General features: G+C 37.6%; 5 protein-coding genes, 1 long non-coding RNA gene and 1 pseudogene across 7 annotated transcripts; 4 read left to right on the top strand and 3 right to left on the bottom strand.

The window, feature by feature from the left end:
* Positions 1-2,340: 2,340 nt before the first annotated feature.
* Positions 2,341-25,110, bottom strand: LOC113111980 (KAT8 regulatory NSL complex subunit 1-like). Its single transcript, XM_026277288.1, has 14 exons — positions 24,626-25,110; positions 20,550-21,944; positions 13,490-13,631; positions 13,201-13,355; positions 12,074-12,209; positions 11,798-11,969; positions 7,852-8,031; positions 7,598-7,765; positions 6,586-6,719; positions 6,067-6,185; positions 5,627-5,684; positions 5,419-5,531; positions 5,095-5,341; positions 2,341-3,558 (listed from the first exon to the last, which is right to left on the bottom strand). The coding sequence occupies exons 2-14, from the start codon at positions 21,872-21,874 to the stop codon at positions 3,406-3,408; spliced, it is 3,102 nt and encodes a 1,033-aa protein (XP_026133073.1). The 5' UTR covers positions 21,875-21,944; positions 24,626-25,110; the 3' UTR covers positions 2,341-3,405.
* Positions 25,111-26,019: 909 nt separating this feature from the next.
* On the top strand, positions 26,020-28,842 carry LOC113111981 (uncharacterized). Its single transcript, XR_003293380.1, has 3 exons — positions 26,020-26,189; positions 28,231-28,333; positions 28,570-28,842. It is a non-coding gene; the product is annotated as an uncharacterized LOC113111981 (long non-coding RNA).
* Positions 28,843-30,211: 1,369 nt separating this feature from the next.
* LOC113111982 (serine/threonine-protein kinase BRSK2-like) lies at positions 30,212-50,401 on the top strand. Of its 2 annotated transcripts, none has more exons than XM_026277289.1 (19): positions 30,212-31,255; positions 31,353-31,447; positions 32,218-32,303; positions 32,426-32,566; positions 33,036-33,152; positions 36,584-36,617; positions 36,721-36,789; positions 36,959-37,105; positions 38,486-38,517; positions 38,738-38,902; positions 39,299-39,396; positions 40,439-40,589; positions 40,676-40,736; positions 42,890-43,463; positions 44,374-44,422; positions 44,903-45,026; positions 46,282-46,489; positions 47,416-47,505; positions 47,581-50,401. In XM_026277289.1, exons 1-19 carry the CDS (start codon positions 31,171-31,173, stop codon positions 47,760-47,762), a joined length of 2,508 nt encoding a protein of 835 aa, XP_026133074.1. In that variant the 5' UTR covers positions 30,212-31,170; the 3' UTR covers positions 47,763-50,401. The 2 variants fall into 2 exon arrangements, with proteins under 2 accessions (XP_026133074.1, XP_026133075.1); XM_026277290.1 differs by having other exon boundaries at positions 30,213-31,255; positions 43,184-43,463.
* Positions 50,402-54,107: 3,706 nt separating this feature from the next.
* On the top strand, positions 54,108-80,422 carry LOC113111983 (proline-rich protein 12-like). Its single transcript, XM_026277291.1, has 15 exons — positions 54,108-55,161; positions 57,641-57,798; positions 65,571-65,732; positions 66,522-71,038; positions 72,419-72,604; positions 72,691-73,381; positions 74,008-74,492; positions 74,605-74,721; positions 75,008-75,141; positions 75,859-76,289; positions 77,047-77,166; positions 77,267-77,364; positions 77,600-77,731; positions 79,043-79,138; positions 79,227-80,422. The coding sequence occupies exons 1-15, from the start codon at positions 55,079-55,081 to the stop codon at positions 79,362-79,364; spliced, it is 7,548 nt and encodes a 2,515-aa protein (XP_026133076.1). The 5' UTR covers positions 54,108-55,078; the 3' UTR covers positions 79,365-80,422.
* Positions 80,423-81,319: 897 nt separating this feature from the next.
* Positions 81,320-86,908, top strand: LOC113111984 (interferon regulatory factor 3-like). Its single transcript, XM_026277295.1, has 11 exons — positions 81,320-81,786; positions 82,043-82,237; positions 83,270-83,447; positions 83,533-83,564; positions 83,668-83,710; positions 83,798-83,863; positions 84,572-84,775; positions 84,870-84,969; positions 85,072-85,349; positions 85,619-85,740; positions 86,157-86,908. Exons 2-11 carry the CDS (start codon positions 82,073-82,075, stop codon positions 86,268-86,270), a joined length of 1,302 nt encoding a protein of 433 aa, XP_026133080.1. The 5' UTR covers positions 81,320-81,786; positions 82,043-82,072; the 3' UTR covers positions 86,271-86,908.
* Positions 86,909-92,561: 5,653 nt separating this feature from the next.
* On the bottom strand, positions 92,562-98,135 carry LOC113112185 (uncharacterized; annotated as a pseudogene).
* Positions 98,136-101,348: 3,213 nt separating this feature from the next.
* Positions 101,349-104,067, bottom strand: LOC113112186 (uncharacterized protein K02A2.6-like). Its single transcript, XM_026277626.1, is given in 2 exon segments — positions 101,349-103,206; positions 103,208-104,067. Coding segments are annotated over 2 exon segments (2,676 nt in total). The 5' UTR covers positions 104,026-104,067.
* Positions 104,068-113,540: the final 9,473 nt, after the last annotated feature.

Here is a 113,540-nt window from a genome sequence, read left to right on the forward strand (position 1 = left end):
TATAACAAGTATTGTATTCTTCACGGAAAGCATCACTCGAGCACAAGCATGCCGTTCAACTTCGATCCGTCACGTGACCACGTCATCCGCTTCCACTTTATAGCTGTAAAATGTTACGTCAAGGTCTTCTGTTTTACTGAACGATGATGTAATGACCTCAGCCAGTCATGTGGCTTAAATTCTCTCCCCTGCACTATCACAGAATGTTTAATGAGCTTTGAACCACTCCACATGATCTTTGCTCCTTGCATGCATTTCATGTAAGCAGCCTGAGATATTGCGTTGCCTCTTATACTTGCGTATATCCCATAATCGCTGATGTGCTTATTAGGAATCTATGTAGACAGTAGTGGAAAAGAGCACTACTCAGACGGCGATCCCTGTTTCTTTGTGTTGGAGATGGAGCCGTGTAACCACCATTAGATATTTAATGTATGTTTATCGTATGTTTATGACTGTATGTTTGTATAAGGACTTGAAGAGACTTCAAAAAAAATAATAATAATAAGCAGAGGAGTTCAGAAGCCATGCCTGCAACGTTTTAATCTGCATGCTGAGTTTTAACTTGAATTGGCAACAAGTTTCTGAACGTTTTCTGACTAGGGTGTTTTTGGGAAGGTCGAGAGAGCTTGGATATGGGATAAGCTGTTTGTTACGGTTTTGATGTTGTGATGAGAGGGGAAGTAAGTGAGTGTTCAGTGGACAGGAAGAGGGAAAGAAAGTCAGTCGGTCCTTTGGTTTAAATGTCTCACTCTATAAACTTCGACATGGTTCTGGGTGCAGTTTTGCCATCCTGTTGACATCGACTCCATACACCATTTTTGCAGTTGTAAATTTTAGCTTGGGAACTGTGGTTGTCAATATTGTTCGTGTGTTTTAATAATAACTGTTTTACAATGATTCTTGTTGATGTACATGTGAATTTGGAAATAAAGGATATTAATCAAATGTCCTGATTCTTTTGTTTTTATGACTTAACTAGCTTAAAATGAAAGGTCACCAAAAAATGTAAATGCTGTTATTGACTCACCCTCAATTTCCAAAAGAAGGAAAATTTAGCATGAAAGATTCCTTGTTCAAGTGAACATGAAATCACAACTGACCCAGTTTACTTTCTTAATACATATTTTACAGGTCTCACTGTTCATCATTAAACATTCCAAAAAAGTAGGCTAAAAAATAGACCCCCTTGCTCCCCGATGCAGCTGCCTGTGTGTCCTTGCCTAAAATAATGTCTATGAATAATCTGAGACAAAAATATTAACTCCTGTGGGACGATCTTTTTTTTCATTTATCTTTTTTGTGTACACATTTATAGAAAAAATATTATTGTGATCCCCCCCCCCACAACAACACAGTTTTAGAATAAAAAAAAGAGCAAACCTAAGTAAATATTTAATTTAACTTCTAATAAAACTTTTTTTTTTTTTCGAAACTAAAATTCAATACACCTATTTTACTTGGGCCCCAAGTACAAAGACAAACAGGAGCTATTTCATTGATCAAAGATGTGTAATTTCTTGTAATATAGGATGATGTATATCATCAAAAGCAGTTTTGATTTTTGAAACAGGGTGATCATAGCGGTTTTAAACCATTTATTTTTCAGGTAAAGCAGCATTGACAGCTTAAAAAGTCAATAAGTTAAAGCCATTTAAATATTCATTTAACAAATACTCATAAAGATAACTTACCATTGGAAGACATGTCCTTGTCCCAATCAGAAAGTCTTCTCAATAGTTAGCGGTTTTGGTTGGTAGCAATAAAACTGTTTATACCAATAACGACAAGAAAGATAACCATGATGATAATTTCATTAGCCTAGTCCCCACTTAAACGCAAGATATCGTTGAGTTTATTTTATTGGCGCGCTCGTCCGCCGTTTAAATGCTTTAACGGTTAAAGTCTGGTGGATTCTGATTGGCTGTCAGTGTTTTATCGTTCAACTGGAGAAAATAAATGCTTCCAAAGACTTAGTTCCTCTGTCATTCCATACAATAATAATTCAGTCTTTATCGATTTATTGTACTTTGTGTGAAAAAAAAAATCCATAATAGTTTGAAAGTAACCACGTATGGCTCCATACTCCTGTTTAACCTCTCCATGATCTAATTAACTCCTGATGGATAAAATTAAGTCCTGTCATTTATGCAATTTCTCACATGTCTGCACCAGGCATTGAAAATCCCTTTCCCCTGTTGTCAGGAGCAGCACAAGCACAAACAAGGCATCGGTTTCTACCCTTGCCTCCAATGTAGAAGATGTAGAAGAGGTGTAAGAAACATTACATTACAGAATCAGTAGAGGTTTATCGTTTATCGATGACACATCCAGCCTGGGTGGAGGTTGATTTGTTTTAATGATACTATTTACAAAAGAGTGTTTTTCTTTTTCTTTTTTTTTTCTGCAAATGATTTAACATTTGAAACAGTCTGAATTACAATGAAACCTGTCTCAAACAGCTATGAAGAGAAAGACACACACACACACACAAAAAGACAACTGTGATTGTATGAAACAGAAAAAGGACAGGGCCACAACAATAATGTTGAGTTGCATAGCAAGTAGATTCTCAAAGGGGCGACAATGCGGAATACGAACACTAATATGGGGTCACACCGACAAAGTGAAAGAAAAACAAATGCCTTATTAACATGAGTTTCAATAAAACTGCATAACCTGAGAAGAGCAGGTGTGTGAAACATCTGGCTCCTTTCAGAAGGAATACAAAGTACAATCTCAACAGATGATGTAGAATGAGCCTGGAACACATGAGGGATGAAGTGTGAGAGCTCAACTAATGTGCACTAAAAGGCTTGGAATTTCTCCATTAACATTGAGATACATAATGCCATGAACTTCAGCATAGCCACACTCCATACGCTGCTGGAAAATTATTAAAAAGACAGAAAAAGGGAGGGTCGAGAAAGAGAGCAAGATATTGACGCCCTGTGAAGTGCTTTTTAACTGAGGAGATCTCTGCTTGGTACATGACCGAGAATAACGCAGACAAGTATTTTTGTCACTTCACAACACAAGCATACATATACAAGTCAGCAGAGAGGCACCCTTTGGTCAAGCCCTCTTTAGTCTGCTACACAGTGCACTACATAGTGTTCACCTGACAGGTTAGAATACCACACTAAGTCCCAGTGATATATTTAGCTGACTATGAAAACATTTATGGAAACAACTTTCATACATCAGAGTTTTAGAAGACAGGTTTAGCTTTCTATGTTCGGTAATATTCACTAAAAACTGTGAAAATAATTTGGTGATGTTTGAATATCAAACAGCAGAAGTCCTGACAGATTTTTTTTATTTGTTTTGTTTTGATTAGTATGAGTTTTCTTCTCAATTAATGCCATAGGAGGTGTGGTTTTAAGGTGGTTAATCAGTTCATCATCACGGCGAGGAAGTGTCGCTCTCTGACTCCGCCCTGCAGTGGGCGTCGGCTCTGGGGCATGTAGAAAAGCTCGGTTGACTCTTGTCTGTCTCGGGCTCCACTATTGGGTCCTCAGGTAAAGGAAAACTCCTGGGTTCCCAGGGCTGGACCGTCTGTCAGGGTTAAATAAAAGTAAAGAAATTAAATGGTGTAGAGGTATGTATCTTCCTATTTCCACATAAACATAACATAACGACATAAATCGCACTATTTACGTGTAGTTGGACGCTTGAACATTTTGAGTTTTCTCGCTTCATTCGCGCGTGAAACTCACTTCACAACAGATGCGAATTCTTGTCATAGGAGGAGCTTCTGCCAGTTGAGTTCACGCAAGATTGTGATTTCAACCACCATTTATTCTAATAATTTTCTAAATATTACTGTTATCGAGTCATGAAATGTAGTTTTAAAAGTATTTCAGACGAGAAAGTAGTTTTTTTAAACTCAAATATGCTGTTTTTTTTTTTTTTTTAATAAAAACAGTGCCCATTTAAAAATGCGTTTTGCCGATTTCGGAGACGATCAGCTCCACGCGATCAACGGGAGCTCAGTGATCATGTTACCAATGATAGCAGTCTCGACTCGGCTAGTAATTCTGACATCTGCTGCTGGCTCTGATGTCTCTTTTGTGGTTAAACATAAAATTTAATTCCTCCGTTGTTGTTTCGGATTTTGCCTCAGCTTGCTATATCGTAATCACGTCACTACTAGAGCAAGCTCCTGATTGGTTAACGTGGTGCGATTTTTCACCATAGTTCGAATATTTCAACTTGCGCGATACACGCTAATTGCCCAATTAGTGCCGTGTCAGCCGCATCACGTCATTCATGAGAATTGCGCCGCAGGATTTCTATTCGCGTCTGTGCATTGTCTTAATATGTAAATCACTCGTGCTTAACACTTTATTCGCGTCTGATGTGAAAGCACCATAACAACAAAAAAGCGATGACATTTTCATATTAATATCATAACATAAAATATACCACTTTTATTATTACAAAGTTTCTTCAGTATTGCTAATAATAACTTCTATTAATTATTTAGCACCAAAAACATTTGATAATAATTGAGCAGTAGTAAATCAGCATATTAGAATGATTTCTAACGGATCATGTGACACTGAAGACTGGAGTAATGATGCTAATAATTCAGCTTTGATCACAGGAATTTAAGATATTAAAACAGAGAAAAGTCATTTTAAATTGTAATAGTATTTATATAATTTACAGAACTATTTAAATAATAAAAATAATACATTTTTGCCAAATTTTTAAAAGACTAAACAATAGTTTATTTTACTAATTTGTTTTGTTATATAAAAACAATGCTTACAAATCTTACTAAATTAAATAATTGTCTTTTACACTGTTCCTGTAAAGCCAAACAAGTACAAAAAATAGTGTATTAAGTTGAAAGTCTTATTTTTCACACCTACAATTAAATGTTAACCAAAGGTAAAAATGTTCACTTAATCGTTTAAGCTGCAACAGAAACACTTTTCCAGAAATACCAGCGCTTACAATAGAATAATTTGCTTACATTTCAGATTGGTCTTTAGAAAGCAGAATGTAAAATAGAAGTTTACATTTTTCTACGGAGAGAATGAGCAAGATGATCATTAAACTGGCGTGAGAAAGCGTGTATGTTACCGTCTCCTCAAGGGTGCAGTCTGAAGTGGAGCCGCATGTGTCTTCGCTGTACAGCAGTCTGGTGTGAGGTGTGTGTGCGTCACGGGAGCACGGTGTGTCGGGGCTGGGTGGGCTCAGGGGTGACGGCACCGGCCCGTAGTCCTGCAGGAAGTGAAAGTGACTTGTGTCTGGAGATGAGGGCTGAGGCGTTGAAGGGTTTGTTCCCACTATCGATGGTGTCGTTCGCCCGTCCAGGGATTTATAGGACCTGTGGAGCAACATGGTTAATTATAAACTCACAAAACAGGTAAAACGTTGTCTGGTAAGATCAAGTAGGGCAGGGACCTGCTGCCTCTCCTCTTGGCAGGTGCGAGAGCGGTCCATCTCCAGCGAGAGCGCTCCTGATCCTCTAACAGCTGGTGGAGTTTAGTGAACGCGCCATCTGAAAGGTCCTCCACCTACACGGATCAATCATTGGGGTCACATCACTAATGAGGATCGACAAGAGGTTGCATTGGAATATATTGGAGGATAAAACAGATGGCTGTTATACCGGAATGTTATTGTCTTCCTCTGCCAGTGGTTTGGCTAAAACGTCCACTTCCCTCCATCTGAACAACAGAGAAATAAGATGTGAGTAGAGCAGATGTTTGAAATGGAACAGTTTATTAAACATTTAGACAAAATAAAAATGTTTGCATGTGTGTTTTTTGTTCAGTATCATATCTGAAACATCAGGATTTTATGATCATAAAGTGAGAATATGGAGCTCAAACTTGAGAAGGAAAACACCTGAAGAGTGATGTTTTTAGAACTATACTGAAAGGCCTTTTACTTGCTATGGAAGTCTAAACTAACAATCAGAAAGCATGTAGCAGATTGTGTTTTTCAGAGTGTTTTGATCGTGTTAATCATTTTAGGGCTTATAAATTTGCGTATCAAATAGAGTCAGTTATCATGGATTTGAATAAAGAGTGGACTAAGAGGACACACCTGGGAGTGAGAATCTCCTTGTACTGAAGCTTCTCCACTCGGGTGGTGGCGGCCGCTGACATTGGAATGACGATGTTGTTGATATCAAACGGACTCTCGCCTCTTCTTCTCCGAATGGGCTGTTTAAAACATGAATGAAAAGTGAACACATGAGCTGCATTTAAAATCCTGACAAGAGCACCGTATTCTGACTTTGAATGTACAATGCTGCTGACATTTGTTTAAATATGGCATTTAACAATCCCCATTAGGACATATTATGATTCCTGTTCTTTCACCCTTAAATGTAAGCCCTGTGTGTTAAGTACCATTTAAGACTGCACTAAGATTTATTTTGGCATGTTTTTGCCAATATTAAATAGTATACTGTTGAGTGGCTAGGAAGCAAAGTGGAGGGGGAAGGGGGATGTGGCTGTCCCACAAGCTGGGATTCAAACTCGAGTCATTTAAAGTTTAACTGTGCCACATGTTCAGAACGCTTTTGGCTCAGGCCAAAACTATTGAAAATAATGACCGTACCATGCTGTTTCCCAGAGGAGTGCTGCTCTCGACCGGGAGGGAGAGCTGTCTGGTCAATGGACTGGTGTTAGAGGAGTGAAGGCTGGACAGAGACGCACAGGGACTTGGACATGCATCCATCACCACTTTTGGTGCTATATGAGAAAAGAAAAAAAAAATATATATATATACACACACACACAAACATTTAAGACACCCATATGGCTTACTGACCATTTCATTTCAAATTAAATGAAGTTTTGGTCTCACTGAGCTGTTTGGTACTTTTCCAATTAGAGACGATATTTCAATCAATTCACGAATCAGAATACTACAGTATTTTATCAATAAAATGTTCTGAACAAAAGTAATTTTACACTATTTACTTGTGTCTTTTTTAGGGCAGCTTTTTGGTGGAACTGAATTTTTTGTTTGCGTCACTGAATCACTATTTCTTTGTTTAGAACTATAAAACTGCTTTGAAATAAACTTTATTGTATAAAGGGCTATAGAAATACAAGTGACTTGAATAGCAAAGGTGGCACAAGAGCTGCATCCGACATGGCATAATGGTATGAGATTAATATCATTTTAAATAGCCTACATAAAGTTAATAAATTATAAAGACAAAAAAACAAGAGCTCATTACAGGATAGGGCTGCAATATTTTGTCAAAGAAATGAATGCCAATTATTCCCCTTGATGTAATATTGCTTCTTATAATACAATATCTAAATGCCATAAGACTTTTTATGTTCAACCATGACAGTCATGACTGGTTTAGTTTAATTGTGCATGGACATTATTTATCCTGGTCTCTTGCATTCATTTTATATGTCTTTTTTGCCCCAAGCACTCATTAATATCTGACCCTGGGTCTACAGAAACGTGAGTTTATGACTGCATGCTTTATTCTATGCTGCTGTCAGTAACTGTGCATAGCTGAAATAACCTAAAGTATTCATTAGACAGGCCGTATAAGACATATCCAGGGTATTCAGAGTCATGTCTGTATGGAAAGCATTGCACTCACAGTCTGCTCTGTCCAGTGAATGCTCTCTGACCCTCTTCCTGCTGTGACTCCGGACCAGGACACGATCCGGCCTGCAGGGTGTGAGTGTGTCCAGCTTTGGGACACATGAGATGTTGTCCACCTGCAGCCTGTGCAGCCTCTGTGACCTGCTCTTGTGACGGGCCAACCCTGACAGAGAGAAAGAATGAATAATGAATGACTTCAGTCGCTCCGTCACAGTCAGTGGCTGTGAGTAGAAATGTGTGTGTACTCACGGACTGCAGCCGCATGCGAGTGTGACAGTCTGAATTTGTGTTTGGAGAGGGAGGAGGAGGATGGAGTGATGGAGAGCTTGTTTTTGAGAGAGGTCTTCTTCAGCGGTTTGATCCTGTCAAACGGACGAGTCTGCCAATGAGATCTCAAGACCTTCTTCAACTGTAAGCTGAGAGCCACATCTGACAGACAAACCAGAGGAAAGAAGAGAAAATTTATAATACAGAAACATTATATTTAATTAAATTTTAACAAATCTAGGACAGGAACAACTAATAAAAAAAATGATACAATATTTTATATATATTAATTAATTGTTATATATATATATATATATATATATATATATATATATATATATATATATATATATATATATATATATATATATATATATATATATATATAAAGTAAAAAAATATATGTAATTATTTTCAAAATATGTGTGTATTTATTTATATATACACATAATAAATATACACAGTTAACATACATATATTTCGTAAACAAAAACTTTTATTTTGGATGTGATTATTCATGATTAATCGTTTTGACAGCACATATGTTATAAAAGGTCAATATCAAAGGTCACGTTAACTGAGCAGAGTGCAAGATCATCCGCTCCAGAACAAAAATACAATTGTCGCAAGTCTCTTGCAATGCCTTTGATTATGCACACATGCACTGCTGCTTCACTTTATCTGAAGTGTCAACAGTGATCTATCCAGCCACATTAAAGAGTACGCTATTAATTACCATTATAACACAGCTCAGCCTATGATTGTGATTTATTGGATGGGAGGCGCACTATATGTACGGTTCATTCATCAACTGAAAACAGCATCGATTGGAATTTAAGAATCTATATTGGTTCATAAAAATGAGAATCTATTCAAATCGAGAAATCTTGGCATATTTAGTTGTTTTTAGTGGCCTCCGCTGTCACTGCGGGGTGTGTGTTGAACATGAAAATTGATGGAACAGTCTCTGTTCATCTGTACTCATCATTAATAAATAAATGCATACGCCTATATGCTCATCCTGTAGGTTCATTATTAAAAATGAAAATGTGAACAAGAATATATATATCTTAAAAATCTTATTCTTTCTTTAATATATATTTTTTTCCACATTTCTCTCCATTTCTTCATCTCTTTTCAGCCAATGGGTTTGGCAAACAAGAACAAAATGATTGTGAGAAGAAAACCTGTGGAAGTATTGACCTCAGCATTGCTATTCTGAGCGCCATATTGTAGTGTGTATAAAACAAGACGAGACCACAACTATGCACTAATGATCAAGAAGGGCCTGCCAATGACCTACAAAACAAGGAAATGGGTTCATGGTTCACTCCGCCATCAGTTCCTCAATATTACTCTCCTTCTGCCGTTTCTATTATTCCTTTCTGTTATTTTCTTTGCCCAACATCTCTTTTTATCAGTTATCTCTCTCTCTCTCTCTCCTGCACCTACTCCAGGGTCACATCTGTGTGTTCGAGATTTTGTTACCAGCACAACCATTGGACCACTGCTCACTCGAGCACAGAGAACGTACATATCACTTATCCAAACCTCTTCCAGAGACCTTGGCATTGTTGTATAATATCAGTTTATGATTTTTCTAATTTACATTAGATGTTAGGTAACTGATTTCAGTTGCATATTTAATGCATAATAAGGTTCTTCACCTTACTTGTTTCCGAGTTGCAAGTGTTTATCTTCTCAGATAATGTAGTTATGACAAAGCAACACCAAACATAATCGCTTGCATTTTATGCATCTTAATCACTTTACTCCTATTTCATTTATGGTATTCACTTAGTGGCTGTTGATTACTCTTGTCTATCTTTTGTTAATAAAATCTATTTTATTAAACTTGTGTCGTCCAAATTCGCTAAATCTTAAAGCATTTTAAGTAGAAAAAAAACACTTCACATTGTGGTCACATCACCACCTCGGGTGTGCATTATTTTCGAAAGAACTCAACGGCCCGTCGTCAATCATTCCTTACATATATTTAGTTTATTTAAAAACTAAGCTAACCGAATAAAGCGACTTTGAGGGGTTCAATCCATCCATATATATATATATATATATATATATATATATATATATATATATATATATATATATATATATATATATATATATACAGTATTGTTCAAAATAATAGCAGTACAATGTGACTAACCAGAATAATCAAGGTTTTTCGTATATTTTTTTATTTCTACGTGGCAAACAAGTTACCAGTAGGTTCAGTAGATTCTCAGAAAACAAATGAGACCCAGCATTCATGATATGCACGCTCTTAAGGCTGTGCAATTGGGCAATTAGTTGAAAGGGGTGTGTTCAAAAAAATAGCAGTGTGGCATTCAATCACTGAGGTCATCAATTTTGTGAAGAAACAGCTGTGAATCAGGTGGCCCCTATTTAAGGATGAAGCCAACACTTGTTGAACATGCAACTGAAAGCTGAGGAAAATGGGTCGTTCAAGACATTGTTCAGAAGAACAGCGTACTTTGATTAAAAAGTTGATTAGAGAGGGGAAAACCTATAAAGAGGTGCAAAAAATTATAGGCTGTTCAGCTAAAATGATCTCCAATGCCTTAAAATGGAGAGCAAAACCAGAGAGACGTGGAAGAAAACGGAAGACAACCATCAAAATGGATAGAAGAATAACCAGAATGGCAAAGGCTCAGCCAATGATCACCTCCAGGATGATCAAAGACAGTCTGGAGTTACCTGTAAGTACTGTGACAGTTAGAAGACGTCTGTGTGAAGCTAATCTATTTTCAAGAATCCCCCGCAAAGTCCCTCTGTTAAAAAAAAGGCATGTGCAGAAGAGGTTACAATTTGCCAAAGAACACATCAACTGGCCTAAAGAGAAATGGAGGAACATTTTGTGGACTGATGAGAGTAAAATTGTTCTTTTTGGGTCCAAGGGCCACAGGCAGTTTGTGAGACGACTCCCAAACTCTGAATTCAAGCCACAGTACACAGTGAAGACAGTGAAGCATGGAGGTGCAAGCATCATGATATGGGCATGTTTCTCCTACTATGGTGTTGGGCCTATTTATCGCATACCAGGGATCATGGATCAGTTTGCATATGTTAAAATACTTGAAGAGGTCATGTTGCCCTATGCTGAAGAGGACATGCCCTTGAAATGGTTGTTTCAACAAGACAATGACCCAAAACACACTAGTAAACGGGCAAAGTCTTGGTTCCAAACCAACACAATTAATGTTATGGAGTGGCCAGCCCAATCTCCAGACCTTAATCCAATTGAGAACTTGTGGGGTGATATCAAAAATGCGGTTTCTGAAGCAAAACCAAGAAATGTGAATGAATTGTGGAATGTTGTTAAAGAATCATGGAGTGGAATAACAGCTGAGAGGTGCCACAAGTTGGTTGACTCCATGCCACACAGATGTCAAGCAGTTTTAAAAAACTGTGGTCATACAACTAAATATTAGTTTAGTGATTCACAGGATTGCTAAATCCCAGAAAAAAAAAATGTTTGTACAAAATAGTTTTGAGTTTGTACAGTCAAAGGTAGACACTGCTATTTTTTTGAACACACCCCTTTCAACTAATTGCCCAATTGCACAGCCTTAAGAGCGTGCATATCATGAATGCTGGGTCTTGTTTGTTTTCTGACAATCTACTGAACCTACTGGTAACTTGTTTGCCACGTAGCAATAAAAAATATACTAAAAACCTTGATTATTCTGGTTAGTCACATTGTACTGCTATTATTTTGAACAATACTGTATATAAAATAAAAATTAAAACATGCATATGTATACACAATCATTTTATATAATAAAACCACTTTATTTAAAGTGATATCGTCATACTGCATACATAAAATCACACTGTATATTTGAAGAAAAATCTACTGTGAAAATAGTTGTTAGCTCTAATTGCATCTGACTGTGCACCTCACCCGATTGCATGGAAAGAACCGGGTGGATGCTGCGGTCTTGATGTGCGACTCTCTCCAGCAGAGGGCGATTAAACGGTAAGTCTGGTTTGGAGAGGGGAGGAGCACCGCCACACATGACACACGAGCCGTTGACCTCACACACACATGGAGGTGAGAAAGACACTCTCTGAAACTGATAAAGAAATGACGCTCACTTCAGATACACTTCAAAAGCAGCCAGAAATCTGCTCCTTCAATGTTGATACATTCATACCAACAAACTCCAGATAAACGCACCTTGCCGTTGAGATTGTGGACAGTGTTTGGGTGGATAAGACGTCGTCTCCTGCAGGTCAACAGTGGCCGTGTACGTGCAGATGTACAGCTGCTGTCTGGACTTGACAAGCATGTGTCAGACACTTCTGCCACACTACTGAAATGAGAAGAAGAGGAAACAACATAAAATTCAGTTTTAGCCAGGCTTATGAATAATATGATTCCATGGTGATATAAGACACCACTGCATTCACACCGAGTTCATTTTACAAGAATGGCCTGTTAACTGTATTTTATACTTCACTGATAATGTTTGATTATGTTAACTTATATGTTAATAGCTCTAAAATTTTGAACTCTCAAAGTGCATTAGATAGAATAATTTAACTCTAAAATGTATCAAAGTTTATTTTATTTTTTTCAATTCTTCATTTGCCTTTTTAAAAAAAATACTTCAATAAATATTGTATCGTGGACTTCATATCACAACATTATCATATCGTTACCGTACATACCTATTATGTACTGTAATTAGGGCTGGGTGATTTTACAAAAAATGCAAATCTCAATTTTTCCAGAATGTTTGACCGATTCTCAATTCTATTTATTTATTTGTAACTAGTCAACTTAATGTAACTAAAACATGTTTAAAGTTACTTTTTCTTTATTAACCCTTTAGTTAAAGAAAATTCTATTCCAAGTGCAGCAAACATTAAGTTTTTTAACATAACCTACATTTTAAACAAATCACTTGTTAAATATCTTTTCAGAAAAGATGCAAAAGCTACAACTTCATATTGTCCAAACGTGTCTTATACATATTATGTGTTCAGAAATAATACAAGGAAAATTATTTGAGAAAATCTCAAGTCAAGGTAATTTAAATTCAAAATGACTGAAGGTATAACAGCAGGTAGACTTTTATTTGGCACAATATATAGCTAATTATATTTACTTAAACAGTACATTCCACTTGCATTAAAAAAGTTCTTTGTGCATTTTTCTTTTTTACTACTTGTTACTTTGCACTTTTTGTGTTTATTTACTATTTATTCAGTTTTTTTTAAGGTATCTAATATTTTGATACTTCATTTCCATGATATAAATATAAAAAAAATTGCAAAATTAACTACTAAAATAGTCCGAACCTAATGGAGATGTCAATCTCAGATGTGTCCGCCAAGCGAGACTGGGATTCTGTGAAATTCTGGAATGTTTTTGAGGTTGGGACATTTTCTTTAGTCTCCGTCATATTTACGGTTTTCTGGCAAGAATGGGCGGAGTCTCCCAGCTCCACAGGACCCTGCAGAAAGCATGCAAAAAAAATTATAAAACACCTTTATACGCAGCCAAATTACATTAAACCAATTCCCAATTTCAAACATTTCTGAACCTGGATGCTGTTTTTGTCTTATAACACGTCAAGCGTCTGCTAACCTTGCTGGAGCGGAGCTGGCGGGAGATGTCGACCTGCTGTCGGATGCGGTACTCCAGGTCTGAAATCTGAGCCTGCAGCCAAGTCCAGTGACTGATGATTGTGGCTCTTTCCCTGGCAAACCGCCCTTCTGCTCTCCTCCATCTGAAACAGAAAAGTGAACAATCCGGTTAAACACTTTTAAACAAGCTGGACATTTAAGTGTTTCGCTAACTAGGAGAGTCATTAGAGGGTTAGCTGTGAGAACAGTTAAACAAACAGGAAACCCTCAGGCTTGTTCTGTCTGACTTTTCCAGCCCTGATGGTCAAGATTAAAGAAGAAATCAGTCATCTAGATTGCAATGATGATGATGTTTAATACATAGAGGGCACCGCTAAACACATTCAGTACAGAACCCCATCTTGACTCGTCATCTACAGACTCCACAATATTAATCATCTCTTTAAATAAAGTCAAAGAGTCCCACAGAATGACACTTGTCGGCATGAATTTAAACAACTTCCTTTGCAACTCAGAGATGATAGGAAATATAAATGTGTCTAGAGGTGGGTGATATGACCAAAATACGACTGAATAATAGTCTATAGCCTAGTCTACTGTATCATCTACAAATCAACATCTATTTAGATAATTATTCAACAAGTAGTGGGATGAAGTACAGTTAGTTGGTCACATAACATTTGTGTAAAGAAAAGCCGGTTGTTATCACAGAATAACCCCCAACAGGGTGATCAGGATCAGTAATCTTGTATCACCCTGAAGGGGGTTATTCTGTGATAAAAACCATCTGGATGTACATTATCCAGCTTATTACAGGGCTACTTGCCACATAAGTAAATAATTAGACACAAAATATTGATTGGAGTTAAAATATTTGAACGCAAAACTTCCGTGAACGAGCAAGCGGCAAGTTCAAACTAGATGGACATTTAAGGGAAATGGTGCAGTCAAACCACTTATTACACAACATTTCACCACATAAATAATTAAAGCATTAAAAGATTTAAGATAAAAATGTTTTAAATTCTTACCGGTTCGTTAGTTATCTTATAATCCATCACAGTGTACAAAACAATCATACCAAAATGGCAGCAGCTGCGTTTGTATGAAACGAGAGAGCGAGTTCACAATACCAGCATGACATAGTTAAATAACTGTACATTTTGAGTTTTAATATTTTATTAGCTAAACAAACGCACAGCTTCCGCCAAGAAAAACTGTTCCTAGCAAGAGTACAGCGCCGTCTTCAGTTACCCGGATGAGCCTGTGTTATCAGCTTTTACCGGTTGTTACTGAGGGATAACATACCTCGGAATGTTGCGAATGACCAATCAGAATCAAGTATTCCACAGCCGTGTAATCATTTCTGATAACGGTTGATTAACTGTGTGTCACCACTTCCATGAAGTATAATTTCAAAAGCCAGGCCTCAAAGGTCCTGCTCCAAATAAAGCGAACAATTTATTTATTATTAATTAATTAATTTATTTATTTCAAGAACATTGCAAAGGTTGCGATATGACATCACACTCCGCGGTATATTTAAAAAAAGAAAACAAACGCATAAATAGAACTAATGAGGATAATAAATCCAAAATGTAAACATATACAATATACTTGCATGTTGTTACATTACATATAGTTTTTTTTTTTTGGTCATGTATCTTCACACCATACGAATTCGCAGGTCAGAGTTCATGAGAACTGTTCTTATGAATGTGATATTCTTCGTATGAGGTTGCATTTGTGAATGCGTATGAATAAGAAGTCAGTGGTGTACGAAGTGTAGAGTGGCCATTCACAGACCTTTTATCACTGACTATATTCACTATATAACAACTGCTTGAAGTCACAGTTCACCCAAAAATGAAAACAAGCCCCAAGTGTTTCCAAACACTGATAGAAAACAGCTGATGATAGCCATTGACTTCCATAGTATTTTTTTCCCCCAGACTATGATAATCAATGGCTCCTGCCAATTGTTTGGTAACCAACAATCTTCTTTTGTTTTCAACAGATGAAAGGAACTCATACAGGTTTGAGGGGGAGTAAGTGATAGAATAGACATTTCTGGATGAACTTTCCCTTTAATTGTTATCATTCGTCCATCTTCTCTTCCATTCGCGTGTGTTTTGAGTCGTCCTCCCTCACTGCGCCTGCTGTGAAGTGAATCATCTCGTAATTGTGTTTCATAAATCACATTGGGCTGATGGAGGGAGTACAAAGACAGAATCGTTTAGCATGAATGTTCTGCTGCCTTTGTTCTTTGGTTACAGACTGTGAGAAGGAGGGACTGGAGGAACCAAAAACACAGATAAATACCAGCTGACTGACACGCTGGCTTAGCAAACTGTTTTATATGGAGCCCTGTCTGTTATTTTTCACTCACATAAATCAAGGGTTACACTGTGTTTTAGGTTAAGGAGAAAATGAAAGCATTATAACTGGGACAGTTGAACTTCTACATTATGATAGTGTGTCTACTAAGCCGTCCTCCTGTCTACTGCCTGCATAAGCAGATAGCTTCCAAGGCAGCATGCTAACTGAAAAAATAAAATAAAATAAAATAAAATGAAGAAAAAAAAATGTACGCTTAAATGTACAATTTGAACTAGGTGTGCGATATATGTGAACGTAGACCACAAAAGTGTCATAAGTTTCAATTTTTCAAAATTGAGATTTATACATCACCTGAAAGCTGAATAAATAAGCTTTCCATTGATGTATTGTTTGTTAGGATTGGATAATTTTAACTAAGATATAGGTATATGCTGGTATCTAATGTTCCTGTTGTGATTAATTGCTCATGCTTTTACCACGGTAAACGGTATTATCACGGTATTGAAATTTAGTTTTTAAAAATACAGTATAATGCTCATAATACAGTATAACAGATTAAAAAACTTTTACAATACTTTTTAATATTTAAATACAATAAAGCAATACAGAAAACTATATAAAGTTAAAAGTTTTGCACCGATTAAAGTGCAAAAGAACTATAAAGACCCATAGGTATCACTTTACAATAAGATCTCTTTAGTTCACCATTAACATTCACAATGAGCAATAGCTACATTTTCTGCAGAAGTTATTAATCTCTGTTAAAAAATACAAGTTTTAGTTCATATTTGCTCATTAAACAACACAGTTGCAACTTTAGATTTTATCAACGTGTTATTAAATATGGGATTAATGAATGTTCAGAAGATTTTTCATTGGCAGTTTATGTTAACTAATGAATTAACTAATGTTAAAAAGGAAGCCATAATGTAAAATGTAAATTAACAATAAAAAAAATCAACAATTTCTATATCATGTTGTAGTCCAGATTAAAATAGCCTATTAAGACTGTGATGAACATCCTAGCAAATACACAAATCAGATTGGCTATTTAAAATGATTAAATATGTTTTAGAAAGTAGGGCAGCTGGTTTATTTGTGGTGTTTCAAGAGTAAGGACTGCATTTTCTGCAGTTTAGCACCATCTGCTGTCAGAGAGTGAATGCACACTTTTAGAAAAATGCTTTTTAAAAGGTAAAAATCTATTTAAACTTTTTGGAAAATGTTAAATTCCATCAGTGTGAACTGACCACCAAACAGAATATGAAGAATATCAAAAACTTTAGGATTCAGCTGTCCACAGTAGTCCTTAAGATACCAGCACAATAACACACTCTGCAAATTATCGTTATCGATAAAATCCAAGAAATAAGAGAGACATTATTTTTTGTCAATATCACACAACCCTATTTGGACCAACTATTTTCCCAAAGTTTCATGGTGCAATGTTTGGAAAAAATTAAGGCAAAAATATTTGAAATGGCAATAGTTAATATAAATAAATCTATTTTTATTTTACAATGACATGTTACAATATTAATCATTCTTATTTTGCTTTTATTTAGCAATTTTTAATAATAATCAGTATTATTATGTAGTTACTTCATTGAATTAAATTAATTATTATTATTAGGTTTACAATACATTTTAAATAATCATCGGGGGGAAAAAAAGTTGTCAAATTTTTTTTCTTGTAATTTACATTTTGTATTTTTCTGTATTTGGGGATTTTCTTCTCTAACAGACCAAACTGTAATTGTACATTTCTAGTGCCAGGGGGAAATATAAGAATCCACGCAAATTAAATGCATATTATCTGTGGGGGTCGAAAGCACAGCTGTAATTCTTGAGTCATGATGTAAAAAGCGCATGCAAGGAAGAGAGCAAGAATTGAACAGATGGATGGAGAGAAAGAGAGAGGGGATGAATAGAGAATTATGTGAGGTGGTTAGGCTTGGCAGAGAAATGCAGAGGAATTATGGGGGAAAGACGGTGAAAAGGGGTGGAGGAATGCATGGCGAAAAGAAAGAGAACGTCTGAGAAAGTGAAAGAGAGGAAAAGGTTACGTAACACGAGTGGGCTCAGCTCAGACAGAGAGAATGGGAGGAGAAAGAACATAAGAGGACAATGGTGAAGAAAGACTCCAATACGAGAGAGAGACAGAAGTGACAGAGGAGACAAAAGAACAGGGTGAAAAGGAAAATCCTGAAAGTCTTGACAACATAAGTGTTTATGATGGTTTCCAAACATCTAGGGGCACTACCCAAATACATCAGCTTTTGTCAAAGGCCAACAGCAGATTTGGAGATTTTATGAATGACTATTTTTATATATGTAAACACAATAGAAATGAATGCACAGTTTATGGATGAAGGACTGAATCTGGCTAGTTTTTCTCAAACTCAAACAAATACACTGATACTTGTCTTTATCAGATATAAAAAGGCACTTCCTGATTGTTGTTTTCTGACATACATGTGTGAATCTTTTATCATAAATGAAATGTATGCATTACAGTGTTTTAAGTATGAAAATGTCATTAATAACCTGTATGACCTCCTTCTGTGGAACACGAAAAGGAACAAAAAAACATATATATGGTAACCAAACAGTTTTGGGGACCACTGACTTCCATTGTATGGAAAACAAACACTGACATATTTCTTCAAGTAACATCTTTTATGTTCCCCAGAAGAAAGAAAAGGTCAAAGGTTTTGCTTTACGCAAAAAATATAATTTCTTATTTCTTTCTTTTAGATTTTGAACTGAAATGTGACCTGGAGATATTTTCGTGAGATTTACCCACACTATTATCTGCACCAGCCAATAACCGTTCCACAATATGTCAACATACTCATAAAAGGAAACTAAACAACTTTTGTTTTCAATTTCTGGCAACTTTTTGAGCACAGACCATTAAAACCCCCATCTCTTTAAAGCAATCCAGCAGTCACTCCAGCTCTCAGTGGATTAAAGTGGTCTTTAATTGCAGTAGAAGTAAATCTTCCATTTACATTGCAGCTGTGTTCCATTAAAAGCTTCCAATAATGAGTGAGGGTGTTTGGGATCAATGTCCTGGGATGCACAAAGTTTAAATTCATCTTGATTTAACTGCAGTCAGAGGTCAACAAGCAGCAGTTCCTCATTCTCTAATTTCTCAACCATCACAGCGTGATGTCATAAACATGCCAAGAGAGATTAGTCAGAGAGGAACCGGGCTGAAAAATCATAATCATGCTTCTCATCATCAGCGTTCGGCCAGCAAACACACACCCAGAATATATTCAAGCATGTGACGGTGGCGTTTAGAGAAACTGGAGCATGTTTCAGTGAGCTCAAAAATGATATCGAAAAACTGCATTCACGGATGCCAGATTATTTAGGTCAAAGGTGCAAAGACAAGTGAGCAAGCTGCTAAATGGCTCCTTTGAAAAAAGCGTGCATTTATAATTCAAGCTCAAATCTTTCCAGCCACTTGTCTCCGTAAATATTAAATCAGATCAGCTATGTTAAAATTTTCATCTAAATGCTCATTGGGCTAAAATCCAAAGCAACAGGATTTTAGCACCTGAATATTTGAATATATAATGCACAGGGGGTCTGAAATGCATGTGCTTCTGTTTAGCAGAGCTCACAACGCTGCTTCTCTGTCCTGTATACACACAAACAGGAAGTAGGAACAAAAATGAAACAGCGAACTGTGAAACTGCTTAAAAAGAACTGTTTTTTAATCCATCACCTGTGGTTTACTTTGATTTTAATACCAACCAAAACATCAGGGTTCTCGGTTTCACCCTCTTTATTTTCACCTACAGTGAATCAGACTCTCCCTAAGGGGCCAAACAGGAAATTTAACCCTGCTTAAGTTTTCAAATAAGGAGGAGGACAGCTGAAATGACTTTAGACTAGACTGCGTTATGAAAACAAGATCTATGATCTCACTGTACAAACAAGGTCAGACTGGAAATTAACAGTGACTCTCTCTACAAGGATCAGGGCATGAACACACAGGCCTACAGTCACAAACATGCTCCCACACTCCCTTGGGGCTCCTGTGAAGCAGGCCACATAATGTGCCTGCTTCACCATAATAATGCTGCACAAAGCTTTAATGAGACTAAATCAAAAAAAATCCAACCAAGATGATGGATACTGCAAGAAAATGTTCATTACAAATCCAATTTATTCACCTAAAACCAATTAATAAATGGTTCAATCTAAATAATTTCGCCATTAATAACATGCTAACACCAAACACAACCAAAACCAGTTGACCACAGTCTCCCGTGCACTGTATTTTATGCCTAAACTGTTTCAAATCAGTAACTTATGAGCTTCTATTTGTAGGTTGTAGAACAGTTTTTGCTCTCTCCTCACATGTAGTACACATGCACCTCGTGCATGACAGAGTGTTCTAAAAGTGTTCCAAAAATGCTGTGCTCAAGTTAAAAAAATTTAACTTTTAAACAAATTTGCACATGACGCAGAATTCTAAAAACATGGCGCACAAATAAAAAGTAGTTCAAAAGTACTACTTTTCTACACCTGTGTTCAATAGATTATTATGAAATAGAATATGTAGAGTGAGACTCGGCTCACTGGATTTTTGAGATTCGGGGGCTAAAGTTAGATAATGATAATGAACTCACTGGACAGGGTTTGAGGGGACTCTCCACCAAACAACAGAGAGCAGACTTTTTTTTTTTTTGAAAACAACTTACAGTTTAATATGACGCTGCTCAAGATCCGCCCTGGCCAGCTCCTCCTCCTCGATGTCACTCTCTCCTCCAGAGCTACTCTCAGTGGCGTCCGAGTCAAATTGAGCCTCCGTCGCTCGCAAATACGTGGTGCCGCTCAGATGCAGTTGCTCCAGTTCCGAAGCCACCCTACCACCCTTCAAAAACCGACTCAGATTATGTGCGTGGGTGTCCATGGAAGCGCGAGTGCCTCTCCAAGCACCTTGGTCCGCCCTGCAGCTAGATGTCGGGGTCAAAGTGTGGTCCAGAAATCCAGAGAGTTGCTGTTTGAAATGGCGTTGCACCTGTTTGGCCTGCACCACCTGCAGCCGCTTGCGAAGACGTAGCAGGCGGCCTTCGATGTCCACTTGCCTGTGTTGGCTCAGCTGAGCCCGATCCTGGAGCAGAGCCTCCATGTTGGGAGTCGAAAGCGATAGGTCATCATTGACTGGAGAAGAGTTTAGGGACAAGGGACATTCAACGATATTGTTACTGTTTGTTTCAACAACAGGACTCTCTGGTTCTGCTTTAACCTCTGTACTTTCAGACAAAGCCGTGGGCTCCTTATGTGATGACAAGCCTTGAACACTCGGTGTCAAATTCTGTTGTGGCTTCATGTCTCCGTTCTGTCCAGAGTTTGCAAAGGTACCAACAGAGTTGGAGGATACAGATAACAACGCTTCCTCTTTGGTGGAAGGCTGGTTACTGTCTCCATTCACTGTGGCCACGCTGCCTTTCTCAGCCACGGCTGCACTAGGTACAGCCACTTTCTTGGAGAGTCCGTTTACAGGCACCATGGTACTTCCACCGTTGACGAGGCTCTTCAACTGACCTGCGGTTAGCTCAAGTGTGTGCCGCTTGCGCAGCAGAAAGTCACCGCCTGCAGCAGCGCTTGGGAATATGGAGCCACTCAGCAGGCCGTGGCTCTTCAGCACCGACTGCTTGATGAGGACACTTTGCAGCTTCAGCGACTCCTTGACTTTGGTGGACGAGGGCAGTGGTTTGGCATCAGAGCACAAGTACGGTGCCAGCTTGCCCAGAGATGGGGCATTAGACAGTGGTTCCTGCTCAAGACCCTTGACGCTGTGGTAAAGTGCGAAGCTCTGTCCGTCGTCGGCGTTGATGTGACACTTGCCGTTGGTGTGGCTACTGGCAGAGTCCGAGACCGAGTCGGAGATGAGGATGTTGCTGGCGTTGCTGTTGTTCTCTGTGCTGTCGGGGGACAGGGTGGATGAGGGAGAGGCAAGTTTGAAGCGGATGTGGCGGGCTTCGGCTGGGGCGTCAGTCAAAGCGGGCGCCATTGCAGCCATGCAGGGCCGAGGAATGGGCACGGCAGCCTGCACCTCCAAACCTTCACTCCAGCCCACCCACACAGCCTGGCTACAAAGGAAAAAAGAGATTTAGGAGACACTGCTGGAGAAACAAGCAGTTTAAAAAAGTTCTTAATTTCTAATATTTGCACCAATATTTGCCAATGTCAGATAAGCAGTATGCAACCCATTGCTCTTGTGTAATCCTCACATGTATGATTAAAAAGTATACTCAATGGGTGGAGCTTGATTTTATCCTTTTTTACACATGAATTGTGTGAGGATACTTTTATTTGAACTTTTTTATCTTAAATGTTTTCTTACAAGACCCAGAGTTTCAGCAAACTCGTTCTGTGGCTCAAATCTGGAAAATAAACCAAATACCTTAAACATAACTGCAATCTCTGTCCGATATTTCTTCTCCAAAATTCAAGCCAGCTGGCCTTCAACAACCACCCACCCTATTTATTAAACTTTAATAATAACCGGCTGGTAAGACAAGCTATTAAGTCCACTTACTGTCTTATAATGAAAATTACTATTGCACTTGTGTAAACTGTCTATTTATGGCTGAAACAGGATATTCAATGGGTGGGGCTTTTTTATTCATTTTTCCACATCAATTGTTTAAGAAGTGTTCTTATCTTCAAGGTTTTATTACAACAGCCCAATCTGAGCTTCACAAAAAAATACCTGAAACACAACTGCAATCTCTGTCTGATAATCCTTCTCCAAATTCAAGGCAGCAGGCCTCTAATAAGATTAGTTTTTGGCATCACGAATATTGTTTTGGGAGGAAAAAAATCTTTGGAATAGCATGCAATGTTGAATCATTCACACCAAAACCAGGAACATACGTTAAAAATATAAAGAGGTCAACAGTGATAGCAGAAATTGTGAATTTTATTTTAGTCTCAATACACAGAGCATGTACCAGCAGGAATCTGTGTTATCAGCACTTCATAGACATTAAATTATCTTCCCTGATGCTCTTCCCCTCAAAGTAAAAAGGGAATAAAAACTCACTGACCTCAACTGAGCGGCGGGGACCATTACATAGTCATTAGTAGGGGAAAAAGACCTACTCTATTCAAGCTTATGTAAGAGCAAGCCTCCTCATTGTCCCCTCCTCCTCAGCAGACCATCTGTGTCAACGGAATTAGGGATATATGCCTTTAGGCCTCAACAGATAAGAGACTATCTCTTCATAGAGATGGTTCAACTCTTGAATTACCATGTACCGTCCATACCTCATCTAAAAACACAAACAACTGTAGAGTATTCCACTAATAAAAAAACATGTCAGTGTGGCTAATTCGTAATTAGCGCCATTGCATTATCAAAGGACATATAATGATAAACTGACAGAAGAGATATTTTATTTTACTGACGATATATTACTTGCGTTAAGTTTTTTGTTTAAAGCTAGCTTTTATCCTTCACGACTCTAGCAATAGTTTGCTAACGGCTGTAAATTCAGTAGTTATTTTACACAATTTTGTCTTTGTAAAACGCCCCAAGCACTTCCTGAAAACAGTTTACTAATAAATATATTATTATTAGTAGTAGTATTAGTAACTCGACTGACCACGTGACAGGAAGCGGACTGGTCACGTGATGTCAACATGGTGGAGCCCATGAGGGCGCGACCCGCTCCATCTAGAAAACAACCGCTTTTTCTAAAACCGACAATTACATTTCAATTAAACAGTAAAACTGGGACATGTTAATTAGCAACTTATTAGTGGAATCTTTAATTTGAGATGGTCTAACCAAATGCGGTGTTTGTACTCTGTGAGTTATCGATTTTAAGATCATAACTAGGTTAATATGTACAAGTAGTAAACATGAGAAACTCGGTTAATGTTTAACAAAGAACGAAAGAATGAAGCGTTAAGAACTCAAGTTTTAGTATGTTTACGCTAATAATAATTAAAATAGCGCGTTTTCTACGTATGACTGCGATAACAAACAAACTCCTACAGTACACACAATACAGGAAATACCGGTATAATACACACTGCAGATCAACAATAGGTAATATATTAAATTAACGTCAAGATCGTTTATAAAATCTCACACACGAATGCCTAGCTAACGAACAAGTGCAACGGTCCGCTTTAGTAGTACTTTAACGTTATATTCTGAACAAACCACATGAACATTCACACCACTTCCGTGTATAAATTAAATGCACCTAGATGACGTTTTTAATGCATTGCTAACTTTGATGTCTCAACCCTAATACTACAGTAAATATGAACATTAACGTTACACACGTTTAGTATGATCTCAAATGGTTTTGCATGCGTTACGCAAATCATTTTAACCACCAATTTGAACGAGAACCGGCTTCAAACTGATAAATTAGTATAAGGTGTACGATCAAAAACAATTAACACACAATTAACACACATATATATATATATACATATATATATATATATATATATATATATAGGTCTGTTATGGTTAAAACCATAGACTGTATAACAACAGTTAAAACGAGGGGGGATCTAAGGCGCGCTTTTGAGTTTATTGCATGAGAAATACTAGATAAATAATCTGTTTTAAGGCGATCGTACAAGCCTTTGAACCCCGATTACTAAACCTACACATTAAATTATTGTAAATGCAACAGTTGATGGTAAAATGAGTTAAACTGGAAGCGTAGACAGGTTTGCATGATTATGTTTATGTAACACAAGTGTCTGCCTGCTCGTCCACTAACAAAGAAAAGGAGGAACCTACCACGTGACGGGCGCGCGATCCGAGGGAATTCGGCAACTATTCCACCGAGCTTTGGCTTCAACAGCACAATAATGTCACCAAAGCACGAAATAAGCCGTTTGGTAAAGCAACCCCGCCGCTTGTGCCATATCCGTGTCCGCTTCAGGAACCCTTTTCGTTATCGGCTCCGGAATCACGAAATGGGCGACACTAGACAACACCTTGCTGTCCCCTTCAGTGGATTATTGATAGAAAATGTATATCTTTCTTTATATTATGAATCGATGTTTTGTCTCAGGTTCGAGTTATTTTCATATACGCCTTTATTTACAGATTGGAGGTGGCATGGACCACCGGTTTCGAGATTATTTTCTCATCGTTGCAGGGAGAAACGCACGAAAGATGGCGCCTCGTTCGTCTCCCTTGGATTTGAGTCTCTGACAAATACAGCTGCAGCGCGAGCAGCGAGAAGCCTGCCTGTAGGCGGGAGACATGCTCACGCGCGCCGCTAGAGTGAGCGAGAGAGCGCGGAGCGGCGCTTCACTGACTGGCCTCTAGAGGGAGACTGTGAACGCACTGAAATGTTTAGGGAAAATCGTGGTACCAGAAGTAAAATATTCGAATACATTTTAATTTACAAATAAATTAATGATTCAGATATTATTAAAATTATCTTCCGTTTCATATAAATAATAACCACTCTAATTATGGTCATTATTCTAGGTTAATATAAAAAATTTCTGTCTGTCTGTTTCTATCTATCTATCTATCTATCTATCTATCTATCTATCTATCTATCTATCTATCTATCTATCTATCTATCTATCTATCTATCTATCTATCTATCTATCTATCTATCTGTTTCTATCCGTCTGTCTGTCTATCTGTCTGTTTCCATCTATCTATCTATATAGATAGATGTTGATCATTTTATTTTATTTTGTAGTTTGATGTAAAAGTGTGCCATCTGGTGTTTGATTGGAGTCTTTCCTTTATGTCTTATGTCATGACGAGGTCAGTCATGGGGATAGTGCATGAATAAAAATGTTATATTTCACCATCCTGTTAACAAAATTACAAAAATGTAAGACTAGAGAGGATATGAAAATTGTATGGAATATGTTTTACGCACACACACACTTTTAAATGGATAGGAATTAATAAACATTAGTTTTAAATCCACCCATTTTTCATGAATGAATATTTATTTACAACAGACATGCTAGATCTTGATTTACATTATTGTGAAATAGAAACATTGCTGATATCTTGTATTATTAATACCCAAATTTATGCAATATGTACCTTTCAAGAAGGAACATTCCATTCTGTTCTAATTTTGCCAAAGTCACCTTTCCTATGTGACTCCTGCCCTCTCGGACACTTTCTGCAGCCTGTTTCTCCTCCCTCTCTTCCTCCTCCTTCCCACACAGCCTGGGAAGTAATCCTATATATATTAGTTGTTCACCGTGTACTTCCTTAAAGGCTCTTCTCAGCTCTCTGACATTGTGTGACACAAAGAAAGAAAAATGCCTGAAGAAGTTCCTGCTCAGTGCAAGGCTCCCAAAGATGAGCTGGACAAATGGTGAGTCAAAGCTTAATAAGGATATACATTAATGCAACACTGAATTTTGAAATTTTGCCTATTAAAAACTGTTACATGCTTTGTAGCTCAGCATTTATTTTTGTTCATACACCAATATCATGAAACCTCCCTGAATATAGGTTATCTGTAGTGGTCTGTGAATTACATTTTTTGAAAAGACTATTAAATGTGTGTTGGATTCAGTATTGAGCACATGGTGCCGGAGGGTACTAGGTTTTGAAAGTGATGATGCAAGTGAAAAATTACCCATGTTAGCCATCGTGTTACTAAGTTAAAGCATGCTGCTGTAACACACGTTCCCCTTGTGCTTGCATCTGATGTCAACAGAGCTTTGGAGATGCATATTCCAATAGTTTCAGTCTTTTTTCAGCACTGGATGCTTTCACGAACAAATTAAGCTTTAATTATTAAAAAAGCAGAGTGCTTTCTTATAGGTCAAAAGGTCATAGGTCAATGCACTCACACAATGACACAATAATGTGAACTTTACGGTGTGTTGCACAAGTTGTACCATTCACAAGAGAAGCGCTGTCTACTTTATGACTATCTCTCAACTGATTTACTCGCATGCATGCGTTGTAAATTGGGGTCATCATCTGTGGTGCATGGCTTCTAGGTTGGTTGGTTGGTTACAGATAAAATGGAGCATTTGTCAGAAACAGAGCATTGCATTATGTAATAAATTAATTATATAATCATTCAGACTTCATCTGAGATTACAAAATTAAATGAAACAAATGCTTGAGTCTTTGGAGTATGAATATGCATGAATCCATACATGCCAAAATGCAATTAGAAACATGTCTCATGTTTTTATGCAACATTCAGAGCAATATGCCAAATTTAGCATGAACTTTAGTAATGTATTTGTGTGATGTAAATATAGCCTGGTTTCAAATAGGCTCACACATGGAATGGTGAGGGAGTGGAGGTTTGCTCACAGCTCACATTACATTGCCTGTATTGCAATGTCTGCATTATTTATGAAGGTAATAGTCACCGTCACGTGCAGATCTGGTCTAGACTTTGAAAGCATCTAGTGTTTAAGAATTATATATTATCTTGTCTATTCGATTTTAACCTAATGATAGACTTCTAACTAGCGATCTGTGAAGAAAATGTCCATGTCCATTTTTTTCAAGAATAGTTTTTTTCAAAGATATTTCACAAAAAAATAAACATTTGTTTGAAACGTACTACCCCTAAGGCCATCCAAGACGTAGATGAGTTTGTTTCTTTATCAGATGTAGCATTACATGACGTTCACCAGTGGATCCTGAATGGGTGCCGTCAGAATGAGAGTACAAACAGCTGATAAGAACATCACAATTTTCCACACCACTCCAGTCTGAAATACAAGTTATATATCCATATTGCTTTCTCCAGTGTAAAAGTCGTCTTGTTTGAATCAGGAGAGAAATGTGCACAGATTGAGCACCGTTTACAAGCGAGAAAAGTTCTAAACAAATATGTTGGTGGATTTCGATGTGAGAAGAGAACAGGAGATGGACTTTTCCGATGTAAGAAGTGTTATTATGGATTCAATTAGGCCAGAAGTGATGGTTAATCTGACATTCTCTCTGACGGCACCCATTCACTGAATTGATCCATTGGTGAGCAAGAGATGTACAACTACATTTCTCCAAATCTGTTCCCATGAAGAAACATACACATCTATTTTTGCATGGTCTGATATATATATATATATATATATATATATATATTTTTTTTTTTTTTCGTACAACAAAATATAGTTTAAAATAGCTTTAGTTTGCTTATAAAATAAGTATATAATGTCGGCTAGCCATATCTTAAAAATAAAAATAAAAAAAGCATGACACTGAAGACTCTTTCATGTGATGATGTAACAACACCCTCTGACTCCAAGGAATGTGACTTTGATCCTGACATGAGATCAGTTTCCAAAACATCAATGCACAAACACATTGCACAGCAAAATCATCTTCTCATGGGTGCAGACTATTTGACTGTTCACTGAACAGACTGTATATGTGTCCAGTGTTCAGGGGAAGGGTGCAGAGGGCTGTAAGGAGCTGCTGGAAGCTTTTGAGGCCTGTGTGAAGGGGGCCACGGCAGCCTCTTGAGGGGTCATGCATTTACACGTGAGTATCAAATACTGTTATACCCAATATATTTTTAATTGTATTATGTTTTTATTATTATTATTATTGTGGCTTTTCTGAAATTATGAAATGTATCTGCAGTTTGGTGTAGCACAGTTTATGAAGGGTTTCCTTACTGTGAAGTGACCGTGTGTATATTTCTCTTCTGCCTGGATGAATGCATTGATTTGTTGATTCTGATTTTGTCTGATTTTCCTCTGCTATTTTTAACTTAGGTCCATCCTTTCTGGGTCCTCCAATGTCTTCGCATTCCCTCACATTGCACTGGACCGAACCATTCTAAAGACAGTGAAGGGGATGCAAGTGCTGGAAAGCAGTGGAAATGTTTATTTTGATCCTGGGAAGTCTTGTTGGTGTCCCTCATGTTTTCAATTATATCGGTTACTGGGGAAAAAAGAAGAACCCAGTTTTATTATTGTTTTCCAGATTTCACACTGTAAAAAACAGTGCATTTCAATTGATTTTGAATAAAATACTATAATTGTTTCCTTATTTTTGCATTACTACACACAGGCTGACAGATTTTAACACATCATAAACCATGAAAAGGTTAAGAGGCAGCCTGCATAACTGTGAACACTTAATAACTGAGACTAAATAGCTTCTTAACAGGATTGATCTACCTTTATTTGCAGTGGTCTGTAGACAGAGGCCGAGCACCTGACTATCAGCACCATCTACTGAAGAAAATCTGACGGTGTTGACAAAACCACTCTCATACTTTTCATCACATATCAATCATGCTCTAGTCATGTTAGTTTATAGTATACTGCTAGCGAGGACCTGTGAAAGGTTAAAAAAAATAGCAATTTGTGTGAAGGGGTTCACATATCATGGTTGTGACAAAATATAAGCACAATGATGTAAAAAAAAAAATATTTGCAATTTGTATGAATGTATTCACATATGGTTGTGACAAAATATAAGCACGATTACACAAAATAATAATTATTAGTAGTAGCAGCATAAAAGAAAAGAAAAACGATTAGCATAAAATAATAAAAACTCATTTGAGCCTGTGTGAACTTGTTGAACTCAAGTACTCATACTAAAACTTAGTGTAACTCATCAAGTCTTACAATTTTGATATTGTTTGATTTTATTATTATTATTATTAATATTAAACATTTTCAGTTTTTATGTTGAGGTTGATGTATCACGGTTGTGACAGACAAGCACAATGACATAAAACAACAACAATGAACAATAATACAAATGAAAAATAACAAATAAAAATAAAATAATAAAAAGTAATAACAATTAATCTGAGGCTTTGTGACCTGGTTGAACTCAAGCACTTGTCAAGAATTAAAACTTTTCAACTTAAAATGTTGATATTGTTTGGTCTAATATTTTTATATAATAATGCAATTATTATTATTATTATTATTATTATTATTATTATTATTATTATTATTATTATTATTATTATTATTATTATCACTTTAATATAATTGGATGTATAATTAAAATAAGGCTATAATAATAATAATACTTTTTGTTATTATTATTAAATATTTTCAGTTTTTATGTTTAGGTTGATGGTTGTGCAAAATAGCACATTGACATAAAACAACAACAAGAAACAATAAAAAAAAAAAAAAAAAACAAGTTATAAATCAAAATAAAATAATAAAAAGTCATAAAATCTTACCTGAGGCTGTGTGGCCTTTTTGAACTCAAGCACTCTTCAAGCATTACAACTTAATTAAACCTAAAATTTATATTTTTTATTATTTATTTTTTATGTATTTATTTTATTTTTGTTAATTTTTTACGTTGAAAATATGTAAATTATATGTAAAAAGATACATTTCCGAAAATTAATTAATAAAAAAAAAAATGTCATTGCTCGATTCATGGATTTATTGGAGTAGGCTACGTGTTTGGTACATGAAGATGCTTCTGATTCAGTGCCAATTAAGTATCATTCTACTATTTGTATCGGGAGGGACAGATCTGTGGCGCGAGGTGCAGTGGAGGGAGGGGTCGATGATGACGAGGAGGAGGGTGTGGGACCCGGATGCTGATGCCAGGAACCAGAGCGGAGAAAATAACGTTTTACAACGCAAAGAAACCGTCAAGACACGCAAAATATCAGCGCGCGTATCAGTCACCATCAAAACCACAAAACCCCTTCCCCCAAAGCGACCGGCGAGAGCGGACACACGGCGCAGAAGAGAAGGAAGAGGATGCTGCGGTCCGCAGCTCAACATCAGCAGCAGAGATGAAGCAGAGCTGCCAGATCCGCTACAGTGATGCGAGAGGATGCAGAGCGACCTGGACCTCCTCGTCTTGCTCAGTGTGAAACGGCAATAGATTTACCTGCTTGTTTAACAGCATTTGCGAGATTCCGGCTCCTTTACTTGAGGTTTAGGCCCAGCACAAGTGTACTGAAGGCTTGTGTTCACTTATATCCACAAACACTACCGTTAGTCAGGAAGAGATTTTGTCACGAGGCGATGGCCAGCTGGTAGATACATCTAGAAACAGGAGCTTACTAACAGGACCTGGCTTTCTGTAATGACTGGAAACGAAAAGCCTGATCAATTGAGAAGGGTGACTTTGATTGGCAGAGCTGTGAGTTAGGCTGCTTCTATGGACCTGACTGTATCTCTGCATTGCAATCAGCATCTTACCCCTTATCTAAATGACAAACACAAAAGAGTTCAGAATAATAAATAGGCCCGTATGACATATATTAAGGAACCCCGAGCTCAGCATGGATATATTTCCAGGTTGCTTCAGACCCTTGGAAGACTATTTTAGAAAAACTCAACTCAAAAACAGTGCGCTGTGATAATATTGAATGCAAAATGTCTAAGGAACTGTCAGTGACCCAGACAGCTCAGTATGTTGGGCCATATCGACTGGAGAAGACTCTCGGGAAAGGCCAGACAGGTAAGGAGACATTGTTTTCATATTAGATTATTTCTGCTCCTTTCAAAGCAGTTGTCGCTGATGAACTGTCTTGTGCATGTCTGCCGTGTCAATACAGGTCTGGTGAAGCTCGGGATTCACTGCAGCACTGGCCAAAAAGTAGCCATCAAAATAGTCAACAGAGAAAAACTCTCAGAATCCGTGTTGATGAAGGTAAGGAAACAATTAACACTTTTTTTTAATCCTCTGGTTTTTGTAAAGTTTACACAGTTATTAAAATTAGTTTTACATTTTAAAATTAAATGATAATATTCTAAATGTTGAAAGTAGCCTACTTTGTCACAGTATGCTACAGTAGTGCATCAGATACAGAATATTTCAATGTTATTTTAGTATCACTGAGATACTATTGAAGTTTTTATAAATATTTTGAATTTTTATTAATTATTTCCACTGTAAATTTTATGTAAATGAAAAAATAACGCACTTATCGCCTCTGAAAAATCTAGTTGAGGTTGCTCAGCATATTCAAATTTACTCAGAAGCAAATTTATTAAAATTTAATTATGATAAGTGATCTTAACTAGATTTTTCTGAGGCAATAAGTTTGCAAGGATTCTTAGTAAGTTAACAAACTGAAATTTACAGTGTGTTTTCCATTTTCTTTTTAGGAAACGTTTTAGTTATTCATTTTTTGCCATTTTATTAGTTTTTGTCTATATCATTTTCATACCTTTTTATTTCAGTTTCAGTTATTTTTTCTGTTTTTCAAGCTAATAATTTTTTTAATGAAAATAAAAAAATATGTTGACTAAAAAATACATAAGTAAATTTGTTTTAAATATTTAAATGAAAAACATTTATGACAGATTTATCAAAAGAATTTGCTATTTTGAATTGAATTGCTATTTATAAAGATGATAAATAGATAATGCAAGATAACGAGTGGTAAATATAATCTTTCCTTTTACTCATTCAACCAGGTGGAGAGAGAAATTGCTATTTTGAAACTGATTGAACATCCACACGTGTTGAAACTCCATGATGTTTATGAGAACAACAAATATCTGTGAGTTGCCACACTTTCGCATGCTTTCTTCAAGGCTTCACTCAACATTGTTCTTCCTGCTCTTCATTTGTTCCTATCTTGAAGCATTTTTTCCAACTCTTTCTCTGGTTCCATTCATGCAGATATTTGGTACTGGAGCATGTTTCAGGAGGAGAACTGTTTGACTATTTGGTGAAGAAGGGCAGACTGACACCTAAAGAGGCACGAAAGTTCTTCAGACAAATCATATCTGCTCTGGACTTCTGTCATAGTCACTCCATATGGTAAGACATAAATAACTACACACACACACACACACACACACAGTTTTGCTGAAAGTGATTAAATTCCACACAGACCGCATCACAAATACAATTTATTTGTAAAATATAGAAATGTAAGAAATCTTAACAAAAGCAATAACAGAATGTAAACAATGCTGAAAAAACACTGCATCATATAATTTGGGACTGAAAAAAATAATAAAAACAATCAAATCAACTTTCTCAAGGGGGCATTTTAGCAGTGATTATTAACCCTACTGACACAGTTATTGATAATGGTTTGTTTTCAACATAATAAAGGAGTTTTTATTCCCTCATATATTCATATGTACATGATGATGCAGGTGTATGCCTTTGTCAAAGACAAGAATAAATTAAAAAGACACTATATATGTTCCAAAGTATGTTTTCTGTGGCGGGTTGTTTGCTGGTGAACGACATGTTCAGAGCCGGTTGTCCTCTATTGTAGTCATAGAGACTTGAAGCCAGAAAACCTCCTGCTGGACGAGAGGAACAATATCAGGATTGCAGACTTTGGCATGGCCTCACTACAGGTGGGAGACAGTCTGCTAGAGACAAGCTGTGGGTGAGTATTGTGTATGCGTGTGAGTATTAATGCTTTTTGCTTGCTTTATTGCACTTAAAGCTGCATTCATTGCAGTATGAAATGGATAATTCTGATACTGCATGCTATCTGATCCAAACTGTTTTAAACTATGTTAAAGTACAAAATATACAGGTTTTGAACATTAAAGCACACTTAAGAATGTGTGAATGTCGTTGAATTAGATGTCAAAATGTCATACCTAGCTACCACTAGACATTTGTTTAACAAAGGAAAGTTGCTAAGTGAATTTGTTTGGCAATATAAATACATTTTAGCTTGAAAAGACTTTAAAGGGGTCATGAACTGAGAAACAAACAAAACATATATAAGATGTCTTTGTGCTATAAAAACATCCTGTAAGTTCCAGAACTAAGAACTTTCTTGTTAGCCTAAAAACAGCTTATACTGAATCCAGTTTGCCAAAACGACAGCTTATGGACTGTATGACTCTATGATGTAATAGTGTGGCTAAACATCACCTCCACGTTAGAAGATCAACACCTGCTTCTACATCACTGCCAGTTTAGCCCCGCCCACTGATTCATGCACGTTGTGTAAATACTGAGAGGTGAACGCAGGTCTATGCAGAAACCAAGTGATAAAGATTGCTCAGAAGACAACAAGACGATGTACAGTGCAGTGTCTTTGCATTGCCTTCTGTCTGATCCCAACATTAAAGGTCCAGTTTTTCGTGCTTTTTTGAAGCTTTGATTGTGTTTACAGTGTGCAATATAACGTGTTCATGTTTCGAGTGTAAAAAAAAACAGTTTTTTTCACACAATTTATTTATCTTTATACCGCTGTTTTCACTGTCATAAAAACAGGCGGATGTCTTCCTTGTTCTATAAAGTCCCTCCTTCAGAAATACGTAACGAATTCTGATTGTGCCAGCGGTTCCTGTGTTGTGATTCGACACCATCTTAGCGCACGCTGCCCTCCTGGAAACGCAATTGGGCTAGTTTTGAGAAGCAAGTGGGTAGGATTTGTTTTGAAAACCTGGCAATCCTGATCTGAACGCACGTGCTGGAGATGTACTTCTAATCACAGGAGCGCCTTCACAGACGAGATGCGCATGAAAATCGCATTTGATTTTTGGCACAGCCCTAACATCTGGTTAACAAAGCTAAACAGCGTTGCCCTTTGTGTAATGAGTTACAGAAACTGTTAAACGCACCAACTTAAATAATAAAATACACTTACCGGTTGTGGTCCATAAACAACGACTTCTCCAGACAAAGAGGGAACTGCTCCATCTTTCAAGAATAAGCTTTGTGCGAATCCGGCAAAACTGATTGAGATTGAGGAAGCTATTCTCAGCAAAATGTGCTGCACATATAGTTTAACATGTGGACAGATACTATTTATACTCTAACAACAACATTACACACTAACTAAAGTTTGAAACATGGGATCACGAAGAACAGGATCTTTATTTTTAGGATTCTGTCCTTTGTTCACTTAATTTTGGCATGGATTTGTTTACAAACAAGGCACAATTTAACTCGGATTTTCAAAAGATTGAAGCCAAAAGATAATGCTTTGCCAAATGTTGGATCTGAGAGTAATGTTGCAATACACAGGTGTGAGTAACTGTTCATATTACATGATCCTTATTGCTTTGTCTTTTAAACAGATTTGGTTTGTTATGTTCTGAGTTTTTATGCTTCAGTGCAGCGTCCATCTGTGAAGGACATTGGCTGTCAGACATACACAACTGTTAGCTGATCATAGCAGTGGCATTTACTTTCAAGTCTACAATCTACCAATTCTAACAGAGCATTAAAGAAACAGGATATAAAATAGCCTATTCTAAATTATGATGCTTTTTGATGCAAAAAGTGAACCTCCGAGAACACTACAAAATAAAAAACAAAAGCAGTTCATGGCCCCTTTTCTACATTTTTTTACTATTTACTGTTAACATGTTTTACCACTGCTAGATTGTTTTAATTTAAAATGTTCTTAGCATGTTTTAACACATTGTTGACATGTTTTATCACGTCGCTAGAATGTTACTAGCATGGTTTTAAGCATGTTTTGTCACCTTGTTAGTTAGATGTTAACATTTATCATGAAGCTATCATGTTTTACTTTGTTTCTAGCATGATTTACTATGTTGCTAGGATTTACCATGTTTTTATATATTGCTGCCATGCTTCATGAGTTTGCTAGCACATTTTACATTGTTGCATATTGATTGCATGTTCGGATGTTTTTAACCGTTTGTACTTAGTTTTAACATTAGGCATATAGGTGTTGTTTAGCATGAAGCTAGTATGATTTAATATGTTGCTAGCATGTTTTTAACATGTTTCATACCATTCGCACATTTTATTTTGTTGCTAGCATGTTTAAGTACATAGCTAGCATGTTTACATGTCATATCATGTTTTAGCACTTAGCTAGCATGTTTTATCATGTCCCAACATGTTTTAGCACTGCTAGTATATTTTTACATTGTATTGGGCATTGCTAACATTTTTAACCTGAAGTCATCCAGTTTTAACACGTTGCTAGCTTTTTATATATTACTATTTGCTTTTATGCTTCATCACAAATGCACCAATCATCATAAAACTCCAAATAAGAAGATGCTTCATCACATTACTAGCACATTTTAGTTTGTTGCTAGAATGTTTTAATATGCAACTAGCATGTAGTTTTTCTTAGCATGTTTTAACATTCTATTAGCATGTTTTAGCAATTAGCTAGCAGGTTTTATCATGTTGCTAGCATATAACATATTCTTTGTTTAGTTTTAACCTTTTGTTAGGTGCTGTTAACATTTTAGCACAAGGCTGGCATGTATGCATGTTTACATTGCTACCATGTGTCATCTCATTTCCAGCACATTTTATATTGTTGCTAGCATGTTTCAGAACATAGCTAGCATGTTTTAACACTTAACTAGCGAGTTTTAGCATGCCCTAACAGCTAGAATGTTTTAGCTATGTATTAGGGATTGCTAACATTTTAAACATGAAGCTTGCCCATTTTAATATGTTGCCAGTATATATAGCATGTCCTGGCATTTTAGCTCATTCCTAGCATGTTTTAGCACACTGAGATGAAACAAACCCTGAAGATCTGTGCCGAATTAGTTGGTTAAAGCTTGAAGGCTTAATTAATTTTAAGTCTTAGAAGAAGAAAAAGCTTGAATAGTAGATCAGTACTGGATTTTCAAGCCAACATAATTATACATAACTTAATACAGCTTCCTATTCCTTATTGTTCAATTACATTTTGTACAACCTCTTAAGCTCAAGGGGTGTGCTTTTGCATTTTTTCCTGAATTTGACCCAGATTTATATAAATAAATAACAATAAGTAAATGAAACAGCTTTGTTATTTTAAAACAAACTATACTTTCTCACACCCATCCATATTCTGTTTTCCCAAACTATTTGCAGATCTCCTCATTATGCATGTCCAGAGGTTATCAGGGTAGGTGTATACATCTAAAAAGTAGTAACCTGTATGTTTAAGAGCATAATTCTGTCTGAAGGTGAACCTTTGATCTTACTTCTACCTTCGGTTTCTGCTGCAGGGTGAGAAATATGACGGCCGACGGGCTGATGTATGGAGCTGTGGAGTCATTCTCTTCGCTCTGCTAGTGGTGAGGAAATCGCTTCAGCTCCCTCTGTTTCTCTCAGCTTGTCGGAGAGCATTTTACTTTCCCTCACTTATCACTTATTACTCATTTTTAGCTCATAGGCTGCTAAGCAAATAACTGAAACACTCCTTGCATGTCACTACCATCTACCATTTCTGTCTGCTGTCCTCAGGGTGCACTGCCCTTCGACCACGATAACCTGCGGCAGCTGCTGGAGAAGGTGAAGAGTGGAGTCTTCCACATGCCACATTTCATCCCTCCCGACTGCCAGGCTCTGCTGCGGGCCATGATCGAGGTCAATCCTGAAAAAAGAGTCACGGTGAGGGAGTACTGTGATTAAGCTTTCTCGTTGGTTTGCTTGGATGTGGTGAGAAACATACACTACTCCACAAAAGCACAGAAATGCAGAAGCAAACGTTTGGCAAATTTTTTTGTAAATGTATGATGCTGGATGGATCGTTTGTACATATGTACTGTGGCTTCTTTCCTTCAGTCCCTCATTACTGTGGTGGTTTGTCAGCTATAAAAAAACCAAAGTTTAGTTTACTTAATACTGTATGTGTTTTATGGATTACGGTCTATGTTTAATACTACAAAAGTTTAAGGTCTGTAATTTTTTGTTTAATATATATATATATATATTTATTTTTTGAATGAATGAATGAATGAATGAAGTCTCTAATGTCCAAACAGGCTGAATATACTGGTAGTTGATCAAAATACAAAAGAAAAAACAGCAATATTGTGAAATAGTATTACAATTTAAATGAGCTGTTTTCTGAGGAAGCCAGTTTCTACCATGGAATAATTTTTTTCTTTATTTCACAGTTCAGACTTTTTTCATGATTTCAATATTGCAAGATTATCTCACAATTTCTCACAGTTTATTTCACAGAATTTTGAGTTTATATATTAATTCTGACCTTTTTCTGAGTTTTATTATTCTTTATTTTGTTTGTTTCTGCCACAAAATAAAACATAAAAAGGTAACTGTGAAGTTTTATCCCACAATTATCTAGCAATTGTGAGTTTTTATTCCATAATTTGAACTTTCCTTCTAAAAATTGCAGGTTTATATCTCACAAGAGTTTATATCTTGCAATTTGAAGACATTTTGAGTGTGAATTGTGAACTTTGTAATTTTTTATCCTGTGGTGAGCATTTAAAAACGTTTAAAAATGTAATCTATTCTTGTGATGCAAATCTGAATTTTCAGCATCACATGTCACTGTGTCACGGTATCTTTCAGAAATCATACTAATATGCTGATTTGCCAGACAACAAACATTTCTGATTATAATCAATGTTGAAAAGAGTTGCTGCCTAATATTTTTGTGTAAACCGTGATGATTTTTGTTTAGGATTTGGAATAGAAAGAACAATCATTTATTTCGATTCAGTGGTTTGAAGTGTGTATAAAACTAGCCAAGTCACACCACCAAAACTAAGCTTTGTTACATCATGCCATTGAAGGATATTTAATGATTTGTGGATTACATTTAATAGATAACTTGTAAAAGGTCTCTGTATGCATGTTTGGGCTGAGTTCTTATTGCATTTACACCAAAACCTTTATAACAGTGACTCATTTTGTGCAGCTGATAATTCAGATTTAAAAAAATCTTCAGCTTATAATGTTGTAGCGCCATCTGCCTGTGAACAGACTCTGATAAATACACCATCTGTTGTCCTTCTGCAGCTAGAGGCCATCCAGAAACATGCCTGGTATCAGTAAGTATTGATTATTTATTTATATTCTCTCTATCACTGTAGTCAATCCACAGAGATTCGGTGAAAGTGTATTTATGGATGAATTTCATGAATAAATAGTTTGTATTGAAACGATATGAAATGATTTCATCTCACGTCTTTAATAGCAGCCCAAACTGCAGATGATTTGTGCAAGCAGCTCACATTCGTATGTGTGTTTGTTTGTTTGTGTGTGATGAAGAGCTGGACGTAATGAGCCGTGTCCGGAGCAGCCGCCCCCGAGGCGCGTGAGCATGGGACGGATCATGTCTCTGACAGAGCTGGACCCAGATGTGCTAGACAGCATGTATTCTCTGGGCTGTTTCAGGGATCGGGTTAAACTGGCCCAAGACCTGCAGTGTGAAGAGTGAGCGTAACATTAGCACTTTTTGCATCATGTGCATTTTTCATTCAGAAAACATAAAAATCGAGTTCATCTTTAACCCTGTCAAGCCTCAGGTATGATATAATAGTCAGATCTTTTTAAATGGAACTATGTATAGAACATTCTAAAAAAAAAAAAAAAAAAAAAAAGTTTGCATACATACTTTAGCATTTTTACAATTATACTAAAAACTTGCTTTAAAAAAGTATGATTTATCAATCAGATGACAGAAGGCATGTAGTAAATTGTGTACAGCAGTTTTTTCAGCAAGGTTTGGCTCATGTTGATTATTTAAAGCCCTTAAAAAGTAGGCCTTACAGTAGGCTTGATAGGGTTAATATTGTTTTTCTCTTTTCTGTCTCTCGCTTTTTTCCTCAGAGATAACCAGGAGAAGATGATCTATTATCTCCTGTTAGACCGTAAAGAGCGCTATCCTAGCTATGAGGATGAGGATCTTCCTCCCAGAAATGACATTGGTAAGTGTCTCTTTCATGAACACAGTTAAATAAAGTCAAGAATTTAAAGTTACTCACTCATGTTAAACCATATGTATTACATTTATACATTTGGCAGACACTTTTACCCAAAGCTAATTACTGCATGTTGGGGAATGAAGGTCAGGTGTGAAATGTTAAAGTGATAGAGCACCCAAAAATACAAATGCTGTCATTTACTCACCTCGTGTCAATCCAAACTTGCATTTCTTTTGTTTCTGGAACATTAGAGGATTTTTTGGAGAATGTTGGTAACCAAACGGTTTCTGTTCCTAGTGACTTTCGTTATATGGACAAAAAATATATTGAAAGTCAGTGGGAACTGAAACGCTTTGGTAACATTTTTCAAAATATCTTATTTTGTGTTCTCACAGAAAACAATACAAGTTAGGAATAACATGAGGGTGAGTAAATTATTATAGTTTTTTTTGGGTGGCCTATCCCTTTAATGTCAAGAATGCAAAGAGCACATAAAATACACCAGTTCTTGACATTGCAGCACATTCAATGTCAAACATAAATACTAAAAAATCCAGACACAGGTCTGTTTATGTTTACTTTATAATAAAAAATTTCATTCTTGATTTTTTTGGAATAAAAAATACCTCTTCATACTGTTCATATGTGTGTTAACATTTGATTTACAGGTGTTTTACCAGTTCTTTTTCTCTCAACAATGCAGTTTTGATCTGCTGTCACTTTTTTCTGGAAAACACAGTGTATTTCATTCATTCAGTGTCACTCTTAAAAATAAAGGTTCTTTTTTAACATCTAATTCCATGAACAATCTTTAACCTTCATGGAATTTTTGCATTCCGCAAGGTTCTTTATATTGAAAAAGGTTTATTCAAATGTATAAAATGGTTCTTCTAATGGCATTCGCTGCAAAACCCATCTTTTGTATAGATGTTATGCATTCCCTGGTAACTGAACGCATGACCTTGCTGTTGCTAGTGCTATACTCTACTGTTTTGTGCTACAGGCAGACCGCTCTGTAAACTCTGTGTTCTGTATATCTATATAGACCCTCCACGGAAGCGTGTAGACTCACCCATGTTGACACGTTACGGCCGCTGCCGGCCAGAGAGGAAGAGTCTGGAGGTGCTGAGTGTGACGGAGCAGGGCTCACCCACAACCCCACGCAGAGCGCTGGACACCTCCACGCACAGCCAAAGGTACGCATGCAGTCGTATTCACATTTAGCATATATGGATGTTTGGAATTTAGCATTACTGACTCTTGACTGCCACGCTCGATCCAGATCTCGATCTGTAAGCGGAGCATCAACGGGCCTCTCATCTAGTCCTCTGAGCAGTCCTAGGGTAAGTACCTGTCTGCCAACCTTATTTCTCTACTAAAGAGATAGTTCACCAAAAAATGAGTTTCTCAGCAGCAATGTTGTCAAAAATACAGATTTTTTTTTATTAATACAGAATAGTTGAATACTAATTTTCTTGCACTAATGATACATCAGTGTACCGGTTGCACTTTCTTACTCTTTTTTTCTCTCTGACAGTGTGTTAATGTGCACCACAGTGTGTATTTTAAATAAGCATATAGTCCATTGTACTGCGTGCTTAAGAGTTCATTTACACGTGGGCAGCTCATGATCAGGTGTTTTTAGTGTCTCAGAGTGGCACAGTTTAAAGTAAATGCAGCTGCTTTGCATGTTTAATGTATTTTTTTTTGTTTCACTCTTTACTGTGAGACAATGGGCCAGGACGGTGTTGCCACCTTGTGGAGCAACTGATTAATGCAAAACAAATTCAATGTGCATGTGTAACTTATGCTTATAAAGCATACATGGTTATAAAAATCATGTTGCGTGCATAGAGTACGCGTGTACCAGTGATGCACGGGTTGATCCGAAATGAGCGGGTGCCTGCGGTCACCCGTGGTTACGTGTCATCCAAAAATATTTTTAATGATAATCGGGTCGCGGTCGGACAGGTCGTTTGAAATAAAGATGCCAATTAAACCTTTGTAATTTATATAGTATTAGACACAATTTTGAAATACATAGGCCTACACTTTATTGGCTGAATTACTGGTGTGATTATAGAGTAACCACCTGTACCACTTTATGCTGTACTGTACAGCAATTTTACCCTTTGTCCCGCCTCACGCAAATTCAGCATCTGTCCTGCTTTTTCATTCGACCCTGCCTAATAAATACACGGATACGTTCATAGGCGTAGTGTTAATTTATGTCCAATAGTTCAGAGGAGAGCAATAAAAGTGTTAGTCGACAGATTGAGTCGTACGTCAATCAAACTGTTGACTGGTGCACGAACGCCTCCTCAACATTCAACTATCTCAAATTGGAGCACGCGTGCGTTGTTCGGTCAGGTTAAGCAGCCATGGCCAATGTGGCCACGAAAAAGAGAAGCGAATGGACCGCAACATACTCTTGGTTAAGACCTGTATATGGCGAAGCAGAGAAAGCTTTTTGCATTTAATGCAAAAGCAGTTTTTCTGTGGGACATGGTGGAGAATACGACATGAAGCGACATGATGCATGTGAGAACCACAGAAAAAATGCACATCATCAAGAAACATGCAAATCAGTGCAATCGTTTTACAATAAACCAAATGACCCACAGGCTGACTAAGTTTCGGCAGAAGTGACGAGCATTTATCACGCCGTACATCACACTCATTCATCGCTCTACCAACTGCAGTAACAAGTTTGCTCCAGTATTTTTTCCAGATTCTGAAATAGCTAAGAAAAAGCTGTAGAAACTTTGGGTGATATTTTGGGTCAGGTAGTGTCTTAATCTTTTAGTCGGTGGGTTTAAAAAGAAATATAGGCAATATATTAGAGAAAGCTTGAAATGTCTACTTTAAAACCAAAATATTCAAATCAAACATGAATAGGCTACTCTCTGATTATGTATGTTAATTCATATTAAATGTGCATTTCTCTCTGGTGTTAATGGTGAGTCCGCATCGTCAACTTTATCTTTGCAGCAGAAAACACCAGTTTATTACTAAACAATTAAATGCCTCCTTGCTAATTTAGACACATTCATAATCATTACTGGTTCTTTGTGGCAAGATTTATGTGTTCGGTCATAATGCTTATTATCCTGTAGGCTAAAGCCTATTTAAGTAATTAAATTAATATAAAGGGGCGAAGCATTTACTACTTGTAAAAAATGCGGGTCGGGTACAATATTTTCTTTTTCTTTTTTAGCGGGCAGGGTGGTTTATACATTGACCGGCGCATCACTGGCATGTACTATTCTGATGAAAATAAGTTGTGTCATGCGCACTGTACACAAACCCTCACATACCTGTAAAAACTGAAGTACACTTTAATCACACACTCACACATCATCTGTACACCATCACTGTGCACTAAAGCCGTATCACCTGCCATTGCTCATTTTCACTCCTGTTTCTCTCTCCATCTGCCACGGCCTTCACTCTTCCACCCCGCTCCTCCTCCTCCTCCTCCTCCTTACCCCATCAGAGCTCTGTCTTTACCTTCAGCGAGCCGGAGGTAGTTGCCGTCACCAAAGCGGGAAGCGGCAGCACCAACGCTCATCCAAACCGATCGCATGAACCCAAAACACAGACGCTTCCATCTAAAACTGCACCCGAACGCCTCCAGTCCATGAAGTCCTTCCCCTTGCCCTCCTCTTCCTCCTCCTCCTGCTCTCCCTCCCCTTCCCCCTTCCTGTCGTCCATTCCCCGTTTCCTCTTCTTTCCTTCTCCATCTGCGTTGCTGAAGTCGGTTACTAAAAGCCTGTATCCCATGTCTCAGGTCACCCCTCAGGGCTCTCCCCTGCCCACCCCGCTGGGTACCCCTGTGCATCACCCCCACCCCTGCACCGCTACCCCACCCTCCTCCTCCTCTTCCTCTTCTTCCTCCCGAGCTGAGGGAGGAAGTGTGGGCGTGGGCTCACTCTCCTTGACCCCACCCTCTAGTCCAGGGGGAGGCGGCGGCATGGTGGCCAGTAGCTCCGCCTACTGGAGGACACGCCTCAACTCGCTGAAGAACAACCTGTTGGGATCACCGCGGTTCCACCGCCGCAAGCTGCAGGGTGGGCCCCGATGTCTTTCCTTTTTAAGTATTTCATCAAATAGAGGAGAAATTTTCAAACATTCTGATGCCATGGAGCCCTAAAGAACCATTTTTGATCCGATAAATAAGAATGTTTCTGTTTTGAAAACATTTGAAAACATGAATTATATTATATTATATTATATTATATTATATTATATTATATTATATTATATTATATTATATTATATTATATTATATTATATTATATTTACCCCTACTATTTAGCTAACACTGTATAATTTTTCTGCCATAAGAGTAATAATTCTATTATTAGAGAGCTTTTAGATGTGCTCACTTGAAGAAAAACATCAAACTGTGGCTGTCAATAGAATAAAATTATTTATTGCATGGTAAACTCCATTATTTATGACACTGGAAACCAGAATTCTATTGATTGATTGATTAATTACAACCGTATTTCATTTTCTATGACCTTTTCTGCAGGTCACATTGCAGCAAGGGTTATTATCATGAACATAAACTAAAACTAAAACAAAACCATGAAAAAATAGTTGCTTGAAATATAATAAATGTTAACAAAAAAAATATTTTATATAATACTTAGTTTCTATTTTTTTTTCAAATAGTTGCCAATATAAAATTTACAGTTTAAGTAAATAAATAAAAATAATAAATAAAAATATATAGACATATTTAATAAAAATTAAGTAAACTTAAAACATAATAAAAATATAATATAATTCAAAATATGCTATTTAAAAAAACTATAATAATGTATGATACTAAAATATCACTGCCTGCAGTCCTTTGGGGGTCCCTGGATCTCTAACCTCTGAAATATAAAATAATGGTTAAATAATTTGAATTGAATCAATGTCAGGTTGTATTTGATCTATTCTTCATTCTTACTCTTACTTTCCAAACAGTGCCAACCTCAGAGGACATGTCCAGTTTAACACCAGAATCAAGCCCAGAGTAAGAAACACTTGCCAACCCAATAAGCACATGTATATTGCCAAGAGGTCTGTCAAATAATCTGGAAAAATCATTTGGAAAGCATTGCATTTTATTTGAAAGGACTCACTGTTTGTTGCACAATTTTATGTTTCATTAATTTGTAAAAGGGTTTTTTTCAAGGTCTCTGACCATTTTTGTTACTGTGTAATTTGCATATGAAAAAGAAACATCATCGATACACATACAGTAAATTCTAAATAATAAATATTGCAAACAGTGCCCTTCAGTGTTTAAATGCTATCCTGCAGATCCTAAAAATGAAATGTGCCAGATGACAATGCTCAATGACGTCATGGCGACTTGCGTGTGCTATTCAGGGAAATATATTAACGATAATGATCTCCAGCTTTTAATTCTTCAGTGTGCTGCATCACTGTGATGAGTCTTACAGATTACCCAAGTGTCTGTCTGTCTGTCTCTCTGTTTGTGGTCCTACAGGCTGGCTAAAAGGTCCTGGTTTGGGAATTTCATCAGTCTGGAGAAAGAAGAGCAGATTTCTGTGGTCATCAGAGACAAACCTTTTAGTGGCATTAAAGCGGATATCGTCCATGCCTTCCTCTCTGTGAGTCAGCTGCTCCGTGCATGATTAGGCAGTTTAAGAAACGAAATCGCTCGCATATTCACTAGTAGATTTTTTAATATTGTGAAAGTCTCTGATGCTCCACAATGCTATATTTATTTGATCAAAAAATACAGCAATATTGTTTAACATTATTACAATTAAAAATAACTTATTTAATATATAGTAAAATGTCATTTATTCATGTGTTCAAAGCTGAATATTCAGCATCATTACTTTAGTCTTCAGTGTCACATGATCTTCAGAAATCATTCTAATATGTTGATTTACTTGATTTCTTATTGTTATTCATGTTTAAAATTGCTATGCTGCTTCATTTTTTTTTCAAGATTCTTTGATGAATGGAAAATTCAAAAGATGGCATTTATTTGAAATACTTTGCAACATTAATTAAACGTATCATTACTTGTTTTATACATGTTTTTGGGGAATTGCAACATAATCTATGGCAAAGTGCACTGTTCTTTTAGACAAGCAAACATGCGTGCTTTGTTGGTTTAAAAATGGAAAAAATACACTTTAAAGATGTGTCAGTTTTCTGTCACTGGCATCAATGAATGGAAATGCAAAAATAATTGCAAGATTTCCTGAACCCTCCCCCTCACCTGCCAGTCAAACAGATAGCCACGCCCCCAAACTCACACCACTGGTTGAACCAAAGTTGCTTTTAATTAAAATTTTCCAAATAAGTCTATACATTTATTATATAAAGAGATAGAAATCCCAGACTTTTGAATATATCAATGTTTTCTATGGATTTTAAACATATTTGTAATTTTGAGTATAGCAATATTTGATATGTGAAGATACTATAAGACGTTACATTTACTGTGACCAAAAAAACAAACAAACAGCAAACCATTTTGGAAACCTAATACAAGATGCATTCATGCATATGATTGTTGCATCACATCTCACAATTTTAAGACATTACATCAAGTTAAAAACTGTTTAGCTCTTTAAATATCTATAAAATATTATGCATATAAAAAAAAGATGCATCATTGTATTATTTTACAAAAATAACTCAAATATTTTACTGTTCTGTCCCACACTTGTGCAATGTAGAGAAATAAATAACCTGAAATTACAGCTATATTCTGCATCTCATTAACTCAACCCCATAAATTGTGACAAAAACCAATCCAAATTCACCCATAATAATTGAACATGACCACACATTTATAATGTATGCAGCAGTAAGGAACAGTTCTCTCTCTCATGTGTTTGTCTTCAGATTCCCTCGCTCAGTCACAGCGTAATCTCTCAGACCAGTTTCCGTGCGGAGTACAAGACTTCTGGAGGTCCGTCTGTCTTCCAGAAACCCGTCAGATTTCAGGTAGACATCTCCTTCTCTGAGGGGGAAAGAGAACGAGAGCGGGACAGAGACAGGGACGGACAGAAGGATTATGGGCTCTACAGTGTAACTTTTAGCCTCATATCAGGTGAGAAGAAGTACTATCTGTTTGGTAATGATTTGCGTGTCCACTTCCATTCAAGTGTATCAGAGCGTTTCATTTAAGGTACAGAAACAAAACAAAACATGAAATAGTGTTCACTCAATTTTACACACTAAATAAAGTTTCATCAGGAGACATCATCTCTATGTCTAGTTGAATGCTTTTGATTTTCAATGCATTATTATTATTTATAATTTTGAAGCAATATGCAATGTCATACGAATATTTAAAAATGTTCATGAGACTTTAGATTTAATAAAAAGTAGCATTATATAAACTATTATGGATATTATAAAAGGTTTAAGATACAGTGGTTTCATTAGCCTTAAATGATTTCCATTGAATGGAATAGAACATTTAAAATGGCATAAATAACTTGTTACTGTTAAACCTGATCTATTTAAATGCATTTTTTGCAGTGCTTTAAATATTTATATTTTTTATAAAATTAAAAAATGTTAACGACACCTTGATTTTAATAAAAAGTATGATTATATAAACTGTTATATAAATGCTCCATTGATTTTAACATGCAAATTTATACATTTACACTTGTTACTTTAAATTTTTTATTTTAATGCATTTTTTCCAGAAAATAATTTTTACAGATTTTCATGAAACTTTAATTTCATAGAGTATGATTATATCATTATAGCAAGTGAAGATGAAATGTTGTTACATTAGAGTTTAGAATGGAAATCATTTTCATTCAAACGAAATGGAACTTTATTTGATGTGTTTTCAGTGAGCGGTATTTCTTATTTAAATGTTCATAAGACTATGCTAAATAATAAAAGTATGATAAATAATAAATAGCAAGTGTTAGATACAATATATTTCCATAAGCCAGGGGTTCACTACACATCACTGAAGTTATATGAGTATGTGTGTGTGTGAATTTGAATTTTTAGGTCCAAGTCACAGATTTAGACGAGTTGTTGAAACGATTCAAGCCCAGTTGCTCAGTGGTCACGATCAGACCATGACGCAGACTCTTTCAGGTGAGAACAGACACATGTCATAAATTCATCTAGCATGCTTCCACTCTTCTATAGCCTTTGTTTGCTCTGCACTAGATGAGAAGAACAGTCGCCCTCCTAGAACACCAACCAGACAGAACTCCCGGCGCTCAGAGGGCGGAGCCGACCGCTGCGAGTGGGTGGAGTGTGGAGAGGGCGGGGTTTTACTCCAGCGCAGGGGGTCTGGAAGAGAAAGAACCCGCCTACTTTCCTCCAGTGGAACACAATCACAGCCCTGAGCAAGAAATGTTCAGTCAGGACTTTACTCAAACGTTCCTTCTCCCCTTCTCACCTCAGAACAGCATGATGGTCAAATGTGTTTTTAAAGGAGCTTTTTGAAAGTCTAATGAAACCAAAAACTGATACACATTGTTCAAGAACATGGGATCTATTGAACAGTCAGGGAACCGAGGAGCACTTTGTTCTCAAACGTATTTAATCGATCATCCTGGACAATGCTTTGATTTGTGCTGTATTTTCCCTCACGTGATTTGGATGTAATGTGCAGAACTTGGCTTTTTAATGACATTGGTGAAAGGAAAGGTTTCGGTTGGGGGCAGCACACCATCTGTTCCTTCCAGACCAGGTCTCCGTTTCACCAATCGAGTAATTATAGCAACAGAGACGTTAGTCCAATTTATTCTGAATTTTTATCCTCCCAGAAAATATGTAGAGATTTAGATCCAAAAGCTATCAGCACCAAGAGTGCTCAGTCATATGCAATAAAAATCAATAAGCTACAAAAGATTCACATGCTGGATCTTTTTAAAACATGATTACCTCCTTGAGCGGACAGACTCATGGTGATTTTATGACCGTTGCTCACCAGCCCTGTGTCATTAGCTAACTTCATTTTCACTCTCTGTAGAAATGCTGCATGCTAAATAACGTCAAGCTTCGGCCCCTAATGCCTGCGTTTCTGCGTGCGTTCACCATCCAAATCTAGCCTCGGTTCACCCTTTTGGCAGCTCAAACGTAAGAGAGCATCTGACAAACGGAGGATTCCGGTGACTGTAGTCTCCAACAAGAGTTCACATGTAGAGCGAACGGGAATCAGTCCAAAATGTGAAAGGATCACATTCATCCAATTTCTCTGTTGCTGCAAGACTTTTGGGTGAAGCCAACCAAGTGAATGTCGTTGATTTTATTTGTGGATTTTGGTTTATTGAAAATAATTTATTTGTATATCTTTCCTGAGGATTAAAAAAAAAGTCCATTAGGTGTACATATGTATGTTTAAGAAAGAATAGAATGCCTGAGGTATTAAAAATACATGTTTTTGGGGAATTGCAACATAATCTATGGCAAAGTGCACTGTTCTTTTAGACAAGCAAACATGCGTGCTTTGTTGGTTTAAAAATTTAAAAAATACACTTTAAAGATGTGTCAGTTTTCTGTCACTGGCATCAATGAATGGAAATGCAAAAATAATTACAAGATTTCCTGAACCCTCCCCCTCACCTGCCAGTCAAACACATGACCACGCCCCCAAACTCACACCATTGGTTGAAGCAAAGTTGCTTTTAGTTCAATTTTCCCTGCACTCTTAAAAATAAAGGTTCTTTTTATGGTTTCATGAAGAACTTTTAACATCCATGGAATCATTCCATTCCACAAATGGTTCTTTAAATGATTAAAATTTCTCACTAAGAAAAACTGTTCTTTTTAAGAACAGTCTACTGAAAGGCTCAAAAACACCCCTTCATTTTTAAGAATAAAGCTGGAATAGAAGACAATATTACAAAAATTAAAAATCACACACTTCACCTTTAAGAAGAAAAGGAAAGAAAGACTTCCTCTGGGCATTATCTGATGAGAAAATTGTGCTGTACCTTCGACCTCAAGAGGAAATTGAAAATTTTATGGTATTTGAAGAAAAATAAAACCATTGTCTAGGCCACAGACCTTGCTCGTGCCATCACGAAATATGTACATTCACATCAATTTGTCTCTAATTATGATTATGACACGGTATAAAATAGGAAATTGATCTCTAAGATCCAGCGTAATATATCTGAAAGAGGCACACTCTCTGTACAAATGGCTTCTCTGCTCAACAGTTGTCATGAATCTGCTAAATGTGATCCAGTTTTGTGTGTCTTTGTCCATTTTAAGTTGTCTTTGTGTCAGCTGTTTTCCATTTTTCATTTATTTATTGTGTGGAAATTGGTTGCCACTAAAAGGCTTATTACATAATGTGACCGATGGACCATCATATCTTATCATATTTAAATAGTTTAAGCAATGTATCCAGTTTTGGGCAAGCAAACCGTGATCATTAAGAACCAACCAGTCCAAATCTAAGAAAAACCACTTTTCATTTTTGTTGCAAAAAAAGATAGGAATAGCATATGTATTATATTTTTGCATCAGGGAATGGCACAACTATCTGGACATATCATAACTTGTATTGTCTTAGTTGGCCATCAGTTGGTTAACATATGTATTTTTAGGAATAACAACAGGACGAAATATCTAGGAACAGCATTGCCAATGCAATATTGATTTTCATGTTGAAACCGGCCAGGTTTCATTTGCTTTTCTGTCTGTGGTTATGTATGTATGTATGTATGTATGTATGTTTGCTTGCAATGTTTTTCCCAGCCCTCAACAGAATTTTAACTCTATGTTGGCATCTCATTCGCTGAGAGTGAATGGATCATGATCGTGCATCTGGACGTTTGTGCACAGTGTGTGTTCACGATGCACAGAGAGTCTCAGAGAGTCAGATCACATTGTTCTTTCGATTTCAGCTTTGAAAGTGTGTGTGTGTGTGTGTGTGTGTGTGTGGGAGAGAGAAGCGAAATGGATTCAGGAAGGTCTACGTAATCAATTTAATAGGCGTCAATAAAAATAACCAACAAAGTTTACAAACCCACAGCTTTTGTTTTACTCATCTGCATGTGTTATTATACATACATTCAAATTATGCCCACCCTACAGTTTGGTAAAATGTATATTTTGGTTGTAATAAAATTTGTATATTTATTTAGGCCTATATTAAAAAAAGAGAAGTTAGATAAAAAAAAAAAAATCTTATTTACAAGTTATTATATATATATATATATATATATATATATATATATATATATATATATATATATATATATATATATATATATATATATATATATATATATATATATATATATATATATATATATATATATATACATATATATATATATAACTATTATGACTGAAAAGTAGGAGCGTCAGTAACAAAATACATAATGGAAATTCATTTTTTTCTTTAAAGTTGGTTGAGGGATAACATTTTTTTAAAAATAGGCTCTTTACCGCTCTAATTAATTTTTACTAATAAAGAATATTAAGCGCTCAGTATGTAGTAAAGACAGACATAATTTCATTTTTTGTATACTTAATTTTTTACATTGTTTTGCATAGTTAAATATGATTAGTCTACCTTGAATATATTAATATCTATCATCGCTGTTGGTTTTGTGTGCTGGAGTGGCTCTGATTTGCAATTGATCGTATTTCCTTCAGGAAATGCAAATCTTTTTTTTTATTTTTTATTTTTTTATTAGACTATTCAAAACCCAAATGGAACTTTTTCCCGTGGGCCATTTACTCTGGTACGTGTTTCACATCCATCTTAATTAGATAAACTTGAATTAAATGCCCAGCAGGGTATTAAGGGGCTTTCTTTGACGTGTTTTTCACCTATTGATTGGCCTTTCATCGAGCAGACGGCTGCTGCTGTGTTCTTCTCTCACCGCTAGATGGCAGTGATCTGCTGGTGTTCATTACAGACATGGAGAATGACATCCGCGCATATTAACATTAAAAGTTCATATTTAATTTACCATAAGCAAAAAGTTGCCAGCTAAACTTGTGGTGACTGTGTGTATTTTACATAGACAGCAGTGTTGCTTATCATCATGAATATTAAAGTCTTGCTATCCCCCTGGTTTTGAGTTTAAATCTACACTGAAACACCTGGAGTTTATCCAATTTCAAAATGTAAATTTATAATAATGTGATAATAATAAGATGAACATACAAAATACAGATACTGTAGAAAAGACATTTTGTTCATAGCTATGCTTACTGCCAGCCTTTATGCATGAGTTATAAGTTTTGGGTATTTGTAGATGATTAAAGTTTAAAGCCACATTGGGACATCCAAATTATGTGGCTAAACAGCTCAGTTATTTTGTTTTACTGTTTGAATCTTATTTTAATGTAAAAATATTGCATGGGTAATGGGGACTGTATAAATGTATGGCTTTCATACATTGCATTGTGTTGTAACATTTAACAGATTATGTTCTACCAGTACTTTTCTGTTTTTCTGCTGATTTATTTCTTACAGTGATTAAAATTGGAAACATCAATGTATAATACTTGCTTGTAATCAAACCAGTCAAACAAAAACATAGCTTAGGATTTAGTTTGAAACAATTTTAAATTGCTAGTAAAGTTTGCATATATTTACATAAAAGGCACTGAACTATGGAATTTTTCCAAGACTGAAATCGTAGGCCAACTTTCTTCCAAAAGTTATTCTAGTAAGTGAAGACAAAAAAAAGTGCAGATTTTTTTTTTTACTCAGACATTGTAAGTGAATTTCACAATTACAGCAAGTAGCATGTTGAATTAAACACTATGAAAGTAAAAAGACTTATATTTTCCAGTAAAACATACTCCATGAATATACGTTTAATACTTGCATTTGTACAAAATGTACATTTTGTGTATATTAAAAAAAACTTTCACTAATCTTTATTTAGCTACCACTCTGTAGTTACATCTTAATTTACTAGTTTTCAGATACATTACATTACATTAATTTTTAAAACATTTTAGAGTTACTTGATAATTGGCTATTTTCTAAACAAATGTAGTATTTAACTTTTAATTTACATTTCATCTGTAATTAATCTGTAGTATTTTTCACAGACAAGGTTTAAGGCTAGTCCCAGACTAAAATGCATGTTTGAGCCGTCTCAACTGAAAATATCTTGCTCTTACATATTTTAAAATGTCATTGCTGTTGTTTTCAAGATGCACACATGAGGTTTTTTTTTTGAAGGCATTTTTTTTTTTTTTAATAAAAGCTGCTTCAATAACTTAATTTAACTAAGTCCTGGTTTAAACTAAGCCCCATCCATGAAACTATACTTATAATTAGATTAAATTATAAAATACTTGTAATTAGACAGCATTTACTTTTGTATGGATTCAATATTGTTTACAAAATAGCAATAATTTATTCATAATTTATTGATTCTCCATAAATCCTCTTTTTAATTTTCTTTTCTAAAATAGCCCACTGCTTATATTCAGTCAGAAAGTCTTCTGGTTTTCTGGACCTACACATCATTTGACCGCAGTAAAATTCACAAATTCACAAGTTTTTTTTATTTTTATTTTTGGTTACATGGACCTCTTTCACCTAATATATTTACTTGATGTACACCCGATAAATTAAAAAACATTTTATTATTATTATTATTATTATTTTTAATAATGAAGTATCATATTTGCATTTTCATTGGTTCTGCAACATGCAGGTAAACATATTAAATATAAAATTTTATAGTTAGTTTTTTTTTTCATCTTAAAATTATTTGTTTCAACTTAACATTTGTATGATTTAATTAATTATTAGCTTTTCAATAAACTCATAAACCCCCTGCACCTCCGTCACAATCCCAGTTTGGGAAAGCTTGATGTAATAAAATGCACTTCACTTTACTTGTCAGAATATATTTTCTTACTCTTTGATATATTGTATATCAATATGGTACAAGATTATCCTATTTTAAATCAATGTGGAAAAAAACTAGTTAGGTTGAAAATAATCTAAAAGTAGTCTGATTAAATATTAACTAAACGTGTTATGTAATTACGTTACCAATCAAAAAATTTTGTCATGTAATTTGGAATCAATAACGAATTACAGTTTGTAAGTACACAGCTCTGGTTGTGAAATATGTTATGTTTTTAACTTATGACTGAATAAACATAACCACATTAGATTAAGTGAATAAAAGTATTTTAATTGTCAGAACAGGAAGAACTCTCCCATTTTGCCTGTTCACAGGGTAGAGAAATGCTTAATACTGTTGGTATAACTGTATTATTACAATGCCATTTCATTCAGAGTCGGGCAGCAGGCTGATTTCAGCCTACAATGCATTGTAACCTATGGGACAAAATTGTTGATTTTTCTTTTATGCCAAAAATCATTAGGATAAAGATTATGTTCAATGAAGATATTTAGAAAATTGCACACCATAAATATATATAAAACTTCACGTTTTATTAGTAAAATGCATTGATAAGAACTTAATTTGGACAACTCTCTCTCTCTCTCTCTCTCTCTCTCTCTCTATGTATATATACACACCTATTTTTTTTTTTTATAGTTTACAAATAGTTGTATCTCTTCCAAATAATGTCCTAACAATCCATCCATCAATGGAAAGCTTATTTCTTCAGCTTTCAGATGATGTATAAATCTAGTTTTGTGGTCCATGGTCGCATATGTAAACATATGCTAAATCATTTGTCACCGTTCATGGTCATTGTCAAAGGTGTGGGGGGAAGACTTCACCACAGCAACAACACGAAGCCCACAATAATGACGCTCTGTTCACTTGAAGGCCAGACATCGTGCATCTGTCTCCCCCTTCTCTAGTCTCTGACCATTCTCGAATAAGAGAGAGAGCAATGTGTTCCGGGAACAGCTTCTGTTCGAGGAGGTGAGGTGGACCAGAGCATGAGAGAGACAGAGGGGAGGGAGAAGAGAGAGAACCAGCCGCCTTCAAAAATGGCGTCTTCTGAGGAAAATGACTAATATTATGAAAAAGGGAGGCCTCGAGCTCGACGTTCAAGCGAACCGTGCGGGATCTGCGCGCGGCGTTGCTTTAAGACGCCGTTGAGTCGCACGCAAAGCGCAAGCGAGCGAAGGGAAAAGGATCGGGATTCGACCGAAAACACATCAGCAGCACCATCTTATTTTGATGCGTCGACACAGGGCTAACTTACTTAGCTCGCGCTACTAGCTGTGGGTGGAATTTAAATGTAGCGCGTGCTATTATTCTCAAAATTCGCTTGCAATATTGTTGCATGCGTAATGTAACGTTAGCAGGCGTTTAACGGTCGATGCACATTGCATATTTCATACAAGTAAAGTAAGGGGAGGAGAAACAAGGGAAAGGACGTATACGGTCATATGCGTCCATCGGTAATTTATCGGTCAAACCGAATTCCTCGCAGCGTGCCAGGAGCATGGCATTACTTGATCTGGTTTTAAACGAGATAAGGCTGAAAAGGAGGTGAGTTATTTCTTCGGAGGTGGTCGGTGAACACCCCCTCTATCACGCACTCATCTCCTCCTCCCCTCCATTTCCCTCTCCCTTTTTTTCAATATGCTATTTTTCACTCGTATGGACTCTCGCGAGTCGTCTCTGACCAGGAAGAATGATTAAAAACTGACAACGGCGGCGCGATCTTGCTGTGCAGAAGAGAGTTTTGCACCGAAACCGTTCGCTCGCATCCAGCCGCGCGTTACTGCGGAGCGATGGACAGAAATTACCCGGGAGCTGGCTTCGGTGATCTGGGCGCAGGAGCCGGATGGAGCTACGAGAGATCGGCCAAAGCGAGGTGAGCATGCAGCCATGCTGAAAACACAGAATCATGTCCGCTGTTCGGGACAAAACACACCGTGCAAACCCGTGCATTTGCATCTGACTCTGACGATGCATTTGCGTAGGATGTCAGAAGGTATTAGTGTAGCCATTGTTATTCAAATAAGCGAGGGATTGCAGCTTTGCAAATTCAAGTGTGATTGATGGACTAATGTGCGGTTTGGGGAGGAGAGGGAAGAAAAAAGGTGGGGGGCGGGGTGAAGTCTGCTCGCACGATTTTAGTACAGACCCCCTCGTAGATTCATTTAGGGTCAAGCCCACCGAGCAAAGATCGCTAAAAAACGCGATCCGCTTATATTTGCAACCGTTTAAACGCTCCCGTTGATTAAAACACGCCATGCCAGAATTAAACGTAGCATTTTCGTTGGAAATGCACGTGTGCGATATTAGCGTTTTGTTGAAAAACATTCCTCGTTGGTTTAGAAATCGTGGAAACAATGCTACGCGGCCTCTGATGATGAGGAGCTAACCTCCCCTTCAGCTGACGCTAGCTAACCTCATCATGCTATTGTCGCATGTGGGCCTGGTATTGATCTAAAAAAAAATTGTATCTGGAACCTATGTTAGGTTTTACTTCAGGCCAGAGAAAAATGATAAAAACGCCCATCGTTTCCGTTGAGACATCCGTGAAGCGAGCTGCGCTGCTAACGAGTTAGCCTCCAATGCTAAGCTCCCTGTCACACACCAAGACGTGAATTCTAGTCAACAAAATAAACAACGCATTGTTTCTTATTTTTATTAAATGATCATAATTAGTGTTGCATTTTAATATTTTCGATTAAAAAGTAATTTACTTAACGTACATGACGACTTACAGTTCGAAGATATAACAGTGACGAGATAATAATAATAATAAAAGCCAGTACTATTCACGAAACAAGTTATTAACAATATAGAATAGTCCTTTATATAGCATGACAGTGGCTGATGTCTGATGGGATGTATTTCATTTGTCATATAACATTCATTTGTTTTATTTGTAAGTATAATTTAATATCTCAAAAATGCTGTCCAGGTGATTTATTATATAGTCTTCGTAATATCTGAGAAGGAGAATGAATGAGAAAATCTCCATAATAAGTTTAAGATTAAATGACCACGTTTCTGTTGTACAGCCCACAGAATCTAAATATAATAATAAGAAAAAGAATAACAATGTTAATCATTTGGAATATAGGATACATTTACAACAAAACATTTTTTAAGAATATTATTGTGCAGGTTTTGATGACATGCAGTTCAAATTAGGATTTGTAAATTTTTTGTGTGTTTGTGTATAAATTCAATATCTCAAAAAGCTATCTGAGAAGTAATTTTAATGAGATGTCCACAGTTATTAATAGATAAGGTAAAGATAAGTTGGGATGTTTCAGCTCCAGATATGTAAATATTAGATTAAGTAATTATGTCAGATATTTTATATTATTGTTTATATTTTAATATATATATATATATATATATATATATATATATATATATATATATATATATATATATATATATATATATATATTAATGTACATGCATAGAAACATAGAACAGTTTATCTCACATACAATTATGTTACACACATTCACACACATATTTGCACATATAATACTTGCTTGAAAGGGAGTGGAAAGAAGTAGAACATAATTTGCCCCCACCCTAAATTCATTCCCATTTATTACACCATATGGTTGCTGCCATTGTCATTTTTGTCATATTATAATATTTATTTACAAATACCCAATAACAATAGGACCATCTCAATAGACACAATAATACAATATAATAATCCTCATTATCATAAACATTCTAATATGTCTCATTATTTATAATAATCATATAAAATATAACCATACCCTATTATATTTTTAAATCACAGTTTTATAATAACAATAGAAAATAACAATAATAATAATGAAAATGATAGTTGTCTGCTACCATCATAATAACAATACATCAATACTAAACTAATAGTGCAATTTTGTTGTATATTACAATTATATATTACAAATCTATGTATTAAATAACATAACAGCAGATTATAAAAGCTGGATGACTGTTCTTTTTGAGTTCTACAACAAATAAACATTAATAAAAGCCACTTTTTTTCTCATAATGCACTTAACACATTGTGTGCTGTGATTTATTATATAATCCACGCTTATTACAGATTATGAATTTTACAAGATTATTTGTTTAAAATTATGAATTTTGTACCAATTAGAAATTACAAAAACCTAATAGAGTTGAATTACAAGTACACCAGTCAGTGTAATACCCCTTACAAAATTGCTACTTAAATATTGCTGTTAACGAGCTTGGTTATGCACTAGTTTACTGTACAGAGATTACCACAGGAAAAATGCAAACTGTTAAATAACGTTAACACTTGCTTCAAGCATCGTTGATGACTAACTCCCAGTCCCTGTTGATCTCTGGTTCATCAGCTTGGTGTACGGCAGCTCTAGATCAACACATCCAGAGTCTGAACTTCTTCATCGCCAAGCCTACGCCACTCCCCATCCCCTGCAGGGTTATGCTACCAATCACCATCCTGGAGGATCTGGCCAGGGTGGGGCCTGGGGTGCAGCTGGAAGGAGCCTGGGTGAGTGACATTACTCTGACTTGACGTTCAAACATCTGGTTTGGTTTTTTCGTATCATGTTGACGTGTATAGAATCACAGAACTTGTGGAATATCTATGTATGCTGAACATATATTGATGTTGCCATTGATTTATGATCAGATAAACTGATCACAGAAATTTGTTGATCACAGCAAGCCCAGAAAATGTTGATGCGTACTGGTTTGGTAGTTCATTTTCGATGGTCGTGACACTACGCATAGGAAGATGCACTGCATTCCTGAGGTTTTGAAGCACAATGTGCCCAATTGTAGCTTTTATTATAGAGTTATGTGTTAACTTCCAACTACCATGATTGATTTGCCACAAAGGATTTGTAAGTCAGCACTAGTCTTGTCACACATCGTACTAAAATTTCAGTGGTCCATGCCAATGTCATCCAAATATTCAAGCAAAATCATTTTAAAAGTTAAATATTAATTTAAGCAATTAGGCTAGTTATTGAAAGCAAGTAAACAAATGGTAATAAAATAACGAAACAAAAATTACAAGCAATTGATAAACAAAGATAAAAAAAAAATGAATTAAACAGTGCTTACAGTAGTATGGGCAAATAAATGATATTGCTTATTATCATGATAAATATCAAATCATTATTTCGTTTAAAGTTTAAAGGCAGATTAAAAAAAACAATTCTTAGTTTTAGTGCATGTTCTAAAGAGTGATATTATTTCAAATCAAGAGACAGGTTATATATAATAATACTTTTTTGCCTCTTAGAAATGCACATTTGATATTAGTAGTAGCTGGAAGTAGGAAGCAGATGCAAATTTTTGTTCATTATCAAAATCAGCAACTTCTGTAAATATTATAGCAAGCTCATATTTATATGGTTTCATTAAATTATTCTGATGTTTTTTTTTTAAATCAATCATTGGTCTTCCATAGTAGCATGCGTTTAAATCCTGATGATCACAGTTAAAACCACACATATAGCACCTCAATAACTTAGTTAAATATAAATATATGGTTTTTAGGTATTTGTATGAGAAACCATAATCTAAATACTATAGCTTAAAAAAATGCAACTGCAATTTAGGGCTGGACGACATAGCCAAAATTTATATCCTGACATATTTCTTAATTTCGGTTGATGCGATATAATTCCAATATCGATATGAACACTTAAAAAAAAGCCTAGTAAAAACGGCCAAGAACGCCCACAAAAGATGTCTGTGCATACAAACTTATGAAAAATGAAAAGCATATACAAATTTAGAAAGAAAAAACCCCCAGCACAAATAAATTAATGATCACCTTTTATTTGTATTTAGCCTTCATACAAACAAGAAATGTGAAATCACTGTTAAGTGATCCTCTCAGACTCACCTAATTAATATTAATATCTTTAATCTAATATTAATATTAATATATAAAAATATAGGGTAACATACACAACCAATCCAAAGTTTTTGAACAGTAAGAATTGTATTGTTTTTAAAGAATTCTCTTATGCTCACCAAGCCTGCATTTATTTGATCCAAAAAACTGCAAAAACAGTAACAATTTAAAATATTTTTACTATTTAAAATAACTTTTCTATTTGAAAAAAACATTTTTAAATATAATTTATTCCTCTGATTTCAAGGCTGTATTTGTATCATCATTACTCCAGTCACATGATCCTTCAGAAATCATACTTATATTCTGATTTGCTGCTCAAAAATAATTTATTAGTTGAGTATTAGTAGAGTTGAATTTCAGGTTTCTTTGATGAATAGAAAGTTCAGAAGAACAGCATTTATCTGAAATAGAAATCTTTTTTAACATTATAAATGTCTTATTATCACTTTGATCAGTTTAAAGCACCCTTGCTAAATAAAAGAAAATTTCTTAATAAATCATACTGACTCCATGCTTTTGAATAGAATGGTGTTTATAATATTACAAAAGCTTTTTATTTCAGATAAATGTTGATCTTTGGATCTTTCTATTCATCAGAGAATCCTGAAAACTGTTTTAATATTAATAATTATATTGATAATCTGCAAATTAGAGTGATGTACTGTTTGAGTAAATGAATTACTCCGGGATATTGGTTGGATATTGGAGTGTCAGCCACTTTAAAAAAGTTAACAGCTTAAGTAATTTGTGGATTAATGCGTACTGGAGATGCGAACCATTTAAAACAATTCAGTTTGATTTGGTGAACTGGTTCAAGAAGGTCCGTTACATCGAATGATTCGTTCGCGAACCGGACATCACTAAACTGCAGTGAATGCGCTCACAACAGACCCGAAAGAGAAGACAATGCTGAATAAAGTCGTAGTTTTTTGCTATTTTTGGACCAAAATGTATTTTCAATGCTTCAAAAAATTCTAACTGACCCTCTGATGTAGGACTGGACGATTAATCGAAAAATAATCAAAACCGAAATACATAATCTCTAATGATTTTTCCACATCGGTTATTTAGTTTTTTTAATCCTGTTAACACTTCCCCCTTAAAAGCATACTAGCGCATGTGTAACCACATGACTCTGCTCTCCCGTCAGTGCCATAAAAGCAAAACACGTGAACGCCGGTTCAACACATAGTGGTGGCACGCGAGCGTTGAGCATTTAAGCGATGAGACGATCGGGTGTGTATTATTATTTCGAGCTCCCATGTTCACGCAGCTGCATTGTGGCACGAACACTCATATAAACAGTAGCTATGAAGATCGCGCGCACAGAGGAATACAGAAACTAGTTGTCTGCGCTGAACTTATTATAGCATGTTTGTGTGCAGCGCACAAGAAGCACAAGCGCGTGCACAGAGAGCAGCGGTCGGCGGTCGCGTTGCGGGTTCCCAGTTTGTGTCCGTTCTCGGACTGTTCTGTGTATTTTAACTGTAGAAAAGGTTGTTCCGAGTCGAAACTATGATACAGAAAACTACTGTAGTATATCATCATAAACACAGCCGTTTTTGTCTTACGTGAACGTAAACCAATGAGAAAGAAAATACACATGTACAGTATTTTTGCTTAAAGAGACAACAGCCTAATAAACGCACTGTCTGTCATTAATGTTAATCAAAGAACAAAAGAAAATCATTCACTGATCTTGACTGAATATATTTAATAACTTTACTTGATTAATCTTTATTTTATTTATAAAAAGAAAACTATGCAGTGTTTTTAAACTTTTAATTACAGTTTCTGTACCTGAAATTTAGTTAAGTTGTATTTGTTTATGATATGGCTAATTTATTTGTTTGTTCCTTTCTTATTACTGACCTATCTTATTACTTGTCTTTAACACTTTAATATTTGAAATTTATATTAATCTAGTTGTTTTTGCTATGATGTTTTTTTTAATCACAGGCAAAATTCCTCTTGCAGTGTTTTATGTTTGACTTAATTTTTTTTATATTGGATTTGTTATCTTATTGGAATCAAACGATACCCAACCCTAGTAAGAAATGTTACGAACATAGATAAAATAACTGCTGATAGTCAATCATATTTACAATACAAATCTTGTCAGTGAACTATAAGAGCAAAAAAAAAAAAAAAAACCCAAACAAAATAATCGTTCATTAATCGTAATCGAGTTAAAATGTTCAATTAATCGAGGTTTTGATTTTAGGCCATAATCATCCAGCCCTACTCTGATGTCACATGGACTACTTTGAAGATGTTTTTCTTACCTTTCTGGACATGGACAGTAGACCGTACCAAAGTCCTTTCAAGCAAGTTATGCCATTACAAAGTAATGTACAATGCAGTAATGTAACTCATTACATTTGAAATAAATGTAATTTGATTACAGTTACTGATGTCAATAAAATTAAGTTACTTGCGTTACAAATGTATTGGTAAGAAAAAATATTAAATTAAATAAATTAAAATGCATTTCTAATCACGTTTTGGGGCGGCTGCCTCAGCTATTGAGCATGTGCTTTAATGAATTACTGGAGAACTCGTGCTGTTAAAATGGACGGAGATTTTTGTTCAAGATCGGGAGGGAAGGTAACTTTTGGACAGGTGAAGAGCTGTAGCAGCGTGTGTGGTGGAGGAAATGCTGCCCTTGTCGACTGTGGAATCGCAGTCATTTTAAGAGACTTGCTTACGATGATACCCGTGACGGACAGCTCTGTACCCTTGCAGGACCGAAAGACATTTGCAAGGTATCTAGATAAATGCTATGCGGATATAGGGCTGTCACTTTTGTGTAAAAAGCATTTTCGATTTTTAAGACATAAGTGTTCATTGAATCGATTGTAAAATCGATTTTCCATGTCTAAAAAAAAGACGTTTCCTTTTTCAACGCCACATATCGGACTAACGTAAAGAGAGCGCTTGGAAACGAGTCAGCAATATTTATTATTTATTGGCATTAGAGCTGTAATTGGGCCTTAAAAGTTAGGCCCGACAGGACCCGAGCTCGACAGGTTTCGGCCCGAGCCAGAGAAGTACATTTTGATTGACAGCTTTTTAAAAGCCCGAACCCGTTTGCAGCCCTACATTCAGATGTGCGCATACACACACAGCTCTTTTGCCTTTTGTCAACAATGAGTCATTTATACATGTTTAACATAATTTATTCATAACTAACATAGACTAGGCCACTTGGAAGTTGGAATAAAGAAATAAAATAAGTCATCTGTAACATCGTAACATCTCAGCACTCTAAATAGACATAGACTCATTTGGCCTATAACTAGACCAACGCACCAATAAAAACGAGTCTTTTTTTAACAGATTAAATTAAGATAAATTTTAAATTAAGATGAGTATTTGGCAATAACGAAACTAAGATAAAGGCTCCGCCGGGTTTGCTTCTCCACATATCAGCTGACATTTAATAAAAGAATAATGCCAACATTAGCGTAAATACTCTGTCCACATTATGCATTTAAGCCTTAGTGGATATATAGTTATCATTTGAAAAACCTTTACTCACAGAGATTAGGCTAGGTCTACATGTTTTTGTGGAGGAAAATGAATGAATCCACTGTATTATTCTCATTATAAACATGGTCAAAACTTTTCCACACCCCAGAACTTTGCTTTAGTTGCTGGTGCAACCAAAACGTATTTTCGCTGGAGGCAAGCCTCCGTTGCATCTACTCAGCATCCATTTCACATCTTTCTCGCGCTAATCGAAACACATCACATGACCGCTCATTTACCTCACAAACCGGAGCGCAAGCCCGAGCCCGCGTAAGATGATATAAATTAAGCCCCAACAGGAGTTTTTTTTTTACATCTATATTTTTTTAATTGCTTAATTATTTTTAAATTAATAGTTTGGTCAAAATCGATCCCCTATTTTCATTTTCAAAACTTTTTTTGGTTCGTCCTATCGTTTGTGCAATCGATTTTCGAACGAAAAGTGACAGTCCTATGCGGATATGGAGTATGAATTTAAAAAAACATTCGAGCGTTTGGAATATGTCTCCACAACTGCAGACATCTGGACTTGTAATAATAGAAGCTTCCTTGGAATGACAGCCCATATGTAGGCCTAGTTAAGACATACTGTAGATACATTTAAAAAGACTACAGTTTTCATTGTTAAGCAAGTTTATGTTAAGAATGCTAAGTTATAGAAATGCATTGGATCTTTAATTCAAGTTGCTGTTTTCATATTTCTGTAATATTTTTCAGTCAATATTAAATTAAGTTTCACTTTGTTTGTAGTTTTTTTCCTTAATAGGTTTTCAAAGTAACTTGAAAGTAAAGTAATTAGTAATCTGATTACTTTTTACATGCAGTAATCAGTAATTTAATCAAATTACAATTTTACAGCAGTAATTAGTAATTTGTAGTGGATTACTTTTTTTGAGTAACTTACCCAACACTGCCGTACACACAGTTTCAGTGGAGGCATTGAGATCTCTCGGACTAAATTTAAAATATCTTAAACTGTGTTCCAAAGATAAACGGAGGTCTCACGGGTTTGGAACAACATGAGGGTGAGTTATTAATTACATAATTTAGATTTTTGGGTGAACTAACCCTTTAAAATCACAGTCATTTGTTTTGTTCGCTGAATTCAAGTGCTTTAAACTGGATCTCACAGCGCTGTTTAATGGGTTAGTTCACCCCAAAATTAAAGCTGCTGTAGGTAACTTTTGTAAAAAATATATTTTTTACATATTTGTGAAACCTGTCGTTATGTCCTCACAGTAGAATATGAGACAGATAATCTGTGAAAAAATCAAGCTCCTCTGGCTCCTCCCAGTGTGCTATTGCCATTTGCAGAAACTCCATCGCTCCCGGTAAAAAATAACCAATCAGAGCTGCGGTCCGTAACTTTGTTTGTGTTCAAAATGTAGAAAAATGTATATAATAAGCGAGTACACCATGAATCCATTTTCCAAACCGTGTTTTTAGCTTGTCCTGAATCACTAGGGTGCACCTATAATAAGTGTTTATATTCAGACTATTTTAGATTGCTTCGGGGGTACCGCGGCGGAGTAACCCAGTACCTTTGTGATTCTTCATAGACATAAACAGAGGGAAGTAGTTCCGGCTACGATGTTCTTCCGCAAGACGCAAGCAGTTCTGTTTATTAACCGCTAGAGCGTCAAAAGTTACCTACCGCAGCTTTAAAATTCTGTCATTAATTACTCACCCTCATGTAGTTCCAAACCCATAAGACCTCTGTTCATCTTTGGAAAACAAATTAGGATATGTTTGATATATTCTGAGCCTCCCATAGACAGCAATGTAAATAACATGATCAACGTCCTGAAACTTTGCAAGGAGATCGGTAAAGTAATCCGTGTGACATCAGGGGTTCAACCGTAATTTCATGAAGCTAGGAGAATACTTTTTGTATGCAAAGAAAACAAAAATAATGACTTCATTCAACAATTTGTCTCCTCCACAAATTGTTGAATAAAGTCATTAATTCAGTTTTCTCTTAATTTGCGTTAAATATAATTATTTTTTATTGATTTATTGCCCTAGCTTGTAGTTTTCGAGTATATAACAAGTATCTAAAAAGTTATCAAATGCAATAAGAAACTAAAGAAAAGTAGTCTGCACTGCATGACTAAAAAATATAATATATTAGTATGTATGAATAACTGCTGTAAGAGTTTCGAATGAGAAGCAGGTCTGTTTACATTGACCAAATCCATTGTGTTTATATCAGTACTCTGCAAAGACAAGTGTTTTGACCAAGTATGTACATAAGACGTGATCATTTGAAAGCATAATATTTTGTATTACACAGTTAGTAGAGAGACTACTATTGTTACATTTATATTTTTGTTGTTGTATTGACTTTTTACTGATGCACCCATACATTTGATGTCCCTTATTAAGAGGATATGTGACACTGGACCACAAAACATTTCTTAAATGTCAATTTTTCAAAATTGAGATTTATACATCATCTGAATAAATAAAATTTCCATTGATGTATGGTTTGTTAGGATAGGTAAACATTAGGCCGAGATACATCTATTTGAATTTCTGAAATCTGATGGTGCAAACAAATCTAAATATTGAGAAAATCGCCTTTAAAGGTATCCAAATGAAGCCCTTAGGAATGCATATTACTAATCAAAAATGAAGTTTTAATATATTTATGGTAGGAAATTAACAAAATATTTTAATGGAACATGATCTTTAATTAATATCCTAATGATTTTTGGTAATTGCTACAAATATACCTGCACTATTTGTGACTGGTTTTGTGGTCCAGGTTCACATATATCTTTTCTATAGAATAGCTGCTTTGTTTACTAAATGTGCTCATTACATGCTTTGTTTTTCCATATGTCTGGTTTTCATAGGCCTGTCTGGACTTTTTGATGCTGGGCTGCACCATGCAAGTCCATCAGGCCCAGATCCATCGGTTATGAACCTTATATCTGCACTAGAGTCCCGGGGTCCACAGCCGCCTCCCTCTGCCTCATCCCTTCTATCTCAGTTTCGCACTCCATCATGGCAGACCGGTAAGCTTAGCTTACGGAGTTATATGAAGTTTGCACAAAATTTGATATTTGATAAGGATCAGATCAAGCATGCACAGTCACTATTTGCATCAGATATGTTAAATGTATGGAGGAAATGCTGGTAAACTGTAAGTGCATTCAGCCAGCACTGACAACACTGTAGCCAAAGCAATAACTTGTAAGCCACATATTAAAGGGGTCCTATTATGCTCTTTTCCAAAGTCTTAATTTTGTTTTGGGGTTGTACTAGAACAGGCTTTCATACTAGGTTGTTCGAAAAACATTATTTTTCACTTATTTTACATTATTACAAAACCTCTCTCCCCAGTCTGGCATGAACGGCTTGAATAGTTCCTGTATCAAATGAAGGCCCGCCTTCTGGAATACGAGATGTGCTATGATTGGTTAGCTGGGCCAGTGTGTGTTTTGATTGACAGCCCCTGGCGCCTGGTCGGGAAATGTCCTGCCTCTTACCAAAGCTGCCTGGTGTGAGCTTCAGTTTAAATATTGTGTCAAAATCAAATCAATTTGAGTATGATTTAAACCTGGATGATTGTAACCACTCTAAGCTCGTCTCTCCTGGGAACACTAGCTGAACACTGAAAAAGCATAATAGCACCCCTTTAAAAAATATTTATTGGCTCTTGTAATGACTCCACATGCACAGATGTTGAAAACCAGCATTGCCTTTGCACTCATTATGTTTTTTTAAACTATTATTTTAGTATGTGTTTTCATAGCCTTAGCTTTTGTCTTTTCTTTGTGTTTTTTTCTCTCTCCAAATTTTAGCCATGCACACTCCTGCCCCTGCAGAGCTTTTCATCTCTGGTGCTCTTCCTGGATCTGGATCCTTTTCATCCTCTTCTGCTTTGTCTGCCTATCAGCACCCAGCGCCATTCTCAGGGCGGTCCTTTCCTGGTGTGACCCCCTCATTGTCCTTACAGGACACGCCCACTTTCAGCCCCACCTCCAATGGCCTCCTGTCACCCCATGATCCTTTACTCCACATCAAGACGCCTTCTCAGTCAAGTCTGGGCTTTGACCGCCTGTTGTCATCACAGGGTGCAGCTGCAGCTTACCGTGGAAGTCATGATCCAACTGGGGGTGGGGTGACATCTGCTCAAGCATCCTCTGCAGCCTCAGTTTCTGCCCGCCATTTATCTTCTCATCAGTTCAACTTGTTGTCCTCTCAGCTTCAAGACCAGTCCTCCCAGTTGTACAGTGCCTCTGTGTTTTCCTCTACCCCTGCTCCACCTCAGCCAACATCCCAAGAGCGGACAATACCAAGACAAGACAGTGTAATTAAACACTACCAACGTCCCTCTCCAGCACAAGCACCCTCATCTACTCCCCACCCGCTTCAGCACTACCTTAGCTGTGGGGTGTCAGGATATCAGCAAGCCACTCATACTCGCCATGCTGGCCTCTCTTGTAGTCCCCTAGGTGAACACAGTCCTTCCTCAGACCATAAACCCTCCCCCAGGACTGAACAGTACAGACCGATAATCCAACCTTCTTATGGCTCCTCTTCATCCTCATCCTCTGGTGGGGCTGGAAAGGGGACTAAGAGCAGTTCGAGTAGTGGTTACTCCTCTTCTGCATCCTCTTCCAGAACCCCCCACACACCACCCTCTGCCTCTTCTGCTTCATCCTCATCTTCCTCCTCTTCCTCCTCTTCTGCATCTGCAAGTGCTCGTCAGTCTAATTCCATTCCTACCTCCACTTCTGCTTCTGCATCCTCTCGACAACAGCCACCAACCCCGACTGTACCCTCTGCATCACAGTCACATTCCCAGCCCAATCAGAGCTCCTCTAATTCCACCCAGCAAACCCTTCCCAAGTCGTGCCTCTCGGGCTATGGGTCCCCAGTGGCTCCAGTCAAGTCATCGAGTGGTCTAACAGGCCAGACTCCCCCTCAGCCACAACCCCAGTCTTTCTCTCCAAGTCAGCCTCCCCCATCACACCTTTCCCAGTCATATGGGGGATTCAATTCTCCACAGACTCATGATCTTCCTTCAGCTAGGACCTCTGGAGTGGCTAAAGGGTATGGGAATTTGGGAAGTCAGTCATTTTCAGCCGAATCAGTATATGGTACTGATTCAGGTTATGGGTCTCTGCCACCATCCTTAGCGGGTGCTGGAAGTCCCTCAATGGGTTATGGTGCATCAGGACACTCACCTGCTCTTCTTAGGTCAGGAGCAAGTGGTGGAACAACTGGTGGTAGTAGTAGTGGAGGCAGTACAGGAACTGGAGGCAGCGGTAGCGTGGGAGGTGGAGGAGGTGGTGGATCTTACCACATTCCAGATTCAAGCCCATCTCCATCTAGCAATTCTGGAATCATCCACCCTGGTTTGCATTCTCCTGCACCGTCACGACCTGCCCAGTCACCTGTTGGAGCAGGATCCAACAAATATCTATCTTCCGTTCTCTCGCCTTCATTTCTGCCTTCTCCACAAGGGTACCCTGACACTAGAGGACCTCGATCACAACCCTACCACCCCTCTGCTCCTCCCAAAACAAAGTCTAATAACAACATGCTTGGTGTAACAGAGTCTAGGTCACAACAGGATGATGATGTAGATGATGATTTCCTCATCCAACACCTTCTTCAAGCCCAGAGTCCTGCTCCTCAAGCATCCCATCATCATGCTCCTCAGAGCCATCATTCCTCACAGCCTACCCAGCAGCCTCCAGTCCTTCCAGCTCAGGATGGAAATAAGGGGCTTGCTTATGAGATGAGCAAAAGCTCTGAGGAGAGGTACCACCTTCAGAGTGTTATTCGAACACATAGTGCCACCTCTAATGCTGCTGTCTCTGGCACAGGGAGTGGAGCTGGACTGGACGGTCAGTTGGAGATGTCCCTAAAGAAACAGCAACAGCACCAACAACAACAGCATCAACAGCAACATCAGCAGCAGCAACAACAGCAGCATAAACAACCACATCAACAACAACCACAGCAGAAGAGCAATAGAACTGTAAGTGATGGAGGACAAGGGAGTTCAGATCAAACACATTCCCATCCTCACCATCATCATGATTCTCTGGGATCAGTAGTGCATTATGGGCAGGGTGATCCGTATTCCCAACACTCCATTCCACAACACTCCACCTCCCACCATCAACACACTCCACATACACCCACCCACCCACACCTGCACTCTCACCCACACATGGATCTTCAGAAAAAGCCTCAAGATTCAGGAGATATGACTTACATACGCAAGACACCAGATGTGCAGCAACACCACCATCAACATCAACAGGCACATCAGCAGCAAACTCAACATCATCAGTCACATCCACAACAACATCAACAACAACCACAGCAGCAACAACGTCACTCTCAGTCACAGTCGCTTATGGACTCGCCCACTGACCAGTCTCACCAACCCCCTCATTTGTTGCAGTCTGTGTTGTCCCACACCCGCAGTAAGATAGACGCTCAGCAACAGCAGCATTCTGTAAGCCAGCAGGCCCTTATGGAAGCCACTGGGGGAGTTGTGTCAGCAGAGACCCATTCCCAGCCCCAGACATCCCAGCTCCAACTCCAGCTTCAGTCCCAGGCTATGGAAGCAGCTGGTCATTATGGTCATGGTACCCAGCAGCAAGACCAGAGCCGCCCTAAGTCTTCACTAGACATGCTGGAGCATTCCCTCTCTCGGACATCTAGCCAAGAGGAAGCAATGGTGGATGAGAGGACAGGAGGTGAAGGAAGCAGGGGAAATTCTGGAACAGGAAATGCAGGAAGTGTAGAAAGGCGTCAATCACAGGAGCAGCAAAGACTTTCATCTCACCACCAAGCGCAGCACCATGCCTCCGAGATACACTCATATCTTCCTGAACCAGACATGAGTTTATCGACAGCTTCACATGGACACCACCTATCCCACCATCACCACCAACAGCAACAATCGTCACAAGGCCCTCAACATCCTAACTCCCACCATCAACACCCTCACCCCTCCCATCCTAATCAGCAGAGACATCATCACCTTCCTCCACAGGCCTCCTCAGCAGCTTCTCAGCAACAGGAACAGTCTCACCCCTCTCATACCTCCCAGATTCCACAACCTCAACTTGAGCAGCATCAGGGTGAAGCCCAATTTGACACCAGAAATTCAGCAGTGAAATCAAATCAAAACCAAAATCAAAGCCAACATAGCCAGAGGTTTGTTCCTTTAACATCCATCTGCTTTCCTGATGCTCTTCTCCCAGATGAGGACCGCTCATTCTTTCCTGGAATGGAGGATATGTTCTGTCCGGAGGAGTACAAATCCACTTGCTCAGGAGGAACTGGGCAGGGTCAAGATGGGGTTGCACCTGGCCAAACAGTGCAGGAAGGAATGGAAGGAATTAAAACAACACCTGGAGGAGGAGACAATACAGGTCCAAGTTACGATATGCTTGGCCATCACAGTGACCAAGGGTATGGACAATATTGCCATGATCTTTCGGAACATGACAATGGAACCATGCATTTGGATCTTGACTCCTTGAAGACTCATGAGCTCCCATCTACAGTCAACACAGAGCAGCTTGGACTGATCCAATCTCAACCAGCTGGCCTTGGAATGGGGACAACTGGAACAGTGGGGGAGGCATCTGGTGCCAAAATGGGAGGTACTGGGGGATCTGGGTCTGGATCTGGGGGTCTGACCTCTCCCATCTTCTGTTCCTCTCGCCCAAAGAAGCTCCTAAAGTCAAGTTCCTTCCATCTACTGAAGGAAAGACCTGATCCAAACTCCTTGCCCAAGAAGAGCTATGCACAGGAATATGAATTTGAAGATGATGAGGATAAGGCAGATGTCCCTGCTGACATTCGCCTCAACAGCCGAAGCAGACTTCCTGATCTGATACCAGACCTCGTGTCCAGTTGTCGCAAATCAAGTGGTGTGGGTGGAGGAACCTTAAGCCCTCTCATGGGTGATCTAGATTTTGGATACCCATCTCTTGGTCCCCCTCCGCAGTTAATGCCTCAAGATGGACCGAAGAAAAGAGGCAGGAAGCCCACAAAGCCTAAACGAGAAGGACCTCCAAGGCCACGTGGACGACCACGTATACGCCCATTGCCAGAACCTCACCACTCTAGGGGTATGATGGGAGAGTATGGAACAGGATATGTTCCTGAAAGAGGCAGAGGCAGAGGAAGAGGAAGAGGCAGAGGTAGACGGGATGAATCTATGATGGACATGGAGATGGCCAATAAAGACCAAAATCAGATGTATCAGCAACACATGCAGCAGCAAATGCATCACCAATCTCAGCAGCAGCCACAGCATCAAGAGCCAATCAAACCCATCAAGGTAAGCTGTTAAAATGTTAAAAATAACTTTAAAATATATTCCTAAAAATTTGAGAGAGGTTGTTGAGAATTAAAAAAACCATAGTTGAAGATGAAGACAATATATTGGGACCATATCAGTTATCAAGCAAAAGTGGTAGTTTTTTTTTGTTGTTGTTGTAAAGAATTGTTCAGTATTTAAAATTTTATATTACATGCTCATTTCCCTCTATGAGCCATAACGTTAAAATAATTACTTGCTTATTAGTGTCTGCCAGAATGTTATTATCAGTGCATTCCTAGTATAGTGACGTTATCACAAAATCAATTTATAAAAATGGAATTTACTGTATGAAGTGGAACACCATGGAATTTGCAAAATGTTAGACAGTTAAATCAAAAGTAGGTCAGCATACTTAAATCAAATTGCAATATGGACTAGGGTCAGTGAATATTATTCGGCAAAAATACTTTTTAAATTTGAATCCAGGATGTTCTGCGTGTCTCTGTTTGAATGAATGCCGCACTACATTACACTTGTATTTTTTTTAGCTGCTGCCATCTTTAATATATGAGTACACAAACATAATTACTGTAACTGCTTTGAGAGTCACTTCAGGAGCATTTGGCCATTTATTCTGAGAAAATCAAAATAAAAGTTTGGTTATTTATCACTATTAATGTGATTATAGTACTGCTACTAATAATAAAACTGTTATTGAGACATTCATTTTTTAGGAATATTTACCAGAAAATTTACTAGAAAAACATAAATACGCAACACCGTATTTCTGAAAAATAATGCTTTACAAATTACAAATGCTTATTTATGATTATTTTTTACTAGTTATTAATATTAATAGATTATTGTATATTATTTATTTGAATTAACTGAATTTGGGAGAAAAAAGTATTGAAAGGGAAATGTGGCCAAGTATGGTGACTCATATTAAAAATTAATGCTCTGCATTTGTCCCATCCAAAGTGCACACACACAGTAGTGAACACACACAGCAGTGAACACACACCCAGATCAATGGGCAGCCATTTTTTGCTGTGGCTCACAGGGAGCAGTTGGGGGTTCAGTCTTGGTATTGAAGGTGAGAAAGAGCGCTGTACATTCAATCCCCCCACCAACAATCCCTGCCGGTACGAGACTCAAAGCCTTTTTATTAATAATATGAAATTTAACCATTAAAATAGAGTCTAGAAAATTTTAAATGGAAAAAACGTAATCCACAAAAATTAAAACGGAAAAAAGGGAATTTGGAAAAAGCTAAAATGAAATTTGGGGAACAATAAAATTGAGATCATAGGCCCCTACTAATAGTTCTTGAATGATGGGACAACTGCTTTGAAAACATTACGTTATTTTCTGTAATGTCTTGTTTCCCTTTATTAGATTAAACTTCCTATTGGAACCATGTCATCTTCTGATGCCTTGTTGCGGACAGACTCCTTGTCTGGCACTGATCCGGCTCTCTCTGATGGCTCCCTTGGTTCAGCACCTTCTTTAGGATTGAGCCCTGGGACTCCCGGAGTGCCTGACATGAACAGACCTCAAGACAAAAAGTCAAAATCCCAAGAGGTATGAGAATGCAGTGTAAACAAGTGTTTGTGAGCATGTTTTTTATGTTTTTTTATCTAACGATAAAATCTGTACTCTACTATTAGTTGGAAGACAAAGACTCGGAGAAGACTGGCTTTGTTGCCTCATTTCTAGATTTTCTTAAATCTGGAAAAAGGCCATCAGGAATGTCAACGGGCTCAGCTGACAGCGCTGGAAATGAAGATGCGTCTCCTGGGAAAAGTGGAGGCATTCGCCCATTATCCCCTCAACCGCCACCTCCCCCAGCTGCTGCAGCCGTGTCTGGATATGGAGATGGTGAAAGTGATGGAGGACTGTCTTTGGGTGGCTGTCCTAGCCCATGCAAACGCTTGGATGAAGAGCTGAAAAGGAACCTCGAAACATTGCCCTCCTTCTCGTCCGATGAGGAGGACTCCGTCGGAAAGAACCAGGACCTGCAAAAGAGCATCTCCTCTGCAATCTCTGCTCTGTATGACACTCCTCAGCTCAACTCCTCAATGCAGCCTCCTTCACTTCCACCACCCCCTCCTCCACCTCCTCTGGAACCACTGACACCAACACAGCAGCCACCAGTCCTCAGCCCTCAACCACCACTGCATACACACCCACCCTCAAATGCCCAAACCCACTCTGTTGAGCCTGCAAGATTGCAAAGAGAAGAGCAGGAAGAAGAAATGGAAGAGAAATTGAGGGATGTAGACGAGATTGTGAAGCAAGACGAGGAAGAAAAGGAGAAAGTCCCAGATATGGAGCAGCTGAGTGTCACCGAATTTGGAGGTGAGGGTAATTTTTGGAAAGTAGGATAATAATGAAAGTTGTCCTTTGGAACACAAATTAAGATATTTTTGATGGAATCCGAGAGCTTTCTCTAACCCAGAATCAACAGCAAGGAAACTAGCAAGTTCCAGGTCCAGAATTATAATAAAGACATGTAACTATAATTTTCTGAAGCTACAAGATTACTTTTGTGTGCAAAGAAAACAAAAATAATGACTTTATGCAACAGTTTCTTCTCTTCCAGTCAGATACTCACATATGTGTTGTGGTACTGACCGTAAATGGCGGTGGAGTGTTGTTATTTTTGTTTTCTTTGCACGCAAAAAAGTATTCTCGTAGCTTCATAAAATTAAGATGTCACATTGACTATTTTAATGATGTTACAATTATGTTTCTGGGCCTTGTAGTAGTTTTCTTGCTATCTATGGAGGGTCAGAAAGCTCCTGGATTTCATCAAAAATATCCTAATTAGTGAAGGAGTGAAGGTTTTATGGGTTTTGTAACGACGTGAGAGTGAGTAATTAATGACAGAATGTTCATTTTTGGGTGAACTATCCATTTAAAATAAGTCATTATTAAGACACTGTGGAAAGCTGAACATTTAAGAGTATTCTTCTCTCTTGCAGACTCACCCAAAGAAGCTATCGAAGCCCAAGCTCCCCCGTCTCTCCCTCCAGTTTCCCCATCATCCCCTTCTCCCTCCTCCACCTCCTCGCCATCACCTCTTCCGCCCCTCCCCCTTCCCTCTCCGCTTCCTCAAAAGGAGGACAATCTTTCCCCCTCTCAGAAATCACCACTACATCAGTCCTCGCCTCGACCCAGTCCTGAGGCTTCCTCTGTGCCTGTCCTCTCTCCTCCTCCTGCAGAGCCTCCTCTATCCTCCAGCCCACCTTCGCCCAGTCCACCTCCGGTACAGGAATCCATCACAGAGCCCGCCTCTCCTGAAGAGCCCCCTGCGCCTCAGATTTTACCATTGCACTTAGCACAGAAACAGAGCGGTGCTGCCATTGTTGGTGAGACTGATGAGGATGAGAGTGAGAGCGGAGGCGAGGGTATTTTCAGAGAGAGGGATGAGTTTGTGGTGCGGATTGAGGACATCAGGAGTCTGAAGGTACATCAGTGCATTCAGTTTCTCGTTTAGATCTTTGCCAGCATGTGTATTATACAATAATGTATTGTTTGCGATGTGGTATGTAGGTTTAATCTGGTGTGTCTCTCACTAGTTGGCCCTGCAGACAGGAAGAGAGCCTCCTCCCATTTGGCGTGTACAGAAAGCTCTGCTCCAGAAGTTTTCCCCCGAGATTAAAGATGGACAGAGACAGTTTTGTGCCACTAGTAATGTGAGTCATGACCGATCACATCATTTGTGAAAAGCTGCACAGAATGTTTCGGCTGTTTCTACTGTTTATTTATTAGTGCTGGCAAGCATCACAAAGTTTCTACTGGTAATGTTACTATTCATTTTCAGAATGAGCAGACTTTCTATTTTTGTCTGATGGACCTGTCCCTTTAAGTGAAGGGTGATTCTGTGCTTTGTTTTGTTTTTGCATTTGTATGAGGTGAATTTTGTGTCACTGTGAGTTTCTAATGTCCTCTTTTGTCCCCTTCTCCTCTGCTTCCTCTCAGTATCTGGGTTTCTTCGGGGATGCTAAAAAGCGCTACCAGCGGCTGTATGTGAAGTTTCTGGAAAACATAAACAAAAAAGACTATGTGAGGGTCTGTTCCTGTAAGCCCTGGCACAGACCTACTGTCAACCTGAGGTATTTCGACCCCTTTATCTTGCTGTCTTGTCAAATCAATGAGACAGTGACTTCACAGACAACATTTGAGTATGAAGGCATCTCCTTAACAAGGGTTCAGACTACCAAGGCACCAATGAACTATGCCTAATGATCTAAAACAGATTCGAATGAGCTTTATTGATACTGTTACTTAAATCTTTCCAGCTTCCAAATGTACTTTTTTCCAGCAATATTGATTTTTTTTTACACCAGCCATTAAATTGCATACACAGGATTGTGAGAAATCATAGGCAAATGTATCTCTTTAAAAGCCAGCAGATGCAGGCATCTTCATTGACAGGATATTGTACAAATGTTAGATAGCAAACCTTGTTCCCTCATCGTTTGTACATGTGAAGGCAGCATTTTTCAGATTTCAGATGTTTGCACTGAAAAGTATAACAATCCTACAAATTTTATGAGAACAGGGAAATCCACTCCACAGTTATAAAAACAAGGAAACAGATGAACAGTATCACTGGAATCACTTTTTTCCCAGGAGATGAATGATAAAAACATTGACAGCCTATCAGAATCCAGCAAAACCTAAAGCGCTTGAGCATGCTGTCATATGTTGGTGTGGATGCTGATATGGTTACATTTGATGGCTCTTAATGTTTATCCATCTAGGGTAGTGTAGTTTGAATGTTTGTACTGTTGATATGCTTGATAAAGGTGTTTTTTTTTTCTTTTTAGGAGACATTCTCAACCACTCCCTAAGTTAGCGCCACCCCCCAACAACCAGACTCCCTTAGAGAGGACAGAGAGAGACAGAGAGAAGATTAAGGAGTCGCGGGAAACCCGTGAGAAGAACAACATTCGGCCAAAGGAACAGCGGGAAAAAGAAAAAGTGCTTAAAACCAAGCAGAAGGAAGAGAAGAAAGAGAAAGAAAAAGAGAAGAAAGCTTCTCCTCCGCCGCCGCCACCCCAGAAGCCTGAGAAACGGGCAGCGTTGACAGAACGAGGGAAGGAGAAGAGGGGCGGTGGACAGGAGAAGAAGACTGAACGCTCTGCCAAACCTCAGCCGCCAAAGGTGAAGGCCGAACCTCCGCCCAAGAAGCGCAGGATGTGGCTGAAGGAGGTCCCCTCGTCCTCAGACTCAGACTCATCAGCAAGTGAGGATGAAAGTGAGTTTACTTTTAATGTGTAAGGCGTGCATTTGTGAAAAATTGACAGAAAACAGTCACAGTCATCTTAAATCTGTATTTTTATTTTATCAATAAGACAGCTGAAACTATATTCATTTATTATATTTTACCCAGACAAAAAAGGAAATTATGTTTTGCATAGAAAAGAATAAAAAGCTCAGGTCAGTTCAACTTCGGTTCAACTCTTATATTATTTATTTTATACCATTTATATTATAACAACATACAAAATTATAATAGACTAATTAACATACATAAAATTTAAAGCCCCTAAAATAAAATATATAGTTTGTTGCATTGTGACATTATTTGCTTGATTTTTTTAAGTTATACTTATTTTCATAATCTGAACATTTAATTATAAATAATTTCACCTAGTTTTTATTTTTTGCTCTTGATGTATATGCAGATATTAATAAAACATTAAGCAAAATGCAAAAAATGCATTACAGACAATTTTTTCTAAGAAACATCAAGAATAATGGAAAGATTTAAAAACAAAATGTTCATTACTGTAATCAAAATTTATTGGAGGAGAAATTGCTGAAGGCATTGATTTTCATGAAAATACTGTCTGAAAAATGTAAAATATATGCTTGATTTTTTTGTGTAAAATAAATAATATTTTGGGGGGGATTTTCAGGTGAAATGTGACTTGTTCGAGTGCAGTTTGAATGCAAAATGACTTTTCAGTGAGTATGCAGTGTGCAGTTATTGATGTGTGTCTGTCCGGCAGTCTCGGTGAAAGTGGGCCTGAACACACGAGCAATGCGTGAGATGTACCGGAGCTACGTGGAGATGCTGGTCAGTACAGCACTCGACCCGGACATGATTCAGGCTCTAGAGGACACAGAAGGTAAGCGAATGTGATTTCCTCCCGAACTGACCGTAGCGCTCTCTCATCATCAGAACGTGCGATCAGACTCACCCATCTCCTGCATTACTGCTTGTTTCAGACGAGCTCTATCTTCCTCCGATGCGCAAGATCGACAGCCTTCTGAGTGAGCAGAAGAGGAAGCTTTTGAAAAGAGTCAGCATCAACTCTCAGCACCAGGTACTTCACCTTATATTTTTTTGCTTGCTTGATTTCTTTTTTTCTTTTCTATTCAACTGCTCAGTTTCTGTTTCATAACACTTAAATCGAATATCAGATTTTTTTATACTTTTACAGCATTTACATTTTCTCATGTATGCTAACTCAAGTCACAGATTCCTTTCAAATTTAAATGACGACTTTAACATTTTAAAAGCTACATTTAAGGACCGTCCCTTGTGTCTTTGCTGCACAGGAAGCTCTTCACACGTTCCCTCAGATAACAGCGGAGCCCCTGGACTCGGGGACAGTGAGGGTCAGACTGAGTGGTGAATGCTACAACCGCAAAACGCTGAACCGCATTAAAAAGAGTGTTCCCAAACCACAGGTCAACAAAACATTTTTTTTTCTGAATCTGGTTTGATTATGGCAGCTTCACAGCCCTGCCCCTTCATTCTGAAATAGAATGAATATTCAAGTTTATTTGTATAGCGCTTTTTACAAAATAAATCGTTACAAAGCAACTTTACAGAAAATTATGTTTCTACAATATTTAGTAGTAGCTAGTAGTTTGTGCACATTTGACAGGATTTTAGAAAAAATAAAAATAATAATAATACAAGACGTAGTCAGCTAGACGATGAACTATCAGTATTATTAATTAAGTTATTATATGATTCAGTCACACATTTAGCAATAATTGTTAGTTCTGTTTGTTGATTCAAGGTAGCATCATCTGGGGTCCTCTGAGGGTCAGCATCATCTCTTCTCAGGTGTTCTGGATCCAGACTGGAGCTTGTTTAAATCCTAGTTGTAATCCCCTAGATGTTTAAATCCTAGATGTAATCCCGTGGCGAAACATAGAAACAAAATACAGACATCATTAGCATAGCTGCTGATCCAACAAAGTAAAATTAGTTTAACCCAAGTTAATGAATAAAAATGCACCTTTGAACAGATGCAACTACACTCACAATTATAGTGCTGTCAATTTATTCTTGATTTGATTTCATTTATTATTATTTATACATATATATATAAAGCTTTTATTCATCAAGGCTGCATTATATTAATCAAAAGTGAAAATTCCAGAAAATATGTGTCGCTGTTTCCACAAAAATATATAGCAGCACAGCTGTTTTCAAATTGAGGATTGATCCGAAATGTTTCTTGAGCAGCGAATCAGCATATCAGAATGATTTCTGAAGGGTCATGTGACACTGAAGTCTGGGGTAGCTATTCTGAAAATTCAGGTTTTTATCACAGGCGTAAATTACATTTTAAAATATGATCAAATATAGAACAGTTATTTTACATTGTAATAATATTTCACATTATTATTGTTAACTTTTACTATTTTTACTGTTTCAAAAAAAAAAAAAAAAAACATGCAGCCATGGTGTGCAAAAATATTTTCTTAGCAACCCTAGATTTTCAATGGTAGTGTATTTTATTAGTCAATAAATGGTGATGCAAAATTATATTATTCATAAATTTAAATTATTTAGTTTGCTTTATTAACTAATAATATACATATACGTGTAATAGTATCTTTTTTTAGCTTACTTGTAGAGAAACAGAACATAAACAGCATATCATATAATTAAATACATGCAATTTTTTTTTTTATATAATTAACAGTGACTGTGTAGAAAGGATAAAAGATGAACTAACATGTCACCCTTCCTGTCTCCTCCAGGACCTCAAGTTATCAGCAGAAACATGTCGACTCTACAGTCTCTACCACTCTCTGCATCATTATAAATATCATACCTTCTTACACTGTAAGAAAGAGGTAAGCATTGAACTGCATTTCCCATAAGCAGCTGTAGCAAACAAGCGCCATGCAAATCTTCAGTGAAATACTCTGTCTTTTCTTTCAGACGAACACTATAGAGCAGGCCTCAGAAGATCCCGGACAAGAGGAAGTTGTTCAGCAGTGCATGGCCAATCAGAGCTGGCTGGAGACGCTCTTCAACTCCTTCTTAGAGCTGATGACCCTCAGCAGCACCAAAGCTTAAGACAACGGAGAAACGTTGAGGAATCAAGGAGGCCTCGATGTACAAAGAAGCTGGGTTTATTGTTGCCTAGCTCTCCTGTCCTCCTCCTCCTCCTTACAGAAATCGTTCTTTTAAACGGCGACAAGAGAGGAGACAGTAACTTTATTAACTCTTTACAGACGCCTGTAAAAATGCAGGATCTCTCCTGGACGTTCAGGCAAATGGATGTGACCAAACTGAGATCCGATTTAACCGAATTTTCACTGAATCCGAAGGAAATGGTACACAGAGCTACGGTTGAAGGAATATACTGCGGGGAGTCTTTATACTTTGGGATTGTGGGAATTACTGACAGGAGGAGTTCGCCTGGCGACGACACTAGGAGGAAGTTTGAGACTGAATTTTACATGAATAATTTTTTAAGACAAAAATGTGTTTTTTTTCTTAAACTAGAGCGAGAGAAGAAGAGAGAGACGGTTCTGTTTTATAAACGAGCGCTGATGGGAAAGCAGTCGCGGGAAGATGATGCGTGCAACAACATGTGATGACATTTTTATTATTTATAAAGACATTTTTAACAGGTGTGCGCACATACAATACAAACCAGTGATGCTTCATATAAAAACGGTTCAAATAATGCTCCTTCAGATGTTATAAATGCCACATTCTGAGCTGTCTTCCTTTTTGCTCATCCAAGGTGGGTAGATACCATGGAAAATGTATTATCGGTTTTATCTGTTACAGAAAGAGAAGAGAAAGACAGAGTAGAACAATTAATCAAGCTACGCAAACGGTATTATCGCAGTGCATTCTACAGAGAAAATAAACAGAATTGAAAGCGAGAGCTAAGCATCTGGTTCCCATTAGGGAGGGATTATGTATTAGTACTATTTAAAATGAAAATTAGTTGTTTTTTTTGTCTGTATTCTGAGTATTATTTTGGAACAATCTAATACTGTGCTTCTTTCAAAACTAAAGCCTTTGTGTATATATTGTACAGCTCTTGACAAAAATCTCCCGGTTCTTCTGTACAAGGACTATCCCTGTATTTGACAAACAAATAAAACCATCAACGACTACATTGTGTGGGATGAGACGCTGCTTTTCTCCTCGGGTTTAGGGTGAGAAGTCTCCCTTCTCTGGAAGCGAACTGATGTGACTGACCAGTTTAATAATCACACTGAAGTCTGATCTTTTGAAAATGTTTTTGGCTTCAACCGAACTTTCTTCCCTAAACGACTAAATGCAGAGGTTTGTACTTTTTCTTGAACTTTGGCCATGACTTCATTACAGTTCCTCTTTTTCCTGTTGTTGTTGTTTATTATTTCTGTTGTTCTGCACATCATATGTTCTCTATATCTTCTCTTCTCTATATCTTCAGTTCCTTACCATTGCAGCAGGGTATTTCCAGCCAGGAACTTCAAAAGTCGCCTTTTCTGATGATAGTCAGAAGTGGTTTGGAATATTTTCCAAAAGTATAACAAGAAAGTACAACTCTGACCTACAATTGACATAAACTAGCAAATATGCCAAGTCAAAAAGTACATTGCCACTGGGTTATATTGCATTTTTCATGACCTTAATGACCTTTACATTCTTAGTTTCATAGACAGATTGAGAAGGAGGACAGTTTTGTTTTGATGATCATAATATGGTAACTATTCATAACATGAAATACAAATAGGCTTGTCCTGGTTTTTATATATATAGTGCTGTCAAACGATTAATATCATCCAAAATAAAAGTTCATGTAATATGTGTGTACTTTGTATATTTATGTATATATAAATATAACACACTATAATTTATTTTAAATGTATATGTATATATTTATATAATTTATATGTAAATACACATATAACATTTCTACATGTATGGGTGTATATTTATAATAGACTGTATAAAAAAGGTATTTATTTTAATATTAAGGTATTAAACGATTAATCGTTTGACAACCCTTATATATATATTATCATTGAATTAAACAATGTCAGGATTATTAAATGATACAAGGGATGTACAGCTCAGCGTCAAATTCACATCTGATAAATGTACTGATTACTATCACATTAAAGTAACTAATTAAAGCAAAAATATGTTTAAAAACGTCGTTAATGATTTTTAGGTTGCTCAAACCCTATTATGTATTTCAATAATAAAAAAGAGCACATAGAGATCTTCTGTTGAATGGTCGTCTCGCCATCTAGCGCTCATCTGAGGCAAGAGACTCGGAGCGTCGCGTGCAGTGACGTCAATTTGGGAAATCGAAACTGACATGGATTTCCCGAGTAATGTTTAACACCTGATCGTTTGACACAAACTGTTGAAGAAAGTTCGGTATTAAAGCAGCAACTGAGGAGAGAAAGCCGTCTCATCGTCCAGACATCGCTGAAGAACACAAGAGGCCACAGAACGCGCTGTCGCTTCACACGACTAAAGAACGGTAACTTAATTGTGTTTTATTTATTGTACTCACGGTTTACTATATGAATGTATTATATTTATACAGAACGTCTTACTAAAACAGGTCCTTTTTTAAATAAAATGTTATCTGTGATATGTAATACAGTGTTTATAATTGTAGAGTTAACAATATAAGGTTCATGAATTCAGATAGTGACTGACAGCTGTATTTAATGGGTTTTTTTTGTTGCAGTTGTAAGGATATTTCAGTATGGTTTTGGTTGTGTTGTTTGTAGGTGCAGGTACATTGGTGGGTTGATTGCATCATGGCTCAAACAAAACCGCTCTTTGTTCCCTGGCTGTGTGAACAAATCCAAAGTGGAGGTTATCCTGGAGTGTGTTGGATCAATAAAGAACAGGGACAGTTCAGCATTCCCTGGAAGCATGCTTTAAGACAGGACTCCAACAGTGATGATGTCCTCATATTCAAGGTGAAAATACACATTATCTGTCATTCATCATTAATACATTTCTATATAGAAGACCCTGTTTTAGGACAATGATTGCTGTACCTTATTTGTGGCATCCCTTGTGGAGAGAAGTGCGTTTAATTATATTAAATGTGCACTTACAAGTAGGTCTACAAAATGTGTAAATGTACGTGCAGGTAATATAATATTTATGAAACTTTGTAATAATGTCAAATTAAAAGTTTCACTTTAAGGTGTTTTGTAGTGCTCTAAAGTAACATACCGTACTAAAACACAAGTACGTGATAGTAATTTTAACTGTAGTGGTGTGTTACTTCTGAACAATATTTTTAAATGAAATAAATTGCAACTTTATATAAATCAATACACATTTGTAGCAGTGTTACAAATGCTTAATTACAAATATATGTAGATACATGGCACACATGGTTTATTTTTCATATTTCATATTTTTGCTGATACTCGTCAGTGCATTTGGCCAAACATTTTAATCACATAAAACATTTATTAATTACATTTAAAGAGGTACATCCTACTTAAATGGGTCAAAACTGCATTTAATGTACATTTAAAGTGTAATTTATTTGCATGTAATTGCAAATAATGTGTAGTTAAATGTCTTAAAACATTTAAATTCAGTTTTGTACTTAAGTCTACTGTTTTTAAGTTTTGTTTTTAACAAGGAATGGTATTTTACATGAGTAAAAATAAGTATTATATATTATTTCAAGTACCCCAAGTATGCTATGGTAATTCAGTGGTATATAATTAGTACGTTATATTCTACTAAAGAATTACTAGACTATCATTACAATCAGCATTTATACATTTAAATTTATTATCATCAGGCAAAACCACATATTACATTTAATGCATGTAATGCATTGTAGAATTTTTGGAAGTATCTCGGAGTAAATACTTATATCAATATAAATCATTCAGTACAAAAGTATATTATCATTATCATCAGAGCAGACATGCTGTAACCACAGTGTGTCCCTTTCTTCTGATATCTGTATTTTGTCCCGTCAGGCCTGGGCTCAGACGAGCGCTGCGGGAGATGGCAGGATAAATGGAGATAACTCTGTCTGGAAGAGAAACTTCCGTAGCGCTCTTCGAGCAAAAGGCTTCAAGATGATACTTGACAACAAGAACGATGCCGCTAATCCACACAAAGTCTATCAGTTTCCATCTGAAGCTCATTCTGCAGGTAGAAAACATCACATTTGTGCTTGCTGCTATTAAGAAGATTGATTGCACTGTTAAATCAGATATTTGTTTTCTCTCCTCTCCAGCTTTAGGATCCGAGGGCTCTCAAGAGACTGATGCAAGTATCAGTTTTTTCTTCTTTAAAGCACTCTCTCTCAAGCCTCTGGCATCAGATAAGACATACACACACTGACTTGGGACATCTGTTTTTTATTTTTTAGTTCTCACCAGATCTGTATTTGGAGGATAGCGACGTGTTTACTAGTAAGACAGCATTTTGCATTTATTATATACATTTGTGATGCAGGCCTTTCATCGTGATGACAGTGTGTTTTACTTTATATTTCTTAGCACATCCACCCCAAGGCTTGGAGCAAGATTTCACAGGACTAAACCTTAAAGAAAGTCCCTCACGAGGTAGATTGAAGAGACTAGAAATTATATTGTATTTTCATTATAGCAGGTTGTAGGTAGGACTAAGTGTTATATGCTATAGATTAATTGATTTGATTACCTTTATTTTGGGTCTTTAGTCTCCGTATGGTTGGATAATGTTCAATATAGTATTTTATTCTATAGTATTATAGTATGTATTTTTTTATTTTTTTACAATCATACCAATAAACCACTTTTATTTATTTGAAACGATAATTGTTTTATTATATATCCATCCATCCTAGAAGGAATTAAGTTTATTATATATACTTATATATATAGATTATTATATTATACCTACATGCTATCTGTCGAATGGATATGATTTTTTTTAACGTCTCTTATGCACACCAAGTCTGCATTTATTTATTAATTTAATTAAAAACACAGTAAAATCAGTACAATATAAAATAACGGTTTTCTATATGAATATACATTTATAAAATGTAATTTATTCCTGTGCTGAATTTTCAGCATCATTACCCCAGTCTTTAGTGTCACATGATCCTTTAGAAATCATCCTAAATTTGGGATATAAATTTCTGCAAACTTCAAAAATATTCCAGAACACTGGTGGTTTTTACTTTCTGTAATAAGTGCAGCATTGGTGAGCAGAAGACACGTATATACTGATTTAAAGGGCAGTGTACTGTGTATTGTGTATGCGTACAGTCTTCATTTTTGTTCCAGTTCATGAAGTTTGGAATCCTGATCAGTTATATCTGGGGCTCGGAGATCAAGGACTCTTCCAAGAAACCAGTCCATGTCCAGAATCCCATTATCACATAATGGATACTCATGCGCCCTTTTCTTCGGCTGAGGGGGCGACGGCTGCGTATCAACCAGATGTTGAAGGTGTAGGTCATCAGGGGAGTATTCCTATGCCAAAACTGGGTAGGTGGATCCCAAGATCATCAAATATTCACATCTACTACTGGTGTTTGATTACTCACACAGTTTTATTTCTATTCATATGTTTTCCTCACAGAGACGTTTTTTCGGATTAAGGTTTATTATAAAGGGAAGATGGTAAAGGAACAGTTGGTGGAGAATGACATTGGTTTCAGATTGACGTATCAGGGAAACATGTGTGTATTTTTAGACATGATTCAGCACTAATCTACAAATTAGCACCACTGGTTATGTTTCATTCAGATGAGAACCTAACAGTATCCTGTTAACTCCCACAGGGACGAGTCCAACTTGATGGGCAGGGCTGATCTACCAGTGGTCCGGCTGCCTAGTCCCGAAGCTATTCTGGATCAGATCCAGGCCAAGCATACGAATGAAATTCTGAACAATCTGGGGGGTCTGGAGATCAGGAGATTGGATGGCGTGGTTTGGGGTCACCGCTGGGGATTGAGCAGGATCTACTGGGGTCTCTGCAAACACGAAAACAGCCAAACACCCAGAGAGCTCTCCAAAAACAAACCTGAAACCATCTACTTCTTCAGAGAGTATATATCAGGTGAGATCTACTGTGTGCTTTCTCCCAGCCATTTCAGTGAGTAAATACATTTTTGAGAATCAAATTGTTGCGTGATAGAAGTCTGTTCCCATATATGAACAAAATGGTTCACATGGGTCAGGTAGCATGTTTTTCTCATAAATTAAATTGAAAATATTCAATTGTGTATTTGTTCAGACATTGTTGAACGTTGGTGGTTACAAATATTTAGCAGATTCTTGTATGTTAGTCTGGTCACTTGAAAGGTGTGCTGGATGTCATTCGTTCAGGTTTGATGGAGTTTATGCAGACAAGCCAAGAATCTCCTTCCTGCACTCTTTACTTCTTTCTGGGAGAGAAGTGGCCCGACCCCAAAAAGAAGCCATGGGAGAAGAAACTCATCATGATAGAGGTTAGGCCTGAGCAAATAATAAATTTTTTTAAATATATATTTGTAATATTTATATATTTAATATAAGCCATGATCAAAACACAATCTAGTACACGCTGTCTGTCATCTGATTGAGAGATCACACATTTATAGCAAATATAACGCCTAAAGTATAATTGTAAAAATGTTGCATTAAATAAAATCTTACTAAGACATACTATTAGGAGATATAGAGTGATTAATATGCATTTTATGTTTATACATTTATGCTGTTATAAAAGTCTGTCTGACTCATGTTACCATCTGACCATATAAATATCAACATCTGCACCAAATGTTATATCTTTGCATATAAAATGTATGTTATAAAAGAAAAAAATGTATTATGTTTCATTTTCAACTTTCCCATCTGCTCTCTCTTTATATGCTGTGTTTAGGTTATTCTGACTTCACTGGAGGATTTGAAGACGATGGCTGTTGAAAACGGGGCGTCTTCACTGCAGTCGGTGGAGCTCCAGCTCTCTCTGGAGCAAATGATGGAGCTGTGTTAGAAAGACTTGACTGCACACTTTTACTGGGCTCCTAAACTGAAACCGTTTACTTAGCGTTGACTCCATGGATAATTGTATTTATTAAAGGTGTGTGGACTAATACTGGAGAGCAGGATTTCAGGAATAGTACAAAGGAATTGTCACTGATTCTGAGGATAAAAATACAAAGATGAGTTTACAAGTGCGGTCAGTTTTCAAATAGATGTTGTATTGTGTGCTATGATGAAAGAACGAGGATTGAAACATTTAAAAAGTGCTCAAATCCAAGTCAAATGTGCGTTTCGAGTCTGTTTTACACTACTACGGTTCTCTTGATGATGTCTTTTTACAGTATGCTTTGTAGTCTTGGCCTGAATTTGATTGTGGTTGTATCTTTGGCAGTCATCTGAGCTGTTGTTCCACTGACATGTCGTGTTTCTTCAGCTTTCTTTTCAGCTGATATGAACTAAGAGGTTGGCACTTAGTATTGTGGTCATGTAAAACCTGGAAATTTCAGGGATTTCAATGTGTTTTCCAGGCCTTGTTCTTCAATGTCATGGATATGTCAAGAAAATGTATATTCTGCATTATGCCCTGTTCCAATCATTTAATTGGAAAGATATTGATTTTGAAGAGTAAAATTAGTTTGTAAGCTGTAATGTCAGATTTTTGTGTGAATCATTTGAGCCAGTTCTATAACTATGATTCAGTCACATGTAAGTTTAACATTTGTCTAACAATGTCCTGCCACCTGTTCAGGACAATAGCGAAAAGAAGTGAACATTTAAAGAACACAAAGTCCTTCATAACACATAAATACATTGACTAATTGCATAATTATGATGCAATCTTTATTATTTATATATATATATATATATATATATATATATATATATATATATATATATATATATATATATATATATATATATATATATATATATATATGAAACCTACCTTTCAAAAGTTTGGTAAGATTTTTCAATTTTAATAACAAAATGCCAACCAAAGCTGCTTTTATTTGATAAGAAATACTGTAGAAAATTTGAAATGTTACTAAAATCAATTTGTTTTCTATTTTAGTGTCATTTTAAATATTTTAATATGAATATTTTAAAATATTATTATTGCTGTTATCGAAGCAGATTTTTTCAGTATTATTCTCCAATCTTCAGTGTGACCCGGTCCTTCAGAAATCATTCAATATGCTGATTTGCTGCTTGAGAAATATTTCTGATTATGATCAATGTTGAGAATGTTGAGAATTTCTGTGGAGACTTTAAAAAAGCATTTTAATGTTTTATCTTCTGTAACATCACAAATATCTTTACTGTCACTTTGATGAATTTATTGCATCCATGCTAAATAAAAGAATTTGTTTATTTAAACAAATCATTTTGATCCAAACTTTTGAGGTCGGTCATGTGTTAATTAAAGTGTCTTAAAGGTGCCATCTGTCATGTCTGGCACAAAAAATAAAGTCATACTCCACATTCCATACCAGATGGGGGCAGTATGCCTCAATAAAGTGAATTGGTCTACTCTAGAGTAACAAACGAGAAATGGCATAGTCTCTATGCTCCGCCCCTACCTTCACAACAACACTACAGCCATAGCCGAAGCCTAAGAGGACGTTTTGCCTCCAGAGGAACGTTGGGTGATGTCAAGTGATATTGAAACATGACATCTTCAAGCTACTCCCCTTCACCTTTACCACTGAATATGTTCATATTCGTTTTGTTAATATTACATTATTATGAGTTGTATATACACATTATTTGAATTAAATTAATTTGACAGACAGCATTCTGTCAACATCATTGGTAAACATCAGACATCTGATCAAAGCTAGCGCCAACCAACGTAACCAGAGCTGCCAACTCTCAAGCATTCACTGTGAGACACACACAATTGACTCTTTTCACACGCTTTCACGCCACACATCAATTTTCTCACGCACAGAAAAACCACGAAGCAAAGAGGACACGGAGACCAACAGACTAGACAGAGCAGGTTAGTTATGAAATAAAACAACGGGTAAGTTATAGATAGCTAATTATCAAACGCAGCTACGATAAGCCATCGCTAACATTAGCACGTTTATCGAACAGCCTTCGATACATTTCTATGTTATAACTTCCCGAAAACAAATACACAAACATATAAAACAAACTTCTAGCGAAATACTAACAGCATCTAACGTTAGCTTACCAATCCAAAAGAAATGTTGCAAGTTCCGAATGGAACCTCATTTCTTTCAGGTCAATCAGTTTTCTCCAGCGATTGAAAGCAGTGCTGATGTTTACTCTGGTCCTTTTCTTATCGGATTTGATTTGTGTTTCCGAGCACGGTTGTTTCCCTGTAGCGGGTGACGCTCTCTTTCCTGAACTGAAATGAAGTAGTGTGCTGTACTTTCCACACGATTGAAATCAGGTTCAAGTACACGCCCACAAGCCGTGCGAGTTATTCGTGTATTGCAGGTTGGCTGGTGGTTATGTTGCCCGCATACCGCCTCCCATGGCCGAAACTGGTATTACGACACTTGTCGGGCCGGGGCTAGTAATGCTAATGCTAATTAAGGTTGATATCTCTGCAGCACTATAACTTGACATTTTTTTAATGACATCATTGCCCTTATTTCTTCTCATTCTTTTGATGCGTGTAGGTCATGTTATGGATATTTTTACCTCAATTTTTGCATATGGCACTTTTAATTGATTCGATATATTCAGGTATGTCTAGATGAGGTTATGCCATAAACTGTTAAAACTAGATATACATTCTCCAGATAATCATGTTCTTCCTCTGATTTCCTCCACTGAAAGGTCCCTGAGCTCTGACAGCGGCACCAGCTGACCTTCTTCGTTCAATTCCATTGGCTGAATCATATTATCCCCATTTAGGAAAAGATATGAGTATTAAAGTATTAAAGATACTATTTAAGAGTATTAAAGTATTAAAGAGTATTAAAGCAGTATGTGTGTATGGGGTTTTCAGTGGTTTTAGTTCCTCACTTTGAAAGTTTGTTAAAAAGACTGATGAGCCGGTGAGGCTCCTCCTCTTTCTCCTCCTCTGTCATTCCCTCCATCGGCTCGGGCTGCTCCTCCTCCACCTGTCCCGTCACTGGATTCACTCGGTTTTTGATTTACCAGTACTCCTCGCTGTCCAAGTCTGAATCACTAGAGTACTGTGTGTCTGATGATTTGACCTTTGACCTCCTAGCAAGCCTCTAGTGGCCAGGAGCCCAGCAGCATTTCCATATCCAGTGTACTTCTGTAGTAGATGGGGAGGCCCTCTCTCTCTCACTAACAGACACACATGCGCATGATGCACAAAACTCCGTATTTGAACAGTCAATAGCAATACATACATTTTGGAAAATAGAAATAGATACTTGTTTCAGCTGTGCTCTGAGTCAACCAGAGTGTGTAAACCTGAGCACAAAGAGCAGATGCAGACTAATACAGTGTGTTTTATAGATTAATGAATGATTTATTCTCAACATATCAAGGTAAAAGATGATTCTTGATGATAACGTATTATTTTCTTTCACTCTCTCTTTACCTGCTCCAGTTTTCTCTCCATGTACATGAGCAGGTTGTGCACACAGAGTCAATGTTGGCTCCATTCATCTGGTGTGAGTCTGGAGCCAGAGGCGCAGATACCAGAACGTCTAGACAGCTCAACGGGAGAGCAGACAGCATATTCACTGCATGCCTGAGAGCACCAGACAGAGAGAGAGATCAGGACAAGCATGTGGCGAAATCATGATTCTTTCATATGTCTGGAGATGATCGAGAAAAGCAGACACAGACAAACATGGCTTCCAGAAGAAGTGACACTGGCACAGTTGAGGCACACCGGCTAAAGAGGCCTACATGTGGTCAGTTTAGAGAAATGAGAGAGAGATACTTTGAAAAAGTCACATCTAATTCCTCTTTTTTTTATTCCACAAACATATGTTACTGAGGGAAGACTGTCAGTCAAATTAATATGTGCACTACACATTTGATCGAATTTTCATATTCACGAGTCAGTCTATGCCTGCACAACAGTTTAGTCTTAATGTGTTTATTAATTTAATTTAATTTAATTTAATTTAATTTAATTTAATTTAATTTAATTTGCTATTATTATTCTAATATAATTTTTTTGTCTTATTTTCATCTTATTTTTTTCTGTTATCTTTAAATTCTTGTTTTGTGTGTGTGTTTGTCTTAGTTGAGTCAATTATTGTCTTTGTCAGGCAAATTAAACTCACGAGCAAAATTGTATGTATTGCAATTATTATACTATTATTATTTTTGGAGTTATTTTTGTACTTTTATCTTTCACTCTATCTCTCTCTCTCTCTCTCTCTCTGTGTGTGTGTGTGTGTGTGTGTCTTGATCTTGTCAATTATGCCAATAAAGTACTTGTATCTGTCGGCCAAATTATTAAGTGCACTATAATGTGATCTGATTATTAATGCACTGTGTACTACTAACTCTGTGTACTGTGTACTAAAGACATAATTTACATTTTATGTTAGAATTATTATTCTATTAATATTATTTTGAATAATATGAGCATTATATTAACAATTATTTTAATATTATTTTATAAAAAAATTGCTATTCTATTATCTTAATAAATTTGTGTGTGGTTCTTTCTGTGTGTTTTTGTCTTGAACTTGTCGATCATGCCAGTAAAGGTTTTTGATCATTTTAATTATATTTGACTTCCACTTTTGTGTGGAACGTGTCAAAAATACCAACATTTTCAGTTAGTGGAAAATGATTTCTACAGATGCTGCTGACTGGGCTTTCGTTACGTATGTTATTATTTATGTTAGAACAATCAACAATATTTATCAACCCTAACCCCTGTAACTAATCTGCAGCTTCCTGCTCCTCCTCACACTCGGACAGTGACACAAAACTGCAGCCAGGTGGCGATAGAGAGACGCATTTGAAAAAGCTGCCTTTTTGTTTCGTGTGGACAGTGAGTCCATTAGTACATTTATTTGTGAGGTGACAACCTCAGCATCTGTACTGAATTAATGTTTTGTCATGTGACAACACTTTAGCACATTACTAATTTGTTGTCAACATTTGTTGCTTATTGTATACTGTTTCACACCCTATTCTTTAAAAATTGTAGGCAGTGTATACTGTGTACTGAGCAGTGAGCAGTAGACAAGTGTGCCATTTCAAACACAGCCTGTATATTTTCTGAAACGATGACGCCATCAGCCTACGCCACGTAACAGCAACAAAAACATGAACAAACACAGAACGATTGTCTTTTTATTACATAATATTAACACAGATTAATAAATGTATTTTTCCATGTTAGTTAGTATACCGCATGCAAGGTTTATGCGGTCTTCTTCACCATTTTTAGTGTATCTCTGTGGCAGAATTACAGAGCCACATACTGGTCTGGCATGTATACTACATCATTTTGTGTCAGTTTTGAGGATTCCTGTGGACACAGATATTTCTTGAGACAAGGAAAAAAATAAGATGGGATAGGTAAAGCTCTGGCTTCATGTGGACGTAGCCTTATACAAGGCTACATCCACACTCATATACTCTTCCTTCCACTGCACTGATAAACTCTTCTCCAGCACTGCGGTCAACAGCTTAAGAAGAGGTCAATGCATATACACTAAAAAAGTTTGGGGTTGGGGTATTTTAATGTTTTTGAAAAAAAAAAAGTATCTTCTGCCCGCCTGCATTTATTTTATACAAAATACAGTACAATTTTGAAATATTATTACAACGTAAAATATCTGTTTTCTTTGTGAATGTATTGTAATATGTCATTTAATGCTCTGATCAAATTTGATTTTTCAGAATTAAGTGAAGTGACATTCAGCCAAGTATGGTGACCCATACTCAGAATTTGTGCTCTGCATTTAACCCATCCGAAATGCACACACACAGAGCAGTGAACACACACACACTGTGAGCACACACCCGGAGCAGTGGGCAGCCATTTATGCTGCGGCGCCCGGGGAGCAGTTGGGGGTTCGATGCCTTGCTCAAGAGCACCTAAGTCGTGGTATTGAAGGTGGAGAGAGAACTGTACATGCACTCCCCCCACCCACAATTCCGTCCGGCCCGAGACTAGAACCCACAACCCTTCGATTGGGAGTCCAACCCTCTAACCATTAGGCCACGACTTCCCCTTAAATCACTACATGATCCTTCAGAAATCATTCTAATATGATGATTTGCTGCTGAAGAGATGTTTCTGATTATTATCAATGCTAAAAACATCTGTGCTGCTCAATATTTTAGTGGAAACTTCCATACATTTGCTTTATCAGGGTAGTTTCAAGGAGAAGACGTGCTGAAACTCTTTATTTAGCTTTTCTGTCAGACCCCAGAGGAGACTGAAAAACAGCAAACAGTTGGAAAGAAGAGAAAACAGCATGTGGCATGCAAATATTGCAAATCTATTTCGTTTCAGTGAATATAGTGTCCTTCAAAACACTTCAGTAACACATACAATGTATGAATTTTATTGCATTCATATGCCTTTCAAAACTAACTTTACTTTCTGCAATGACTTGTAGCTGAATGGTCAAGCTTTTGCTGGTTAGCATGAAGATGTATATGGAATCTAGTCATAATTTCTTTTATAAATATGTGAATTAAATATTAGCTTCACCTCCAGATCTACTCTGAGAGTCACTTCATCAACATTTGACCATTTCATCTGATAAAGCTTTGGTCATAAATCTTGAAGAAATTATGACAAATATATTACTGCTGTATACTAAAATGTACTTCTCAGTGTACTACTACTATTGTTATTATTTTAAAGGAATATAAAGGGTAGACATCTGTTCTTCCAAGTTTTGGCACCTTTATTTGCCAAAAAAAGAAAAAAACTGTTCAAATTGTATTTGATTACATTCTAAAAGACTAATTAAGATGGTAAGGTTTTACGCATTCATTTGATTACCAAAATGTTTTTATTAAATCCTAAAAAACTAAATATAAAAACAGATGAGTTCAGAATTTCATAGGGCATTATTACTGTAATAATAATAATAATAATAATAATAATTGCTAACATTCAATTTGTTTGTGATTTTACATTGTTTCAATCTTCTAATTGAATTGAAATCAGTTAATTTTTGATTATTTAAATCTAACTAAACCATTAAAACATAATCCCCCAAAATTCAAATAGAATACACAGAATAAATTAACTAAATACAAATTTTTTTCATAAATTATCCCCCTGCTGGTAGACGTCGTAACTACACATTTTGACAACAACAACAACAAAAAAAAACTCTTTCTCCACACAGACAATTCAAAAGAGCTTTGCATAGTGAGGAAATCACAAGTTTAATTTGCATTTTTCAAAGAACTCATGAGGAAGGACATTAGCATTTGAAACTGTAAGTTGAAAAGGCTTGTACCTGAGTTAGCTGGCTCTCTTGTGCCCAAGCACTATTGTACACATTTTCATGAATGCCTTCCTGTTGACTTCATCATTAACCTTTTCTTCTTTTTCCTCCTCTTCTTCACCTCCTCTCGGGCGTGAAAGCTTTGAAGACACTGTTCCTCCTGCGAGAGGGTCCAAGGCTCATGTTTGAAAATGTGCTGGCCTTGTGCTCGCCACACCAATCGTTCTGACTCCAGACCACAGGGCCATTCACATCGACGCTTACGGCCTCAGAACCATCATCTTCCTCGCCACTGTGATCATCCTCATCCGCTCGACCCAATTTGCTCTCAGAAATAGCCTGGATGATATCATTATAGGGGGGTGATTCTCCAACTATGATACTTTTTGGACCTGGACATTTTCAGAAAATGAAACATTTTTTATTAAAATATTACTGGCATAATTTGTTTCCCCAGTATGCCTAGATACCTGCCCTGAAGTTGGCTGTGCTGATCTTTATGGAAAAATATGTTTTTTTTATTTTTTATTTCAAGACATCGCAAAATAAATTGTAATTTCCATTTAAATATTTGTAGTTATAAATATATTGGGTTACACATTAGACTTGCATCTTTCCAAATTGTAAATAGATTTATTTCTCTGAAATGCAACTTTTAAGATTTTACAAAGTTAACACCAAAAAAAAAAAAAAAAAAAAAAAAAAAACGGTGAACACTAAGCCACCGAACCCTTTCATTCATATTTCTGACATTTTCAAATCTGATATTTTTTAACTCATACACATATACTTTACCCTTAACTGCTAAATAATCGACACTACCATCATTACCTTAACTTTTATTTATTTTATTTTATGTTTTACCAAAAATATTTGTGGTTGTGGAAATGACAAGGGAAAGGCAGGTTATGGTGAAAATAACATTTCAGATATAAAACCTGTAGTAGAATTATAAATGATGGAAATGCAAAAGTGAGTCATGACCTTAATGTGTAGGACAAAATAGAATATCAAATTCAAGTTTGAAGTTTATTCTTATTTTTATTTCAAACAGGGATAGTGAATTGATGAACAACTGGCCTAAGAGTAGTAGTAATAAAAAGATAACTATTATTATTTTTTTTGTCGCTGTAACAATGTTCTTTCGTGGGAAGAAGGAGGCGGGAGCTGGCGGACAATCAAATTACTTTAATAATAAAATAAAGACAAAACAGCGCGGCAGTCATCCGTGAGGGGCTGCCGCGCTGTTTTGTCTTTATTTTATTATTAATTAAATCAAAAACCAAACACAACTAAAATCCAGGCCTGGTCCTCTATCGTCCTTCACTGTCCTCGCTCCTATTTTATATCCTTCCTATCTCCTCCGTGGGACTCGAGACTGGTAAGTGTCGCAGGTGTCGCTTATTTCCAATCACTCCACTGGCCTCGCTCCATTCCCACGACTCTCGGCCCAGCCCCACTCACAATGTCAGTATAGGCAAACTACTTTGGAGACAAACTACTTCTCCATGGAGACAGATGTGGAAAAGACGGTTGTGGAAATGACATTTTCCACCTTTTCCTCTAATATCTCATGTTTGACTAGCCTGTTAGCATTAGTTTTAGAGTTAGCATTAAATAATCTCAAATATCACCTGATGAAATTGTAAAAATCCAGAAATGTTTCCGTCTGAATTAATTATGAGCGGTTCAGAAATTACATACAATAAACATACTTGCAGTATTTCTCATATTTACCTTGATATATCTCCAATTTATTAACCTCTGCTGGGACCATTCTTTTCCTCTGGAGTGTCAGTTACTATGGTTACTGAGTATACATATCTAGAGCACTGAGCCTGGGATTGCATTTAATGCAGAGGTGTGGAAACGACAGTGAACCCAAGGGACAAGTGTTTTCCACGTGTTTAAAATATGTAAAATTAAAAAGAAATATATAAAAAAAAACATTAGATTTGAATGAACCGGGTTATAATGTATACTTTCTGTTTGAATTTAAAATTATATCAGTGTTAGATTTTAAGTGAGATAAGGTTGAAGACTCAAAGTCTGGCCTAGGGACAGAGGAAAAATAGTAAAAAAACGCTTATGAAATGCCTCCTATTTTATATAAAACAACAGAATTGAACAATGATTTTTTTATACATATAAAGGTTCCCCTACACATGTAGTAAGTGTTATAAAAGTGGAAATAATAATAATAATACATTTTATTTGTAATGCGCTTTTCTTAAACCCAGAGCGCTAGCCAACAACAAATGTTTTTTAGTTTTTATATCTGTCAAGGACAGAAAAAGTACCATAGTTGGAGAATCACCCAGGGGTCAGCATCAACGTCTCTATCTTCTTGGGAATGGGTGCGTGGCTGATGCTGCCCAGTTGTGATAGAGCTAGAAGCGCTCTGTCAGTGATAAGAGGACCCAAAACCTTTTTGTCCCTCAAGAGAATCCGTAAGGATCTCAGCCATGCTTTAGCATACGCCCTTGTGGTTCAGTCTGGAGGAACCTGATCAAAACTGCAGCCAGAGCCCGAGGGAGTGAAACTAGTTAAACAAGGGCAGAAACTGGTTTTAAAATTAGGCTTAGGTGTTTGTTTATAAGAGCCAAGGTTATCTGTCTCAAAATGACTTCTGGGCTTCAGGATTCACCATAGTCTGAATCTGAGTCTGACACATAGTCCTGCACTTTATTCTTTCAGAACTGCAGAGAAAGAAAAAAAAAAACAACAACAAAAAAAAAAAACTGTGCAAAGTATTATGGCAACAAATCACAAGTTATGGTTGTCGCTAGCAATGCAGAAATTGTAGGAACTTATTGTCACAGTGTCTGGTCTGTGTATCCCTGGGTGTCCACTAGTGGTCTCACTTCCCCATATAGTCACCCCACTGCAGGTACTGCATTTCCCACAAGCCTTTGTATGGATTCATCACTGTTAATTGCTCCCACTTTCATTGTTTTCACCTGTCCATATATACCCTGTTTGTTTCTATCATTATCATGGAGTCCCTGCTTTATGTCACCCTGCTTTTTCGTGTTCCCTGGTGTTTGTCGCGTTTCATGTTTTTGGACTGCTTTTCTGGATATTAACCTTTTGCCTGACCGGATAATGATTTTTTGATTCCCCTAAATAAACTGCATTTGTATCTACCAGTTTTATGTGCGATTCGCGACAGAAGGACTCCATCCAACCTAGATTCATCAGTGTGGGAATTCAAATCCGTCCCCCCAGAAACCATGAACGAGCGGAGGAAGAGACTCCAGAGCTTTACCACCCTTTGTCAAGGGGGGTGTGAGGTGGGTGGTCTGGCTCAGGTGTTATGGGCCATGGCGGTAGGGCTGGAAAATAACAATAAAGGATTTACTAAATCACTGCCTGGACGACCCTTTTCCATGGTGGGAGATGAAGGGGCTGGAGGTCCTGGACTTTTGTGGTTTCACCAAGTACCTACACTATCATGGTTTATGGGATACACCATCTACACTTGTGTCTCCAGACAAGATGGCTGAATCTACGCCTGTGTCTCCTAACAAGATGGCCACCAGCCCAGCTCCACTGCACAAGATGGCCGCCAGCACAGTGCCACTGCACAAGATGGCCACCAGCCCAGCTCCACTGCACAAGATGGCCACCAGCCCAGCACAAATGCAAGGTGGCCGCCAGTACAGTGCCACTGCACAAGGTGGCCGCCAGCCAAGCGCCACTACACAAGGGGGCCGCCAGCCCAAAACCACTGCACAAGGTGGCCACCAGCACAGTGCCACTGCACAAGATGGCCACCAGCCCAGCTCCACTGCACAAGATGGCCACCAGCCCAGCACAAATGCACAAGATGGCCACCAGCCCAGCGCCACTGCACAAGGTGGCCGCCAGCCAAGCGCCACTACACAAGGGGGCCGCCAGCCCAAAACCACTGCACAAGATGGAAGCCACAGTTGACTTTCCAGAGTTTCCAGTTGACTTTTTCCAGGTCCCAGTGGATGCTCCAGAGTCGAGTCAGGTCCCTGCTGATCAGGTCTCCGTTGACTTTCCAGAGTCGAGTCAGGTCCCCGCTGATCAGGTCCCCGTTGACTTTCCAGAGTCGAGTCAGGTCCCCGCTGATCAGGTCCCCGTTGACTTTCCAGAGTCGAGTCAGGTCCCCGCTGATCAGGTCCCCGTTGACAAAGAACTCCTCATCTGTACCGACTCCATCTATGCCTGTCTAAGCTTCACATGCCATCTAGCTGGATGGAAAAAGTATGGATTCAAGACAGCTAACAACAAGCCTGTCAAACATCAGGAACTCTTCCAAGCATGTGATAATATTGTCACCAAACATGACATGATCGTTTATTGGAAAAAGGTCAGAGGTCACTCAGTTAACCAGGACAAGACAAAGATCTCAATGACCAAACTGATCCCCTCACCAAAGCAGGTCCATTACACAGAGAGTCCTGGACATTTCCTGCCCTCCCACCCACTCCATCAGTTGCAGCCATAGCCCGCTGCCACCACGCAACTCCTTAATTCGCCGCTGATGATTTCCTCACCCTCCAAGCATTGGATCCAGTGCTACAAACCATTGCCACTCACATTTCGGCCCACTAACTCATCGCATTTCATTTCATTTCATTTCATTTCATTTTTCAGCAAACTCAGTGATCCTCTGAGAAAACTAATCCCGTCCGAATGCGAATGTCTGTGATTGCCGGTGATATTTTATTTCACAACGCGTTTCCCTGTGTGTTTTGGCCAACGTGAATTACCGTAGATGCTCTTACTGCGCGGATGTTTGATATATTTGCTTAGCGGCAAATAAATAATAATAAAAAAATAATACAAATAATAAAATCAAGAGCAAGATGGCGTAAACTGTTAATACCGGCTATTGTAATATCAGCATCAGGTAAGATTACTCACGTTCATTTATGTACTCCGTTACATAATGTTTAATTACATTTAAAAAAAAAAAAAAAAGGAAAACAAGTTTAACTAAAGGAACCACACATTAACATGGTTTTGCTATACTAGCCATTTAGTATTTATTGTGTAATAATACTAAGGCAATCATTCTGAATGAATGCAATGCACGCATACAGAGCGCGTGATCTCTGTGACGCCCAGATGCACAAATCAGACCCTCCCACCTCTGTAATAAACACGGAGATACTAGTCCAGTCCGAATTGGTACATGAAAATCACAGACGTCAGGCGGTAAGAATCGAAACTCAAACGTAGTTTAGAAAACTAGTCCCGTCCGAATAGTGCTTAAGTGTGTGTTTTGTGTTTTAACAAACAGTAACAGAGCTAACAGACCAGGAGGAGAGAAATATATCCCGTATATATATATCATGTAGAGTTTTTATCCAAACCATCATTTTAAATCTCAATGTAAAATCAGCATCACAGCATAGCTCTAAATCAGCTAACAATTCACATTGTTTTTTTGTTGATGAAATTTTAACAGTGTCTCAACATTTGCAGTGTCTCAAAGTGCAAAGTAAGTGTCTTAGTTACTTGCTAATCATGTTAATGACATGCTATAAACATGCTAGTTACTTGTTAATAATGTCAGCAACATGTTAGTGACATGCTTGTCATGCTGGAAACATGTTAGTAACATTCTAGTAACTTGCTAATCATGCTTATGACATGCTAGTCACTTGTTAGTCATGCTAACAACATACTTTGATAATCATGCTAGCAACATGCTAATCACTTTGTTAATCATGCTAGTGACATACTAGTCACTTGCTAATCATGCTAGCAACATGCTAGTTACTTGATAATCCTGCTAGCAACATGCTAGTAACTTGTTAATCATGTTAACAACATGATAATGACATGCTACACAATTGCTAATCATGCTAGCAACATGCTAATAACTTTGCTAATGAGACTGAAGGTCTGGAATTCATGGCAGCTTTCATTGGCCAAGGCCCACCATGAGGTCATTTGACCAACATGTCGTACAACAAATCACGGTTTGTTTTGTTCATCATCACGTTTCAAGATGTGGAAATGTCGCCATAAAAACAGACAGGTATGTAAAACTCCCTGACAAATTATTAAGGCCCCTATTATGCTATTTTTAAGGTTGCTTATATTGTTTTATGAGTCTCCTAAAACAGGTTTACCGTCAAAATAGAAGTCAGATGTGCAGTCAAAATAAAAGTCCCACCTCAAACACATCGTCCAAGCAGAAAAACTTAACAGCCGATGACGATATTTGAAAAATGCCAAATATCGCCTTGCCGAAATATCAGTCGACCACTGGTGTTGACCATACATCCTGTAATTAGAGAGGTGTATGAGATTATTTAACAAACATATTTTTCACAGGATGACCCAGACAAGCATGGAGCAGCTGATTTGTGAAGCATAACCCTATTGTCCTGACACCAAATCAAATTCTGCAACTTACTGGTCTGCTTAAGGTTGCTGGTCAAATGACTGAATTTCTAGTGCTAGTACACAGAGCAGCAGTTGGTGACACAAGCTCTGATGATCTAGAGGCGAGGTCTGAACTTCATTCAGCATCTGTTGAATCCAGTCACCGGGTCACAGTGACCTTCAGGAACATGTCTACAAAAGAAGTATAGGTGAAATGAGGGACTCCTCTTGCCCATGTTTTTCCAGTATCCTTAGTGCCTCAACTTTCCGCCAAACAGCCACCAGAACAAAATACTTTTGACTGCTGCATCTTTTGATTTTGGAGATTCTCAAGTGCCAAAGGAAGCAAAACAAAGATTGCGTGAGAAAATGATGCAGAGAAAAGGGTTTTCTCTACATGAGTGGGATGTTGGATGTTCCAAAAAGCACCACTCATAAGATAAGGTTGAATGACTCACGCCCTTTTAGAGAAAGATCTTGTCGTCTTGCCCCCGCTGATTTCAAAGATGTGTGACTGCACTTACAAGAACCGCAGAGCAATGGTATTATATGAGAGTACTGAAGCTCCTATGCAACGTCCATTGTTGTAGTGCACAAAAAGTCTGGGAAGATTAGAATGTGTGTGGACCATCTGACTCTCAACCAATGGACTGTATCAGACCAGTATTCGGTTGTTAAGTGATGACGTAAGAAGTGCTGTTTCCGGGTCCAAGCCTCAACTCGCTTCACTTGTGAATATGACCTCAGCAGCCGTTTATGAGCACTGTTTATTCATATTAATAATTTAAGCTAAACGCTTTCAAACTTACGGTATACACTACAGTCTCCGTGCTCACAGCGTCCCAAACACAAATAATTTTTAGATATTTTTTTTATATTTATATTTTCATTGTCTGGCTATATGGGACTTCGGTATGGAGTTAAAGGTTAAGATTGTTATTATTTTTTAACTGACTAAAACATATATAAAACTCTTGGGTTAAACCACGTTCAAATAACACAACCAACATTCAGGGATACTATTCTTCTTCTGGATTTATTACTTTAAGGAACACAACTCACAATTACAAGTTACAAATGGGGAAATAACGATATTACATACATAACATTTCCTCCCCTCTTAATCAACAAACAAAAGAAAAACAATGCATTTTCAACTACTCAAAAATTATGCCTTTTTTTTTTTCTTTTTTTAACTAGAGGTAGAGGGTAGACTGCCTCTTGCCTCGAGCCAGTTCGGGGATTATTCTGCCCCTTGTCAGAACAGGCTCACTAACATAACTAATTACATTTCAGTTCAACAGGAGTTTCTCATGGCTTTATAATGTCAGACGATTGGGCAGTTTAATCACTCTGGCTGGATAACGTCTGACCTGCAATGATGGAATGTTGAGTTTGCCATGATTTATCTGAGACTCTGATGCGTCACTGTTAACATCCTGTTCCCTGGTTGGTGGTGCTGAAGAAGTGTCATTTACAGAGGTCTGTAAAGGAACCGGTACATCACTGATGTCAGGTGGTTGTGTCACCTGAGTTTCAGCTGCTTGATTCGGAATGGACAAGAGTTGATCAGCATGGCGTCGCCATTCCGCAGAAGTTCCTACATCCACATTATAAGACACTGGACCACTTTGAGCCGTCACCACACCTGATGTCCGTCTTTCTCTCCCTCTGTAATCACGAGCCAGAACTGCATCGCCGACTCCAAACTGTCTTGGTTTTGAACGACCAGCACGGCGGAGGACCTGGGAGGTCTGTGAGAGTCGCACGGCAGCTGTCACACTGGGTTTCAAGGCATCCAGCCGAGTGCGCAGTTGTCGTCCCAAAAACAACCTAGAAGGGGCCTCTCTAGTCGTTGGATGTGGTGTGTTGCGATACGTCAGCAAGAATGTTTCCAACCGTCTCTGAACAGTGGAAGAGCCCTTAGATGCCTTCAATGCTTGTTTTAGCGACTGAACAAACCTTTCAGCCTGCCCATTGGTTGCAGGATGATATGGGGCTGAACGGATATGCTTCACATGGTTGGCCTTCAGGAAAGTTACAAACTCCTGAGAGACAAATTGTGGTCCATTATCACTCACCAGGACTTCAGGCAGTCCATAATGACTGAAAAGGTTCCGCAAAACTTCAATTGTCCTCCCTGCTGTTGTTGATGTCATCAACTGCACCTCAGGCCACTTCGAATGTGCATCAACTACGACTAGGTACATGTGACCCTCACATGGGCCAGCGAAATCTACATGAATACGTTCCCATGGTCTGCTTGGCCACTCCCATGGGTGGAGGGGTGCTTGGGGTGGCATTTTCTGTATTTGTTGACATGACTGACACATTTTCACGCACAGTTCAATGTCAGCATCAATACCAGGCCACCACACATAACTGCGAGCAATGGCTTTCATTCTGACTATTCCTGGATGGCCAGTGTGCAGTTCCTCCAGTACTCTTTTCTGCAGCTTAAGGGGAACCACAACTCTCATGCCCCGCATTAAGCACCCGTGTTGGACGGACAGCTCAGCGCGTTTGGAGATGAAAGGTGAGAGTTCATTATTACCAGTCAGGTTGACAGCTTGGGTCCCTTTTATGACCATTTCAACGACTGTAGACAAGGTTGAGTCACTCATAGTCTCACGTCGGATATCCGTGGCACTGACAGGGAGTTTCTCCATCTGTTCGAGGTAAAATAGCTCTACTGCATCCATTTTCTCACTGTGTTCTACTTGTAACGGCAGACGGGAAAGACCATCAGCATTTGCATGATGCTCAGCTCTTTTGTACTCTATTGTATAATTGTGCGCAGACAAAAGTAATGCCCACCTTTGCATCCGTGCTGCTGCCATAGACGGAATTCCTTTTTGTGGCCCAAAGATCGTAGTAAGGGGGCGGTGATCCGTGAAAAGCGTGAATTTCCGTCCGTAAAGATATTGATGGAATTTTCTGACCCCAAACACTATGGCCAGAGCCTCGCGCTCAATCTGTGCATAATTCTGTTCTGCCTTGCTAAGTGTGCGTGATGCGAAAGCTATTGGCTTTTCTTCACCGCTGGGTAGCATGTGGGAAATGACGGCACCAATGCCATAAGGTGATGCATCACATGCAAGCCGAATTGCATTCTGAGGGTCATAGTGTGTCAAAACATTTTGTGACACCAATTGTTCTTTTGCCTTTTTAAATGATGTTTGATGGAATTGGTGCATAGACAATTGCATGTACTTTTTTAGGTGACTTGTGCAAACCTTCTGCATCAATTATGTGACCCAAGTATTCCAGTGAGTCCTTGAAAAAGTCACATTTCCCTTTTTCAGCACGTAACCCAAACTGCTCCAGTCGCCCAAGGACTGCATCCAGGTTTTCCAGGTGTTCAGCTTCAGTCTGCCCGGTAACCAGAATGTCATCCAGGTAACAATGGACATTAGGCAGACCCTGTAATATTTGGTCCATAGCTCTCTGGAAAATAGCTGGCGCCGAAGCGATCCCAAATGGAAGGCGATTGTACTGGAATAGTCCTTTTTGTGTAGAAATTGTAAGGAACTTCCTGGAATCCTCTTCGACCCTCATTTGAAGGTAAGCATGTGACAAGTCCAATTTGCTGAAACACTGTCCCCCTGCTAATGAAGCAAACAGGTCCTCAATGCGCGGTAATGGATAGTGTTCAATGTGTAAGACAGGGTTTATCGTCACCTTAAAATCACCACAGATGCGCACGTCTCCATTTTTCTTTACAACAGGAACTATTGGAGTAGCCCATTCACTATGCTCTACTGGTGACAATACTCCAATTTCAGTGAGACGTTTCAGCTCCGCTTCGACTTTTGGACGAAGAGCATACGGAACGACTCTGGGCTGGCAAAACTTGGGTTTGTTTTCAGGTTTCAATGTTATTTTAGCGGTGATGTTCTTCATTTCTCCCAAATGTGTAGAGAAAATAGCAGCATGTTTCTGCAACACAGATTCGAGCGTCTTCAATCTGACTGCTTTAATTTCTTTCCAGTTCATTTTGATCTGACGCAACCACTCTCTGCCATAGAGTGGTGGATAGTCTCCTTGCACGATATACAATGGAAGAAAAGCTGTTTGCTTGCCCAATTTCACATGCACATCAATTACACCTTCAGGACGCAATGCTTGCCCAGTGTATGTTCGAAGAACAATGTCCGTTGAGCATAGGGGCAGGTGTTTCAATATTCGATCATAAGTCTCTGTTGAGATCAATGACACTGCTGCGCCCGTGTCCAGTTCCATTTCCAGTGGTGTACCTTCAATTTCTGGTTTCACGGTGATACTAGACTTTTCTCCTGGCTGCGACAGTTTATACAGAGCTAAATCTGAGTCTGTGTCATCCTCATTAGACACTGCATCAGCATCAAGGCGGTGTACATTTCCCTTTTTTATGTAGCCTTTCTGCTTAAATGCTTTCGTTGGCCTTGCAGCTTTTGCTGTTTTTCCACTCATTGTTTTTCTGTCATCATAAACGTTACTTTTCCTGCAAACGCGACTGATATGGCCTTTTTTTCCACAAACATTACAGTTTTTGTCTTTAAACCAACAATCATCATCATTATGGTTATTTTTTCCGCATCGTTTGCATTTGTTCCCAGTCTTACTCTTTGATAAAGACAGTGCATTTACCGTCAGTGATCCGCTGAGTTGGTGTGCTTCACGTGACGCTGTTTCCATGGAGACCGCCAACTCTACCGCTCTCTGAAACGTCAGCGTAGACTCAGTCAACAAGCGTTTTTGAGTAGCCTCACTCTTTAGGCCACACACAAATCTATCGCGAAGTGCATCATCCAAATGTCCCCCAAATTCACAGTGTTCTGACAACCCTCTAAGCACTGCAACATACTGTGTCACCGACTCGCTCTCCTCCTGATTCCGCCGATGGAAACGAAAACGCTCCGCGATGACCAGGGGCTTCGGCGAGAAGTGCTGCTGTAGCGTGTCTGTAATGTGCTTGAAGCTTTTCTCTCCCGGTTTTTCTGGCGCGATAAGACTTCGGAGAAGTCCATATGTTTTTCCTCCGATCACACTGAGTAGCACAGGCACTTTCTTTTCGGCCTCAATACTATTTGCTTCTATGAAGTGTTCAAATCGTTCGATGTATGTGGTCCACGGTTCGACGCTTTCATTAAAAGCTTCCATGTGGCCAATGGCAGCAGCCATCCTAGCTAATCTGAACACTAAAGCTACGCAGAGAAAAGAAAATGTATGGTAACGTAACGCCTAACTACGATTCACTGTAAGTTAGTAGCTTCGTGGTCATTTAAATCCACCTCGTCGCCAAATATGTTATGTTTTAACTGACTAAAACATATATAAAACTCTTGGGTTAAACCACGTTCAAATAACACAACCAACATTCAGGGATACTATTCTTCTTCTGGATTTATTACTTTAAGGAACACAACTCACAATTACAAGTGGCAGTGCCTCCCGCAGGCACAATGGGGAAATAACGATATTACATACATAACAAAGATCATAACCTTTTCGCTAGTATTATATCAGATTGTGAGTTTATATTAGCACCTTTTGTTGTTTCCTGGTGGTAACTGATCGAGTGTTTGGACACGGAAGCGCTGCTACATGACGTCAGACTTAACAAGCGAATACTGTGGAGGAGGAGACAGTGTTCATCTGACTGGTGGGGTTCTATGAATTTGAGAGAATGCCTCAAGGCATCTGCGGAGCACCGGCCACTTTCCAAAGAGTAATGGAACGCACTGTCGGGATATGAACTTTTTGGAACTGCTAGTGTACTTGGATGATTTAATCATTTTTGGATGAACAATCTATGAGGACGAAAAGTGCCTTTTAATAATAATAATAACAATAATTCATTACATTTATATAGCACTTTTCTTTATATATTGCCTTACATAGTCAGGGGGTCTCTCCTCATCCACCACCAGTATGCAGCATCCACCTGGATAATGCTACGGCAGCCATAGTGCACCAAAACACCCACCACATACCAGTTTACTGGTGGAGAGGAGACAGAGTGATGAAGCCAATCAGTGGATATGGGGATTGTTTGGAGGCCATGATGGTAGGGGGCCAATGGGCGAATTTAGCCACGATGCCGAGGTCACACCTCTACACTTTTTCAAAAGACATCCTGGGATTTTACATGACCAGAGAGAGTCAGGACCTCGGTTTAACGTCTCACCCGAATGACGGTGCTTGTTGACAGTATAGTGTCCCCATCACTACACTGGGGCGCTAGGACCCACACAGACCACAGGGTGAGCACTCCCTGCTGGCCTCACTAGCACCTCTTCCAGCAGCAACCTAGTTTTCCCAGGAGGTCTCCTGTCCAGGTACTGACCAGGCTCAGCCCTACTTAACTTTAGTGGGAAACCGGTCTTGGGTTCCAGGGTGATATGGCTGCTGGTTTTAAAAGACTTATTTTGAAAGCCCTTGATAGGTTGAGAGATGAGGGACTAAAGATCTCCCCTGACAAGTGTCAAGTGTCAAGTGTCACAAGATGGAATATCCACTGATCCTTCCAAGATCGAGACTGTTGTATCCTGGGCTCAGCCCCAGACAGTGACAGAGACAACCTAGGGTGACCATATGCGCCGTTCATACGGGACACGTCCCAGCCAGAATTTTAATAATGCCTTAAACATCCAGAGCAGCTTGACCAATAACATGCAGATATTGTACATAGTCGACCAATCGTGGGGCTGCGTGTGAGAAGGTGAGCTCTAGAGGGAACAATCAAAGCTATGCAAATATGCGCACGTGTTTGTTCTTTCGATTGACTTGAAGCGTCGCTGCGCACAAATCCAAAAAAAACTAAAACAAATTGCACCACAATCCTTCAAGTCACGAACGAACATACACGTAAAAGCGATTCAAAAGCAAAAGCAGTCTGCTCTGCTCTTTATAGCTCTCATGATTCACAACAATCAATCTGCACAGTTCAAATAGCCAAAACCTGGATATTTTAGGAAATATTAAAATAATTAAAAAAAAATAATCCTGGCTGGGACGTGTCCCGTATGAATGGCGCATATGGTCACCCTAAGACAACCTGCATTCTGTGAAGGATTTCTCAAGGTTGTGCCGACCTTTAAATGAACTTCTGCAGGTGTATCCATCTTCTGCAGGTACTGCAAATAAGTGAAACACATGTTATGCTCAAGCTTTTCCTACGAGGGACCAAAAAGCTTCTACAGTGTCAAAGACATCATGGGAAAAGTATTTAATATATTATGGTCTTCTTACTCAAATACACTCAGACCAAGGCAGGGATTTTGAGAGGCAGTTGGTGGCTGACATGCTGACTATGCTAGGGGTGAAGAAATGGAGAACCTTACCTTATCACCCACAAGGTGATCCCCAGCCTTAAAGATTTAACAGGACCATGTTCGATATGATGGGTACCCTTGAGCCTAGTCAGAAAAATAAATGGAGTCAGTACATAGCGCATATCTGTATCATCTCAGTGCTGTGGTTTTCGGTGAGATATTATATGTTCCAGTGTTTCCTGCCATCTTTCAGGACACGGAACATCTAACATCCCCTTTAAAAATAAGTGTTAAAATTGGTAGAACATGTTCCTCTTCCACTGAGAGGGTCGGCTTACAACAGCTTACAAAAGGTTTGTGATTCGGCAGGTTGGTCCTCTCCGCACACATTCATAAGATTCTATAGTGGACGTTTATGGTACTCCGGGCTTTCATGTCCTTGAGTCAACATCACAAGCTAATGTCTGAGGCTTTCTTATGGTTTGGAAGCACACCTGCACAACCTTAGGGGTCCAGACATTTTCAAGCACGGCGGCGTGGGCATATTCTCGTTCCTAATCCGCTGAGCAGCACAGCATCGACTGTAGCTTTAGAAAGGGAATGTTCCCGGTTACTTAACTGTAACCTTGTTCCCTGAGAAAGCGTTACGAGATGCTGCGAAGTGTTGCCATGCTGAAGATGTCCCAGGACTGCTCTTCAGACTGCTCTTCAAAATATCCTGTTGATGCACCTGTGGCTTATCTATTTATAGCCCGTGTTGCAGGCGCGCTCCGATTATGTCATTAACCGAGGCTATATTACCTCCGGGTCAATTCTATCGACATGTTACACACATTATTCACATCTGGTCACGAATAAGACACTTTCATTTGTCCGATCTTGTAGCTGCACAGTTGAAATCTCCTGGTTTCAAGCTATTAGCATTGACTTGCTACTAACCTCTCTAGCTACCTCTTTGTCAGCACTATCCTCCTAGACCCCTGTGTTCCTCCAGAGTTCCTAAAGCATTCCTCCTGCATGTCTCCAGCGATTCCCTCCTTCAAGATATCCTCTCCTGCGTTTCCCCTGAGGTGTATGTAACTATTCCTTCATCCTGGTCACCCCATTATCGTTACCGAGAAAGCCTTTGTCCAGTCATCAAAACCCTGCTCAACTCCTCTGCTTTCTCACCCCTGCATCTCTCCCGATTTACATGTATAACTGTTATAAAAAAAAACCTGTAACCTTCTGTTCCCGAGTCTGTGTGTGACAGGTACAGGAGGAAAACTTATTTTATCCTTGATTGACATAAGGATCGGTATTAGGTCAAAAATTGTTTCATTTACATCAGTGACGTGTAGGGTATCAGATATATTAAAATGTATTTTATTTGCAGATGATACAAATATTTTTTTGTTCTGGGGATAATTTACAACAGCTTCTTGAAGTGATCACAATAGAAATCCACAAAATAAAACAGTAGTTTGATGTAAATAAATTGTCATTAAATATTAGTAAAACAAAGATTGTTATTTAGAAGCTATAAAATAAACCCTCAAGTGGAATTGAAAATTGATAATATAAATATAGAAAGAGTATATGAAATTAAGTTTTGCCACAAATAAAATATGTTAAAGGAAAACTGGCAAAGACTATAGCAATTCTTAAAGACATATTCTGGATAAGAAATCAGTGCATATTATTTACAACACTTTTATATTACCGTATTTAAGTTATGGTAAGCTAGGAAAATACCTACAAAACCAATTTACAATCGATAAGTATATTACAAAAGAGAGCAATTAGAATTATTAATAATGTAGGATATCTGGAAGAGACAAATTGATTATTTTTATAGTCTAATATACTGAAGTTCACTGAGTTGGTTAAATTTAAAACTGCACCAATTAAATTTAAATCAAGAAAGAAGTTACTTCCGGGGAATTTGCAAAAAAAAAAAAAAAAAAACATTCTGGAAAGGCAGGGTAGGTACAACATGAAGGAAGAGTCAAATTTTAAAAAGATTAATATAAGAACATCTTTAAAAAGTATGTGTATTTCTGTTTGTGGGGTGTGGTTGTGGAATGGTTTGGAGCAGGGGTTAAAGCATTGTATAAACATGAAACAGTTTATATCAAAGTCTAAAAACTTTGTTGTGAGGGTTAAAATGTTAACTGTCTTGATTATAGTAAGAATGGTGTTTTGGAGTAAAGTTGGTGTTTAGTAATTATGAATTAGTTAAATGGGTAGAAATATAGAAAAGAAAAGGGACGGATGTAATATATTAAAGAACGTTTGAAAGTGCATAGGGGGTGCGAAAAAGAATAAACTATTGCTTCATCCCACTCCTTTTCGGACAGTTTAGTATTGTATAATGTCTTGAGAAGAGGTTTCTTTGTGCATTAGCAACAATTTGTGGTGTTATATATTTTGTTATAAATTCTGTGTTTGTTTGAAAAAATAAAATAAAATAAAAAAATATATTTTTATGTAATTATAAAGAGGAGCTACTGGCGCAATTCACCATCCAAAAGCTGGGAATCCAGAATTCATGTTAAATAAATTAATTTAATTAACCCCTAAGGTTAAGGAAAGGGTCACATACTGTTTAATGTGTACGTGTGGGGGAGCTGTATCAGAATGCCAAGAGAAGGAGAAAACCTTCGAAGTATGACAGGTTGAATAATACATTTCTGCAATATTTAGTTTTAGTGTAATGTTATGGAGTTTTTTTTTTTTTTTTTTAAACTAAGATGTTTTCACCTAATTTAACTCAAGAAACGATGACATTGAACCCAGTTTTGTTCTGAAATAAAGTTTTATATTAAAAATGTACAATTTGTCACAATTGTTACAATGTTACCATTTGGGCATGAATCTTAAATATTCTGTGGAATTTCATCATCTGTTGTATCGCAGCTTTATTAGCTGGTGCTGGGGCTACTTGGGTTGACATGTCTGAATTGTAATTCCATCCTGTGTTGTAGCCCAGAAATGCCAGGAGCTTCCAGACTCGGCTGTTCAGTGTGCTGGCTTCCGACCACCTCTTGAGTGAATCTGGAGACACGGTGGGCAACTTTTTCCTCCTTTGATGGTCTCTCAAACTCCAAACAAAATCTGTGGGAATGGGGATTGTCTTAAACTGATCGACAAATGGAGTGGGGTTGAAAACGAGCCTCAACAGTTCCTCCATGTAATCTGCCCCCCAAAAATGACTGTCAAATATGTAAATAAATATTTTACTTTACTGCATTAAAAAAGTTTCTTAACTTACTGTATGTTGGATCAGTTTTCAAAGGCCAGTGCATTGTCCCCCTTTTTGGACTTGGGGAAGACCATTTTGTGAACTGCCTTGTTCTCTGTTTGCATTCTCGTTGTGATGCAGTACTGCAAGCTACAGTGAAGCAGAGGATCAGGCTGTGGAAAGCCTCTAGTGATGAAGTTTTAAAATGGTTACAGCTTCTCGACATCTTTGAGAAAGCATTTTTTGCATAGGATTTTTTCAACCTTGTGGATTGCCAGCAACCCTACATTGTAATGAAAATGTATTATTGTACAATAGATAACATTCAAATAGAAAAATCACAAATTATTATTTTTTTAAATATTGTTGTAATAATAGCATAGCACTTGTTAAACATTACTCAAATTTAATAGCATAGAATGAACATCTATAATTACCTAGTTCAATCCATTTCTTTGGATTATTAGATGCTCGATCAGGATGTTCAAATCTCGGAAAAATTGAATTGTTGTGCACATGCACATTCTGAAGATGGTCCACCAGTGAAGTCCACTTGGCCACTTTCTCTGGTCCTGATGTGGATGACATAGCGGATCAGTAGACATGGTCCCTATGTAGTCCACAGCTAAACTTTTACACTTCAACAGATTCAGAAATCTCTTTAGGCCTTCTTCTTCCATGTAATAACTTCTACCATCTTTATTGCTCTAGGTATGCAGCAAAAAATTTGCAATAAAAGCAATAAAATATTTTAGAGGTCTGTCATGTTTTTATATAAAACAGGTAACATACCTGAAGAAGCCGGAGGTCCAAAATCATTTTGCTCTCCATGTGCATTACTGTGTAGCTACCATATTTGGCTGAATGCTATACATATCATGACAAAAATGTGATGATTTTACAAAGTGTGTATAATGGCTGGCTCTACAAATCTATAAGACAATGTCTTTTGAAAGTGTTATACTGGAAAATGTACAACTCCATGGTCTTGCAAATCTATGAATACAGAAAAGAAGTAAAATGGTAATATAGAGAACACAATCTAAAATTGTGCACACTAAAAGTTCTATACATGAATGAATGATCCTCCTGTAAAATAGGTGGCAGCTGACAAGAGTATTTTTCCAACAGATGTACCTCAAACTATCGGCTGGCTCTGCCATTTCCTGAGGTAATTACATTTGGGCCAAAGCTGGCTCATTGTCACAAATGTACCCATTCATTGTGTCTGCACATCAGACTTAGACTTACATTTAGGACAGGTTGCAAAAAGCTCAAGCAGACATGTTTTGAAAACAAAGTATTTTGTGTCACCATAGACCTTTGCACAAACCTATAAAAAGAAAAATAATTACTCATGTAAATGTACCTTTCTATCTTTTGTTTGTATACCCTCTTAATAGCACAATCTTTATAAATCAATATAAATCTTTACAGGTGTTGATGAAAATGGCGCACAGAAAGTTGAAGTTGTTACAGTTCCAATACTCAAGCAAGAAACATGTTGCCTGTGAGCCTGATAATTAAAACATTAATATATATAATAATTTGCAAGTAGTGCAAAGATAAACAACACAGAGTATGACTGGAAAAAACTACAACAAATTTATTGTCTGAAATATATATTTCAGTGTACTGCCGGAAAAGTTGAGTGCCAACAGATATTTTAGCCAATTCGGTTTGTTGCAACTGTCCTAAACAGAGGAAGGTCAGTCTGACAAGCCACCTTAGTATGTATGCCTGAAATTGAAATGGCTTGTGAAACAATGTACTGCTGTGATGCACTCTAAAAAAAAAAAGTAGAAAATTATCATTAAAAACCAGAAGACAAGTACCCAGAAAAAATTTGATAAAACACTGTATTAAGTTTATAAACAACATTTTGTAAATCTAATTTAATAAACATTTAGACCAGAGGTCTAACTAAAACTTAACAAAACTAAAATCTTTGACATTACTAGAAGGGTGACACCTGGCTAAAGTGGCTATTTCTCCTTAGCAGGATAGCAGATGTGATTTTGCAGGACACAAGGGAGAGATAATTTACTATCCCTAGCACTAATTACAACTGTGACAACTAGGGGCACTTTAAAGATTTTAAAGAACTTTAAATATTTCACATATTTTTGAAAATCCAGCATTTAGTTGATCCTGATAAGTGCTCGTCATCACAGTTGTAAACATGACAGCTTTTTTCTTTCGTGAGGGGGTTTTGCGCCACGGGATCTTTGTTTCCAGGCGGAAACCACACGTCTAGCGGATATCTTGTAGAATTCAACCAATCTGAAGATGACTTCAACACTCCTGAAGTGTTTCCACTTTTGTGTCCCACATGTATCAGAAGTTTACTATTTCTCATCTATTTATCTATCTGTCTATTTAGGGCCCGAACAGCGGTGGAGCGAGGACCCTCTTGGAATTGCTCTGTTTATTATTTTTCTTCCTCCGCTTCTTCTTCTTCTTCTCCGAAATGAGGGCTTCAATTTTTGAGGGTTTAAACATGCTCCAAAACTCATGAAACTTTGCACACACATCAGAACTGGTGAAAATTGACATCTGATACAAGTTTCAGAAGTGGGTGTGGCAAGATACAAAATCCAAAACCCAACAGGAAGTAAGTTATTTTAAATTAAAACGATTTTTGTGCAGTTTTTGTAATTTCCATGCCTCGTACTTTGACGAACTCCTCCTACAGTTTAATCAGATTATCTTCAAATTTGGTGAGGGTCATCATAAGACCTTTGTGTCCCTGGCAGCCTGATACATTTTTTATATTTTACCATGAAACAGGAAGTTGCTCAAGGCAATTCAGTAACTCAGGCAAACAATGTCCGATCTGCCCCAAACTTCACACGTGTGATAGGTGTTCTGTCCTGAACAAATACTCATGCCCAAATTCAGTTATAATCATAGCGCCATCTGCTGGTAACAGGACGTGCTATGGTTAACACTATTATGGACTTCTAGGAACATATTACAAAGTGTCAACAAGTGTTAAATAGGCTGGCAACATGCTAGAAACATGCCCGTAT

This window comes from Carassius auratus, chromosome 12 (assembly GCF_003368295.1).
Source record: "Carassius auratus strain Wakin chromosome 12, ASM336829v1, whole genome shotgun sequence".
NCBI lineage: Eukaryota > Metazoa > Chordata > Actinopteri > Cypriniformes > Cyprinidae > Carassius > Carassius auratus.

Excerpts from the sequence above, each read along its gene's own strand:
- LOC113111983 (XM_026277291.1), top strand. The coding sequence starts at position 55,079 with ATGGACAGAAATTACCCGGGAGCTGGCTTCGGTGATCTGGGCGCAGGA. Across the intron at positions 74,493-74,604 it reads AGGACATCAGGAGTCTGAAG|TTGGCCCTGCAGACAGGAAG; the intron begins GTACATCAGTGC and ends GTCTCTCACTAG. Across the intron at positions 77,365-77,599 it reads GCATCAACTCTCAGCACCAG|GAAGCTCTTCACACGTTCCC; the intron begins GTACTTCACCTT and ends TTTGCTGCACAG.
- LOC113111984 (XM_026277295.1), top strand. The coding sequence starts at position 82,073 with ATGGCTCAAACAAAACCGCTCTTTGTTCCCTGGCTGTGTGAACAAATC. Across the intron at positions 83,711-83,797 it reads GGATAGCGACGTGTTTACTA|CACATCCACCCCAAGGCTTG; the intron begins GTAAGACAGCAT and ends TATATTTCTTAG. Across the intron at positions 84,970-85,071 it reads TTGACGTATCAGGGAAACAT|GGACGAGTCCAACTTGATGG; the intron begins GTGTGTATTTTT and ends TAACTCCCACAG.
- LOC113111982 (XM_026277289.1), top strand. The coding sequence starts at position 31,171 with ATGTCTAAGGAACTGTCAGTGACCCAGACAGCTCAGTATGTTGGGCCA. Across the intron at positions 32,567-33,035 it reads TGTCATAGTCACTCCATATG|TCATAGAGACTTGAAGCCAG; the intron begins GTAAGACATAAA and ends CCTCTATTGTAG. Across the intron at positions 45,027-46,281 it reads TCGTCCATGCCTTCCTCTCT|ATTCCCTCGCTCAGTCACAG; the intron begins GTGAGTCAGCTG and ends GTTTGTCTTCAG.
- LOC113111980 (XM_026277288.1), bottom strand. The coding sequence starts at position 21,874 with ATGGCTGCAATGGCGCCCGCTTTGACTGACGCCCCAGCCGAAGCCCGC. Across the intron at positions 6,720-7,597 it reads TTCACTGGACAGAGCAGACT|CACCAAAAGTGGTGATGGAT; the intron begins GTGAGTGCAATG and ends TTTCTCATATAG. Across the intron at positions 5,342-5,418 it reads GCCAAGAGGAGAGGCAGCAG|GTCCTATAAATCCCTGGACG; the intron begins GTCCCTGCCCTA and ends GTTGCTCCACAG.